Source organism: Podarcis filfolensis, assembly GCF_964270895.1.
Source record: "Podarcis filfolensis genome assembly, chromosome: Z".
Lineage (NCBI taxonomy): Eukaryota > Metazoa > Chordata > Lepidosauria > Squamata > Lacertidae > Podarcis > Podarcis filfolensis.
The window spans coordinates 29,001,563-29,123,458 of NC_139617.1; the positions used below are offsets into that span (position 1 = coordinate 29,001,563).

General features: G+C 41.7%; 1 protein-coding gene and 1 long non-coding RNA gene across 14 annotated transcripts; both read right to left on the minus strand.

The window, feature by feature from the left end:
- Positions 1–4,337: 4,337 nt before the first annotated feature.
- Positions 4,338–96,212, minus strand: ATRX (ATRX chromatin remodeler). Of its 12 annotated transcripts, XM_083596233.1 has the most exons (36): positions 95,585–96,188; positions 83,182–83,254; positions 81,262–81,362; positions 78,603–78,670; positions 77,689–77,741; positions 74,364–74,488; positions 71,368–71,487; positions 69,893–70,002; positions 68,053–68,120; positions 64,193–66,954; positions 59,742–59,817; positions 52,855–52,985; positions 51,998–52,177; positions 48,060–48,153; positions 45,668–45,770; positions 42,139–42,318; positions 39,453–39,591; positions 39,126–39,235; positions 36,914–37,060; positions 36,524–36,701; positions 33,444–33,581; positions 32,058–32,233; positions 30,252–30,369; positions 27,290–27,420; positions 26,915–27,003; positions 26,543–26,709; positions 21,950–22,097; positions 21,656–21,756; positions 20,114–20,222; positions 17,829–18,006; positions 16,741–16,935; positions 13,228–13,377; positions 12,113–12,238; positions 11,583–11,678; positions 9,679–9,807; positions 4,338–7,367 (listed from the first exon to the last, which is right to left on the minus strand). In XM_083596233.1, exons 4-36 carry the CDS (start codon positions 78,657–78,659, stop codon positions 7,065–7,067), a joined length of 6,987 nt encoding a protein of 2,328 aa, XP_083452359.1. In that variant the 5' UTR covers positions 78,660–78,670; positions 81,262–81,362; positions 83,182–83,254; positions 95,585–96,188; the 3' UTR covers positions 4,338–7,064. The 12 variants fall into 12 exon arrangements, with proteins under 12 accessions (XP_083452359.1, XP_083452355.1, XP_083452356.1 ...); XM_083596229.1 differs by lacking the exon at positions 83,182–83,254 and having other exon boundaries at positions 20,114–20,216; positions 21,650–21,756; positions 95,543–96,190; XM_083596230.1 differs by lacking the exon at positions 83,182–83,254 and having other exon boundaries at positions 95,585–96,189.
- A 7,658-nt stretch (positions 96,213–103,870) lies between these two features.
- LOC310754577 lies at positions 103,871–121,134 on the minus strand. 2 transcript variants are annotated; one of them, XR_014543882.1, is made up of 4 exons: positions 120,782–121,134; positions 116,989–118,068; positions 105,663–105,750; positions 103,871–103,953 (listed from the first exon to the last, which is right to left on the minus strand). It is a non-coding gene; the product is annotated as an uncharacterized lncRNA (long non-coding RNA). The 2 variants fall into 2 exon arrangements; XR_014543883.1 differs by lacking the exon at positions 120,782–121,134 and adding an exon at positions 119,393–119,887.
- Positions 121,135–121,896: the final 762 nt, after the last annotated feature.

A 121,896-nucleotide genomic window follows, 5' to 3' on the forward strand; every position in this document is an offset into this window, starting at 1 on the left:
CCTGACCTATTATCTAGAGGTGGGAGCTCTGTTGTCCATATGCTTTTATTCTAGAGATCTTCAGGTTTTCTTGAGCCTGGATTTGTAGAATGTCACCAAGCCCAGGTCCAAATCACTGCACATCTGGTTTGTTGGAAGGGTTGCACTGGCCACACAGACACGGGTGGTTGGGGGGGGGGGAGGTATAAATGCAGGGCGAAGTGACAAAGTTGCCAGAACAGGTCCTCTGCTCAAAACGAGTGTTGCGGGATCTCGCCTTAAAATGGAGCAGTAAGCTGGGGCAGAAAAAGAAAATTGTGCTCCATTGGGAAAGCTTAGCCGTTCTCAACCTGTGGGTCCCCAGATGATGTTGGACTACAACTCCCATCATCCCTGAGCTCTGGCCTTGCTAAATAGGGGTGATGGGAGTTGTAGTTCAACATCATCTGGGGACCCACAGGTTGAGAAAGGCTGTAAGGCTTAGAATATCTGCAAATTTCTGGGTGGTGACAAAAGGTATGGCCAATTGCATTATTAGAAAAACTGGTTAAAGAAGTAAGGGCATTAGCCAGGACATGGGACTGATGACTTCCTTGAAGTCTCATATCCTTCCATGACATTTTCAATCAAACATGGTATTCACCAATCACATCTACAATTATTGTGTAGAGTATTTCCTTGATTCTCTGTTTACCGAGATTTTAAAACAGAGGGAGAGAGGGAGAGAAGGAGAGAGGGAGAGAGGGAAAGAAAGAAAGGAAGGAAGGAAGGAAGGAAGGAAGGAAGGAAGGAAGGAAGGAAGGAAGAAAGAAAGAAAGAAAGAAAGAAAGAAAGAAAGAAAGAAAGAAAGAAAATGGCATTCCCACTCAATGATTGTAGGACCCACCATGCTCCATGCCCTTGCCTTGAGCATCTTCACCACCTCCACAAAATCAAACTGGCTGTGGCAGTCAACCTGGGGACCCCTCCCCTAACAGCATGAATGTGAGGGAGGGTTCCAAGATTGACAGGAAAAGGCAAAAAAAAAAGGAAAGAAATCTTTTGGTGTTTTATTTTTTACTTTTATGAGCACATGAAAGAAGGAAAGGTAAGGCCTTTAAAGGGGACCCGCCACCCCCAGGAAAAACTTGTAGGGAAGAAACAAAAACAAAAAACACCCAGACAGTCTCAAATACACCGAATACACCAAATTTAGAAGGAAAAACAATAGAAAAAGAAAAACCACGCATAAAATGTTCACATATAGGGATTTCCACCAGAGAAGGGAGAAAAAAGCAACACAACGCAGCCGCAGTCAGGGTTTAGGTCTGGAGGGTGGGATGCCTCCTCCTACTTGAAGAAGCTCTGAAGATCCTGCCACCAAGCTCAGAGGGAGGCTTCATCCTGTCCGCAAAATGCCTTCCAATCTAATCTAGCAAATGTAGCATTTGCCAGCCTAAGATCAATTGATCAAAGAGCTGCAGTAGGATAGCTGGGTTTATAACTCATGAAACTTGAGTTCTTTGCAGGGTTTAAGGATGGCCCTTGGGGAGAGGAGGGCACATGCATAGTGGGCAAAAATTCAGCATGCTCACCCTTTTCTAGTGGGAATTTTCAGAGAAGGTATAATAGCTGTCATGATAGAAGTTTATAAAATTATGCACAGCAGAGTAGATAGAGATTTTCTCCCTGCCTCGTAACACTAGAACTTGTGGACACCCAATGAAGCTGAATGTTAGAAGATTCAGGACAGAGAAAAGAAAGACTTTCAATTATGGATCCCACAGGAGGCATCCATGGCCACTAATCTATATGGCTTCAAAGGATCATTAGACAATTCATGGAGGAGATGGCCATTGATAGCCTATGATGGCAGCAATGCTTCTGAATGCCAGTTGCTGGGAACCACAGATGAAAAGGTTCTGGTGTTTGGGTGCTACTTGGGTGCTACTGGGTGGCCAGTGTGAAAACATGATGCTGGACAAGATGGGCCACTGGCCTGACCCAGCAGGGCTCCTCTGATGTTCTTGTGCATGTGTCCCTTCAATTCTGGGTCTCAAGCATTGCTGTCATTTGGGGTTTCTCTTAAATCTGAAGCAGAGTTCTTCAGTTGTCATTATGCCTCATTAGAGCACTGGAACCATTAAACCGAAAGAGCCAAGAACTCTGGTGATTCAAGCGCACTGTAAAAGGAACTTTAGCAGCTGCCATCCTCCCCGCACCTCCTGCAGCGCCCCCCCCCCCGGGAATCAGGATACCCTTCTCTGCCTGCAGACCAGTTAAAAGCAGCTTGTTCTGGTCTCTCTGACGCTTGGTTCTAGGTACATTCAACACAAGGCCAGACTTCCCAGCATTTTTGCCACGTTTTTTGCCAAATGTTACTAAGTTAAATTTATCATTGGCCACTGGGCCAAAGCTATCAGAACCACCAGCAAAAGGTGATTAGATTTTCTTCAACATCCGAGACCTGCAACTCTTGATTCATTTAAAGCTCTGGACCAGAGTGGAAAACGTCTTTCAGCCCAAGGGCCTTATTTCCTTCTGGGGAACTTTCTGGGGCCTACATATCACTGGTGGGAGGGCTACAGGGGGAAATCAGCAGAGCAACAAATGTGTACTTTACAAAAGTGCAGCAGGCTTGTTCCCTTACAGGCAAGAGAAAGGCACAAAAGCAAGAGTTCAAGGGTATGTTCCATTCAGTCAAAAAACCCCAAGGGGGGATAAGCTGGCTGGTGCAGGGTGTGGTTTGGATAAAGTTCAGAGGGCCATAGAGGCCTAGGTGATCATATTTGGCCCCTGGGCCCAAGGCTCCACATTCCTGCTCTAGACAATGCCAGTATGAAAACCCAGGACCCGCTGTACCTTGCTCCCCACCCCATGGCACTGCACTTCGAGTTGCTTTCTGAGGTTCCAGTACTTGTCGTCCCGTCCGTCCCCCCCGCAAAAAAACCCCCAGATCATGTGGCAGACTGATTATATGTCATTTTCTTCGGATCAGTATTTCTCCAAGATATGGTGGTATGATTAGGTGGAAAGATTCATGCAATAGATCTTATCCACCTGGTTGCAATATGCATGTGTTCCGCACGAAAGCAGCAGGTAAGTGGTTGTGGATGTTTGTGAAAGCAAAACCGAGTTTCCCCATTTCTGGTACTAGTTTTTAATACAGCTTATGTTTTAAAGGGTTTTTTAATCATTTTTAAAAATCTGACTAAACCTCTACAGATTAGAGAAGCAGCAAGATGTATAGGCAGTGCATACTGCTCTACAGGGTGTGCAGGATCAGAGAAATGGTGTTCCTGGATCCAGCTCAGTTTAAAGCATAAATGTATAGTATTAATCCTTCCTCTCCCACACACAAGATTCACAATGGCATCTCTCTGTACCTGTCTTTTTAAATCCAGCAAAACTTTTGTGACCATGAATATGAATGGAAACACTTGGGATACCTTTGTCTTGTTAGGATGGATATTTGTTATTTTTTATATTGGTGTTTGAATAGCAAAAGTTGAGTTCCATGAACTGTTTCTATGAACTGAATTGAAGGTTCTCCACAGCAATTAAAGCAAGTTACCTGGTAAACCTGCAAATGAAAAGCTGCTCAAACTGAGCTTTACAGGGAGCTGTTGGAATGGATGAACTAACAAGATCATAATCCATATTCAGGTGCATCTCACAGTACAGTGGTACCTTGGTTATTGAACAGCTTAGTTGTCGAACAAATCGCCTCCTGAACGCCACAAACCTGGAAGTGTTCCAGTTTGCGAATGTTTTTCGGAAGCCAAACGTCCAACACAGCTTCCGCTTGACTGCAGGAAGCTTCTGCAGCCAATCGGAAGCCATGCCTTGGGTTTTGGAGGGTTCCAGGAGTTGAACTGACTCCCAGAACTGATTAAGCTTGAGAACCAAGTACCTCTAGTTATGAACTTAATTCGTTCCGGAGGTCTGTTCTTAACAGTGGTACCTCTAGTTACAAACTTAATTTGTTCCAGAGGTCCGTTCTTAAACTGAAACTGATTTTAACCAGAGGTGTGCTTTCGCTAATGGGGCCTCTTGCTGCTGCTGTGCCGCCGGCACACGATTTCTGTTCTCATCCTTGGGCAAAGTTCTCAACTCGAGGTAACTCTCCTAGGTTAGCGGAGTTTGTAATCTGAAGTGTTTGTAACCTGAGGTACCACTGTATAGAAAATGCAGCTTTTGGGAAGTATGTTTGGCCATGATGTATATAGGTCATAAATATTAGTGTTTCAGGAACATTACTACTCAGACAAAGTTTATGGTTTATCAAAATCTAGGGGTCTCTCAAATCTCCCAATTTGGCACTGGTTAGCTATGTCAAGAGCTCCACTTGTCGTATTAGCAAAGCAGCACAACAGAAATTAATCCATTTTGGTCACTTTATTAAATCAGATATTAAATAGCTTTAACTACCAAACAGCACTTCGAATGGTGAAAACACAGATAGCGTATTGCCATACTTGAATGCTTCTCCTTAGAAACACGTTTCCAGTCCTTAATATATATTTTACAAAACAGCCTTATAAGAAGTGACATATTTTCTACAGTACTCTTATGATATTTAATACACAACTGAAAAACTGTCTTAAAAACAAAATAAAAACATAGGCCAAGTCTTAACAGCTGTATGATTTCAGCAGCCAAAGCTGGTCAAGGGACTGAAACATTACTATGCAACTGGGACAAAAACATGTACAATATCACAATACTAAGCAAAAACGCTTTACATCCAAAGGAATAAACAGGTTACAAAAGGTGGAGAATTTAGCAGGCAAAACTGTATTACGAGCAACAATTTATCATCTTATATAAGCTATTTCAACTAGGTAAACATTTAAAACAAATATAAAAATGAATTTTTTTAATAACTGATGACATTTCTGTCATTAAATGTTGGTTAAAACTTGACGCTATACTAAAAAGCACGTTATTATGCAGCTATATGCCAAGTGAGAAATATGTATGAAAAGTGGTCCAAGTTTTAGTTCAATGCTTCTTGTCTCCAAGACATCCTCATCCACACCAGTTGCCTTTTTTCTGTTGTTGTTGAGGTTGAGAAAAAGTGTTGTCTTTAAAAAGTTGGTGAAAACTTTAGTCTCCTGAGTTGATGTAAAAATGCCACTCAGATTCCCAGCCCTATTTTACAAAATGTAGGAATATCCTGGGCAGCTACCATTTGCCTTCAAACATTTGTCAAGGAATCTCTATTTTCACTTCCTCTGAAGCAAATATAGCAATCTTTGAGCACTTCCCTTCTCACCAAATTAAAGAAATGAATCACACCACTAGCTGAACAAGGGCTCAGGATGTCTTCCCATTGTTAAAAGAGATGAAAACAGCAACTTATGGTTAAATCTGCTGCAATGATCAAGCTGTGTTCCTATTACCAACCAAAGCATTTTCACTGCAAAACTGAATCTTTCCCAAAATTAACATTGCCTGGGTGCTGACTGATTCACTCAGATAGGAGAAATAAAACGTAACCATTCTTCTAGAATGATTCATAAAACCAAACTTTTATTATTATTATATATTTATTTATACCCTGCCTTTTTCTCTGACAGGGACTCAAAGCGCATTATAGATAAAAAATAAGAAATTTTAGACTACAAATTAGCAACTCTTGCTTTTTCAGTGGTGTGAATCCTACCTAGCGTTCATAAATCTCCAAAATAACCCTACTCTTTACTTGCTCCTTCTCCAATGCCTCATATGCACCTGTCATTTAATTTTATGCCTGCGTTCCAATAGCTGTATTTTCTTCTGGAGACATCAGCTAGACTAAAGCGAGAAAAAGATTTAGTGGGTCTTCATAAGCCCAGAAAACAGACAACTATTCCACTTTCATGTTGTAAAAGTAGCTGTTAATGAAGCATAATTATTTGGAAATTTACTTCTCCCTCCAGCACAGAAACAAACAAACAAAAACAAAAAAACCCAAGCTGTTTCTTCCACTTTCATATTTATATTTTTAAAAAGGGGGAAATAGGGTGGGAAAGGAATACAGGGTAAAATGAGATTCTTATCTATAAAACAAGGAATTATTTCACAACTCTTGACAGTACTGCAAACTGTGAAAGCACATTCCTTCATGTGGTTAAAGAGCAAATGGTTCTAGCCATTTCAAAACTGCTTACTGAAGACAGGCTCAATCCCAACCACTGCCACCATATTTGAGCGCCAAAGTACAAGGAGTATATTTCTCTTAGCCCGTCCACAACCATCCTACTGCCGGCAACAGGATGAGACCCTAGCACCAGTATAAAGGAGTCAAAAAAATGTGCTTTGTATCGGAACGAGCACATGGTGGAAGTATACTGGTGAAGGATAAAAAATTATTGATATTATTCCATCACATACATGAAATAAAAGTGGCAGAAGGCTAGAGGAAACAGCAACTTCTCAGGCTTTAACTTAAGGCTGCAGAGAGTTTCTAAAAAAACCTGCATGACTTGGAAGTTTAAAAGCAGTAGTATTTAAAAATATTGCACTCAGTTCTGTTTTAAGATCATTTTAAAATCTTATGGTTTTTTCCCCATCACAAATTCTAAGATTAGAATAAATTTCCGTGTCAGTTCTGTCTTTACACTTTCTATTTTGTGAAAGATTATAAAAAGTTCCATAATTTGAGGAATCAACTTTAACCAAGAACTCAGCTGTGCACATTTGTGTGTGAGACAACCAAAATATACAGATCTGTGTTACTTCACTAAGTTTCTCCCATTTAATGGCTGTTTTTATGGCTATTAACAGCAAGCATAGGAGTTTAAACAGGAAACCTGTACAGCCCCTAATGTTATGGAAAGGACCTGTTTTCACTGAAAACAACTGGATATCTCCTGTACTCAACACATGTAAGAAGATTCTAGGCAACACCACTAAATATCGGGGAGGGGGCGTTATGTCTTATTAAAACAAAGTGAATAATTACAATGGAACGTGCCGATTAAGCTGGGGGCGGGGGGCGGAAATCATTCAAACTATTTAAACAGTTGAGTTCTGTTAAGCCATTGATTCCTAAAAAAATAAAAAAGTTCTCTCTCACTCTGTGATTTTAACAATCCTTAAAAACTTTTAGTGCAAAATAATCACATTGGTTTCCCTTGGGATGGTCCTGGGCCTTTGCCGCTCATTGGAAGAGGAGCCCGCTGCAAGGGGGGTGGGTGCTGCATTGCACCAGCAACAGATTGATACATCCCTCTCATATCTATCTGTTGGAAGCTGGAAGGATTCATAATCAAACCCGGCTTTGGCATCATTGCATGACTCATGGCTGCTTGCTGAGCCACGTGCTGCGCTGCTTGCTGGTAGGTCAGCTGCTGTGGCTGCTGCTGGCTGTACTGCTGATGGAGTCTTCTGCTCATCAGAATCCTCTGAACACAACCGATTAGCTGTGGAGGGAAAAGTGGAGCTGTTATAAGGGCATGACCTGTCTCAATAATGCCTTTCCCTTCAGCCACAGTATCCCTGACAAATTGATTTTAACCTGAAACTTGATACTTGTTGCACCGCTACCACCATCACTAATGTGGCGGCATTTTCAAGCTAGTGACTGGAGGCACCAGTTAGCAATACCGTTTCGGACCACAGTCCCCTAATGACTCACCCATTGTTTTGCAAGCAACCTTTATCTTGGTTGCCATCGGGGCAAGCACTCTCTGTGAAATTGCTCCCATATATCAGTTACAACATTCTCTCCTCTAGTACCATTTTCCATCTCTCTACCCCACCCCCCGTCCAGCAACCTGAAAATTCTTATGTGAATGACCAAGCAAGTATTTTGTGGCAAACACTACACGAGAAAATACTTCCAGTCTGACAGAACGCCTCGGAAAAAGTTTCAGGTTTCATATAACATGAAAAACCCTGCAAGACTTTACATAACACGCATGTTAATTCCTTAGTGTTAAGAAGCACTGATTTCCAGCCAAAAGTATTTGGTTAGCAAGGAGGTGAACTTGAAAAGAATATCAATAATGTCTGGTGAAGGACTACTTCAATTCTGCTCATTCAAGATTGTTTATATCTGTTTCTAAAGAAATTGATTTTTCTTTCAGAAGTGCTATGAATTATATTGACTTTATACTGATCATCAAGGTCTGCATAGTGCTTTTAAAATAAAATACAGAGAATAAAACAAATTTCCTTGTTGCAGTAGTATTTACATAGAATTATTATTATTATTATTATTATTATTATTATTATTATTATTATTCCACCCTTCATCACTAGATCTCAGGCTGGTTCAAAGCATAAAAATACAAGAAAAAACACAAAATACATAAAAAAGAAGAAAAAACACAATATCCTCGACCCCCTACCCCAAGGGCTCAACAAACAGATTACAGTGGTATCTCTGGTTGTGAATGGGATCCGTTCCGGAGGCCTGTTCACAACCTGAAAAGAACGCAACCCGTGTCTGCGCATCGGCGAGTCACGATTCATCGCTTCTGCACATGCGTGTGATGTCATTTTGCGCATCTGCGCATGTGGCAAAACCCAGAAGTAACCTGGTCCGTTATTTCCGGGTCGCCACAGGACACAACCTGAAAACACGCAACCTGAAGCAAACGTAACATGAGGTATGACTATCTCTGAAATTCTTACAACAGCCTTGTTAAGGTAGGGCAGCAAAACTATCTTCATATTACAGGTGGGAGGGTGGATGGAGGATGAAAGCAACACTAAGCAGTGATACATGCCATCTATAAATTAGCTTATGTGGGTTGATACTGATTTTAAAAGGTTTTTTTGCCCGCAGATTGTTCCAGTCAGCTTCTTCAATTTTAGTGTCTAGGTCAGTTTCCCAAAGTTGTTTAGTAGCTGAGCATCACTCAGTGGCCAGAACACTGAGTATTTTATGTAGTGTCAGCAGAATTTTTTGGGGAATGCTGAGTTGTATTTAGAAATATTTTTTCAGAAGATGCCATGATGTGAGTGCTTGGGATTTAATTGCTTGGTTTGAAATAAAATGTATATAACCTGATGTATGAATAGCTAATTCACATTGTACCCTCTCATTTTTTCCATAATTTGGTCTGCTGTAATAGAGTTATCCTTTTTATAGAGATTAGCCAAAGTATATAGGCCTTTTTCTTTTTTTCACATCAACTTGGGTTTGTTTTTGTAGGTGTGTACATGGAAGGATGCATTGCAATTGGGATTAGCGGTGATACAGGTGGAGCTAATTTGAAGACCCAGTATCATTAGATTTTCAATTCTGTTGTTATAACTAGCTCTCATTCTTGAGCCATATAAAGTTCCTCTTTTCTTTAAAACTAAAAAAATATATAAAAATTAACCTTTTCAGTACTACATATGGTTAAAACTCACTTGAACAGTACCTATGCATGACATCTTTTTTTCTGCAGCAGGATTTCTTGGCAAGGTGATAAACACCCAGCTCTCACCAAGCTAAATCTAAGCTGCTAAAAAAGAGCTGGTGCAGATTAGGAGCAAGAAAGGCAAGCTGCATCACACTATGTAAATTACAGCTCAAGTAACTGCAGGGATGCCTCTAACCTGCAAGTGAGACCTAGGGAGGTGTAAGATTGATATCCACAATGCTAATAAAGGTCTTGTAAGCACTTGGGGTGGGATAAATCAGTTAATAGCTCCCCTTTTCAAATGTGCTTCTACATTACTGCCCTGTTTGTTTTTTCCATGAGTCTACCTGAATCAAGAAGTGTTTGTGAGTCTTACCATCTGCTGCTTTGTCAGGACATCATTATAGATGGCCTCCCGGCGCTTAACATCCAACTCCTGGGTTGCTTGTCGGCTTAGAGCTAAAGACTGGACCTGGGACTCTGTGAGCGTCAGATTCTCCTTCCACTGCAAATGAAAACACAACAGAGGGTTTTAGCAGTAGTTCTTATAGAGCCTCAATTTGTCCTGAAATGTGTCAACAGAGAGTTTTTGCCTTGAGAATACAGCAACTCAGTTTTCAAAAAATGGTCTAAAATCAATCTGCTGAGACACTGCAACAAACTGCTCTGGCTGAAGACAGGCATAATATGGGTCACTGGGATTTTTCCTTCATGTGCAGGTTTTGTCTATTCACATATTCTTCATCTCTACCTGAGTGTCTTGTTTGGTAGTAATGCTGTAGAGAGGGAAGGGGTGGTGCTTGTTCCAGTTCAACAGCTGCAGAAGGGCTGCTTGGAGGTCAGGGGCACCCACCTTGGACAAGACATGTGAGAACAGGTGAGAGCAAGGTGTCCCAAAGGTCTTGGATATCAGGTGGAGAAGGCAAACTGAGAGACGGGAGGAGAAGTAATGGTTCTCTGGGTAATCTACCATTTCCTCAAGGATTATGCCTGCTGAATGTACCAGGGCTACGATTCTAAAGAGGATCTAGGGTTCTAAAGCGCTCTGTTAGGTACCTCTCTGACCTTAGCATGCCCAACAGATATGTGGAATTTTCCTCTTTGAATGACAGCTGGTAGACTGGGGAGAGGGAAAGGAAGAAGGGAGAGAGTACAAATTGCAAAGGGATAAGGACTATTTGGAAATGCAGATAGAGAAGTATCTGGTATTCTGCAGAAATGTAAACAGACAGTTATTTTATTAAGCTGCTCATAAAAAGAAGCATTCATAAAAATGAAAGTAGATCATGCTGATACAAAATTATGCAAATACAGTTTCAGTTCATAATATAATATAAATCCTAAATCTTTTACAAATTGAAAATGGCATATTTTGCTTGGCTGCTGATAGGATGCTGATTTAGTAACATTTTAGCACAAACCTTATTTATGAAGTCCTCCCCCCCCACAAAATATATAGATGTCATCCATTAAAGTAAGAGTTGACAATCATTGTCTGCAACAATCTTAACATAACCTCATGTACAACCCACAACCTGCAACTCCAAAACACTTAAAAGCTCCACTGATTTTGACTGATGGATTAGAAGTATGTGCTTACATCTCCAAAGAAAAAAATAGAACTTAACTATGGCTGTATTGTGTTCAGATGTCATTCATCCCATTTAACACTTAACTGAATACTATGCGATATTATAACAGAAATCAGTTTAGAAGAGTTTACTTGGCCAAGACAATAAAGAAACAAATTAATGGAGTCATCCTACATAGGCCTCCCTTAAAGAAAGCTCCCCCAGATACAGAAGGGGTAGGCAACCTAAGGCCTGTGGGCCGGGTGCGGACCAAATGCCTTCTAAATCCGGCCCACAGATGGTTCGGGAATCAGCGTGTTTTTATATGAGTAGAATGTGTACTTTTATTTAAAATGCATCTCTGGGTTATTTGTGGGGCATAAGAATCCATTCATTTCCCCCAAAAAATATAGTCCGGCCAACCACATGGTCTGAGGGACGGTGGACCGGCCCATGGCTGAAAAAGGTTCCTGACCCCAGAGATACAGTATAGTTTATAAGTAGATTACCATAGGACTGGGCTTTTAAAATGCCTGAAACAGATTTCTTTCTCACAGCACTGCAGCCAATTGATTAATCTGCAATCTTAGTATTACTGAAGGAAGGGGGGGAAACATACTGCAAGCTATAATCAGCATTTAATGCAGTTCTCTGAAATGTATGCAACCTCAGAGCAAAAATGGCTCTTATCAGCAGTGAGTTTACTTACTATACTGGAAATGATGTCTTCAAGGGGTTGAATTCTTGCTCCAGTAACATTGTTGGTAGCTTCCAAAACTTTTTCTCTGCCTTGATTAATGAGGTCCTGAAAGAAAAGTATGATTAAGAGTTGCTGAATAACTATAGATTAAGATATCTACAAATATAGTGAAATTCCATTCCTACCTAGCTTCTTTATAATGCTTCCATATGATACAACTAACATGTCCAATTACATACATGTCCAATCACATGTTGGGCTACTGAATGGAAAATAATTTCAAACACTACTGTGTTTCTCACGTAAACAATTTAATTGTGAGAGGCAACTCTGCTCCTCTGGTTTTTATTTAACTACATTAAGGAGTAACTTTCACAAAACAGCCTAGAAACGAGCATCTTACAAGTCAATGCACACAGCACTTTCATTGTGAAGCAAAAGAACTAGGTTCATTGTCGGGCACAATAATATGACTATGTAAGGCATCCTCAGCATGAAGCAACTATCATGTTAATAGTACTTGAAACTTTCCCACCTACCTCAAGCTGCTGGTTGCTCATAGCAGACAATGCTGCCAAATTGAAAGGAATATATGGAGCCTGAGCATTAAAGTTGGTGGGGAACATGTTTGCCCCCATTGGCATGTTGAAACGCATCGTCAGGCCCTGAAAAACAGAGGTAGCTCTTCTGAGTATTCAAAGCTGAAGGTTTGAGAATATATGACTGGTACTCACCTGAATGATCACTGCAGATGGTGACAGCAGTCACGAAATTAAAAGACACCTTCTTCTTGGGAGAAAAGCAATGACAAACCTAGACAGCATCTTAAAAAGCAGAGACATCACCTTGCCAACAAAGGTCCGTATAGTTAAAGCTATGGTTTTCCCAGTAGTGATGTATGGAAGTGAGAGCTGGACCATAAAGAAGGCGGATTGCCGAAGAATTGATGCTTTTGAATTATAAGATTACTACTAGGTTGGGCTCTGGCGCCATCCCCTTGAAGAATGTAGGAGTGTAGTTTAGGAAATAGGCTGCTACCTTCCTCAGTTCTGCAGACTCACCAAGCACAAGTAGACATCAGTCATCACAATATGCTTATTTCAACAAACCAAACCAAAATTTTGGGAGGGCTTTCTAGTAATTGGAGGGGCAAGGAGATGTTTGGTCTTTTACAGATAGCAATGGATAACACTTATTTTTCTGGAAATACAGTGTGCAGTTTTGCTTAAGCCCCAAACCAAATGTGTGAAATCATAGTAAATGCCTTAACAAGGCACTGAAATGATATATTCAGAACTGGGGCATGAAGAATTCCTGATTTTTGCTTATCTTTATTTTAACTGTGTCTTCCTTCTTGTGTGGTTTATATGAAGCAGTGCTTCACTGTCAATCCAGTCAATAACAAATTAGTAGTACTGGGGTAGGGCAGTGAAAACAATAAGAGCTCTTCACATTTAACAGCCAAACTCTACAAGGATTCCTCTAGCAAATGCATTTTTTGATCACAGGCCAAATCCATCTACTAAAATCTGTCTATACTGGAAACTCAAGGCTCCTGTTTTCTGAGGTATACCTTGCCCAAACATACTGAAGATGCAGAACAATTGTCTGAGTCACAGAACAAAATTGATCTAAATGGCTTAAGGCATCCTACCTTCTTTTCAGCTTCATATTCATCCCAAGCCGCCTTCCTCTCCTCTTCAGTCAATTCTTCTTCCTCTTTGTGGTCCAGGAGGGAATCATGTTCATGATAGCCCACTATATGTTCTTTGCAGATCTGGAGGAGTTCAGCTAGAATTGTATCCTGGTAAATAAAAATGCCAGAACATTCAGTAAGCACATATAAAAATTCTTTAATGGCAAGTGGCGGGTCCTGATGCATGCTTCTCATCAGGGGATATTAAAGCAGCGGAAGGAGGAAAGTTTGTTTCCTCAGCAGTCTCATTTCTATGGCCTAATCAAGCTTTTGGTGAAATTTAGCTTTTGAAGTCCAATTTGGTTCCCCCCGGGCGGGGAATTCAGTTTTTAACTGTGCAAATGCACTCCTGCCCACCGCAGAGACCTGGGCATCCAGCCTCAAAGCTGATTCCAGGAGCACACCCGAACTGTGAACCTGTTTCAGGGGGGAGGTGTTACAGGGCTAACAGGACAGATAGGCACCTTGTCTTCAGGTGAGATATAACCTCCACTTTTAAGTCACAAAGCCCCAAACACATCCATAGAATAAAACTGATCACAAAGCATATTAGTAACTGGGAAGAACAAAAACTAGAGTAGTAAAACTATGTAGATGGAAGTTGAAAAAAGGCCAGATTCAAAAATTAAATTAGCACAAAGGAGCTCTCTTCCATGCTACGTAAGAGGACTTAAAATGGCTGGAGAGTTCTCAGACATGCATTTGCCTTTGTTCCTATGGTAACAATACTGTTGAATACAGTGCAATTTAATCCATATATACCATGCCAACAGAGTCATCAAAATGTGGTTTAAATTATACGCAACTGGGTAGATCTGCATTTCTTTGTCTGAAATGCAACTTGTATTCAATAAAGGTCAAGGCTTGAAAGGTAAAAACTTTATAAACTATTTATTGATGGTCTCCTACAATTCAAAGTGCATATTTAATGAAGGAATTTGTGTCAAGATTTATTTCAAAAATGTAAAATATCTTTGCTAGAATATTGATGTTACAAACGGCTTTTATACAGTATCATACAAAATCTCCCCAGCTGCTTTTCAAATCTGTACATTAAAAAATTCTAAGTTTCAGTATAAAGACAGCTTGAGCAAAAGCAACAACATGTGTAGAAAAGTAAGAACCACGAAAGTATCTCACTAACAAGTTCAGCTTTGGGAAACAATGTATGTCCATCTTTTAAAGCCAATTTCTAAAAAGTTGCCCCCCAAAATCATCTCTATTTTCCAACTTATTTCCTCCCAAAATAAAACTTTGAATTTTTTCATAAAGATGATATCCCAAGAAAGTTGTGTTCTTTCAATTTTCCTTTAAGCACAGGATAAAAATATTTACTTTTTCAGTTGAGATATCATTTTAGATACTTCTCAACTAGTGAGTTCATGAACCAATCTGAAAGTTGTCCAATAATTTCAAGCTCATAATCTTAAGAAGCACACTGCAACATCTCTTTCTATTTAACACAGGGTTAGGCAATGAAACCAACCTGCCAAATATTCAATCTTCAAATTGATGAGTGAGAGAAACTTGTTGGGTGCAATACTATCAGAGAATGTAACATTAATTATGTAAGTTATGTAATTTCACCACAGCAGATAACAAGATGAATAATGCATTTTGGCAACAAATACCGTTTAGAATGTAAAGTTATGCCTTCTCAACATCTCTACTCAACAGTACTTTAAAAAAAACCTCAACAACCACCCACCAACATGCCCCAGTAAAACATTTCTTAACGTTTGCATGATTCTTGAAACATTGTTTCAATGAACTCATCAATAAACACTTCAATATTGATAGGAATATTGTTTTCTGATGTGAATTGCACTCAACAAGTCTCCCTTCTTTTCAAAGCAAAGAAAACACAATGCAAATTGTTTTGTTAAAAAAATTCCCACAACCTTACATATCATCTGCAGAGTGAAAGCATCAACCGCAAATACCCCCTCATTTGCTGGATTGATTTCCATTCCAGACATGGTACAAATAAATGAACTTTGGCAATTTTTGCTCTTTTTGGAATTTTTGCAATTCATTAACATATACTGTTCAGTACTATACCACATTCAGCAATATCTGGTTTCTTTATCGCACACTGTGCTGTAACATCAGTACTTATGGAACTAAGCATGGAAACAAACTAAGGAGAGCTGAAGGGGGTGGGGACTAGGAGTTGTGACCTTTTATATTCAATTTACTTTTACCAAAGTGACCAATTAAGGGCCAAAATAGTGAATCTAAAAGGCTGAACTTTTTGTTCTTGTATAGATAGAAAAAAATGTATGCACTGATTATTAATTTTTTTAAAAAAAATTGGAACCCTAACCTGCAATTCTGGAAGCTTCACCAGAAGTTAAGCAGCATAGGAAATTTGTAAAATAAGGTAAAAACACAACAAACTGCTGGCAGTGCTTCAGGTGCGGCTGCAATGTTCTAATCATTAGGACTGCTTGGTAATGTAGTATTAAGTGCAACAAAGTGAACCATTACTAGATATTATGGGAGTGGTGAGTCAGAATTCGTCAGGGCATTCTATTCAAGGAGCAATCTCCCAGGACTCAAAAATTAGCAGGCAATAAAAGCCAACAAGAGTTCCAAGGAATGTACAATATGGACTGGCACTGAGACATTGTTAGGTAGCTCTCTTGGTCAGGCAGCAATAAATCAAAATGAATGAAATGAAGTATGTAAGAGTTCCTAATGTACAACTGAGGACTCAGGTTTTAAAAAAAGAAACTTGGCAGAGAAAGCCAAGCCCGCTAAATAAATCCTCCAGGAAATGAATCCTCATACACATCTGAGAACATTATTAAGCCATTATGAAACTAAGAAGCTGGATGCTGTGCAATCCCATGAATGAGGCAAGAGCGCAACCCTTCACACTTTGAGGCACTTGTCATGGGAGTGACTTGCAAAAACCACTTCTGTGAATTAAACTGTTATGTGGAAAGCAGTCCAGGGATTAGCAGCAGAATGATGACTCCATTTCATTATTTTTCGCAGGTCACGCCTTTTATTCTGGTGGAGATTTTGTAATGCTAACCCACCCCCCATTTCCTACTTCAATTTCACAGTGCCAAATTTGCAAGTGAAATGCCTGGACTTAGGAAATGCAATGTAGAAAGAAGACCTGATTTGTCCGATCTCTCCTACTCTCTGGTTCATCCAATCTTGCCCCCTCCCTGCCTGCCTGGTTTCTGCCTGAAAATGGCTGCTGCCTACTATCAAACAAGCAAGAAAATAATTAAGTGAGCAAACTCCTAGTGTTCTGAGTTTATAGTGAGGATCAGGCATAATTCTTTTCACATAGCGAGCAAGTGGATCTGGACCTGCATGTACTGCTCAAGACAGACAGAAGGGCTAAAAAGATCCTTGGTTTCATTCTGCATGACAATTCATATTTACTCCCACAAAAAGGCACATACCTAAATATTTTGGTATTGTAGGTGCTAACTGTACATATTGACTTACTTTTGGTAACATAGGTGTATCCCTTTTTTTCTTCTTTTCTGAATTAGGATCATCCAACAAGTCTGGCTCAAAAGTATACAGCTCAGTGAGTTCATTCATGGTAAAATGGCGTTCAACCTGTTGCTGATCAACCACCCGGAAAGATAGTGACTGTTTAGTTACTTGACGATCGTAGATCTTGTCTTCCATTGTTCCCTTCAAAACAAAAATACATTACAATTTATGTCCACACACACATATGAGAGACCCCAACCACCAACCCAGAGTTCCCTCAATCTCTCTGCCACTGTTTTGCAACACACACACCCTACTGCTGACGAACGAGATACCCAATGAAGCTGGTTGGCTGTAGTTTCAAGATGAAAGAAAACACTTTAACTCACCTGATGCAAAAATATGCCACTCTTTCAAACCTTATTGAATGGAAGGTGGCAAGTAAGTAAATCAAACAAAATTTAAAAACCTTTCAGAATTCATTGCAATGAAACATGTGGTGGCGGCTGCTGGTTCAGATGTCTTTAAAGGGGGAAATATGACAAATGCATGAATAATTGGATGGAACCTCTGTCTTTAGAGGTACTGCACCACTGAGTTGCTGAAGGGCAACTTTTGTGTGTTTGCTAAAATTTCTGAGAATGTCAAGTCACACAGTTTGAAAGAATATACAGTGGTACCTCGGTTTAAGAACTTAATCTGTTCCGGAGGTCCGTTCTTAAACCGAGGGGCGCTTTCCCTAATGAGGCCTCCCGCTGCCAGTTCCCTTCCACCTTTTGGATTCCGTTCTTAGACCGAGGTAAAGTTTTCAAACCAAGACTCTATTTCCGGTTTTGTGGAGTTTGTAAACCGAATAGTTCATAAATAGGGCTGTTCTTAAACTGAGGTACCACTGTACATGGTGGGTATGGTTGATTTTTCTTCTGGAAACTTGCTTCAATTTCTTAAGTCTAAAACTACACTGAAGCTAACAAATATGAGAAGACAAAAAACAAGGGTGAATCTAGTCATACCACACTATTTTCTAGAAGATATTGTTGAACTTATCTAGAACCATACACACATCACATGAAAAGCATTTAATTCAAACCTACCTGAGCCAAGAAGCGGTACACAAACACTGGTTTATTTTGCCCAAAGCGATAAACCCTGAAAATACTCTGGATATCATATGATGGATTCCAAGAAGCATCAAAAATAATTACTCTATTTGCAGCCACCAGGTTTATTCCAAGGGATCCTGCTTTAGTAGAGATAATAAACAAACGGCCTCTGCAAAAAAGAGAGTAAATTTTAATTCCTCTCACAATCATTCCTAATTAATTTAAACAGATACTTCCCTCCCCTCCCCAAATCAAAGGAATATTCATTAGTTTGAGTGACAAAACAAGATGGTGGTTGTTTAAAAATGTGATATTATTGTGTTTTATTTTTGCAATATTTATAGTGTGTAGTATTTTTCATCTACTGGGAAATTCTCATGCCCATAGACATCCTTGTACCTTATTTCACATTGGCCCATAATTTAAATTTGTTGCTTAAGTGAAAACAACACTTGGCAGTTACTGTAGTAAATGCCACTTTGATGTCATAGTAAACCATGAGAGCAGGACGGAGCAGATGTGCCCATAAGGAGCTCCAAATCACCAAGCCATGTCTCAAGGTATCAGAACAGTTTGTCAAACTAAAAAGCAAAACAAAATTTTAACAGGCTGGGGTGATTGTTGGTCATACTGCTGAAGCAATCTACATTCTGTGGAAGACAGTTATAAATATACATCAAAAAGTTTGAGTGGAACACTTGAAATCTTGGAAAACTATATTTAGTGAAAGAGACTATGTGCACACAATACTAAACTCGTTTATCTGGGTTTTTTTCCTTTTCTTTTATCTGTATTTTATTTTGATGTTATGTCACTTTAAGGCAATTCTTTTTTGTATAAAACACCTAACAAATGCAATAAGAAACAAACATTGGGGGTGGTGTTAGTGCCGCATAGGTAAGCCTGATCAAAACTGAAGAAAGCATGGGGGTTGAATGCTCCCCGTCTCCCTGCAAAACTGCAAGTTACAATAAGGATTACATAAGGATTTATTTATTTTTTAGTTCAGCACTCACATGCAGAGGAATACTAGAGAGATTTACCTTACTATGGTCAAAAATTGTCTAAATCCACACATGTGTTGTGAACAGCAAGTTTGTCACATCAAAGGGCGGGACATGTGTCAGCACAAACCTATAATCAACTAACTCAACAGGAAGCCTTTAACGTAGCGACAGAAGCCCTTTCTTAAATGAAATCCAAACATCAAATGCATTTCTTCTCATTAAGAGAGGAAGTAACTAATTATGCCAGCAGCAGGGACCAAAGCAAGACCAGAAAAACAAGGACAGGAACTGAGTGGGTTAAAATAGGCCACAACTTTATTGATGGCAGATGGAACAGCAGGAACAGCAACCCCAAGTCTCAGAGTGCTGGACTGCTGCTGTTGCTAAGACGGCTATTGGGGAAGGACAGTTACTAAGAAAGTAGACAGTGTATGCTGCTCCACCCACTGTTGTCAACTAGAGTGTGGGGCAGGAATATCAGCCCCCAAATTGAACTGGCCCTTACCCCAAGGCCCCCAAAGGAGGGAGAGGAAGTCAAAAGGCACTGAACAATGCCTAGGATGGATCCCCAATAAAAGACCCAGGAGTTAATAAGAGGGGTGGGCAGGGAATTATGTCTTAGGTCTACTCCAAACCAACTACTAGCCAATGACAGGCTGGCTCAGAATAGTCACATGGACTCTGGGTGTAGTAGGATGGCCTAGCCCAACTGGGTCTTCCTGCTCTCCCGCCTTCTGCGTGGTCTGGTCCCAAAGGAGATTCTTGCCAAAGTCAGAATATGTATTAACTCTTCAAAATATTTTATTGAAATTAACTGTTTTTAAAATGTGCTTTAATCTAGTTTTTAGCTTATTGTCGATTTTAATTATTGTTTGAAGGTTATAATTTTTTTACAGGTAAATTGTTCTTTTTGTAAAGCATTTTGAGAGTTGCTTTTTTTAAAAAAATCAAGCGCTATATAAATTTTATGAAATAAATAAAGCAAGTGTGACTTGCTGCGGTTAAAGATTCAATATTAAACCTACTTACATGTAAGTTAATTCCCACTATTTTTATTTCCTGACAATGCAACACAGGCTTTTTCCTGGGCAAGTGAGTATAGGACTGCAGTCTGTGGCATTTATAAACTAGCTTGGGGGAACAAAGTGCCCCAGCACTAATGACTGCTTCACAGGGCTCATTTCCTAGATGCATTACAATGGTTGAAAAAGATATACTTTTATCACTTATATAAATTTACAAGCAGAAAAGGGTGTGGGTTTCTTTTACCTGACATTCGTTACATCATTAAATTCTTCAGCCCACTTCTTTCTTGATTGTGCTGTTGTAGAGCCATCTAAACGATAATAATCTATATTTCTGAACCATTTCCCTTCACCTAGGAATTAAAAAAAACAAATTATTATATATCAATTGAATAAGACATAGGGGCAAGTCTTATGCTTACCGACCCCCACAGTTCTTCCTCTTTAGCTTCCCTGCTGAGCAGCATAATCCAAATCTTTTGCCCACACTGTATCCCTGGAAGATGTGTTTACAAAGTCCAGTAAGATATATTTTCACAATCTAAAGAATTCACATTTATGGAAGGGATAGAAAGGCAAACTGTTCAAATTTGACTGACCCTATTTTGGAGAATAGGAGTCAGATGAAACCTACTGGAAGATAAGCAGGATTAGGAAAACATTTATTATGAATGAACTTAGTAAATAATGATATGGTTTATAAATTCAAATGCGAGCTGCTTGCATGATATGCATGCTTCAAACAAACAAAGTTGTGATGGAAAGCTTAGCTAGACCAGAGTTTAGTGGTGCAGTGCAGCAGAATTTCACCACGGTGCTTAGCTGGAGCCTCTCTCTGATTGGCTGTGGGTACAGCTAGCCACAGAAGGGTTGAGCTAGCACTTTGGGAAAAGAAAAGCAGTTCGAGGCGAGAGCTGCAGTTCTTGGCATTCAGCTTGATAGGAGTATACCTCCTGAACATCCACTCTGAGGAAAATATCTGCAGCCAAAGAAGAATAACTGGGAAGCTCAATTGGGGACAGGAAAAGAAGAGTTGTTACAGAACACTCTATATCTCAATACAGTAAGAAGGGAAGAGAACGTTTAGAGAAAGAGAAGAATCCCAAACCAGTTAGGAGAGGTATGGTGATCTCTTGATCTGCTTTAATGCTAGAGGAGCCTCTGGGTTGTGATTTATAGAAGACTGGGAAAGTGACAGAAAGTACCACCTTGGAGCCCAAGTATTAAAACCTAAGCTATAACACTCAACAGTTATCTTAATAAGCAGAAATCAAAAGAAGCTGTGTGTTTACCACCTTGTTTTGAAGCCTCTAACACACACAGTTTCTTGAAAGAATCCTATCTCCTAATACATCTTTTGTTTTACCAATTTTGTTCTGTAAAATCAAAACCTTTCTCCTTATTGAACTTCCTTAAGTTTCCAAGTACGAGTTTTTTGTTTAAAACCCAAAAATTAAACAGTACAGTGGTACCTCAGTTTAAGAACAGCCCTGTTTTCGAACTATTCCGTTTACAAACTCCACAAAACCGGAAGTAGTGTCCTAGTTTGTGAAGTTTACCTCGGTCTAAAAATGGAAGCCGAATGGTAGAAAGGCGGTGGCGGCGGGAGGCCTCATTAGGGAAAGCGCGCCTCAGTATAAGAATAGATTCGGTTTAAGAATGGACTTCCGGAAGGGATTAAGTTCGTAAACCGAAGTACAACTGTAAACTGAGGTACCACTGTAGTTAAAAAATGACTTGTCTCACAATTCTTCTAGTTCTGCAAATCTTGCATTTCTACACTTGCCTTTATATATAATAGGTTTGTCTTCTTCTTTGTCCCGGTTTGCCAACTCCAGAAAATCTTCTATCAAATCCAGTGATATCAGAGACTGGCTGAACACTAAGCTGAAAGTTGAGAAAAAGAGGAATAGTTACTAGTTTTCAATTTAACTAGCACACCAATTTGCCTCACCACTCTCAGTATCATTGACACACTTTATGGATATAAAGCAGAATGTTAATCTAAATCTGCCAATTCTAAAAAGCCAAGTCTGCTTAAAGCACAAATGCTTTGGAATCTTTCCAGAATGACTCTTACACTTTATCCCCGAGCTCCTCAGCCATGCGAAGAATTTCAAAAAGAAGCATCATCTTTCCAGAATGCTCCAACACTTCAGCATCTGCATCAGTGACAAAATCCTTGTACCAATCTGGAGCTGGGCTGCCTGGGTTGGAAGCACTTTTACCTATGGGAAAATACAAAAATCAAACAAACACCTTAATATATGTATCTTAAGACATTTCTCAGGGTTGTTGTTTTTTTTACTGTGGTAGATTTTATGCTGCTTTTATCCTGTTTTAAATGCCTGTAGCAGTAATGCTGTATGTTTTGCATCATGTATTTATGTCTGCTTTATTGACATATTTTCCATAAGGCATAAATCAGTAAGCAAAACTTTTTCAGCCTTGACTGCAAGAAATGCATTTCAAAAAAGCGAAAGGGAAACGTCTTCAATGTTGGTTTTAACTCAAAATTGCTTACCATGTTTTCTAATACAGTTAACACAGTATCTGGATAGCTTACACAGCTGTCATTTCCTCTGAAACATGAACCATTTACAACATTTGAAACTCTAATTACAGCAAGGGCTTAAAACTCTTCAGGAGAAGGCAATATTCCCCGAGCCCTGCCAGCTTGTGCTGGCCGGGGGGGGGGGGGCTTGCACACTTCTCTCCACCACACTTTTTCCACCACTCTCCCACTGTTCACAACTGGAGGGAATTCATGTTAGCTCCAAGAATGACATGATTTTCTGTTCTAATTTCTGCATATCAGTGGAGGCTTCTCATTAAGTGGAGGTGGTGCACTACCCATCCTAAACCCCCAGAGGGCTCTTTTTAAGGAACTCAAAGGCTAAGAAATCCCTATGCCAAATTCATAGAATCACAGAATTGTAGATATTCGAAGGGTCCTGAGGGTCATCTAGTCAAACCCCCACAATGCAGGAATCTCAACTAAAGCATTCAAGATAGATGGCCATCCAACGTCTGCTTAAAAACCTCCATTGAGGGAGACATGGGAGTCCATTCCACTGTATAAAAGCTCTTACTCTCACAAAGTTCTTCCTGATGGTTTAGTCGGAATCTCCTTTCTTGCAACTTGAAGCATTGCTTTGGGTCCTACCCTCTGGAGCAGGAGAAAACAAGCTTGGTCCATCTTCCATGTGACAGCCCTTTAGATGTTTGAAGATAGCTATCATATCTCCTCTTAGCCTCTTCTTTTCCATGTGAAACATACCCAACTCCCTCAACTGTTTCTCTTAAGGCTTGGTTTCCAGACCCTTGATCATCTTGGTCTCCCACTCCTCAGCATACATTCTAGCCTTTTAAAATTGTGGTGTCCAGAATTGGACACAGTACCCCAGGTGTAGTCTGGCCAAGGCAGAAGAGAATAGTACTATTTCTTCCCTTGATCTGGATGCTGTACTTCTGTTGATGCATCCAAAACAGCATTAGCTTTTTTTGCTGCTGCAACACACTGACTCATGTTCAGCTCGTTACCTACTGAGACCCGTAGAACATTTCCACATGCCACTACTGGCAAGCCAAATGTCCCCCATCTTATAATTTTAAAGTGGTTTTTCCTACCTAAGTATAGAACCTTACATTTGCCCCTGTTGAAAATTATTTTGTTAGTTTGGACCTAGTCTCCAATCTGTTAAGATCATATTGAATCCCGATTCTGTCTTCTGTGGCATTAGCTGCCCCTCACAGTTTGATGGTGTCTGCAAATTGGATGCTGCGTCATACTGCTGACTCATGTTAAGCATGACTTGTTTTTTGAGAAACACATGCTGGGTCTTAGTAACCACAGCATCCTTTTCTAAGTGCTCACAGAATGAGCATTTAATCATCTGTTCTATAACCTTTTCTGGTTTCAAATTCAAGCTCATCAATAGAAACTTGGGTCCTTTCTTCCCCTTTTAGGACATCTGCTCATCCCCAGTCTGCAGAGACTTCATCTGGCCATAAATAGACAGGCTCTACAAGCTCTACAAGAGTTAATCTACAAGCTCCTTTAGTACCATTGGGTCAGCTCATCAGACCCTGGAGATCTGAATTCATTTAAAGTAGCTAGCTGTTTCCTTACCAGCTATTTTCCTAGCTTGGGAGGAGGTCTGCTATTTAAAATTTAGTGAGGGAAAGGTTTAACTGTTGCACTCAGTTAGCTGTGATGCCTTTTGGACTGTGGAGCTATTTTGATGCGAAACTTTAGATCTGAGTTGAATTAAAATTGGAAAATACTGGAGGTCCATTAGCTATCTGCATTCCTTTCACTGTGATGACTTCCAACACATACACAAATACATCTACAAATTTATAACTTGATACAAGATTCCAGGGTTGACTTTATTTATGTTACCTACATTCTTTAGGCAGTACTATAAATATGTGGCTTTAATTTTGTGGCTTTAATTTTACTTCAGTTGTGTGTTACTTATTGTTAATTTTTTGGGGGGGGGGGGGAGTCTTGAAAACTTTGATATGGTTACTAATTGCAGCATGCTCCTCCACAGAATTCTTTCCTTGTATTATCTTACTGGTAGTCCAAAACACAGACTTGCTAAAAGTAAGATATACACATTAAGATGATCAAGGCACAAATATACCTTATGCTCTCCAAATTAAAGGTAAGAAGCCTGGGTGAAATTTTTTTGCCTGATGTCTGAAAACCGATAAGGATGGCACCCTTGGGGAAAGCATTCCACATGTAAAGAGTCAACAATGAAAAGGCCAGTTCTCATGTTGCTATGCTCCATACCTCCCTTGTATGGAATGCAAAGGGCATATGGAATACAGCAATCAAGTAACATCTTAAGGCCCTGGATAGTGTGGGGAAAGAAAACAGAGTTCATATAAGTGAGAGCTAATTTTAAGACAGAATTGTTTGTAATGCTCCCAACCTAATACACCTCTCCAGCCTGACTGGCAGACTGAGTTCAATAGATTGCACTTCCTAGAAAGAAGGCCTTAGATTGCAGTCCTTGATCACAATCCTAAAAGCATATGCATGAGCCATAACGCCCCCCCCCCAAAAAAAAAACACCTTCCCAGACTTGCTTTTCACTGAACTATCCTCATCTGCTTGGCTCCCTGGTACCTGCAATCATTGGTACCTGCTACGGACTGCTTTTTGTCATTTGGATGCTTTGATTACATCTTCAATTTTAATGCGCTTCCAGTCTCAAAGCCAAACTAGGAGGGATTCTGGCTGATCTGAAAAGTTAAACATATTATCTGTCCCAAGCACATACTAAATAGTATCTCTAATGAGGAAAGGGGTGCAAAGGAGGGGGGATGTATGCAACTTTTCCCTACCCACCAGCCCTTCCCATACAATCTGTCACCTTTAGACATTTTTCTCCTTAGAGAAGCTGCAATTATCAAATGTTAGTTCAGCTGGGAGAGAAGCTGCAAGGGACAGTTCTGCAATCCTCTCTCAAGCAGTCCTTTTGGAAGTTTAAAAAATTGCTTTAATGCCGTTTTAACACATTCTACTTCAGGTTGCCTTTTAAAAATATTCAAAAGTTACAGCTGGTGAAAAATCAGGTGACCCAACTAATCTCTGGTGTCAGCTTTTTGGACCTTATGACACTACATTCCTGTTTAATTTTTACTGGTTTCCAGTTTATTTCCAGGCCCAATTCAAAATGCTACTTAATACCAATAAAATTCTTAGATGGATGGAACCCAGATATTTGAAGGACCTTTTGTTCCTGCATGAACAAGTCTACAAACTGCATTCACCCTTAGAAGCTTTGCTATGTGTTTTGCCACTGAGAATATGGGGTGCAATGTTTTCAGTCATCGCACCAAAACCTCCCAAGAGAAATCAGAATGATTTCCCCATTAATTGCTTTCAGGAAGGTAGTAAAAACATCTCTCTTCCATCTTTGGTTTATTTTACTTTAATAGATTCATAAGCTGCCTTTCAAAAACCATTCACCCCCAGAAACAGAAACTACTACCTTTATGCAACTACCGGCTTGTTTTAACCCTCTCTGATTTTGTATGATTTACATTTTGATTGTGCTGATTTAATCTAAGCTTTGTGGGCCCTTCTGAGAGCTGAAAAGGCAGTGTTTAAAATGCAGGATGAATCACAGTTGTATGGATGAAAGAAGATCATTATGGGCCTGCACTGGAAGTGTTTCAAGTTTTGTAAATTACTTGGAAGCATAACTTACATCAAACTAATAATATTTTTTACTGAGGGAGGGCTTTACCCAGAAAGGTGTCGTATAAGTACTTTTTGACTGACTGATTTACTTTGTTTAAAACATTTTTTAAACACTTCAGGTTACAAACACTTCAGGTTACAGGCTCCGCTAACCCAGGTTAAGAACTTTACTTCAGGATGAGAACAGAAATCGCGTGCCGGCAGCACAGCAGCAGCGGGAGGCCTCATTAGCTAAAGTGGTACCTCAGGTTAAGAACTGTTTCAGGTTAAGAATGGACCTCCGGAACGAATTAAGTACATAACCAGAGATACCACTGTATAATAAGCTGATATTTTGAGTGAGCTTCAGAGTAGGACACCCAACATTATCGTTTCTACTCCAGTCCTGTATGGTGAATTTCCTCTGCAATGGTGTCTAAATTTTGAAATTTAGCTGAAATCCCTCATTACCTTCATCTGTCTTTGCAATGGCTGGAGGATTGTTTATTGGTTCTTCTATGTTTCCTTCTCCACCTCCACGAGATCTTGAATTCCAGACTTTAATCACTTCAACATCATTATCACTTCCACTTTCACTGCTGCTACTCTCCTTTTTTTTACCCTTCGATTTTTTCTTCCTATAAGCATAACATTTGATGCTCATTATTATAAAAAAAACCTTGCAAAGTTGGGGTGTTTTTTTTGGGGGGGGGGTTGTATGTTGTTGTTGTTGTTGTTGTTGTTGTTGTTGTTGTTGTTAAAAAATGTAATTCTACAACAAACACAAATTTCACCAGCTCAGAGTAAATACATTTACAGTTTATGTGGAACGGTTCAACTTACTTGATCTCTTCCTCAGAGCTTAAGCTCACTGATGTTTCATCAGAATCAGAAGCTATGAATTCATCAAGACTATCTTCATCAAAATAGCCCTGAACAAAACACCAAATTGCATATTTTTAGAAGAGAAGTTTAGCTGTCCTTGCTTAAGCGTTTAGAACATCTGTTCACTCATCTGAACAATGCCAGGGTGAGCAAGGGACTATTTTGGTAATGACAAAACACATAGGAAAAATGGTTAACAGTTACAACTAAAATATATTAAAAAAAATAACTAGCTGTCATGCCGAAAATAAATTTCAATTATTTCAGTGAAACTGTCTAGGACTTGGCATGTCTCACTGAAGCTTTCATTAGAGACAGACAGATGTGATTTACCTTATTTTCTTTGCTAATATAGTCCAGCTGCAAGCACCAAGGATGAGTCCAAATTCTGCTTAACATCTGGAAATCTTGGAAGAGCTTAGCTCCAGCTTTGCCTCTTCCACCTTCACTGCTGTTGCCGACACCTGACAATAGAGTTCAGAAGTTAAACTAAAATATTCATACTTGAAGTAAGCCAAATTAGCATTTGCTTCTTAAAAATACATCTCTCCTGCCCTCCTCTCTCTCTCACAAGCTTCTTCCACAGATACATCTCTTGTAACAGAGGAAGTTATTTAAATGACTGAATCAACATTTTCTTCTGCTTAAATTCTTAAAATTTTATAATTCCTGCTGTTCCTCATATTTAATAATCTGTAACAACATATCTACACACATGCTGTTTAATTTCTTGGCAGTAAGTTTTGGAGCTTATATGTTTCTAAATTCCAGTTTCTGGAAACCATGTGGAGTGGGTGGGTCTTGCGCTTCGGTCTTGCTTGCAAGATTCTCACAGACATCTGGTTGGCCACTGTGAGAGCAGGGCTCATTAGTAGGACTAGAAGGCCTACTGCCCTGATCCAGAAAGTTCTTTTTACTATCTTAACTAAATGCCAGCTTTATTTCTATGGACTTAAACCTGGTTTAAAAATATAAAACTGAATACTATATCCCTGACGGATGTTTGTCTGGGCTGCAAATTATAAGAAAGTCTATAAACATGGTGTTTTTAAGTATCAGAAATGTTAAAATTATTGGACCTTAACATTTTAAGCTGTGGTCTATAATTGTTATTCAATAATGATCAGAGAAGTATAGCTTTTCTGGATATTAAGCAGCAACACTGGTGAGATATAAATCTAATTCAGAAAACAACATAAAATGTCTATTTAACAATTCCCTAAGTGGCAGAGATTATGGAAATAAACCCAAAGAAATAATGAATTAGCTTATCTACAGTGCCTCAAAAATTCTGAGTATGTAAATGCTATAAAAATACTTTAGCTTGTGCAACATTCAGTATATTGGTGGTATTTTTCCCAACATCTTAAAAATGTAACAATTCCTTCTTAATTGTGCATATTGGTGTACTTGGGCTTGCCACTCCTCCTCACATTGCTCACCAGCCCTGCCAGCCCGCACACCCTTTTTGCCAGCCCCCTCCATTTACATCTGGCCAAGAGGGTTTGAAATTAGCAGGGTGCCAGGAGCATTTTGCGTCTAAAGATTCTCCATTTGTGAGCACCCCCAAAAGACTGGGTGCCATTTTTTTTGTGCCTGGCTGACACTCAAGGATTACTGTCATGTATGTGCTTTGAAGCCTCAAAGTATATTTTAAAGATAGACAATATGTTAAGGAATTTAACAAAAAAAGCGTAGAGAGCTTGGGAAACTGGAGTATGGTACCAATTTTTTATTGTCAGCAGCAAATTAAACATGTATTAACCATTTCTGCTAAAAATGTGATATTAACAATGTGTCACTTATGTGAATTGCTTATCAGTTCACGCTTATCACAATAATAAATATAAAGTGTTGCTGTCCCCCCAGTGGCAACTAGACATTCTGTTTTGGCACCCACAACCCAGGTCCCAGAAGCCATTTGGTTTCTAGCTTTTCTATCGCAGTTTCTAACACTGCTGGCCAACCCTGCTCCCACTAAACCTCGTCCAATCCTCCCTCACTTAACATCTCAACTTCTCCCTTTACACCTTGCCCTACAAAAACATTCCCTTCACAGCTTGTCCAAAAATTCAAGCTCCCTTTCAGAGCTCATTCCCATAATATCCTTCCCCCCATTCCCTCACAGTATGTCACACTTTGCTCACACTTTGCTCAGCCCACCTTCCCCCATAGCTTTTCCAATCCCCCTCCTCTCATGCCCTTAAAAGTTCACTCAACCCCAACCCTGAATCATTTTAGAGCTTGTCCCATTCCTGCCCCCCGCCCCAGCAACCTTGCTGACAGAGGGAGGGGGGGAATGGAGAAAGATTTCCTCTCCTTCATTCCGCACTCTCCCATCAGTGGCAGCAACAGTGCAGGAAGACTACCAGTCTTGGATACATTCATACTCAATCACCAGCACAACAATAAAGGAGTCCAAATATAATATAGAGATACACTCTACAAGGGGTAGGGAAACCCATATGAATGGAAGTTCAGTATGATCTAAGGCAGCCCTTAAACAGAGAATTCTCCAAGCCCAATAAACTGAAGAGGACCTTGGAGACAATCTAGTTCAATGCTCTTCCTAATATAGTTAATCCTGACCTAGAGTATTCCTAACAGATGGCTGTCCAGCCTCTGCTTGAAGACCTCTAGCCAGGGAAATCCCACAATTTCTCTAGCTCATTGGTTCCATTGCCAAGCTACTCTTACTGACAAGACATATATTCTCACGTTCAACTAATATCTATTCTCCTATAACCTAAGCCAATTAGACCTAGTTCTGTCCTCTGGGGCAGAAAATCAAGGTTCTGCTGTGCGAGAGCCCTCAGTCTTGTCTTGTCCAGGCTAAACATACCCAGTTGTTTTTCATACCTTGACCACCTTTCACTGCCTTGAGGGATTTGATCGTGCAATCCTGGATTACACACACTCAATTTTTCGCTAATAGGCATTATCAAAATGTGCTGCCCACATGGGCTACCTATGGGTCCAGCGAATAAGTGCAAATCCACTTCCATACCACACACCGTCAACAAGATCCCATGGATCAGCTCCTTGTTGGCATTAAAATCTGACGACAATAACTGACTTAAACTTTCAAAGCAGCCTTTCCCCTGAATGCCGGCTGAACACAGAAACTGCAGCATTTCACATGCAGGGTCTAAACTTTGAGGCTAGTGTAGAAATTTAACAAAACTGTCACAGCAAAAAGCCTCTGGACAGTTAGACCTGCATCCACACATAGAGCTCAAGGATGCAATGGAATCAAATAAAATAAAGCCCAAAGTGATAATGGACTAGCACTTACCTGTTAGATTATCCAAGTAGAACTGATACAGTTTACACTGAAGAGGAGTCATTCTAACAGCCAGAACATATTCATATTTTGGTGGCAGGAACTTTGTTAATGCTGTATAATCTTTCCTCTGCAAATTGTAAGTATTTTTTTAATGTGCCATAGAATATTGTTATAGAATAGTACAATTAGCAAACCAACTAAACATTGGACAGCTCCAAAATCTAAACTACAGAAAACAAAACTTGGTGAAAGACATTTATAATGTAGGAATCCGCAATCCAGAATTCAAATGTTTATCACATAATAATTTCTTTTGCTGGTAGCCATGTGTCCGACCTTGTGGCCCCCTTGACCCCTGTCCCTCCTGGCTTACTAAATCCAGCAGAGGTGGGGTGACTTGTTGGGTGCAGAGTGTGATGAACACTTTGCTAGTGAAGGGGTGGTCCCTGCTGCACTGAAAGAGGCAGTGCTGCAACTGCTCCTAAACATATCAGCCCTGGACCGTTTGGATTGGAATAGCTATTGGCCAGTTTCCAATACCCCCACCCTCATTTTAGAGAATGTGGTGGATAGCACTGTGGTGGGGCAGCTGGAGGCATTCTTGGAGAACACAGATTATTTAGCTCCATTCCAATCTGGGTTCAGGCCTGGCCACGAGACTGTGTCACCCTGGTTTGCCCTGATGAATGACGTCTGCTCCATAACATCTGGATCAGGAGAGGCAGTGCGGTCCCTGGGCATAGTAGTGAAATGGATGAGGGAAAACAAGCTGAGCTTGAATCCTGGCAATATGGAAGAACTATGGGCAAGCAGCTCCTATGTCTGAGAAATTGATCAGTTGCCTACTCTGGATGAAGTTACACTCTCCCTGAAGTTCAGTTTTGAAGTGCTTCTGACACTGTAGGTTCAGATAACCTCAATGGCTATAGGTTCCTTTTACCAACTGCAGCTGGTTCAACAGCTACAGTCATTCCTGGACCTGGCTACAGTAGTTAAGGCATTGGTTACTTCCAATACTAGATTACTGAAGTGCTCTATGTTGGACTTCTCTTGCACTTGATCTGGAAACTGCAGTTAGTGCAGAATGCTGCAGCATGACCGATGACAGGAGTGAGGCCTTGTCAGGATATAACATCTGTGCTCAGAGATCAGCACTGAATGCAGCTTTGCTACCAGAGCAAGTTCAAGGTGTTATTATTAGGATATAAAACCCCCTAACAACTGGGGGCAGTTTAAGTATGAAATTATCCCACCCCACATGTGCCCACTTTGATTGGCAGAACTGGCACTACTACAGCTGCCACATAATACCTGTTCCACAATTTTAAGAACTCACCAATCATATAGTGTAGCAACACCTGCACTTTGGAACTCCCTGCCCATTGAACCTTTTTCGGTGCCTGCTAAAAGCTTTCCTGTTTAGACAAGCCTACCCAGATGCATTGAGGTAATTTTAATCTGTTTTGGTATTTTAACTTTTGTATGTACAGTATTTAAAATATTGTTATTTTTACTCAATTTTCTTTTTTCTTTTGTAAACTCTTTGAGGTTTTCTACAATCAATCAGTGTATAAATTTTATGAAATAAGTAAATTTTGTAAATCATAAAGCTGCATCCTATACTCCATTATAAGCCACTGTGACAACTTATAGTGATTTTTCTTTTCTTTTTTCTGCAAATTCCTATTGTCATTAAAGAACTGAAAGAAGTGTATCTTTGGTCAATACAAATAAACAGAATTCAAAAGCTGTTAAAAGTTAAGTAATCCTTAACTCTCAAATTGCAAGGCAATAAAAAAACAAAGATTCACATACCTGAACACATCCATTTAACATTTCATACAAGATGTGGGCACGTTTTTTCATCACCCTGACATCAGCCAGGGTAGAGTCCGCACACTGACCATTCTGGATGGGATTTATAAATCGATTTCGGAACTCCTTAATTGACCCAAGCAAATTCTCCTTGATAAAATTAACCATGCAGTGATCTAAGGAACCACAAATTAAACTTTAGCTATATAGGTTTCTATGCCAAAATAGCTTCCATGAAATATTTTTTAAATGCACCATGTCATTTCCTATTTGGCAAGCAAGTTCAAAAGAAAACTGTTTAAAGGGGCACTACAATCTTGTACTCTGCATACATTAATACTTCTGGAAGCCCTGGAGGGTCCAGCTAGGACTCTCCTCTCTGCCTACTGCAAAGCTCTTCCAGGCATCCAGTTCAATCACACCATTTATGAGCAGGTGACGCACTCCAGTCCCTTCCTTTCAAGACCTCCGGTCTGCATATTGCAGATGCAGGAGTTGGGTACACAGGGGAGAGCACACTCTGTGGGACAAATAGAGTATATGTGCATGAGCATGCATATTGGGACCAAACAAAAGATCATTTGAATCCCGCCCTTCCATGGCACAGGATTGTAGCCTTGCCTGCTTTGCAGACTATGTCAAACCCGGTAAGTATACAATGCTTGCATACCCATATTAAATCACATGAAGTCTATTGCTAAACAAAGACAGGGATTAAACCTAAGCAAAGTTCTCTCAGGCATATTTGATAATTTGATAAATGTGAATTCAAAAGCTATCTGAAGATAGCTATCTGAATTCAAAAGGTATCTGAAGAAGTGTGCATGCACACGAAAGCTCATACCAAGAACTAACTTAGTTGGTCTTTAAGGTGCTACTGGAAGGAAAAAAATTTTTTTTGTTTTGACTATGGCAGACCAACACGGCTACCTATCTGTAACTTGATAAATGTGGTAACACTGTGCAGGTAATAACAGGTGAAGCACAGGCACATGTTTAAAAAAACACCATGCACTGTATCCAACCAATTTTTGCCGAAAGTAGACCCAGTAAGTTTACTGGACCTAAATTAGTAAAGTTTAATAATTTCAATGGATCTACTCTGAGTGTGACTGACAAAGGAAATAACTGAATACACCTGAGGATTACAAGTGAAGAAGAAAATCAAGGCTTCAGGAATACTCACTTCCTCATATTAACAAGGCTTTTAAATTTTATTTTACTGAAATCACAGACATATATAAAGTAGATGTTCAGGCAGGAAAGAAAAAACTGAGGGGGCTGCACCTGGCTCCCAGAGTTCTTTGCTCTCCCGCGTCCATCATGTGTTGAGGGATGATACCCAACCCATTCAGGTCATCAGCAACCAACTCAAATTGTACTTACATTCTATGAGGTTGTTTTGCAATGGAGTTCCTGTAAGAATGATCCTCCTCCTGGATCTTATAGAATTCATAGCTTTAGAAACAGCAGATGCTTCATTTTTCAGTATGTGTCCTTCATCACATATGACAAAGTCAGGGCCTGGTTTAAAAAAGGGCGGGGGGGAGCCTACTTTAAATCTTGCTGATACCAAGAAGAAATACTTGACAGGCTTCTTACAAACATGCAGCTTAACTGCCACTTCTACTTTGATCCAGAGGTAACTACACCTACAAAAGGGAAGCATATGTGCAGTCTTTTGATGTGGCAAAACATTCACTCATGAGAGTCCAGATGGAAGGGGGAAGTTCTCTATCTGCCCTGTACTGCCATGGCACCTCTGTGCTCAAAGTAAGATCTTGCAAGGAACTGCTCATGTGCAACAGCTTTTCAATGTGCATAATGTGACCCTCCTGAACGTGGTAGAAGATTACTGGGTATTTCATACTAGCTATGATTTTCCTTGGCATTTTCTCAAATAGAAAACAAGAGGATTGCCTTTGGTAGTTTTTAATGCCTATAGGCCAGAAAGGCAAGATAAACATGATAATCACAACTTTAATAGATATATGCAAGAAACAACATCACTTGATCCAACAGCTTATTGAACATTATGTGTTGGTCCACGGATTACAAAACACAGCGTTCTGTAGCAATTCCCTTGAAAAGTGTCCCAAGAAATTAACCATGCAGATTCTCTCTAGCAGTATTTCTCAAAATGCATTTATAATTCCAGGCTATACCACCATCTACTGGAACCTAGAAATAAAGTCAATCTTGAATATAATCCTGTAAAAATGATCGTTCTCCATAATTAATTTTCAGCAATATCCGGGTCAAGTTAGCAAGATGGGCAACACCTTATACAAAACTATGTCTTGCAGTTAACCATTTCTCCAAGCTGAAAAAAATGCCACCTGGCAGATCTATTCAGTACATTACCCTTAACCTACAGGTACATGTTAGTAGATGGGCAGTCATTAGGTGACAAGGCACCCTCAAGTATTGGAGGGAGGGTAGACAAATATATGGGGGAAACTAAAGCAAAAATGTAAACAAGGCAATAGGTCCTACATACTCAGGGGACTCCATTGGTACACATGAATGCACAGAGATACAATATAGTCACAGACCATGATGGAAAATGGAAATGAAGAGATTATGATGAGATCAAAGACCACTTTCAGAGTTGGTCACATTAACGACAACTATATGAAACACATAAAAAAGACAGCAAGAAAGGATTCAGTTACACAAGATCTAGGTTTCAAACGGAAGTGATCGAAGGGAAAGTGAAATTACTGAAGGCCGCATAGAGCATATTATTAGAATGGGAGACGAAAGATGAAGAGGTAAAATCAGTTATGATTAAATGGGCACAAGATGTAGGTCACAACATTATGATGGAAGATTGGGGGAAATTATGGAAAACTGATTTAAAATTTACAGATTGTTCCCTACCGAAGAATTACATGAAGATGATGTACAGATGGTACACGACACCAGTGCAGTTAGGGAAAATGTACAAAACTGTTCAAATATATGTTGGAAGTATAAGGAAAAGGAAGGGACATTTTATCATATGTGGTGGGATTGTAATGTAATTTTAAAAAATTGGGAAATGATATACAATGAATTGAAGAAAATGTTCCATTTAACATTTGTTAAAAAACCTGAAGCATTTTTGCTAGGGATTGTAGGAAAAGATCTGCCAAAAAAGCTGAAAAACATATTCATGTATGCGACAACGGCCGCGAGAGTTCTAATAGCACAAGGATGGAAGACTGAAGAAACCCCAACTAAAGAATCATGGCAAGAAAAATTGATGGACTATGCAGAACTGGCAAAATTGACATATAAGCTACGGGACAAGGATAACTGTGACTTTAAAGATGAATGGGAACCCTTTACAAAGTATTTGAAGACGCAACAAAGCAAACTGGACTGCTTGGCTGGCTTTGAATAAACATTCATAAACCTTTCTATTGATGATAATCAGCTAAATAGTTTGAGGATCTATACAACTGTGCAACATGCAGAAAACAGCATTCTTAGAGAAATCAAAGACTGGAACTGAGGGAAGTTGGGGGGTAGGGGGGGTGGGTTTTGTGTGGGAAGGGGGGGGAGGGAGGAAAAATGGGGGGAAATAAGGATGATATGTTTCTGGATAGTATGTTTTGTTCTAATTTTGAATAAAAAAGTTTAAAAAAACAACAATATAGTCACAGAAAAAGTAAGGATTAAATACAACAGGCTACAGAGAAAGATTTCAATCCTCAATCTAAGATTTTATGCAGAAACATCATCATAATACAGAAATAAACAACCAAACATATATAAACGATCGACAAAATAGGAAACACCAAATGTATTGTTGCAGCATTTCACACATCACCATTGTTTCACGAATTAATATGAAACCCCAAAACAGTCTGACAAGAAGACTGTGTGCTTCCAAGACGTATGACATATTGAGGTATCCATTGAGAAGGGAGAGGGGAGAATGGGAGGCAGCTGGGAATATGTGGCCTCTTCCAACTCCTAACAACTTAAAGTAAATGATCCTCGATGATGAGGTTAGAGTTGGGGAGTTGCATGCCATGAGGTACAAAAAACTTCCCTTCCTGCACTATACAGGAATGTTTTACGAGAACAGAAAGCAAAAACACCTTTCCCCACTCTCCAGAACCCCCAAACAGCAGCATTTTATTGCAGAAGGGGTGGGAGTGTAGAAAAGAGGAGAAGGGAGACCACCTCCTCTCCTCTTTTCTGAGATTCATTTCATGTGTAATCTGAAGCAGGTTTCAATGCTTCTGTTCTAGCATGGTTGGAATTCCTCTTGGGAAGCTGCAGAACACTGCAGAGTTGTGTTTGTGTGTGGAACTCCAGCTGCTAGAGGGACCCACTTTACACATACCTGCTTCCAAATATGTAATGGATGAACTACCTATCCATCAATGTCCCCTGCAACAGAGGAAGCATCAAAGCAATCTGATCATTATGACCAGTTCACATAAAACGATTTGCATAATATTCTGGCTTACCTGGATCAACCAGTGCTTTGTTAAATATTTCCTTGAGTTTCCTGCTCTTCACATTTCTCCCTTGTGCAAGGTTACGGTACATCTCATAACCTATGATCATTACACCCCCTTCATCCTGCCATCTTTGGAGCAGATAGCTTCTCTCTTGAGGGCGTTTCACTGTTGCTAGTTCACAGACCTTGTGAAAACAGACAAAAAACCTGAATTTCCACCCCCAACCAAACATGCCATTAATGTACTTGCAGAATGTTAAATACTGAAAATGCTCATACTCAATGGATAAACTTCTCACACATTCAACACAAATGTTATTGTCTGCATTACTTAATTATGTAATTTTTCATGATTGAAACTGAATGTACCCTGAAGTCCATTGTGAATTATACATACCTCAAGTTTCTCATCGTCTTCTAAGCCTTCTTGCCATTTCTCAAATTCATTCAACCAATTCAGGGCTGTGTTCAGCGGACAAACAACAAGAGCTGTCCTGAAATCCATCTTGTCGCACAACAGAATAGTATGAAGAAAACTAACTACCTTCAAGAGAGAGAAAGTCAAACAAATCACCTTTAATATATGTCTTCACATTTTTATAAAGAAAAAAGCAGCTACAAATATGCTTTTTAAAAAATGTGGTGACTAACATGGGGCAAAACTAGTTGATTTTCATAATGAATTATTTATTAGGGGTTTGTGTGTGAATCAAAGCCTTTCTCCTTGTATTAAGCTTGCTGTGTGTATTTGCTATGCAACCAACTAATTTTGATTTCTTCCAATATAGCTGTTTAGTGGATCATCTCTCTCTAGGTAGTTAAATTAACTGCCAGATGTTTGTGTGTGAAAAGGGGCTTGTGTGTAGTATGTTAATCCATTCCAAGATGTACAACTTTAGTGTAGGAAAACCAAGGAAACTCTGGCACTTAAAGGTATACTTTGTTTGTATTCAGGTTGGGGGAAAAATGCTACCCAGAGAGGCAAAAGATACCCCCTTCAAACACTCAGCCTTCCAAACTTCTGACTGTATAGCCTTCTGACTGTATAGCCTAACACATGTATAGCCTTTTACTCATTTACTGGGTGCCGTCCTGATATTTTCCTATTATGTTTTCTCCCCTGCAAGGTTACAGCATTTTCCCAGTACAGAATGCATTGTTATACCTGAAAAAATGCAGTATTTCCCTAAGATAGCACATCTACTGCTTTGAGACTTTAAGGAACAAAATTTCACAAGCATCACAGGGAGCCAACCATCACTCATGCTATAGGCTGTGATGGGCATATGCATGCCCATGATATTTTGTGAGCTATTTCTCAATTTTCTTTTTTAGTTTTTTATTATTGTTTTAGGGGCTAGGTGTTCAATGATTGTAAAACAAAGGAACATTCTTCCAGTAATCAATACAGCTACACTATGCTTCTGCCACTGTTCTTTTCTGAAAGAAGTAACATCGTGTGTGCACGCACGCACAGTGTTAGAAACTCAGATATATGAGCTAGGTGCCAAATTAAGGTTACAGTCCCAAAATGGAATGTCTAGTTGCCATTTTTGCGTAAGACAGCTATAAGGTCTTACTTTTCAAATGATGGACTGACTGTGATTGATTCTCAGTTAAACACCTGGCTAGTTCAGATGACCACCTTGAGCTAGGTTAAGAACTTTGAAAACTTAAAGAAAAGTAGCTTGATCCAGGGACAGTCCACTTATATGTTGGCCTATTCCTACCTCTTTTCTTAATGATGACTGCCCCTGCTCAGGCTGCACAGAAAAAGTGTTCTGGTTCTTGAAATTTATTCTGATTGTGCAGATAAAATATAATGGATAGAATTCTACAGGATGTGATATTAGTGCGTGCAAACAGTCAAGATGCAATAATCCCAAGGCATGCACCTCCTAATGGTGGAGATATCAGGTGCCATCATGGTGCCCAGGCATCTTCACTTGATCACAAGTGGTCAATAGCCAGGTGCAAAATGCACCTGGCTAATTTCAAACAGTGTGTGTGTGTTTAAAGTCATGGCATGTATACATTCCCATACTGAAGAGGGAATGAACCACAGCTGCCAACGTTTCCCTTTTTTTTTAAGGGAAATTCCCTTATTCCGAATAGGATTCCTCGCAAGAAAAGGGAAAAGTTGACAACTATTGAATGAACTGCAATATGTCACTGTAGTATAAACAAAATGTTGGATCAGCACAGGGGAAGCTAAAGTTCAAATTCCCAGATCAACTATCAAGCTCACTGGATGATTTGGGGACAAGCTGTCTTCTCAGTCTTACCAACCTCACACAATTGTTCAGAGGATAAAATTGGATACCCACCCTTCATGGAAAGTGTTTGAGCCCCTTGGAGGAAGAGTGGTATCGAGATGTAATAAAATCTCTCCTCCCTGCACCAGGCTATTCTCCCTACAGCGACTACAAATAAACTGGACATTGTATTATTGCCTTAAGATGGAAACTATAACAATAAGGCTAAAAAAGGCAATGGGTATACACACACAAACAGTCGGGAGAAGGCTTTTACATTTACATGATGCTGCAGCTTTAACCAAAGCTAGAATGAGCAAGTTCTATCCCTGCCAGCAAATCCTTGAAACATACCTGCAAGGTCTTTCCCAGACCCATACAGTGGGCAAGAATGCATCCAGAGCCTGCAGATTTCCTTGTTTTTTTCACAGATTCACAACAGCAATCCCACATAAACTGTACACCTAGAAGTAATATTTTCAGAAGATCCTTATAGAAATTTTAAATACTCTGCACTACTTATTTTTTTAAAAAATCAGCAATAAACAAGCACTATTTCTTGCTTTGGCTTATGATGGCAATCACAGAACATGGCAACAACTCTCTAACCCTACCAGTTAAAAAGGTAAACTCATGGAAATCCAGAGTTTTGGGGGCAAAGCTCCTGTCACAGTTTCTTACCATCAACTTGATGTGGCTTCAGCTTTGTAACTATGTCACGATGAACTTGTACTATAGGTTCTTTGGTTTCTTCATCTTCATCTAAAACCAGCTTAGTTGTAATTGGACATTTCATTGGTGTATCTTCTAGTTCTATCACCTGGAAAGATTTTTGTGTGCAATTAATTCAAGCTGTTACAGAAACAACAAAGCTACTCAGAGCTAACACCAGAATAAATATTGTGAAGTTGCAAGAAAATGGATTTATCCCAAGATATGAAACAACTACTCTGTATTTGACAGGGAGCATTCCATGCCAAGTCAACAAATGAGGCTTGCATCATAGTCATGGACTTCATTGGAAAACTGCAAATTGGTGCTTCATATGTGTGTGGGGACAGTGTTGGAAAATGGAGGCACTCTGGTCAAAAGAAATGAGCTAAAGCATAAATAGTTAAGCTAGAAATGAAAGTGCCCTGGGTTAAAGCTATATCCTGTTTCTGGGGAATGCAGTAATGCTTGCTTCTAACCTGCTAGCAGTTGCATCTTTAAATAATTTGTTCCATGCAACAACAGGAAAATCTCTTAATCACAAGCTAGCAGACGTAATAAATAACAAGATGAAAGATAAAGAAAAATTATTAAAAGATGATCCAAAAAGAACTCCCTTAAGAGAATCAAGTATTTTTGTCTTAAGACAGTCTTAAAAAAAATCTTTCATTTTTTAAAAAACAATTCCAGTAGCACCTTAAAAGACCAACTAAATATAAGCTTTCTAGGTACGAGCTTTCGTGTGTATACACACTCCTTCAGATACTCTGAAGCAGAGGTCACTACCTCAAATATTGTGAAGCAGAGGTTGCTACGAGGTCGCTAGCAGATGCTTGTGGCTGTGCTTGGCTTTACATAGATTTAAAGCTTGAGAGAAAAGTATCAACACAAAAGTAGATTATGCTAACTGCAAGTTAGAAAAACAAAGGAAGACAGGGAGGGCTTAGAGGGGTCAGAGAGGTGTAGTGGAAAGTCCCCTCAAAATATATAGTAAAGGTGGCTTATAACTACTGCATTAAGGTGGGACAAACTAGGGTGGGGACGCTTGCAAATGGGTGACACAGGAACTGTGGATATGTGAATAACCTGTAACTGGGGTCTCTTGTATTCACCCTGAAGTGAATGTGACACAATTCTTGTACAAGAACAAATCCTTCTTTGCTTTGCTACCTGTTGCCTAATTATTGGTCTCTGCAAGATAACGAACCTCAAAACTTCCACATTGCAAGACTGCCCCAAAACTTTGGAAGGCATTTTGAACTAGACAAAATTATCAACCAAATCCTCGATTTACATCCAGTCTTAGCACTCTTCTCGATTGGAAGTGGTAATAATAATGGAGTTCAATATAGAGAATTACTAGCGATGTTACCGGCTGCTGCCCAACTGGAACTAGCTAGTCATTGGAAGGGGCTTTCTATGCCCGCAGAGAAGGTACAAAAAGGTGGGGGGGGGAGAATATAATATGAACTCTTGTCCCAACACAGGCAAGTCATTAAGGTGCTTTACAATCAAGCAGAGTGTAAATTTTATGAAATAAATAAGAATTAAGTGATATGGGCTAGTTTTGATGTTACATGGTTTCTCTTCATTAGGTATATCAATAAAGCTCATAGTCTCCCTGGGCCACCAGTATCCCAAACAACATGACATTACCTCTAATAATGAGAATGACGACAGTAGTACTTTTTATGGTTATTTACATTTAATTCAGCAGACAAGTTGTTATCCTCATACAAATGTTTGTGATTTTGTATGTATACATTTTGTGTAAAATTTTCTAATATACCTCTACAAAAATTCATTTAAAAAAACTGCAATAATTCTGAAGGGTTCATTGTTGAGGGCAAGGGCTATAGTTCAGTGGAATAACACATGATGTGCATGTCTATGTTGCTGTGTTCAACCCCAGTACTCCACATAGGGCTGGGTGAGATTTCTGTCTGAAACCTTAATGAGCTGCTACCAGTTAGTGTAGAAAACATTACACCAACAATCTTAACAGTTCCATGTTTTTACAAAGGATTGGATAATCAAGAGTAATTTTTCTTAAAGTTGTTAAATACATTCAACAAGTGTTTTCTGAACATTATTGTACTTTTCACACATGGGTACTATCCAGCTTGTGTTGCCCCACTGACAGAAGGCATCCATGAGCAAAACAGGGAAGGAGGCTATTTGGGAGGATTCATCTGGTCTGGAGGACAGCTGAAAACTGTCCTCCAAAGGAACACAGGAAGCTACTTGAGATCAATTGCTGCTGGGCCATCTAGTTCAGTATAGTTAACACTAACTAGAACTGGCTGTTCACAGTTTCAGACAGGTTTTCCTAGCCCTACCTGGAAGTACACCTATTGTTTTAAAATATCAACTAGAATGGGCTTGGGTAAATAAAAATATCGTAAGCATGTGTCTGAAAGAGTAGATTGTTGGTAAGAGTAATAATAATAAATGAATACGTTTGCAATGTTTGTAACATTTTACGTTTCCCAGGAAATGCTACTGCATACTCAAGTTTTCTATTATAATTCCCTCTTAGTGCTTTCAAGGTACTACCAGCACCTGGTAGGATTATTAAGATTCCCCAGCACCAAAGTGTTCCAAGCTAACAACAGACTAATCCCTGATGCCCTTTGTATATAATAAGCTAACGTACTTCTCTTAGCTTCTCCCTCTCACGTTCCCTTTCCGCAATGCGCCGTCTTCTCTCTTCCTCTTCTTTCAGAGCATTTTGAGTTTCTCTTCTGAGCTTATCATCTTTAAGTATCTTCCGTATTTTTTTCCTGCCTTTCCCGGGAGATTTTGAATCATCATTATCATCATCATCAGAATTACTCTGTCAAAATCAGAAGAAAATACTGGTTGAAAGTCTACCATATTTTCATGCATGTTGATGTGTGCTGTAATAAAAAGGAAACAATGAATAGTCATGTAAATAAAGACACTAATATGGACCTAGCTACTTAATATTATTTTAAATGGTGCCAAATATTAGTAGTGTACAATACACGGCAACCGTAGCTGAATAAAGTGCATGAGAAAAGAAGTTTTCAAAACTGAATGGCTAGTTTGTCACAATTGTATTTACTTATTCGCGTGAGCACTTACCAAACAAGGATGCCCTTAGTGTATTTCAGAAGCACCCTAAATACCCCAAAGTTGCAACACAAACTGTTTTTGAAGGTCCTCCTGTTTCAAAAGTGGCTTGCCATGCAGTGTAGGACAAAAAGGAGGGAATCGAAAGTAAGATGTGCAACAGTGGCAAACTACAATTTATTCTGAGTACAGTAATTGCAACATGTTGCAGTAATAAACTCTTCATGGGGCATATTTAATTCTTTCAGAAGCTCCACCAAAAAAATACTACCATATGGCAGTCGTATCAAAGCATATTCTATTAGATACTACCAATTGAATCCAACCATTTGTCTTACCTGAATGGGTGTTAGTTCACTACCTATTGTCCAAGGCAGAAAACAGGATTCAAGGCTGCTTCCTGCCCTCATTCAATCCATTTTCTGACGAGAATGACACAGAGCCAGAGCAGATGATTAACAAAATGAATACTGGAAGAAGAGAAGTCAACTCATGCACAAACAAACTTGAACCAATAGACGAGAGAAATGGACCTTGGCAAAGGAAAGAGCCTACATAGATTTGCAGCCCACCCATAGAAGGGGGTGGGGGGTTGTGGTGGTGTGACATCCATGAAATTGACTATTCAGGTGAGACCAATAGTCCACTTTCTATGGGTGGCAAGCCATCACATGGAATGTACCGAAAGAGACATTCTCAATAGTTGGGCGGGGGGGGGGGGGGGGAGCAGCGGATGTATGAATTAGATCTGCAGAAGCACCTGTTGTAAAAACTCGCCACCCAAGAGAAGCATCTGCATATGCAAATTTATCCATTTTGTAATGCTGGGCAAAAGATTTTGAAGTAACCCATGCCGTGGCCTTGCATATGTCCTGAAGCAAGGCATTGGTCGCAAAGGCCACCACAACCAAAGCTGATCTAGTAGAATGGGCTATGATATTTGAAAGCACAGGTAAATTAGAATACTCGCAGCCAAAAGAAATACAGGCTTTCAGCCAACAGGTTATTGCACTTCGAGAGACCTTCTTGCCCAAGGACTGTGGATGAAAGGAGACAATATTTTGTGCAGTTAATATACACCTCAACTGAAGGTCCACTGGACAGTGAGGGAGTGCCATGCCTTCTAAAGATCAAGGGAATGACTTAGAAGGCAAAAAACTGCCCTGGGTTGTGATGAAAAGCAATAATTCCCCTTGCAAATGAAGGTTGGATCGGTTCAGAGAACCACAGAGTCTTTGAAGACACAGAGGTGCCAGTCAGTAGACAGGGGTCCCAGGTTGGAAACACACAGAGCTGATGTGATGGTGATGAGGAAGAGCACCTTAAAGGAACGAATTCCTAGAGGAACAGTGTGAAGCTCAAAGAAAGCCACTGGAGAGCTTGCAGCACTTTGTGAAGACTCCTAAGATGGAAAGCAGTGTGCTACAGGGGGCAAGAACAGGGAGGCATCTTTCAAGAAGAATTTCAACATGGATGGGCACTAAATGAATTATACCTTCAAACCAGCGCCACTCATGAATGGTTTGCCACATGCTCTGGTATCTTCTGTTGGTCAAGGGGATGCTAGAATAGTAGTCACCACCTATGCAGTCCAGAATGCTTTAGATGGCGCCACTCAAATGCTAGGCTGTCAGGCCAAAATGGCACCAGCAGTACTGAGGCCATTCCAATCACAGCTACCTGAGATTCTGGGCCAGAAGTGGAAGAGGAGGAAAGGCAAACAATAATCAGGGGATGGGGGCTAGGTAGATAGGGCGCTGATGCCCAGAGCCCCTTCTACTTGCTACCTTGCACTGAACTCTGGCAGCTGAGGCTTCTGAGGTGTGGCAAACAAATGGCAGCTGTTCTAAAAACTCACCCTGGCAATGGACCTCCCCCCAACCTTAAGAGACTAGCATCTGGCATGATCAGAACCCTTTCTGGATCCCGAAATGGGACCTCTTCGTTGAGATGTTGAATGGATGTCTACCAATAGTGAGAGGAACATAAAAGAGCTTGTGCTGAGAGTTGGAAGTAGAGTTGGTATGACAACAGGAACCATTGGTTTTACCAAGTGTGAAGAGCCGAAAACATGACCGGGATGGTTGACAGAAAGAGGCCTTGAGCTAGCAGCTAGGCTGCTTCAAACAAGGTGAGGAAAAAATAGTGAGAAATTCAGCCGGGGGAGGGAGAAAAACCACAGAATAAAGGTGAACTTTAAAAAAGGGAACAAAAGGCTAAAACACAGTGGTGGAGGAAAGCTTAAAAACAGTAACACACTCAACCACTCACACAAGTTAGAAAAACTCACAATGGGTCCAAGATCAGCAAGTACAAAGAGAGGGAGGCTAAGTTAAGAGTAAAGCTGAACATGTCCACCCCAAGATGAAGGCAGGGAATGGACTGAATGAGGGCAGGAAGCAGCCTTGAACTCAACTCTATAATCATTTATTTCCTTGGATAATAGGTGGCGAAGCAACACCCATGTGATGGCCTGTCACCCATGGAAAACACCAAAATTATAAGAAAGCCTTGTAAGATGCTGAAACATTAGGGGGAATGTGAGGAATGGTGTTTCTACATTCAGGGTGAAGTTCAGTCATTTTTGCCACCAGGAAATACATGGTTAAATTCAATGTTGTTATATATACAGCAAAGAAATATTACTTTTGTATGCTGCTACTTCTGTCATTATTTTGGTATTTTAGTCTTCCTGTTAATATGAAAGTGTTCCTGAGGTTTTAGATTTTGTGATGTATTGCTGCTCTCCTTGGTGTAAGCTGCTTTGAGCAACTCTTTTTTATTTTTGTGTGTGGAAAAGCAGCATATAAATAAAGTCATGGTAATTTATTTCACAAGAATAATAAAGAGAGGCCAGGATCAAAAGAGATTCTTAGGATCATGCAAAGGACTTAACAGCATCCTACAGAATGACAGTTCTGACTCCCTCACTCACCTTGAAGAGCTGACCCATCCCTCTGCCATACTAAACTTTTTTTAGAAACTCTCTTCAGGTTTAAATGGAGTTTGCCTTTTACTGTGGGGAGAGGTGCTATTTGACATGTGCACTCTAAATCCTCAAGGCCACAGAACTTATTTCTGTGCAATACCTTGTTCTCACTGGATGAATCCTCCTGGACTTTTATGCGTCTTCTTTTCTTCTTCTGCTTGTAACTTCGCTGATTTTCTTCTAATTCAGCTTTCTTGGCAGATCTGAAACATTGAAGAGGATTCACAGATCTTCTGTTCATGGATTTTCTGCTCAGTTACTACTAAACCAACAGATCCAAAACTGAACTTAACAGTGGAAATGTCATTTTCACTTCCTCTGCCAGAAGATTAAATATATCATGCATTAATTTGAACACAAGAACTGTAGCGGTTGTTTCTGCTCCTTTTTATTAACTAATTAACGCCTCTAGTTTCACCTGCACCAACGTTTCATAATGAAGCACTATGATGATGGCCTCTTTTCCTATGCTCTACTAAAAACCTAATGACTCAGATAACCAGGAATGCACTCCTGCTTAAGGAATTAAGAAACTGGTAGTTGCAACAAACTTGAAATTAATGATCCCTTAATAATGTTTATAAAACAATGAACTGTTTTGGTATAAGAACATAAGAACAGCCCTGCTGGATCAGGTCAAAGCCCCATCTAGTTTAGCACTCTGTTCTCACAGTGACTAGCCAGATGTACCAATGGGAAGCCGCAGGGTTGTGGGTGACACTGTGGTCTAAACCACTGAGCCTCTTGGGCTTGTCAATCGGAAGGTCAACAGTTTAAATTCGCGAAATAGGGGGAGCTCCCGTTGCTCTGTCCCAGCTCCTGCCAACCTAGATGTTCAAAAGCACAGCAGTGCAAGTAGATAAATAGGTACCACTGTGGCAGGAAGGTAAACAGTGTTTCTGTGTGCTCTGGCTTCCATCAGTGTCCCGCTGCACCAGAGGTGGTTTAGTCCTGCTGGCCACATGACCCGGAAAGATGTCTGTGGACAAATACCAGCTCCCTCGGCCTGAAAGCAAGATGAGTGCCGTAACCCCATAGTCGCCTTTGACTGGACTTAACCATCCAGAGGTCCTTTACCTTTACCCTTTTCCAGTGGAAAGCCAGCAGGCAAAACACGAGCACTACAGAACTGCAACACCAGCACTTTATATTCACCTGCAATTGCCAGCACCTGTGATACCCAGCACTTGGTATTCAAATCCATGCTGCCTCCAGCAGTAGAGGTAGAACATACTATGCTAAACTTGTGGTAAAGTATTCATATTAATGAACTCCTTGTTGACTAATTGTTGACCTAATATTATGTATTGCAGTAGAGGAACATTGGTCTGAAGAGATTTAAGGGTTGTCCGTTTTACAACTTAAGCTGAAGATATATTAAATTTTTAGAATTGATAAACTGCTTAAAACTCTTTAAAATCTACAACATAAAAACATTATGCAGGATCATTATAAGCAATATGGACAGTAAAAACAGTAGAACTGCAGTATACAGTAAAATAGTAGTATAAAGGCAAATAAAAACAATGTCTGATCCATTTCTGATGGTTTACTAGCTAAGCCTCACATGAAGTTTGATGCACTGGCTTGGGGATTTCCTATCGACCATTGCCTGGGCTATGGACCAGTTCTGTTCTATTTTGGGGTGGAGTGGGGGATTTCCTGTGTCAGTTTCACACGTGTTCATCACTCATTAATCTGTTTTATCCAGCTTTCCTATATCAATCTGCATTTAGTCCAATAAGACACATTATATTGGTTTGCATTTTGTCCAGAAAGGCATGTTATTTTATATGCATTTTGGAACCTTTCTGAGCGAAGGCCTACATCAGGGGTCAGCAACCCGCGGCTCCGGAGCCGCATGTGGCTCTTTTACACCTTTGCCGCGGCTCCGGGGCGGATACTAGAGAGGGGAGGAGGCGCATTGTGCGCCCCGACACTCTCCATTGTAGTGGGCGCTATACTGGCACCGTCCCGACGTCACCTTCCCGCCCGCCCGCCCGCTACATTGTAAGGGGCATGTACACTGGTCACTGCATTGAAAGGGGGCATGTACGCTGGTCACTGTTTTGAAGGGGAGTGAAGAACACACACACAAAAAAAGGTAACTTGTTAATTTAACGTTTATTTCTATGAGGAGTAATTCTGAGGGGTCAAACAAAGAAATAATAAAAAAGTGACAAAAAAAGTTATTTTTATAATGACGAGTTTTGCGGCTCCCGGTTTTTTCTTCTTCAGAAACGGGTCCAAGTGGCTCTTTTTTCTTAAAGGTTGCAGACCCCTGGCCTACATCAAAAATCTGTAGATGTTTAAAAACAGAAAAACGGCATTCTAGTTTGGGAAGTGCAAACCAGGTTGGTTTACTTTAAAACATGGACTGAATGAGTTATCCTTCAGTTTTCACATCTTCCCCCACCCCAGAAAGAAAGATATGCAATATAGTTCCTAGCTGAAAATCAAACTCTCAAGAGTATATTTTTAGAGTGAAGTACCTTGTTCTAGGACGCTGATCATCTTCAGATTCACTGACTTCTTCACTGACTCCAGATTCATTTGCTTCCGAATTATCTGAATCCTCACTGCTTACTTTAAGGTTAAACAAAAATTGGTATCATAATTGCTGCATCAGTATCAAAACACTTGTAGTTAAGTACTTGACCATCATTTATCAACATTTTAATAGAAAGCCACTAGAAGTACAGTTGACTCACAGCTTGCATGCAATTAATTTGCAAATTTTCAACTTTTTTTATTTTGGTCCAGGAACCAAGAGAATTCAGTTTGTGGCAAAGGGCAAACAGGAGAGAGGGTAATAAGAGAGATTTAAATCCTTTCACCAACCAGTGTTACCCACTCCCTGCTACTAACCTTGCAACTTCTGAAATACTCAGCTTCACGCAAGCCAGCCCACAGCTGAGAGCAGGAGTAATCTTGTAACCTCTGCACCTGAAATGTACAGCTCTGGAGTGTGGAACCAGTTAAAAGCAGAGACTGGACCACTGCTACATTTTGACTGTTTAAATGTTTTTTAATTGTTTTAACTGTCTTCGATTCATGTGGGGTTTGTCCAGATAAGACTGAGCAACTTGTTGGTGGGTGGTTCCCTAGACTGGATGGATGGGATGTTGCCTGCTCTTGATGAGGTTACACACCCTCTGATGCAACTAGTACTGCAGCTTGGGGATACTTATGGATCCACTGTTGTCACTTGTGGCACAGGTTGCCTCAGTGGGGCGGCATGCCTTCCAACAGTTTCAGCTGGTGGCCCAACTGTGCCCCTCTCTAAACAGGAGTAGCCTAACTTTTGTTGCCTAGGCTCTGGTAACCTCTAGGTTAGATTAAATTAGTTGTATGTAGAGCTGCCTCTGAAGGTGGTTTGGAAATTTCAGCTAGCGCAGAATTCAGTGACCAGATTGCTCACCAAAGCAAGATGGTTTGAGCATATATTGCCTGGAAAGTACTGGTTTCAACCTATACAGGCTTCAGCAGCTCAGGACCATTATACCTCAAGGACTGCCTCTCTCCATATGAACCCTTAGATCACGGGTGTCAAACACAAGGCCCGCGGGCCGAATCCGGCCCGCCAGACCTCGTCATGTGGCCCGTGTAGCCGCCGCCGGCCGCCAGCCTTCACCTTTTATTCTCGCTTTTTTTTTTTTTGACACAAGAAAGCCGCCTCTTCAGCGCATGCGCGGCAGCCTACAAGCCAGAAAACGTCTGCCCTCTAGCGGCACCGGCTGTTCTACACAGGAAACCTCCACTTTACATGCATTCAGGAAACCTCCACTTGTTACAATCGGCAGATACAACCGGCCCTTTGAGGGTGACCAAACTGCTGATGCGGCCCCCGATGAATTTGAGTTTGACACCCTTGCCTTAGATCATAATTTAAGACCTTTCTTTGTGTGCCTCCTGCACGAAAGGAGTATTCCACAGAACTGAGCCAATGACACAAAATGGTCAGTTTCTCATTTTTGCCAAATAAGCCTCACCAACTCAGGGAATGACAAACAATGGTACTGCAGATGATCACAGTGACTGAGCTGGGACATAAGGACTCAGGGAACCCCTGAGGCACCTTGGACCTAAACTTTTCAGGGCTTTAAAAATTAATACAAAACCTTTAGGTAGGTGATGTCTGGCCACTTGAAATCACACAAATCAAATGCATGGAAGGTGAAGAGCTGAAAAGCTCTTTTTGCACAGGCTTCTCCAGCCACAAAGAGCTTTTAAGCTTTCAGATTTGCTTACTAGGCTCTGGGAGGCTCTTCTAAGAACTCAAATGGCCCTGAGAGATTTCGCAGGAACCTTCCAGAGCCTGGGCCTTGCTTCAGGGGGTAGGACTCATTCAGTGTGCCGGCTCCAGAAGGTAAGGGTGGCCGTGTGGGTATGTTCAATGGGGTTCTTTTTAACTATATGTAATTTTGACTACGTCCCCAGAATGTACCCACCCCCACACACAAGTTGCGAGTCAACTGTAGAAATATGTCCAATATTACAAAAAATAACAAAAAGAGAAAAGTAGAACCTGTGCCACCTGCTGATCACACACTGGCATGTTTCAGAAGAAACACTTATTTCATTATTTAAATGTGGGTGAAGAATAATGAGGGTTTAGGACTTCTGAGTTTCTAACAAAAAACAGGGGAAAGGGGCTAAGAAAAGTACAGAAGATACTGCTGATATTTACCTGTAAGGTATTTCAGAGGTACTAGGACACTACCAAGTGGGTATTATGATCCTCCACTTGCCTGAAGGCAATTCATTTTTTCCTACCTTCAAGCAAGTGAAGGATGGTGGCATCCTAGTGCTTACTGAGTAAAGATATAAAGCTGTTTCAACAGGTATATTATTTTCAGTGCTATCCAAAATAAAACTTATGCTAAAACAGTTCAGCAGAATTAGGCAGAACAATGAAATGTAATTATCTTATTTGTATAAAAATTAAACAAACAGTAGCAGACAATACCTGACTTTGGTAAAACTTCTTTTTTAATTGTGAAGAAATGGAAGAAAATAAACAGAGAAAGTGACACCGGATGCAAAACACCAGTGCAGTCTCAATCTGCTTGCATTCATGCCCTCTAAATACTTATTAAGGCCAGAATCCAAAGAGCTTACTTAACAGTGAAATCCTAGAAATGTCTACTCAGATGTTAGGCCCAACAAGGCTGCAACACCATACACACCTACCTGGGAGTACGCTCTATTGATAACGAGACATACTTCCAAGTAGATATACATAGGATTGCACGGTATGTGTGTCTGTTGCCTGGCACGCATCCAGTGGGATTTCCTCTTCCACAGTAATCTCCCATCCCAAACAAAGAACACAAGTCAAGAGCCTCCTGGGGATGCGCAAGCTAGTTCTAAAACAGGAAGATAATTTAAAGTTCTAAATTAAGATTAGAATAAACATTTGGGAAAAGGTGAGAACCCCCTAAATCTATGTTTTTATCATTTCAAGACATACAATGTTCTTAAGTTCGCATACTGAATCATGTGGCATCATCATCATGATTTCAACTATCAAGTAGCAGCTGATTCAACAGAATTCTAAACTCGCTGCTCAATTTTTTTTTATAATGACCAGGATGCAGAAGTAATTCCACAAGGTCAAGGGGTTTTAAGCTTCTGCATGTTCAACAACAATCTGTTTCACATGGCACTTGTGAGATCAGATAAAACTGGCCATATTCAGGGTGATATGGTTGTAGTTTGGGTAAGGGATATGGACTGCCATTTTTGTTTTTATGTTTTATACTGTAATGGTCATCGGCCTCAAGCAATAGTAATTTGTCTCAATGTCATGGCAAAACAATTTTGGAACTAAGGAAAATAAGTTTGTGAATCATTAGATCTGCTGTTCAAAGTAAACAATTCTCACTGGGCATTCCCAAACCCTTGGGAAAACAAAAATGCTCTAAAAATACTGGCCTTTCTCTCCAAACCCAATAAACAACTAAAGTATCCCTTTCCTGAATTGTTTGACCTCCTGCATCATCCTACCTGATTTCATCTACTCTAATCAATGAGACCCCTTGGAGATATGCCATTATCAGTGAGGGATTGGCACACACATTTTAGAGGTTTCTGCTGCATCTACCCCACTACTCCATGCTCATTTGTCCAATAGTACTGGTATTCTATTGTTGTACTTTATTGATATACTTCAATGAGACTGTAAACAGCTTTGAAAGACCATTTCCTGAAAAGCGGTAAATAAGCCTTTCATGTGAATAAATAAGCATTTTTAATTCTTGCTTCAAGAACTGCCAGAGTATGGATTATCAGCTATTTGACAGATGCATTCCAATAAAGTAGCAATAAGAATTGTACCACTATCTTCAAGGACCAATATGTTAGCAAAATAATGGCTGCCTATACAGCCCAATATGTAGACACACACCACACATTTTAGATTTTGTACCTTTCCTTCTGTTCCTGCGTTTAACTTCTTTTGCCTCTTTAGCTTTTTCCTTTTTCTCTTCCTCAGACTCTCCATCACTCGTGGTCAACTTGTGTCTTAACAAGCGGTGTCTGTATCTGGGTTTCTTAGCCCCATCAGCATCTGAATCAGAGTCAGACTCATCTTCCTGTTCATTCTCTCCTGTCACAAAAAGGGGGGGAACCAACATAAAGCTTCTCCCATACAATTTATTTTTCCAGCTCGTATCAGTATCAAAGGGAGGTAATGACAACACATATCATCTACATTATGAAGGATTTGAGTTTAGCAGTTATTATTTTATTATTATTTATTAAATCTATTCACTAAGAAGAACACATTTCAGTTCTTTTTAATATGTGAATGATATTGTGCAAATAATTAAGTATTCAAGTTATATTTAAGAGTGTCATAGGATTGAAGGCATTATATGAACGCTTCAGCACAACCTTACACTGTGAGCAGATGGCTATAATAGCTATCTGCTCACAACTAGCTGCCATATGAGTTCAATTAGAGCTTCTTTTGGTCTAAAATGAGGTGCTGGTACTCATATATTGATGAAAGTGCTGTGGGTACCAGCACAAAATGGCTGCCACATGTTCAGGAAAAAAGGAGTGTCAGTACTTACCGTTAAGTACTGTGAGAAATACAGTTCTAAGTTCTATGTTTGGTCAATTTACATATTTTGTTTAAAAGGTGCTTTGCTGATTAGTCTCTTACTAAATATTTGAAATGACAATGAATTTGAAAATAACAGTCCCTCTATATGGTAGAATGCCCACCCAGGTCACAAATCACATTTTAGTACTCTTATTGTACTACTATGTGGTGCTCACCATTGTCACCTCTTTTTCCATAATGCTTTCCTTTCTTCTTTTTCTCTTCATCAGATTCTTCATCAGAAGAAGTTTCATCCTCTGAGGAAAGATTGGCTTTGATTTCTTCTAAAAGCATTTTCTTGGCAATTCTTTGAAGTAAAACAAAAAAGGTGTATTCCATTGGTTCAGCAATAAAAATCAGTAAATGCCAAAGTAAATGCATAATAACCGAGCAAGATTAATGGTTGAAAACAAACCTGAACAGAGAATTTTAAGAACTGAGCAAGAGTAAAGCTGGCAATGGAAGAGTAATTTGGTGGATTAACCTGCTTGTGGAAGAAAAGGCTGATTTTTCCCCTAATAATGTCAAACAGCCTTGCAATTTCAGAAGTATTTATTTTGCTGACTTGGTACCATGACATGGTTACACTTTTATATGCCTCCTTTCAGTGTCACCCTCTTGTGAGTCATAATCATAGCTGCACAGCAATATCTAACTGAATATTAGATTCCCACATCAATCTTGGTAGCCTCCAAAATATCACAAGGAATCCGTATCTCTGAAGGGCAGAAAACCACATCCCAAGAAAGAATTTTAGATTATAGCACTGGTCTATCCAACAATCTCCTTACAGATTTAGCAGTTTATAAAAAAAATACTGTATTTCTATGGCCACCGAATGCAAAGGTGAGTCGCATGAGTTATCAAAAATAAAGTGCATTCAAACAGAATTTAGTTACTGAGTTCTTGATAAGGACTCAATTTGTGAATCACCTTTAAAAAATAACTATCCCACATATCTTGACCAATCAAGTGAGCTTTATTCACTCATTTACTTATTCATTCATTTATTTGTTTGTTTGCATACTTATGGACTGACTTTAATTTATTTACTTATTTATTATGTACTTATTTACTCACCTATTTATTCACTTATTTGCTATTAGCTTACTATTAAGCTAATATTTATGTACTATTATTCATTTATTTATATATATAATTATTAACTTAGTTAACTTATTTACTTGCCTGTTTGTTTGTTTGTTTGTTTGTTTGTTTACAAGAAGAGACAAACCATCTCCCTAACAGTAGGGTGGCTTTGGTGGATGTAGGGCACAATTCTGAAAGCAACAAGTCTGAAACCAGCCAAATTAGTCCACTAGATCCCAATTCTTTTCAGGCCACCACCCCCATGGTTCCATAAACTCGTTTCCAGTGCCCCCTACCCTATAAAAAGCAGAATTCAGAATAAGGGTCTTGCACAACCCACTAAGGAAGATATTAACACAAAAAAAATCAAAATGTTAACAATTGCACATTTATTCAAAATAAAATTAAAACTATTTAGTTTAATTAATTCAAGAATTTGATCCATTGGTACCAGATATTGCATGAAAAATATTTTATGCATTATTACTAAAAAATAGTAAGGTGAAGGAAATTTATAGCATAAAGTGTTTATATATTACTACTTACCAAACATGCACAAACCTTCACCTATCACAGATGTACTGTAACTAATTTATAAGAAAATCAAAAGCTATTACCAATGATTGGCTATCTAGTGACTCATGACAACTCAAAATCATAAATACAAACAAACATTACCAAAGGAAATAGCTTTGAAAGTGAAAAGAGAAGTAAAACTTTAAAAATAACACAAGGCTCTAGTGATCAACAGTGCCCCCCTAGGAAATCGCATCACCCTCCTGGGGGAGGTATCATTCACTATGGGAACCACTGTTTTAGTCCCAATAAAATATGCTGAGTTCCATTTATTTATTAATGGGACTTTAATTTACTTCTTTCTCTTGCTTGAACTTTATTATATGTATTAGCACAGTTTGCATGTCATGGTAAATAATAATTATTGCTTTAACATAGACATGGAGATCATTCCCACTTTGCAGAAGTAACAAATCCATGATTTCTGGTTTAAGTGTTGCATCCAAATTGGATATCATGGTTTGTTTGCTCAAACCATGACTGGTAAGCTAAGAAGAAAACTTGGTTTCACCTCATGACTTGCTGCTCTTGCCCATACTAGGACAGGAGCTATCTGTGAATTTCTGGTAAATCATTAACTTTGTTTACCCTAACATGTGAACAAAGCAACTGTTTTAAATCATGGTTCTGGTCAACCACTGTACTGTAATAAAACAATCATTTGTAAAGTATTTGAGGGATGAATTCCTGCTTTCATACAGAATTTGATTAATAAACTGGCACTCCTTTGCAGTTTTATCAGAGTCTAGGGCCTCCCGCCTCCGCCCCCAATAAGCATAGCTGATTAGCACATTGATACTCATTTCATTTACAGCACTGAAGAGAGACCACCTTTTGCCCCATTTCAAATACTGTGCAGTCATTTGCGGTTATAACTACAATGCAAGATTAATACCACGCATGTGCCTGCTGCCTTTTCCATAGACATCAATGGCAGCTCCTAAGCTGACTCACTCACACAACCAACAAATCAATGCAATACTCTTGATATTGTGGGAAGGAAAGTGTTATGCAATTTGCCAGCACACGCGCTTGCATCATGCAGACTATTGCATCTGAAAGAAAATGATAAATCCTTAATGCATGCACATGTCTTCTGAGATATGTTGGCAACTCCAACGAGACACAAATTCACAATTATTTATTTTACATGCTCCTAAATTGCTTGAAAGTAACTTATAAATAAGCTTCAACAGTGTGCAAACTATACACGTTTCGTTTATTAATGATGTTTCATGCTTTAACACAGCTTTAACCTAGCGGACCACAAAAATGACTAATATGTGGACACTTTTTTAATATGAAAGAAAATATCTCAATAAATTGTGCCCTACCGTCTTTGTAGAAAAACTGGCAGTCTACATTTCTTAAATTAAATGCTTGGACAAGAAACATGTTTTACAAAAATTTATTGCATCCATCAAATACTTCAAAGTCATTGTGCATGAATACACTATGAATCTCTTAATGAACAAAAATAACTCCAAACATATTAAAACAGTACTATTTCAAATTTCAGACAAACCAAGAAGAAACAAATACACACCACAATGAAATATGACACTCTGTGTTATATTATGACCCACTAAAATATTGCACTTTGGCAAAAGATTATTTCTACACTTTAGTAAGAAACATGTTAAAATAATAGTTTTGTCAGAAAAAGAAAGCTGTAGATACAGCCTAAGCTGTAACATTACAACAAATATCTAGCATCCCTCTTTGGCCTGGTGGAAATGGGTCTTTTGACCAAAAAACAAGCAACCATTAAATTGCAAACCTAAGTGCATTTACTTGGAAGTCTGGGATTGGTATATAAAGGAAGAAGTCACCAAACCCTTAACAGTAATCACTATGGTTGAGATCCGAACAGCCCCATATGCTGGAAGAAAGCATTTTGGTGTGCAAATGGGATGGGGAAACACCCCAAGCTGCATCCCTTTATTCCACAGCAGCCACTGCTTGGGGATGAAGGGTTGGAAGGAAGACCAGAAGTGCTCGTGTCTTATGGAAGTCCTTAGCAGCTCTTTGGATCTATCTAACATACATAGTCAGTGAATAGACTCTTTAAATTGCATTTTCTTAATTCTGATACAGCATGATTTTCTTAATTCTGGTACAACATAAAGCATTGCAAAAAGATATAATACAAGTCAGCCAAAATTCACCTTGCATACTGGTGAAGACTATTTGATGAACACCAACTCCATCTAAGAGAGGTAGATTTATTCTTTCCTGGATTAAACAGTACAAGCAGGCCCACTATTGGAAAGCTCGTTATCCAAAATCTCAGTTATCTGAACATACCCAAACCTCACTACAAGAATGTCTAATTCAGGTATCTTAGCAGCCAGTTTTGCTGTTTGGCAGAAGCCATTTGGGGTAGAAACCATGGATAGAGAAGTGCTTTTTCTTCTAGAAAAAAAAGTGCCTGCACTCTGCATGACGTTGTTACAGTAAGTGCCACAATTTTAACCGGTATTTTTCTTTTAGAAAAAAGTGCTAGTGCAGCACACCCTTGAGTACCCCCAGAAAAAAAGCACTGGAACGGAAAAAAGCATTGCTTCATCCATGGTTTCTGACCAAAATGTTTGCTGCCAAACAGCAAAACTGGCTGCTCAGATATCTGATTTAAGGATCTAGGGGGCTTAGATCCATAAATTAGATGCACCAAAAAAAAAAAAAAAAAAGCTAACACTATTCTAGGCTGCATCAACAGAAGTATACTGTCGAAATCAAGGGAAGTAATAGTACCACTCTATTCTGCCTTGGTCAGACCACACCTGGAATACTGTGTCCAATTCTAGGCACCAAAATTTAAGAAAGATGTTGACAAGCTGGAACGTGTGCAGAGAAGGACAACCAAGATGATCAAGGGTCTGGAAACTAAACATTATGAGGAGAACTTGAAGGAGCAGGGTATGTTTAGCCTGGAAAGAGGAGACTGAGAGGAGATATGATAGCCATCTTCAAATATCTTAAGGAATAACACATGGAAGAGGGAGCGTGCTTGTTTTCTCCTGCTCTGGAGGGTAGGACTCGAACCAATAGCTTCAAGTTAGAAGAAATGAGATTTTGACTAAACATTCGGAAAAGCTTTCCGACAGTAAGAGCTGTTCAGCAGTGGAACAGACTCCCACGAAAGCTGGTGGATTCTCCTTCCTTGGAGGTTTTTAAACAGCAGTTGGATGGTCATCTGTCATGGATGCTTTAGCTGAGATTCCTGCATTGCAGGGGGTTGGACTAGATGACCCTTAGATGCCTTCCAACTCAAATTCTATGATTCTATTAAAAAGATTGGACATATTAGGGAGCAGGAGTGATTGAACAAATCAAATTTTCTTTTGTTTGGCTTTTGTTAATTGTCTGCAGCAGTTTCAGGCAAAAAACATAGGTTAGAAATGTTTCCATAAGAAAAAATGGAAATCATCAGCTTGTTATGCAAATGCTCACCTGACAAACAATTTGCTGGGAACGCATTTTGTTCCGATAGCGGGACCTGCTTGTATTCATTATCTCCCCCCACCCTTTAAATAAAATTTCAGGAACTGATGTATTAGATATAATTATTCTTCATGATTTCAAGATACATCTGCTATGTATTAAGAAATAAAGTATAATACTCCATGCTATGTATTAAGAAATAAAGTATAATACTCCAAGCAAGCACCTAACAACTTTCTAACTAAAAATACCTACTAAAAATTTAAAATCTAGTAATTAAAAAGGGACTCAAGTTTGCATCTTTTTTTAAGTCCCATTTTGTTCAAAAGTATGCTCATCGTTTTATACTGCCAATCTTTAAACAATTATTTTAAACATTCCTTTATACATTTGTTTTAACGCTGTGTGTGAAAAGCAAGTAACAGCTAGATTAGCAGCATTTTAATCTATAGCCAGGTGCATATAGCAGAACAAGTATTAATATTCACTTTAGGGAGAAACGAAAAGCTCTCCTCTGTATGTAAAAGCCAGATAAATTGGTAACAAACAATTCTTAACCCCACAAAGCTGATTGCACATATCATTATCAAAGACACCTCATTCAAAACATAGTTATTGAGTTTTGTAGAAACAGTGCCCAGAAAAGAAACTTCCTGGTAACCAACATTAGAATTTAGATGCCTTGGTAGTAAGTACTCTTGGTATTCCAACAAATCTCCCAATAAAAAATTCACTTTACTCAACTGTTTCTTCTTCTCTTCCCCCCACCCTCCAGTCTACTATTTGGCAATTTCTTCCATTACAGAATTTAGGTATTAGGAAACCATATGGTAGGGCTGGGCGATATCTGGTTTTCAACACTGTGATCTATCATTAGCTAAACACGGCAATATACTGATATATCACAATGTCTGAAATAAGGATGGAGCTATGTAGAGACAATGGCTGGCTTCATGATTTTTCCCACATTGTGATTTTTTCCAGCAGCTGCTCTTGTGATTCGCTTCCTCCTGCAGGAGACAGCAGAAAGCTGAGCCAGCAGAGTTAAGAGAGGCTGCAGCAAACAAGAGAAGCAGTGGCGGGTTTTACGGTTTTTCACACATTGTGATTTTTGTATAGTGCACACGCATGCACACATCATGATTCACAATATATTGCCAGGTCAAAAATTATGAAACCATTATTACGATATGGACTTCAAACCTGTTTTGCACGATGTTTTGATATATCTCCCAGCCCTATCATATGGCCTACGAAACTAAAAGCTTTTGACTACAGCAATACTTTAACATTGAACTTCAATATCATATATGCATATACGCACGTTTAATTTAACATGTGACTGAACACCCCGAAACAATGCCAATAAAACCTCAATGACAGGAATGGGTGTGTGTTTTTTTAAAAAAACCCAGTCATTCATTATATTAATGCCACCAGATATTCACTTTTAAATTTAAAAGTGAATCTTTCTGGATACAACAGAACGGATTTCTTCAAAAGCATGGCTCTACTTTCTAATCAGGTTTTCTTAAGAATGAATGAGCAAACCAATTCAAAAATATTCAATACCCAAAACAAAGATTTGTGTCACAATACCAGCTAAACGGTATTTCTTATTCCTACAGGTAGCCATAATTATCAAATTGTGTTAAAGTTACACAAAATCTGCATTTTACATGGAAACTTAAAACAGACAGTGCTGCAATGCATTTATAACACACCCTATGCAAGGTGTGTGAATTATCACTATTTTCTTAGTTTCTTTTCATTTCTGGATTTGGGGGTTTGTTTTCTGGCCCCTCGTTCAAACTTGCGGGAAGCCTGTGAGCGAGTCTTTACAAGGCAGGCACTTCTGGTTTTTACAACCTGCTTGCTGTTCCGTTGCTCTTGTTTGCGCCCACGCCTAGGGTGTGTTATAATCTTTTTAAAGTCCTTACGGATGGAATCATACCTATTCTCAGGATCGTCGTCATCATCTTCCTCCTCTTCCATTGGTACAGTCTGCGATTTATTGTCTCCTTCGTCTCCTTGGGAAGGGGGGGTAAAGGGAATATATTTGGCACAAGCAGAATAAACTTTTGTCACATCAAATGCTATATCACCAATCACCTGAATAGTGATCATCGTTTCTTACAATTACTAAATGCAACTCATCCTTTTCTAAGGACTGCTATATAAAATTAATAACAGAATAATAAAAGTAATAATAAACAGGAAAAGAAAACTAATACCATTTTTGTAACATTATCCTTTGTAATGATCACTGCAGTTTACATGCACACAAAAATAGCTGCCAATTGTAGATTAACCAGATTCACTGTGTGTAATATACTGGTACTCTACAGATTTGGGTCAATTCGCACTCATCCAGAAGAACCAGCCCCTCCAATTACAAGGCACAGCGGTGCAAGAAACAGGAAGAACATAAAGAGGGAGGCATTCTTTCTGAGGGTCCACCATTCTCAGCTTAGCTCCCTGCAGACTTGGCGGTGGGAGGAAGGAAAAGAAACAGTTAGAAGGGTAGGCAAGACCTCCCACTCTCTTACTCTTATAGGTGTGTCTTCTCTTTCTGCCCACCTCATCCCAATGTTTTCATTCTGATCTCCCCATTCACAATCTTTTAAACTAAAATTCATACGCTCTAGGAATAGCAAATATTATTTAAATGTCTATGGTAACTCCAAGTGCCCCATGCCAATAGAAATTGAGCTATAACAAGCTACTGAGAAGCAAGGAGGAAGTATCAGCATAGTGCCACCCCTCTCTCGAAAGAGAATAACCAAATGAAGATGAAGCATGCTCAGTCATCACCATGCGCTACAGAATATTGTCAGTTTGTGAAGAGGAGGGTGAAAGGAAAGCAATTTGTCCTGCTTCTACTGCCTACAGCCCTGAGAGGGGCTGAGAGGAGCTGTAAGTCACCCATTTGAAAGGAAAGGGTGCTTGGCCAGAGCTGTGATTGGGAACGCTTGTTATGGAGTGAAGCGATATTGCAACTTTCTGTGCATGGCTATTCTGTGCCTAAGGTGGAATTAGTTAGTACCCTGAATACTTCCCTCTTCAAGAAACTGTCAACATACAATGCAAATAGCTGTTCCAATAATGACAAAATGAACTTTCAGTTTTAGAAAAGGGACGGTGCACCATCATCAGAAGCTGCACTGCAGTTACCGTATTTTTCACTCTACAGGACGCACCAGACCATAAGACACACCTAGTTTTTGGAGGAGGAAAACAAGAAAAAAAAATATTCTGAATCTCAGAAGCCAGAACAACAAGAGAGATCGCTGTGCAGAGAAAGCAGCAATCCCTCTTGCTGTTCTGGCTTCTGGGATAGCTGCGCAGCCTGCATTCGCTCCATAAGACGCACACACATTTCCCCTTACTTTTTAGGAGGGAAAAAGTGAGTCTTATAGAGCAAAAAATACGGTAATTAGGACACATTATCCTTCAACATTTAAATCTAACAGTGCTCCTCTCTTCAAGTATTTCAGTTACATAAGGAACTATTATCATCATCATCAACTGAATTTATGTACCGCCCTATACCCGGGGGTCTCAGGGTGATTCACAGAATAAAATCAAGATATAAAATCACAAAATACCTAATAAATCCAGGAGTACCCCCAAGCTATGAACCTGCTCCTTCAGAGGAAGTGTAACCCCATCAAGAGCAGGCAACCTCCCACCCATCCGGTCTAGGGAACCACCCACTAACAGTGCCTCAGTCTTATCTGGATTGAGCTTCAGTCTGTTGGCTCTCATCCAGTACATTACCGAGGCAAGGCACTGGTCCAGCACTTCCACTGCCTCACCTGCAGATGTAAAGGGGAAATAGAGCTGAGTGTCATCAGCATACTGCTGACAACGTACTCCAAACCTCCAGATAACCCCAACCAGTGGTTTCATGTAGATGTTAAACAACATGGGGGATAGGACTGAGCCCTAAGGAATTCCACATTGAATGTTCCAAGGGGCTGAAAAGTAACACCCTCTGGGAGCGACTATTCAAGTAGGACTGGAACCACCGCAAAGCGGTGTTACCCACCCCCTTGTTCGGAGAGTTGCTCCAGAAGGATACCATGGTTGATGGTATCGAAAAGGGGCCTGTTTCCCTTGTCTCTCTCTAGACAGAGGTCATCATACAGGGCAACCAAGGCAGTTTCTGTGCCAAAACCAGGCCTAAACCCCACTTGAAATGGATCCAGAAAATCAGTTTCTTCCAAAAGCACCTGGATCTGCTCTGTGACTACTCGCTCCAGGACCTTGCCCAGGAAAGGGAGATTAGCAACTGGCCGGTAGTTAGTTAGGTTTTCCGAACCCAGGGAAGGTTTCTTAACGAGTGGTTTTACCACTGCCTCCTCCAAACAGGCAGGGACCACCCCTTCTCATAAAGAGGCACTGATCACCTCCCTGGCCCAGGCAGCTGTCCCCTCCCTGCTGAATTTTATCAGCCAAGAGGGGCAAGGGTCTAGAGCGCAAGTGGTTGCCCTGACTGATCCAAGCACCTTGTCCAATCCTCGAGCCTTACTGAGACTCATACAACACAACAGAACTAGACCAGGCATAGGCAAACTTGGCCTTCCAGATGTTTTGGGACTACAACTCCCATCATCCCTGACCATTGGTCCTGTTAGCTAGGGATGATGGGAGTTGTAGTCCCCAAACATCTAGAGGGCCGAGCTTGCCTATGCCTGGACTAGACAGTGCTCGGAAAACCCCATGAGATCCATCTGCTACAACAACAGTCAAGGTCTTGGTGGATACAAGCAATTTTATCCTCAAAATGCTTTGCAAACAAATCACAGCAAGCTACAGTTGGTTCTATCACCTCCTTTGGGCCAGCCTGTAAAGGGCCCCGTACAACTCAAAAAAGCTCTGCCGGATGACATGATGAGGATGCAATGGAGGCGGCAAAGGATGCCTTCTTCACTGTCTTCACTGCCACTAGGTAGACTTGATAATGAGCCCTTACCAGTGTTCGGTTGCATTCATTCAGATCTTCCTTCCACTTGCATTCAAGCTGTCTCCCAGCTTTTTTCCTCGCTCTAAGCTCTGGTGTATACCAGGGGGCCAATTCTCCTAAAGGCTGATCAAACTCTAAACAAACCACACTGGGCTATACCACATCTGCTTTCCAGCCCTGATAAATTCAATCACCCAGGAATCAATTACCCAGAAACTACCAGGAATGTTTATAAATCTGAACAGCATCATATAAGTGCTCATCTTTCATACTACAGCAAAATTCAGCTTAACTGTGACTATCTTCTTGAGTATTTGAAAATTATAAACTGTGGACAACAGGATGGTATGAGAAAACTTTAGTTTACTCAGTTTTAGAGAGAATAAAGGGAGGGGGGATCCAAAGGGGATACTCATGGTATATCCAATCAATGAACTGGTGAACATTCAGATCTCAGCTATCACAGTTCTTTACGCTCCTCTGTGAGACCTTCTGAGGTGACATTCAATATAGTAAATGCAACTGGACTCACAGCACAACTAGACACAAGCCTAGTCAGAAGTCAGTCCCATTTTCTTCCATGCAGTTTATTCCTAAATGTGTATAGGATTGAAACCTTGGTATTCACCTTATCCCAGAGACAGGAAACCTGTAATTTCCAGTGTTGTTGTACTCTAGCTCCTATCTGCCCCATGTAGTATGGCCAATGGCCAGGAATGATGTGATCTGGAGATAACAATAAGGCAAGAGCCACAGGTTCCCCATCTGTAACCTACTTGGTCCTGGTTCCTACTGTATATACTTAAAACTGATGGACTGAATTTCACAACTGAAGTTATAATGGAAGTGCATGTTGAGTTATTATTGTTACACCATGAACCTAGGGATGCAATTCTAGGTGACTTTAGCAGTAAGACAAATTCACAACTCCATAGGTCAAGTACTTCTTTACATTGCACATAATTAACCTTTGGAATTCACCTCCACAAGATGTCTGGATATCTCTACCTTAGAAGACCACAGGAGAGAATTAGACAAATTCATGGAGGAGAAGGCTACCAATGGATATCAGTTTCTGGGGAACAGCAGGAGAGGGCTCTTACGCATGTCCTGTTTGTCAGCTCCCCAGGACTTGGGCACTATAGGAAACAGGACAGTGCTATAGAAATCAATTTGAGTGCTATAGAAATCATCAACATTTCAGCATTTTTTGAACATCATTAAAAAACCAAAATGGGGTTTTGATACATGATTAAGTATCAACTAAAAAAATGGAAATTCACATCTTAAACTGCAAAACCATACACACACCATACTAGTAAGGATTTCCAACTACATTCAAATTTTAAGGAACTTGTTTTGCTAATTATGCTAAAAGGCTGCAAACACTTTTTTGTATTAATAACAAAAAAAATAGATTTAAAACTTTTGCACACCTGAAGACTGACAAAATCCAATTGTTGCTGGTGCCAATAAACTTTCTGTCACGGGCTTAATTTTCTGTTCATCACTGCTTGCCTCGCCTGCTGAATTCAGGTCCTCGTTTTCAGCTTCATTGGATGATGATGGTGATGTGGTAGAGGAATTGAGGGTTTCATTCTTTGCCTTTTTAACATTAATATTCCCTCTCTCTTTACGATTACTCTTGGAATTTCCCTTAGTGACTGCCCCTCTTTTTCTTTTCTTTTTCTCCTCATACAAGTCTTCCTCAGAAGAGGAAAGCAAGTCACCTCTAACTTGTTTGGAATTTCTTCTTTTGGGGCTTACTTTTTTCTTTTCTTTAGCATTGTTTCTTTTTACATTTAAATTATCTTCTGAAGTATCACAGACCTGTTCATTTTTGGGAGACTTTGCAGTGTCTGAAGCATTACCCTGCAACTTCTTAGAAACCCTTTCTCTTGAGTTCTTTTTATTTTCAGCAGTACTTTGTTTCTTGCCTTTACTTCCAGAAGAACAACTCTCTTTTTCAGGAGAAAACTTCTCCATTTCAGAAGAGGAATCACCTTGTCCCCTTGTAGAAATTTTTCTCCGATTTCCACTTTCCTTTCCTTCTGTGCCTTTTTTAGCTTTATTTCTAGCATCATCTGATGATTCACCAGTTTGTTCCGGCTTTAGTGACAGTCCTATATCATCAGAAGAAACATCACGTCCTTCCTTTGCCAGTGGTTCGCTTATCTTGCCTGAAATGCTACTCTCTTTTTCTGGAGACATATTCTGTTTACCTTTGGAGGCTCTCCCTTTGAAATCCCTTGTTCGTCTCCCCTTAAAACCTAGCTCTTTACAAGGTGCATCTTCCAAAGAATTGTCTAGCTTTTCTTTTCCTGGAGCAGAGACTTCAACATCATCAACTTCATTGCACACTTCACCCTTCTGCTTGGAATTTCTTTTTCCTTCTTTAATTTGTTCCTCTTCTGAAGAATCATTATCTTTCTTTGGTTCTTTTTTTGCAGCTTTTCTTGCAGACTCTGTTTTACTAAAATTCTCTCTCTCCAACTCAGAATCATTATTGGAAGAATCTGAACAGTTCTGGCGTTGTTTTTTCGCAGCTGCAATCAAATCCTGCTTTGCTTTTTCCTCTTTAGCATCAGAATCTGATCCAGAACTGGAACTTTTTCTTTTACGCTTTCCATTGTCCATCTTCACTGGCCGCCTCTTTAAAGCATTTAACACATCCTTGGGTGTTTCACTGTTGCTGTCAGTATCTGAAGTACTGTGGCTGCTTGCGGTTGCTGCTTGCAGGACTGCAGGCACCTCATCAGAATCAGAGCTTTGGTCCATTGTGTCTGGTTTGTTTGTCTCAGAAAATGTGTTAGACTGAGGACTGTGAACTGTAGTAACAGGAGAGTCTGGCTTATCTTTTTTCCTTTTAGATGGTGTGGATTTTCTCCTTTGTTTTTCACTGTATGCATCATTGCTGTCCTCTTCTGAATTACATAGTAAGGTGTTTATGTCTGTTGGGCGTCTCAGAGGTGTAGTTTTAACACGTGGAGACCTTCTGAGATCATGATCTTCTACCAAAGGAGTAATTTTACTTTCAGGTGGACATTCAGTGCCATGATTTTCTTTCCCGTCTTCGAGCTCATCTCCCTTTTCTGGCTTTCCATCTGGATCTTCAGCTTTTACAGAAGAACTAGCGAGGGAAACCGGAGTCAGTTTCACAACCAATGTTTTTGTTACTTTTGTTGTTGGTATCAATTTCATTCCTTTCCTGCTGTCTTTAGATCTTATATCTGCATTTACTGCCCCTTGCTCTGTTGCTCTACTTCCACTGCCCTGTTCACCGGCAGCTTTTTGTGCTTCCATACAAGATTCAAAAATATCTTCAGGAACTGATGAGGGAATTGATACAATATCCATATCTGTTGCCTCAGCTCTATTGGGTTCATACTGAAGATCAATTTTCACAGCTTTTTTATCTTTGCAGTTGGGTTTTTTGTTTCCTGATTGATCAATTATTGGTACATTTGGATCTGTATGTTCACTGACTTCTAATCCAACTTTATGCTCTTTTATTTCTTTCCCTTCCGTTTTCTTCTCTTCACCGGTATCCAAATTAATTGCAGTTTCGCTATCCTTGGTGTTTTTTTGCTTGGTTTTAGAATCTAGAGACCGAATCTCAAAATTCAGATCTTCGTCCAATGCCATATGAGCCTTTTTTATGTCACTCAACACAGATTTAAAAGCCTTCAGCTGACGTAATTGCACCGTCGGGTTTATTTCAGAATTTTCAATTGCCTGCTTCAAAAAATTAACAAAACTAGCATTCATATTTGTTGTTGTTTCAACTAGTTTTTTAGTTTTTTTAAGCAGGACTTTTGGCACCATCAGTGCTTTGTAGGAATAGGTGAGAGCACCAGAATGTGGATGGTTTTGTTTCTTTTCTTCTCCATTACAACTTGAACTATTTTTCTTCGGAGAATATTTAAGTGTATTATCATATATTTTACCTTTGTCATTGTCAACTCTGATTCTCTTTTTATTTTGCTGTAATAACTGTTCTAAATTTTCAAACACACTATCACAGGCAGTAACCAAGTCCAGCAAAGGTTCTGGTTGGCAGATATAGCAATGCCATTGACTGTTTTCATCCAGTATGGTTGATAGTTCTTTTCGTCCTAAGTTTCGTAATATACATTTTTTGCAGAAGGCGTTATGGCAAAAGTCACAGCAAATTAAGTTTCCACCTTCAGCACACCATCTGAAATTAATAAAGTTTGAATATATTTTTTAAAAAATATGTTGGCATAAATTAGGAAAACTCTGTTACATAAGTATCTAAAGTCAGTTATTGATCATCAAAAATATTTCTCAGAAGTACAAGTATCCAGAGAAAACAAGAGAAATTTAGTGCTATTTTCACAAATACTGCTTTCAGGCAGAGCTAGTGACACATTTGCCTCAACACACATAATGCCTGCAGCACTAAATCCACATCCTCCCCCCCCCCAATTTTATTGCACCTGTGTTGTACATGCACAGTGGCAAGACAGCATGCAAGTTAAATAAGAAAAATCATAGATCATAAAATCAGAGTTGGAAGGGACCACAAGGATCATCCAGTCCAACCCCCTGCAGTGCAGGAATCTTTCATCCAAAAGGGGCTCAAAGTACACAGTGGGCATGGAGAACTTGAATATAATTTTTTACTCCATACTAACTTTCCATTTCTTTCTGCACTTTAGAATTCAGCTATCCCCCACAGTCTAGGTGCCATCCAGTTGCCTTAGATTATAACTACCATTCACCCAAGACAGCACAATCACTGGCTGGGGCTGATGGGAGTTCTAGTCCAAAACACACAGAGGGGAGGTACTTGGTTGGGAAAAGCTGACTTAACCAATTGGCTGGAATATACTTGTACTAGCAAGAAAAAAATGATATACAAAATGTTATATCATAACCACAGAAATGTTTTAATCAACTTTATACAATGCTATATACGATGTTACTTTAACATAACATTCATAATTTAGGTCAGAAGCCAAAAGAGCCCTTGAGACTTGGGCTTTTGACATTTTTCTTTCAACAAAGAAGCCCCAGGATAACTACTCTGATATTTCATTCAGTTTCAAAACAGCTTGCCATGAGTTAAGAGGGCAAAGTGCTGTTGAAGAAACTAAAGTCCAGAAATCACTTGCAGTGCAAGTAACAAGGTGCATGGTTCTTTATATCCGGACTATAAATACTGACAAGCACTTCAAGAAATGTACTCGCTAATACTGATCAATGTAGGCTCAAATATGCCCCTGTTCACTCTATAAAATTTTAGGATATTGAGGAATCTTTATACACCTACCTACACTGTTCATCAATTCCATCTGCATCACGGCTGATGTCATCACTCATATAATATTTGAAGCAAGTCTATGAAGAAAATAAATTTCTTCTTTCAGAAACCTTAACAATTTTGCAGACTATGTAATAATATACACTAAACATTATTATTGACCTCATACTGCTGTTAAAGTGAATAAACTTCGCACAATAGAAAGAAACTTCTTCATACTCAAGGCACTGCCAGGCAAAACTTATTCTTGATGTGCAGATTAAGGATACTGGTTACTGTATTCCATGTAACTGTACTGGGGGGGGGGTGTTATTCTGTCATTTGCCTTTTTGAAGGACCAAGCCTGAATGTTCTGAAATATTGGCTGATTTTTTTCCTCTAGGGCTACATTTAATTGCTCTCCTTCTCCTCAACTGGATGGCTGGGTTTTACAAAGAGCTCCACCACTACAGGGAAGGAGCAATGTAAACATTAATACATGTCCTTTTTGTAGAGAGGTGCAAAATAGATTTACTTTCATCCTACTAAAACACCAAGGAATAACTTCTGAATGGCATCTGGGCAACTTACTGGCTGACATGAACAAAATAATAATAGAAACACTTGCTAAATTTCTCTTTTCTGCTGCAAAGTTCTATAAAGATATTAATTTTATTGCATTTTGGTTTGCTTTTATACTTAGTTTATATAACATGTATTTTAACTCTTTGTATGTTACAAATTGTATGATTTTAGTGTTTTCATTTGTCTGTAAACGTATTATAAAATTTGTTCCTGCTTACCCATGGAGCGCCAAAGCATGGTTTATTGTTAAATGAATGCAAAAATAGCCTCCCCCATTAAGCCATCTCTCTAAAGTACTATAGAACATGGAAAAGTAGAGAGCTGGCTTTTCTGCGGGGCTATCAAAATATCTAACACTTCATTTATACCCTGCCTTCTGATTTTAAAAATATCTGAAGTGACTAAAAATGAAATCCACAATAGAATAATGTGACAATGGATTGGAGAGTGGGACACAGAGACAGGACCTGCATATCACAAGTATCTGGTGGAAGCAAGAAATGAGACATATATATATATATATATATATATATATGTGTGTGTGTGTGTGTGTGTGTGTGTCCTATGCACAGAGATGCATTCCTTTTTTCTTTCACTAATGCATCCAGATTGAGTCCAGATGTCACGCTAAAACATAGTTTAGCATGAATGAGCCATAGCAAGCCCCTGACATAACCGCAAGGGGGAATTCAGAACCGCTCACTTCTGGTTAAGCAAAAACCTTGCTAGGTCATCTGGATCCTAAACTGTGGTTACTGTTACGAGTAATTTCAATCAAACCATAGGTGATGAAACTGGCTTTTACAAAATATTTACAAAGTTTGTCAAACCATATAACATAGCAGACTGAGATTAAGCAAAATGTAAGCTTCTGAATACCTCCTTGCAGTGAAGTGGGAGGGGCAGGCGCACATGTCCAAAGCTCATTGCAGTTCATCCTCATCATACTAACCAATGCATCTTCCCCAGAGAAATCTGCCTCAGTGAAGGCTAGGATACCAATATTTTGAATGGGAAAGATACATAAGCTGCCCTCCCTGGACCCAGTGTCACCAAGTGCAGTAACTTAAAACTTATCACTGAAATAAAAGACTGTTGTTCCCTTATGTGAGAGAAAGTAAATGGATGTATCTATCTACATACACTGTGGGAATGGAACCACCTGTCATCTGCCTCAATGAACCCTGTCTCTTGTGGGTAGCAGGTTTTGTTCTAAGCCTGAATGAAAAAATTGAATTCTATATACACATAAGAGGGTATACACACACATCCAACATTTACATACCTTACATATAAGTACTTTTAATGTGGGATGTCTATAGATTGAATCCTTTTGAAAATGATTCACCTGCTGACCACAAGCTGTACAGCTCACAATACCATGTAGCCCTTCCTCTACAAAAAAAGTCAGAAGGACCATATCAATTTTTCTTCTACAAAAACCTCCTTTTTCCAACATAACAGCTTGCATGTCATTGTTAGAAGGACTCTGAGTGTCACTACTTCTGCAATATCACCAATTGCAGAGGTATCTTTAAAAGGCTAAAGAAAACTGTTGTAACCAGTTAAGAATTATTTTCTTCCCCCTGAAGCATTGGATTCACACATAAATATTAAATTAGCTTCTTATGGAATGGCGCAACCTAAATAATCAGTAAAAAATCTTAAAGATTGACTTCACAGATTGCAATCCTGCATTCAGTTTTGCTAGAGATTTAACAACTGCATTGGGAATTTGATTGTTCAACAGGGTGCAGAATTGCAGTCTACGTTGTGAGCATAAAAATAATATTTAATTCACCCACGAGCACAAATTTATGAAAGCTTTTAACATTATTCACATTTCAAATGAGGAAAGACTAAAGAAGAAAACAGAGGGGAAATGTTGTATTAAAATTATTTTTAAAAACTAAACAAAAACACCTAAAGAAAAATATTGCCCCTGAACAATTGCTGTAACCTGCTAAGCTGACTCCTTTCCATCCGACACACAAAAACATACCCTTCATCCCACCTCCCATTTATCTTCTTTCTGCTTCACTATCTCCCTAATCATCCGACTGATATTAGGATTTTCTGTAATTCACAAAAGGGGCTCCTCTTTTCTGATTGCTGCTTTTCAAAAACTAATTTTAGTTATAATTCTTCTGCAATCCTATTATGATGGAATATTAATAACATATTACTATATTATTCTTAAAGATACTGAAAAATCTTTTAAGTATTGATTGCAGCTTTAAAATAACCCACTACGTTGCAATCATCAGTTTTGGCATCCAAAAATAAAGTTGCACATTACAGGAGGCAAATTATGCAAAGAACTCCTCATCTAAATGTGTCCCACACTATGTTCTTCTCTCACTATAATAATTTACTAATTATGAAATAAATTACTAATGTAATGCTGAGCTAATGCAAGAGCCCCCAAACCTGGTGGGGCTATCAATGGTCCCTTGATCTTTCTTCCCATCAACAACTCAGCCTTACTCCTTGCTCCCAAATTCCTTTAATGGCACAGCTGCCCTTGCACTTATGGTGAAACTCTTCTAGAATTCATTGATGCCTAGGAACACAAGAATTGCTGCACTAGGTTAGACCAAGGGTCCCATCTCATTATCAAGCAGTCTGTTTACTACAGTGGTCAATCCAGTGTCTCTAGAAAGCTCACAAGCATCAAGAGTGCAGAGGTAATTCAGACTTTTTAATAATAATAATAGAATGATTTAAATGCATCATTGAACTTAATTCAAGTGCATTTACCTCCACGCTTCTTTTGAGCTTCAGGTTTCGTTCTAGCAGTATTTCTGTTCCTAAATTCAGGTCCTTTAAAGTCATCTTTGTCTTCATTACGTACTGGCTCTGGCTGTACAACAATTGTACCTAAGATGACAATTTAAAAATTACACCAAATTATTAAATGCAGAATTGTAATATAAAAGTCTAGCAGGGTTTTCCTATACTCTTACTGAAAGGATGACCAACTCATCTAACACAAAAGGCATCAAAGTTATACAGTACATGTGGCTCACATAGTGCTGGGCATACAAATATGGAGATTAACATACTATATACAAAGCCTAAAAGAGAAATTGCATTCATTCATGTTCCATATATATCACACAGAACTTTAGCATAGTTCTGGCAAGACCATCAGAGGACCAGGAAAAAAATAGTTATGGGTTATATTAAGCCTCAGGCCACTAGCCGTCTATCCCTACTCTTTTAAACAGGTGGCGATGCTTCTATTAGTCCTCATTCCTTTCACCCCATATCTTATGCTGAAAGTAAACTGCCATGTTCCCCTTACCCTCACTCCCATGAAATGGCCAGGAACATTAATAGCTGTCATTATATTAGACCATTTGAAATTAAGGTTGCAACTATTTGTCATACGTGCACTGCAGAAACCAATCACAGCAACTACAAGCGGTCTTCCCTCTCTCAAAATACATTCAGTAATACAAAGCATGGACTATGACCTTTCTAGGCTGTTTTACTGGCTGCCACTCGAGACAATGGGGAAAATCAAAACAGAATGGCATGTGTTTTACCAGAGGATGTTAATGGTGGTGATACATGACTCTCTACTGAGGATAGAGACAGAAAGCAACAAGACGTCCTGGAAGGTGTGCTGTTTTTCAGGTGCAAAGATTCACAAAGTTGCCAGGTCTTATAAAGTCCACTGACCACAAACCCTTCCTTATGATGCATGCAAGTACAAACAATTCTGTCAGTCACAGCTTTCAATGTATAGCAAAGGACTCTGGCTGGGAAATTGAAGGGCCTTGGGGCACAGGTGTTTTTTTCATCATTTCTTCCTGTTGAAGGTCATGGCCCAGGGAGAGGAAAATACTGAGGTAGACCACTGACTGTGCTGGTGGTGTCATCAGGAAAGCTTAGGCATAGACATCTTAAGACCATGTTCTCCATTTCCTTGAAGTAGGACTTCTGGCAAGAGAGGAGTTGCACCTCAAAGTAGTTGGAAATGTGTTGGCTGACAGTCTCAAAAACCTGACTAACAGAACTTTAAATTAAATCCTGAAGGGGAGGGAGACAATATTAGATATGACTAGGGAACAAATGGTACTGGGATAATAGCTTCATTGATGCATAGGAAACTGAGGCAGTGCTACAGAAACCTGCTAAAGGTAGAAAACAACAAGAAGGAAGCAGGTGGAGGAATTAACTCATGGTTTAAGTTATCTCTGCACAGAGTATGGGAAACAGGCAAGAAAAATTTGAGCTCTTTATGCAGGATGTCAAATATGACCTAATAGGCATTACTGAAACTTGGTGGGATGAGACTCATGACTGGAATGTAGAAACTGAGGGATATAACCGATTCAAAAGGAACAGACTAAACCAGGGGTTGTCAACCTGGTCCTTACCACCCACAAGTGGGCATTTCAGGATTCTAGGTGGGTGGTAGGGGGTTCTACGGCACAAGCTGAATCCTTCTTCCCTAGAGCACTGGTGGGCGGTAAGGAAATTTTACCATCAAGAAAGATGCATTAGTGGGCGCTGGGAATAAAAAAGTTGACTACCCCCAAACTAAACAAAATGAGAGGAGAAGCAATATATGTAAAAGATTATCTCTTCACAAGTATATACAATTACCTGGAGCATGGAAGGCAGACTGATATATGGGTAAAAAATGTACAAGAGTGAAACAAGAGTGACCTATTTGCCTTCCTACAGCAGATTGCAAAACATTCAAAAAAGTGAGATAAACGGTAGAAAGAATGGGAGACTTCTCCTGCCCTGGGGGGGGGGGGCAGGGTGGGTAGGACTCAAGCCCAACAGCTTCAAGTTATAAGAAAGGAGATTCTGAGTAAACATCCTGGGGAGAACTTTCTGATAGTAAGATCTGTTCAACAATGGAATGGATTCTCTGTGAATCATAGAATTGTCAAGTTAAGGGACCCTGTGGGTTATCTAGCTGAATTCCCTCCAGTGCAGGAATCTCAACTAAAGCATCACCGACAGATAACCATCCAACCTCTGCTTAGAAACCTCCAATGAAGGAGAATCCACCACATCCTATGAGACATGAGAAATAAACATGAGGCTGCTCTTTTAAGCAGCAGCACTCAGCAATATTGCAACATCCATTCCTAGTCCAATGATGGTGGTTCCCAATTAGCTAAGTATAGCAGACCCCTCCCCTTCTTTTTCAAAAGCCAACCCCCTACTTTTGGAAATCATGGTATCACATGACCCACGCAAGATGCCAACCCCCGTCAAAAAAGCAGGCTGTCCCGGACAGTTGATGCGTATGTGCCATGAACCACCAATTGGGAACCATTAGGCTAGGATTTTGCAAATAATTATTTGCCCCACTTCCAACACAGTTATCACAGAAAAACATCCTACAGATGTTGCTGGGCTCCAGGATTCATATTCTCACCATCCCTGACTATGGGCCATGCTACCTGGGGCTGACAGAAGCTGGAATCCAACAATGTCTGATGGCTACACACTAGCCACCCCTAACTTGAAGTAACAAAGTAAAGCAGAGAGGGAAAACATGTTTTACATAATGAGGGATTCGATATTTTGTTGCTCTGAAGCTTTAAGAAAATTCCCAGGAATGAGTTCTTGACAAAAGGAACAAAAATAATTTCCAGTTTTATCCCAGTTTCACTGAAATTACAAGTTTCAATGCTTCTAGGTAGCGTGTACAGGCAGTATCCTAGCTAAATTTTAATATACACGGTATGCTGTTAGAATATTTCATAATTTATGGAATAAGTTACCTTTAGGCAAGCTTTTCATATCAACTTCATTTTCGGAGTTTTCATTTGAAACATCTTGATTTGTGGTTTCATCTAAGGTCTGTTCATCATCTGAGCCAACATACTTTGTTACAACTGTAGGTTTCCTGCATGAGCAGCAGACACATATATTTATACTACAAACAGTACATGTGAAGCCAAATTATCTCCACTATTTATCAAAACATTCTTTTAGATAACAGAATCTAGTGAATAGTATTATATAGATAGGCAATATAATGGCCAATGAAACTGAGCTGTAAGATGTGCAGATTACAAACACTGAAAATATAATGCCAAATTTACATAATGCTGTATTAATTACCCATTACTATTTTTATTAGTATGTGTACTGTTTATATGCCAAAGTGGCTTATAACTAAGAAAGTCATATTTGACCCATTTTTGAAAGCTTAAAGGCTGACTGAATTACATGATTAGAAAAAGAAAACAAGAAATACCGCTATCTATACCTTCATTTATTAGTTCATTCATTCATTCAATTTATATACCACCTGGAATAGGCATAGGCAAACTTGGCCCTCCAGATGTTTTGAGACTACAATTCCCATCATCCCTGACCACTGGTCCTGTAAAAAGGGATGATGGGAGTTGTCCCAAAACATCTGGAGGGCCAAGTTTGCCTATGCCTGACCTGGAGTATTAATTCCGTATTTGTAGTGAATCTATTAAATATTTAGGTATGCCTATACCAAAAGATATAACTCAATTAAAGGTAACAGTAAAGGGACCCCTGACGGTTAAGTCCAGTCGTGGACAACTCTGGGGTTGCGGCGCTCATCTTGCTTTACTGGCCGAGGGAGCCGGCGTATGGCTTCCGGGTCAAGCTGCTTCTGGTGAACCAGAGCAACGCACGGAAACACCGTTTACCCTCCAACCAGAGAAGTACCTATTTATCTACTTGCACTTTGACGTGCTTTCGAACTGCTAGGTAGGCAGGAGCAAGGACCGAGCAACCGGAGCTTACCCCGTCGTGGGGATTCGAACCGCCAACCTTCTGATCGGCAAGCCTTAGGCTCTGTGATTTAGACCACAGTGCCACCCGCGGCCCTTATAACTCAATTAGTAATATGCAATTTAAATAAAATATAAAGAGAGGTTTCTTCAGATATTGATAGATGGGAATCATTAAACTTTACTCCTTTGGGAAAGGTGACTGCTCTCAAAATGAACATTATTCCCAGATTAATTTATATTCTAAGAGGAATCCTAGTTCATCTATCTGGAAAGTATTTTCAGAAAATAAAAAAATTTCTAGGGAGAGAGAGTCTTTGATTCTGAGAATATCTTTACAGAAAATGCAATTACAAATTAAGGAGGAAGGATTCAGGATTCTGAATCTGAATCTGGAGCTATATTATCATGCATATTTATTGTCAAGTATTAAATGATGAAAGCCAACAATTGGTGTTACAGTGGTACCTCAGGCTACATACGCTTCAGGTTACATATGCTTCAGGTTACAGACTCTGCTAACCAAGAAATAGTGCTTCAGGTTAAGAACTTTGCTTCAGGTTGAGAACAGAAATCATGCTCCAGCGGCGCAGCAGCAGTGGGAGGCCCCATTAGCTAAAGTGGTGCTTCAGGTTAAGAACAGTTTCAGGTTAAGTACAGACCTCCGGAACGAATTAAGTACTTAACCCTTAGCACCACTGTATTTTTCCAATTTGGACAACTTTGGAATATACACATATAGCACTTTTGTTTGGATAAACAGTATGAGGATCAAAATACATTAGAACTCTGGTATCTCTGGAAATAATTAGAGTGGTATCTTGGTTCTCGAACTTAATCTGTTCTGGCAGTACGTTTGACTCCCAAAACCATTTGAAAACCAAGGCATGGATTCCGATTGGCTGCAGGAGCTTCCTGCACTCAAGCGGAAGCCACGTCAAACATTTGGCTTCTGAAAAACGTTCAGAAACCAGAAAACTTACTTCAGGGTTTGCAGCGTTTGGGAGCCAAAACGTACAAGTACCAAGGCATTCAAGAACCAAGGTACGACTGTATGTCTGTTAGAAAGTTATGGAATGTGATGCCTAATAAAAACAACTTGACCCCTTTTCCCACGGTAAATTGACTTTACGGAGAAAGCCATCAAAAATTAAGAAAAATATGGTGATAAGGAAAATTGGATGGACGTGGATGTATTGACTTTGGATCAACTGAAATATGACAATGAATTTTTACATTGTGTTATGAGATAAATATCAGCTATCGGATGTAATCCAATGGCAATATTTACAACTACAACATTTTTTAACAATTATGTTTGGACCAGCAGCATTTTCAGCTTCTGAGACACCTGAGATACTAAAAAAACTGGTTAAATCCTTTAGAACTAAAAAAAACCCATGATTACTTTTTACAGATATTTGTTACAAATAAATCAATTTCATATGGAGATGTTAAGAAATGAATGGAATAAAGAATTGGAGGTTCGTATATTGCCTTGACAATGGGAGTGTTTTAACTTCTATAGCAAGGGTGTCAATGAACCTTAAATCATTACTTACACAACAGAAAATAATATTTAGAATTTATTGGTCTCCACTACGTTTGTATAGAAAAGGACTGTCTTGAGACAGCAGTATGTTGGAAATAATGCTTCTTTAAAACACACATTTTTACAATGTCCTATACTTACTATGTTTTGGAAAAAAGTAGTGAATTATATAAATATGTCTGTGCAAAAAAAGCTAAAATTTTCAGATGATAATGTTCTTTTGAACTACATACCTACTATATGGAATTTGACAGCTGGACAACGTAATTGGATTCTCCGTGCCCTTACTATGGGCAAAAGACTGATATTGCTGCACTGGAGCGATAAATGTATGGCTCCACTTATTCAATGGATTGAAGCTGACTACTGTTGCCACCTATGAGCAGATTGCTTATTGACGTAGACTTTGCATGGATATGTATAATGAAATTTGGAACTCATTTACACAAAATACAGAAGGTTTAAAATTGTGTTTGTTAACTGTTAACATTTGTTTTAGTAATATACACTTCTTTCTCTTTCTTCATTTTTTATATAAAAAACTCACTTTTTATGTTTTGTATTTAAGTTTTTAAAAATAAATAAGAATTTAAGGAGGGGTTATATACCACCCTTCTTCCAAGGATCACAGGGCAGGTTACAGTATAAAAACAGAAAAATATGTAACATAGTAACATGTACTATTTCTTAATCCACCATGGATTCTAACAGACAATGAGTTGTTCCTTCAGACTCACTGTAGCAAGCAATTCAAACTGGTAAACAGAATATCAAACTAACCTTTTGGAACGTGGTGAACATAGCGATTTGGACTTTTCAGAAGAGCTGCTACCCTGAATATGAAAGGGAGAGGAAACACAAAATCGCAAGCCATATACAATTAAACATCCCTATGCATGCACATCAATTTATACATAACTTACTATGAAGTTTAAGGACAACTCTAACCTACTTTTATATATGTAAATGTAACTAACTGGGCTTGAGGTTTAGATATAAACTATAAAATGCAATGGAATTAAATAATTGTATAAAAGTAAACACTAGACTTCAAATCTTGATGATCTTACCAACTGCTTTCAGCCACATTAATAAAGTATAGCAAGAGCAGGAAGGTTTGCACATCTGTAAATCTCATACAGGAAAGCACTGTCCATATGAACAATATAGTTTGCATGAATATTATGAACCACAGGCCAGAACATACAATCTTTCTAGGTTAAGTAATCCTAAAATCAGTAAAATTAACATCCTCCACAAAATTAAAAGTCACAGTTGAGATGCTTAATGGGCACAAACAATTTATTAAAATTATTTGTAAGAAGAAAATTGCCTCTGAAACAAAAAACCAGAAACCAATAGCTGGATCTCATAAAAATGAAAGAACTGAAAAAATACTGAATTTATATGCTGAATATAAGATAATTCCTCAAGTTTTCAAAATACCAAAAAATAAAACCAAGTTATTATTGTTGTGGTTCATTTGTTATCACTGGCTTATTAAAGCTGCACTATACATCCTGGGAATTTCCAAAATTATAAACAAAATTATTTCTAAATAGATACTCTATACAAATTCACTCTTACACACCATAGAGAAAGTAACCTAAGCAATCTGAGCTCATACGAAATCAATCACCACTTTCCGCAACTGTTTTTCATTATTATAAACTAAGCTACTAAATTGTTCTTACTTCTTCCCTGCAGTTTTCCATTGGAGTTGGAACTGGAGTTGGAATATTTTCCGTCATAGCAAATTTATCTGTAAGAAACGGATGGAATATGTTCACGCGTAAAGATGGATAGTAATGATTCACAATACACAAAACAGAAACAATGCATATAACTACACTGTAGGCAAAGTACTGTACTATCTTCCACAAACAACTCAAACAGATCCTGGCTGGGTTGTATTTATTTAGTACTAGATCAAATCAGAAAGAAACACTAAAAACCAAGGATTCTCTTCAGAAAATAAAATCAGATTGTCACAGAGTACCTTTAGAAAGTGACAACCAACAATGCAGGCCAATTCCCCATTTCCCTCTGGAAAAAGTGGGGGACAAGGGAGAGAGAGAGAGGAGTGTCAGCTACTAATGAACCAAGGGGTACTTCTTTCCAAAGGTACACAACAGTACATGCTCCCCCTGCCCAGTGTTTGAAACTCCCCTTGTTCCAGGTGCATTTTGCAACAGGGAATTTCATTAGTGCGAGCTGTTTCTGAGCTCTAAGATTTCAGATTAAACCTGAAGAGTGGAAGGAAGACCTTTTTCTGCCTCCCCTCTTCCAGCTACTCTCTGAAGACTAGAGAAGAGAATATTAGGGGGGTGGGCAAATGAAAGACTAGACCATTTGAAAAATGAACACAATATTTTAGCTGCAGTTCATTCATTTTTAGCTTTGCATTCTTGTTATAAAAAATGCCTAGACATTTCATTCTTGCGGCCATAATCTAGGTTTAAGGTGCCATTTAGCTTCTGGCTTTCATATCTCAATTTCTAACACTGCCCCCACCCTCCACATTTCCATGGCAACCACATTTTTTGCTTAGACAAAAATTAATCCATATCTGCAGTTTGTGGAAAAGAGTGATTCTCCAATGCAAAAACAGATGGTCATCATTTTTAGCACCAATATTTGCATAAAAATGTAAATCAGTCAGATTTAAAATGTAAATAAGTCAGATTACATTGTTTACAGCCAACGGCAATTTATAATGTAAATCAAAAAACAAACGCAAAAATAAGATAAATCATTCAATTTTTCAGAACTGCAAATTATCAAAAATTAAAGTTATAAAGTTCTCCTGATTATTTACATTTTAAAAATACCCTTGACAGGCAACAGAGTTTTGAGTCAAAAAGGTTCAGCATAACTTTCTCATTGCTAGGACATATAAGGCTACTCTGAAAGTAGTTTTATATGTTCCTCATTTACCCAGCTTTGGGAATGCAGTGCAAGGGCTCTGTATTGTGCCGGAGCCCTCATGTCTCCTTCCCAAAGCTTGGCAGAATCCCAGTGTCCTGGCGCTGTCTTCCCAAAGCCCAGTAAGCATGGTGGCACCTTCCTTACCAGCTTCCAGCAAGGCACCTCCTCACTTACTAGGTCCTAAGACAATCTCAAGACCCTCCTGTGACCTTCCCAGACTCCAGTAAGCAGTCCTCCACCTGCAGGAGGGTGGTTCCAGGGGTTCCTGACTTTGTGCAATCTCGCCTTTGCACAAGGACCCAACCCTCGTGAAAGTGGTGGGCCTATACCTGTACCTATAAAGTCTAGCCTCTCAAATCCCAAGTACAAACTACTAGACACTAGTAATCTAAAGAGATACTGAACATCAAGTAACCTGAAAACTGAAAGAATGAAGACAGAATAAAAAGAAAGCTGGAAGGCTGCAATCCTGTGTCCAGCACAACACTTTCATCTACTTGAAATGATTGGTTTTTCTTCATGTAACATGTTCAGTTTTGTTTTCATACATGAGCAGACCTTGTCACACAAACCTTGCCCATGTATGAAAGGATCCCTACTCACTCATATCTTAGTAGGGGGTTTATTTTACAGTAATTAGCATTAATCATTAGAATTCCCCAGATCTGATAATGTAGCAGTTATTTCTATGTTATTTTGCAACAGTTTCTGAATTAGCCACAAAACTCCTAGCAACATTCAATGTAATACATGAGAACTAAGGTTGGCATGGGCAGAAAGGTAATACCATATACTACTTAGAGCTGTGTAAGCAGAACTAATATAAAGAACTATGGAAACACTGAACACAGACTAAGGTAAACATATCTGACATATTTATTAACGTATTTATTAATAAAGTGAATGATTTAGTCATATTGGTGGCAAGATCAGCCAGAATGAGCAGTTTAGGATGCAGCTGATTCCTGGCTAAGCCAGCGTTAAGTCTTCAACTCCAGCTCAGGAAAAACACACCAGCATAATTTGCTCATCCTGGCTCAGTCCAGCTTAGTGTAAGGCCCCAAAAGATGTTCCAGGAGTGTAGCGATACCAGAAAGGAGGTGCTTAGGCTGGATCTGAAGCCTGTTCAGCTCAGTCATGTGACCCAGCCTATAACACTATTCTAAAGGCTTGTTTTCCATCCACCACGCTTAGGCACAGCAGGGGGTTGGATCTGGTGCAGATCAACTTATACAAACTTACTCTGCACAAGGTTACTCCCTAAGTTACAGATGCCTAAACAATACATCAAAGAAGGTACAACTCACCTCTCAGAGTCATCAAGAATTATATTTCAGAACTAAATAGTTTTGCTGAATGGCATGACAGAATGAACATACAAGGAGCACAGATCTGAACAGGTTTTAAATAGTAAGGCTGTTTTACCTATAGTTAATCTTGGAGGAGACTTTGCATCCTCAGATTCTTCTGATGAGTGAGCCAAAAAGTCATGAAGCTTCTGCACCAATGTAGTCAACTTGCTTTCACTGTTTAAAAAAAAATGCACCATTTGAATGTTTGCCTTTTTGTAAATATTGTCAGTGTGTAGCAAGGTCTATTTCCATTATGACATGCAATCTCAAACTCTCTCAAAAATAGCAGTGTCCAGTTTTCGAGACATCTCTTGGGTTAAGAAACAAATATAAGCCTCAAGTGAAAGGGGGAGTGAAGGATGGGGGGGAGAAACAAACTCATTCTGTTCTCCTGTCTTCCAAGGTCTACACACTTGACTGCTATGCATGTTCTATCTACCTCCTTGGAATGTTCTATGCCCCAATATCTGAGAAGCCTAATGACATTCTCGTCAAACCATTTCAGGATCAGGACTAGGCCTGGGTGATGTAGCAACTTATCGCCCAGGATCAGTATGAGGAACAGACCACAATGAAAGCTTCACTCAACAATATATCACTGGTGAAACTGCCGCTGCTCCTAAGACCCTCTGCTGTTGGCTACTGTAGCCTGGTCCAACTTCAGGGAGAAAGGTGCAGAGTAGCCTGCCAACCCTGCACAAGCGAAGGCAACCTCAGAAAGGAGCCCTGGGACATCAGGGCTGGCTCAGGAGGTGAGCAGCAGGCTGGAGTCAACTGCATTGGCCCCAGCCCACCAGACGTTTGGGTGAAAGTGCCTCAGCTCCCGCGATGAGAGCTAAAGCAGTTTCACCCCAAACACGATGTTTGGCTGATGATACATTGCAATGTTGAAAACCTAACATTGCCCAGCCCTAGTCAGGACCAGTGTTAGAAACTCAAATATATGAGCTAGATGCCAAATGGCTCCTTAAACCAGGGTTACTTTCACCAAAACGTAATGTCTAGTTGCCATTTTGGAGCCAGAAGGCTCAAAAGTTGTATCTTTCCATTCAACTTTTTGGTTCCTGAAATTCATTCTGATTGTACAGATAAAATATCATGGATAGAATTCCAAAAATGTGTTGGTCTGTGAAAACTGGCAAAATCCAAGGATCCCAAGGCATGAACCTCCAGATAGTGGAGACATCAGGTACCATCCTGGTGCCCAGGCATCTTCAATTGGTCACAGGTGGCTGATAGCCATGTGCAAAATGCACTTGGTGCCTGGTTAATTTCCAAAGCTGGTCAGGACTAATTCTGACAAGTTAAATCAACAAAGAACAGTTCCATCCATGGACACTCCAAAAAGTATTCAACAAAATTTAACAAATGTACCCCTTTTGCATGCAGTGTCTGCAAATATGAGCATATAACTGGGATGTGAAATTTCTGTGTGTGCAGAGCCCACCACATGGATCAAGAGCTTTAAAATACAGCTTCTGCTACATTATCATGCCAATAATAATAATAATAATAATAATAATAATAATAATAATAAATTTATATCCCGCCCTCCCCAGCCGAAGCCGGGCTCAGAGCGGCTAACAACAGTAAAATAATACAGCATTCTAAAATCAATTCATTATAAAATCAGTTCAAATCAAATTGATGGCAACCATTGGGCTAGAGTTCTGTGAAGAATTACCAAAGGAGGGGGTCAGGCTGTGCCTTGGCCAAAGGCCTGGTGGAACAGCTCTGTCTTGCAGGCCCTGCGGAAAGATGTCAAATCCCACAGGGCCCTAGTCTCTTGTGACAGAGCGTTCTACCAGATTGGAGCCACAGCCGAAAAAGCCCTGGCTCTGGTTGAGACCAGCCTAACCTCTCTGTGGCCTGGGACCTCCAAGGTGTTTTTGTTTGAAGACCATAAGGTCCTCCATGGGACATACCAGGAGAGGCGTTCCCGCAGGTACAAGGGTCCTAGGCCGTATAGGGCTTTAAAAGTTAAAACCAGCACCTTGAACCTGATCCTGTACTCCACCGGGAGCCAGTGCAGCTGGTAGATAACTCCTCTTCCAAGAATCATCTAGCTGAGGATGAAACACAATCTTAACATTTTTCTCAAAATATAACACACGAGAACCACTCTAATCAGCACAATAAATAACAACAACAACAACAACAACAACAACAACAACAATTTGAATCCCGCCCTCCCCGGCCAACGCCAGGCTCAGAGCGGCTAACATCATAAAAACAACACAATATGTATAAAAACAGACATCAATTAATTAAAATACAAGTTAAAATCTTGTGGTGGCAATTATCAGGTTGGAATTGAGAGTGGTTAATATTTGCCAGGACCAACTGTTTCCACTGAGCATACAAGGACCTGTGACCGGGTTGGGGGCCTCCTTCAGGTTTATTTTATACAAAGGAAAATAAGTCAAACTGCATCCTGCCCAAAGGCCTGGGGGAACAGCTCCGTCTTGCAGGCCCTTAAGAAAGATGTTGAATCACGCAGGGCCCTAGTCTCTTGTGGGAGAGCGTTCCACCAGGCTGGGGCAACGGCCGAAAAGGCTCTGGCTCTGGTCGATGCCAGTCTAATTTCCCTGGGGCCCGGGATCTTCAAAGTGTTGTTCTTAGCAGACCGTAAGGTCCCCCGTGGGGCATACCAGAAGACGCAGTCCCGTAGGTATGAGGGTCCTAGGCCGTATAGGGCTTTAAAGGTTAAAACCAGCACCTTAAACCTGATCCTGTACTCCACCGGGAGTCAAAGCAGTTGCTACAGCACTGGGTGAATGTGATCCCATGGCAGAGACCCCGTAAGGAGTGTCACCATGGCATTCTGCACCCGCTGGAACTTCTGGGTCAGCTTCAAGGGCAGCCCCATATAAAGTGAGTTACAATAATCAAGCCTGGAGGTGACCATTGCATGGATCGCAGTGGCAAGGTCAGGGCAAAAGAGGTAAGGCACCAACTGCTTAGCTTGGCAGAGATGAAAAAATGCCGCCTTTGTTGTAGCTGTAACCTGCACCTCCATAGAAAGGGAGGCATCGAAGATTACACCCAAACTCTTGACGGAAGGCGCTGGCACTAATTGCGCCCCCGCAAGGGATGGGAGTTGGTCCCCCCAACCCCATATCATTCCAAACGAGCCAAAGGACCCCTGTCTTCGAAGGATTTAACTTCAACCGGCTCCCACGTAGCCATCCAACCACAGCTTCCAAACATTTAATCAGTGTGTCTGGGGCTGAGCCGGGATGGCCTTCCATCAACAGATAGAGCTGGGTGTCATCAGTATGCTGATGGCAACCCAAACCAAAATTCTGGACAAGCTGGGCGAGGGAGCACATAAAGATGTTGAAAAGCATTGGGGAGAGAATTGCACGCTGCAGTACTACATACACCAAGGAGTAGTGCGACAACAGCTCCCCCCCATGCCACCCTCAGTCCCCAACCAGAGAGGAATGAGCGCAGCCATTGAAGGTCTGTGCCCCGAATCCCCATGTCGGTGAGGGGGTGGTCTAGAAGTTCATGGTTGACTATGTCAAAGGCTGCTGACATATCTTAAAGAATCAACAGCCCCGACCCGCCTCAATCCAGCTGCCTACAGAAGTCATCTGTTAGGGCGGCCAGAGCCGTCTTGATCCAATGACCAGAGCAAAAACCGGACTGGAATGGATCCAAAGCCGATTTTTCATCCAGAAATCCGCCAAGCTGTTCAGCAACTGGTCTCTCAGCCACCTTACCCAGGAACAAAAGATTCAAAACTAGGTGGTAATTGGATAGATCTAAAGGATCTAATGATGTTTTATTTAAGAGCAAACACACCACTGCCTCCTTCAATTCCCCAGGGAATGTCCCAGAGCCAAGGGACAAATTGATGATCTCACCCGGGGGGCCCGCACCTCGTCTGGACATGCTCTAATCAGCCAGGACAGACACGGGTCAACAGGTGGTGGGCTTTCTGGCACAGGGGAGTTTGTCCACCTCGGCTGGGAGTATCCAGTTGAAGTGGTCCAATAGTGGACCCGAGGACACTCGAGGAGCCTCCAGTTCCATTATTGTATCCAAATTGGCAGGGAGGTCACGGTGGAGCGTCAGGACTTTTTCCGCAAAAAAGCTTGCAAATGCCTAACAGCTATGTGCTTGATTCATATTTAAATTGGCTGTCCCTCTAGGGACATTAGAGACCTAATTATACTAAACAGTTGCGGCGAGCGAGAGCTAGCGGGTGCAATGGAGGCTGAGAAGTAGGACTTCTTAGCAGCCTTCACTGCCATCTCATAGGTTTTCATAAACGCCCTATAAGATGTTCTTGAGGCTCAGTTGCGGGCATCCTGCCATACTCGCTCTAGCCGTCTGAGGTCCCGCTTCATTTTCCAGAGCTCCTCGATAAACCAGGGGGGCCAGTTTCTGCGGGGTCACAGAAGGCGCCTAGATGCGATCTCATTGATGGCCGCCAAGAGCCGGGTATTCCAAACCTCAACAAGCTCAGTCAGTGAGTCGCCAGGGGGAGCAGGATCCCACAGGGCCTGATGGAATCTATCAGGATCCATCAGCCTCTGCAGGCGAGCCCAAATAGGATCGCCACCTAAGCAGGGTAGGAGCGGGAAGTCAATCCTGGCTTTCAGAGCATAGTGATCAGACCATGGCAGCTCCATAGTGGGGGATGTGATCACATCTACGCCTGCGCCGAAGATCAGGCCCAGCGTGTGACCTGCTTTATGTGTGGGGCCCGAAACAAATGGAGAGAGCCCTAGTGTCGCCGTGGAAGACACCAGATCCAGAGCCTGTAAGGAAGGGGCGGCATCCGCATGTACGTTGAAGTCCCCCAATACCAACAGACTGGGGAACTCCAAGGCCCAGGCGGTCACCACCTCTAGCAGGTCTGACAGTAATCTATTTACTTCCTCGTATTCTGGTTTCACTTAAGGTCACACCTGTGCTGGGGATAGTAGTAGCCGTCTTAATGATCTGATACCCTCTCAATGGATGTCCAAAAAACTGCACCCAAATTCAAATAATTAGAATATCTGTAAGGTTCAGGAAAATATTCTGAGGTTGACTAATTATGTGTTTGACCTCAAAGCACTGCTGGAAGGACCACAGGGCAAGGGGCATTGCTGAAAGCACCAAACAATGAAGTCACCAGGCTTTGACCTGTGCCATGATATCCCCTTCCTGTACCATGTACATGATAGGAAGGTGATGAAGCTTCAGACTCTGCTGCAGGAAGCCCAGGTGGGTGGGTGGGTGGGTGGGCAGCCAGACAGGACAATCTAACAGACAAACCCATCTACTTCCCCTGTAACAAAAAGGGTAAACTGGGTTACAGATAAGAGCAAACAAAAAGATTGGGAGCTGAAGCAATTTCCTGAGAAGTAGAGCCTACCTACTATGAGCTTTTTGTGCAGCAAAGGTGAGCTGAGGGGGTGGGATAAGGGAAATGATAATTTATAAAGTTAGATATGATGTGGAGCAAGTGGGTGGCTGGAGACATTTTTACTCCAAGTTTACTCCAAGGCAGTTCTAGATTTTAGAGCCACCTGTCATTCTTTAGATGACAGGAACACTTCCAAGAGAACTGCACCAAGCTAACCTCACTTAGAGGCCCATGAAGCAACACAGTGCAAGAGGGCATGCCTATATTGCATAGCTCCAGTGTTCGAAATTCCCTGAATGCCAGGGGCATTTCGCACCCAACAACCATCCAATCATGACTTAGTTGAGATTTCTCATACCCTGACTGGCGCCTGACTTTTCCAACATCTAGCTGGCTGGGACTTCTCTCTGGAACAAATCAGTTTTCCTCTCTCCCACCCCCAGAGAGGATGAGCATGTCCAAGCACAGGGCATGAAGGGGCCACCACTATCAGAGGGATGGAGACTGAGAAAGAGTGAGACAGAGAAGTAGCAGGCAGGTGGCATTTGTGGGGAGGGGGAGAGTTGTTTCCAGCCCTGATCTGGCGCCTGCTTTTTTCTCAGAAGACCCAAGTTCAATGGGGCTTCCCCCAAGTAAAACATGCATGGATTGGGGACCTGAATGGCTAAAACCATTTGTGTGTGTAATTGTTAAGGCTAGGGTGAAAGGACACGTCACTGTTTTGTTATAAAAGTAGTAATTTTTTAAAAAGTATTTTCCCACCAAAAAGTGTGAAGACGACAACTTTTGTCCTCTCCATTGTGTCTTTACCCTGTCATCCAAGGACAGAAGGCGGGGGGGGGGGGGACCATGCTTGGGAAATGTGCCACCACACTTGGAGAAAAGATAAAGAGAATATATTCCAGGGTTTTACTTCTTCGAAATCCCCTTACAAATCCATTCTTTTATATCTCTATTCTCCCTCCCAATTCTCCCATTTTTTTTCCTTTTAGGATTTGTTTAGTCGTTTAGTCATGTCCGAATCTTCCGTGACGCCATGGACCTTTTAGGATACATATATGTATTAAGAGTGCAATGGATATAGCAGGGAAAAAATATTAATCTCCCCACTCTCCCCTATTTCTGCAGGTGTGGTGACTATTTTCATAATTCATATTGGCGAAGGAGAGGAACCAGCACTTTATTAAAATTAGTGCCAGTAGACTCCTTTAGACTCCTCCCCCTCAACCTCTTTCCCCAACGAACACAAATTATTTCACAAGCAATTGACCTAAATCCATTTACTTTTACAAGTATTATTATTAAATGAGTGGTTTGCATAATTAGGTTATCCAGAAATGCTAAGGAGAACAAGAATCTCCTACTTCTTTCCAAGATGGATTTTAGGGCGAGTAGAGAACAAAAGGAGATAAAGAGGGGGAGAAGAAATCCAGTTAATAAAAACAACAAAAGTCTTTCCAGAAGGCACTTTGTAGATTTTGTGCCAAGCAGAACTGATTTGTCCAGTTGAGAGATGGTGAAGGGGAATGTTTAAAATATATATATAGTATTGTACAGTGGTATCTCGGGTTAAGTACTTAATTCGTTCCGGAGGTCTGTTCTTAACCTGAAACTGTTCTTAACCTGAAGCACCACTTTAGCTAATGGGGCCTCCTGCTGCTGCCGTGCCACTGGAGCACGATTTCTGTTCTCATCCTGAAGCAAAGTTCTTAACCTGAAGCACTATTTCTGGGTTAGCAGAGTCTGCAACCTGAAGCGTATGTAACCTGAAGCGTATGTAACCCGAGGTACCACTGTATATGGATATATGGTGTGGCTTTTGGGAAGTGGAGCAGAACAAAACAGTCACCAGTTCTTCCTTGATTTAGGATGAGCCGATTTATTGAAATCAACTGTTTCTCTTCTTGGGGGCAGGGAGTGGGCGAAGGAGGGAGGAGGAGGAGGAGGGGGGGGGGAGAAGAAGAAACCACATTTCTCAAGGCTCTGTATGCAGGCAACTCCCCATTTACGTGCATTCAAGGCATGCACAACTGCACGTGTGAATCACTGCAAAACTGGAAGTGGCACAAAAAGGGGCAAAAATGGCCCTAAGAGAGTATGACAAAGGCAAAAATGGTGCAAAATAGCATCTAGCATTGCCAGGAGCCTTGGCAAGCGCAATACAGGCGCCTCTGCACCTATCTTTGAGACCTGTGGAGAGTTGGAAGTTTGAACTAAGAGGTTTGGAGGGAGCAACTGTGGTGGAGTTTGGGTTTTTTAAAGGGTTTCCAGAGGTTCAGAGTGTGTTTGCAGGCTTTTTCAATGGTGCTCCCAATATGCGCAATTTCTCTAAAACGCATGATGCCTCGGAACATAACCCCAGTTTAAATGGGGAGGTGCCTGTACTTAAGCTCTCTCCCAGTTTTCTCTAAGCTTAATTTAAAATGGAAGGGGTTGGGGGAAGAGAAACCTTGGCAAGCAAAGGCAATCAAGGTTTTCTGTAAGGCAGAGAATTTTTTTTAATTTGTTCCACTTGTGTTTGGTATGTTAGCATGCGGGGATGACGGGGTTTTGAGACACGCAAAACGGCTAAGCCTTTTCTTTGGGGGGATGAAGCAGCATGGGGGGGATATACAGTGGTACCTCGGGTTACAGACGCTTCAGGTTACAGACTCTGCTAACCCAGAAATAGTACCTCGGGTTAAGAACTTTGCTTCAGGATGAGAACAGAAATCGCGCAGCGGTGGCGCAGCAGCAACGGGAGGCCCCATTAGCTAAAGTGGTGCTTCAGGTTAAGAATGGACCTCCAGAACGAATTACGTTCTTAACCCAAGGTACCACTGTAGTAGAAACTCAGGTATATAAACTAATCGCCCAATGGCACCTTGAGTTACGGGCACCACAACAGAATGTCTAGGTGTCATTTTATTTTTGCAATGAAACATTATTACAATCATACCTTGGTTCTCAAATGCATTGTGGCTCAAACGTTTTGGTTCCTGAACGCCGCAAACCCAGAAGTAAGTGTTCCAGTTTGTGAACTTTCTTTGGAAGCCAAACGTCTGCTGTGGCTTCCAACTGAGTGCAGGAATTCTCCTGCAGCCAATCAGAAGCCGTGCTTTGGTTTTCTAACATTTTTGAAGTCGAACAGACTTCTGGAATGGATTCCATTTGAGAACCAAGGTACGACTGTACTATTATTATTATTATTAATTTCATTTATATACCACCTTATATTTCAAAGAAAAATATCAAAGTAATTTACATCACATTCAAACATCTAACAATCAAGAATAAAACAAATTCAAGCTTCAAGAAAAATATTTCAGATCATTCTCTAAGTGGTATTTTCTTTCCCCATATTGATTTACATACTTAATTTATATAGCTGCCCCACAGAAGTACTCTAGGAGGCTCACTGGGTGATCCAGGGCCAGTCACAGCCTCTTAACCAACTTCACAAAGTGGTTGTAGGGATTAACTGAGGAGGAGGCTGAACTGTGTACTCCTTGGAGAAAAAGATAGGATATAAATGCAGTAAATAAGCTCTTCTGCTTACCTGCATAGGAAGCCTGGGGCCAGCCAGAGATATCAGTCACCACGCAGAGATCTCCACATGGTCGGAACTGGACCCGCACCAGTTGTTGGTCCAATTGAGGATTTCTTACACTGTAGAATAGTCATCCAGGCCTCTCTTCAAACTATTACAGTGGTACCTCGGGTTACATATGCTTCAGGTTACAGACTCCGCTAACCCAAAAATAGTGTTTCAGATTAAGAACTTTGCTTCAGGATGAGAACAGAAATCGTGCTCCAGCGGCGCGGCAGCAGCAGGAGGCCCCATTAGCTAAAGTGGTGCTTCAGGTTAAGAACAGTTTCAGGTTAAGTACGGACCTCTGGAACGAATTAAGTACTTAACCCGAGGTACCACTGTATATAACTCCTTCTAAACAATATGTATTTTGGGGCTCTCTAACAGCCGGAAGATAGGGCAGGATGCAAACTTACAAATAAATAATTAAGTTGGTTTCTTTACAGGAAAAGTATTCTTTTGTTTTACCATGTTTCTACCAAAGTCCATTAAAAATTGAAGATACTAATAACACACAAGAAGATTACTGCACTCTTCTTCAAAACATTGACCATACATGTTATAAGAACTATGTAATTTCCATTATTAGCAATAATTCAAGACCTTGTGGGAACAGATTCCTAATAAAAACTTGCAGGCAAAGATTTATTTCTAATGTATGGTAGGCCTTCAGCTTCCCTTACCTTTGCACCTGCTGGCCCTATCATCTCAGTTCAGTTCGTTTTCCACTTGTTTATGTGAGCTACATCCCATCCCAAACCAGCAATCAACTTCCAAGTGTGCCTTGTTTGACTCCTTTTCTTTCTTTCCAAGGCTTGTCTACCATTCTTTTTCCACACAGTACAGCAACTTTACCAAAGGAACACATTTGTGTCTGCCACAAACCCCTATAACAGCTCAGTCTATTTCCAGACCCTTCAACACCATCACAAAAACCCCTAGTGGATTACAACCAGGGTGTATTTGATTTAAATCAAATCAATTTAAATCACGACTTAAATCACCACAGTGGTACCTTGGGATGCGAACGGGATCCGTTCCGGACCCCATTCTCATCCTGAATGGAACGTAAGACGCGATGGCGCGTCTGCGCGTGTCACGTTTTGCCGCTTCCGCGCATGCATGTGATGTCATTTTGAGTGTCTGCGCATGCGCGAGCGGCCAAACCCAGAAGTAACATGCTCCGTTACTTCCGGGTTGCCACTGAGTACAACCCAAAAGCGCTCAACCTGAAGCACATTCAACCCGAGGTATGACTGTAGTTAGTAAGACTTGATTTAAATCACTGGTCAGTAAGACTTGATTTAAATCATATTTTTTTACAGAAAGACTCATTCTTGCTGGTATAATCTTAATATTTACAACCATATAAAGGTTTCATTTTTGGAAGAATAAATTTTCAGAGTAGGTTTTAGAGATAACAAAAATGTTTATACTATTAGAAATACACAGATAATTATGAAATTATTGTGAGGTTTAATAAGTTAACTGTTTGTATTTGGACAACTTTTCTGCTGTACTTTATTGGAAGAAGAAAAATAATCATTTCCTTAATAACAATTTAAACCATTTATTTAATTAAAGCAATAACATTATAGCATATGTATCCATGTTTGTTAACTGATGTGGTTAAACATTTTTTAATTAAAAATTTTTTAATTAAATGTGTGTGAGTTTTAGCACACATGAAAAACTTAAAACAAATCCATATTTCCTGATGAAAAGCCTTTGGACTATAATGTAACTTATATAGAAAACTATCTTTAGAAAGATTTTTTCTCCAGAAGCATTTTATTTTAAAAAATCTGATTTAAATAAAAAAAATCCTTTTTAAAAAATCATTGATTACAATGATTACAATATAGATAAGGGTGGTCCAACATGCAAACCACAGTTTTTAGCGGCCCTCCATCTCCCCACCCTCTAACTCCACCCAGGGCAGCATGAGCAAGGCCGGAGGAGAGCGTGTGCCATAGCCAAAGGCGCAAGCTACTGCTGCTGTTCCTCCACCACTGCTAGAGATTGTTGGAGCCGCCAGGCTGTGCTCTTGGGCCAGCTTGGAGCCTGGCAGCATCCCTAGGCTGCCAGGGCTCCAGAGCAACACAACCTCCCAGGGAGCAGGTGATTTGAGTGCAGACAGTTCCAGGACACTAGGAACTGCTGCAGTGGGAGCCATCCTCACTTGGAGTTCGTCTTGGCTGGGCTGCAGAGATATAAGCCACCTAGCACCCCCAGGGCTGGGCTTCAGACGGCCAGGGCTCATTGAGCTGGGTGCTTTGGGTGGTCCCTTTGGATGCACAGCCGTCTCTGAAAGGTTTGTGGGGAGCCTGCGGGGGGGGGGGAACCTGGGGCACCAGATACCATGGGCTGCCTCCCTCCCTGTACCAGATTTGATCTTCCAACTTTGGCGCCCAGTTGGTGGTTTGGGGCAGGCATGGCAGCCTCTGGCCCAGGGACTTTGGGGGAGTGTACACCCCCAAAACCCTTCACCAATGGCAGGCAGGCAAGATGGTGCAAGCTTACCGCCTAGGCACTGAGGTTGCCATGCCTCTATCTTAGCAGCAGCCACCACCACCACTGCTGACCCTTCTTCTGGAATTCTTTGTCAGGCAGACTGCTGTAGTTTTCAGGGGGAGTATTTTATAGCTAGGCTGCAAAATCATGAAGTGGGAGAGAATGGAATTTTGGTACAGATAAGAAGTGCAAGTGTAGGTGTGTGAACATGTTTCAATACAGAAGAACTCAGTTTCTTTTTTTTTTTTTACAATGCAGATAAGTCTGAGCTTTAGGATTCACCAATCGGTGTGGAAGAGAAAAGAAATTATATATTTATACAGTGGTACCTCAGGTTAAGTACTTAATTCGTTCCGGAGGTCCGTACTTAACCTGAAACGGTTCTTAACCTGAAGCACCACTTTAGCTAATGGGGCCTCCTGCTGCTGCCACGCCGCTGGAGCACGATTTCTGTTCTCATCCTGAAGCAAAGTTCTTAACCTGAAGCACTATTTCTGGGTTAGCGGAGTCTGTAACCTGAAGCGTATGTAACCTGAAGCGTATGTAACCCGAGGTACCATTGTATACTCTCTCTCAACTGTGAATACTATAATTTACGATAGGGAATTCTAATTCCATGTGCAGCCAACTTGTAATGGTCACATTGTGAAATACTTAGCACTACACACAAGCCACAAAAACTACATCACACACTTTGTACATATGAAGCATTGCGCATATTTACACTCTGAATAATTTGTTGTTGAACAAGAATTTACATACCAGCCATCTATCATCAATTGTGATACAACAGAAAGAAGCCTACAAAGAACTATACTGCAAGGTTAAGAGGCAATGGAAATAAGAGTTCCAAAGAAAGTAACTAGACATGACGTAATTCACACAATTAGCAATTATGTTAACCATTTTTCCCAGAGTAAATAGCCATGCAGTAGGAGGGAGATCCAATTCAGGTCTGCAGCAGGGTACCCCACCCTCCACCAGGGTCCAGATCCAGATCCGCCCTCCTTGCCTCCCCATTACTCTAGAAATAAGCTGGAAAAAGAAGGAGAGGTTACTCTCTTAGTAAGCTGTTGCTTCTTTGGTTTGCTGCTTGCATTTACTGTATTGTTTCATTTTATTATTTCATGTTATTATGCTTACTATAATAGTCATCTTACTATTCTGCTGGGGACATAAAGTTTATATACAATGTGTGAAATATTTACTTACATAATTTGCAAATAAATAAAATTTAGAAACCAATGTTTTACAATACAGTATAAACAAAGCACAAGCACTAGTTCAAAACAAGCACACAGGTAAGATAACCAATAGTCAACCTAGCATGTACATGTGATGAATCATCAGCATTTTAAAGAGCAATGTACATTTATTCACATATCCATTTCAGATCCCATTTCCAAGCAACCTCTTAATAACTTATTCAAAATGTTTCCATGACATAGATAATGTGCTCTACTATGAATTATTATGCTCGGAAGGGAAAATAGCATCTCTCATATGAACCAATATATGAACCAATATATCACATTAGCTAAAAAACAGGGCAACAAATCTGGTATGCTTTCCATGCAAACAATTGGTCGCAGAGCACACTTGTGGTGGTTAATAATTGCTATTATGTATAGGTGTGTTTTTGTGTGTGAGTACTCTCTCTCTACTGCACATGTAGGTAACTATGATTTCTTCCAACTTTTGCACAATGGCACTTACCACCAGGTAGGCAACATGGAACTACAGCCCCACCCTCTCTGTTACCCTTCCAAAGATGCCAGGACTGCAATCTGTGACTCCTCCATATGTTGTTCAGCTGCAACTTCCAGCATCCCTGAGTACTGACCACGTTTTGAGGAACGTCTGTAACTCAGTCGTAAGGCAGTTGCCTTACATAGAGAAAGCCCGAGGGTTCAACGCCGCCCAAGCCGCTCCAGGTACAACTGGGCAAGATTCTTGCCCAAAACAATGGGCAGCTGCTGCCAATCCACACAGAGGCAACACTGGGCTAGACGACCCTCCCCACAACTCAGTACAAAGCAGTTCCCTAAGCATGGACGTGGTCTGTAGCCGGGTGGCAGAACAAAAGTGCCCAAATTCAACCCTCGACATCTTACCCTAATCTGAAGCTCCGGAGGGCTACTGGTGCAGTCAACGTTGCGCTACCGTGCACCGGTAGCACAGCACGAGGCGGCTTCCTAGCATAGCTGTCAACTTTTCCCTTTTCTTGCGAGGAATCCTATTCGGAATAAGGGAACTTCCCCTTAAAAAAAGGGAAACGTCGACAGCTATGCTTCCTAGGCGATACCCCTATTTAAAAGGGCGCCGCAAGGTCTCTGGGAAAACGTGTGCAGAGGCCGCCGATCAACATCAACCATGCCGCCGGCCCCCGACGACCGAGGCCTGGTTCCGGCAAAAGACAGGCCGCTCAGGAGCCCTATGAGCAGCGCGCGCGGTTGGGTGGGCGTGGAAGGGGACCCGCAACTCTGATCAGTGACCGGCAAAAGGGGGGGTGGCAGAGAAGGGAGGGGACGGGTGGCAAGATCTGCGCAGGGAGCCCCGCCCCTTTCCTCTGCAGTGGCCCCGCCCCCTCGCCCGCCAGGGGAAGAAAACGGCCTCTCAGGAGGGGGCGCAGTGGAGGGGGGAGGGGGGACGTTCGCCTCACACTGGGCATGCGCAGGCGGGAAGGGAGACACCCGGCCCTCCCCAACCTCCCTCCCTCCCCCACCCTGAGCTGCCGCTGATAAAATGACCTCGAAGAAATGGCGGGAGGAGCCGGCGGGAGGGGGGTGTTGTCTAATCTGTCCTCCGCGCCCTCTCGGCAGGCCACGCGCGTGAGGCAGAGAGGGCGATCGCCCCTCAGCTCCGGCTCCTCCCCCACCCCCCCCACGCCTTCCCATTCCTCACCGCCCGCCATGGCCGGGAGAGTAGCGAGGCGCCGCCGCGTACCTCACGGGCTCCGCAGTCATCTCTCCCCAGCTCCTGTCACTTTCGTTCAGGCCTGTGGGAGGCGAGCTTCAAGCTCTGGTGGGAAACAAAGCAACTGGCGCGGCCATCCCCATTGCTGCTGTCGCCATCTTGTCGGCGAGTGTGAGACCAGCCTCCTGCCGCCTTCCCTCGCCCACTCCGGTGCGCCTGATAGGTTCCCGGAGGCCCGCTTCTTTTTTTTTCATTGGACGAGGCAGAGCTCAGTCTGTTGCTAGGGTCGTTTACGTCATCCCGGCATCGTCGCCACTCCGGATTGGCCCCATCAGGAGCTGCCGTCATTCAAACCTGCGCATGACGTCATGGCGCGGGACGTTAGGCTGCCTCGCTCGCGCTCTGCGCTTGTGTAGCTTCAGCTCTCCAGCGTTGTCGGAGAAGGATGAGTTGAGCTTTTGACTCTGCGGCCGCACTGTCACCTGCTCTTTCCTCATCCCAAGTGAAGGTCAGCCGATTCATTTTGACCTCGCCAGAAACTTGCTTTCCTACAATACGTAGGGCCGTGGTTGTTGCCTTTTTGCAATTTTCCTTTATTGTACCGTTTAATATTCTGTGCAATAACATTAAGAAAAATAAAAACAGTCGAACACTGCCCATAACTACCCTATAGTGGCTATTTTGTGAGAGATAATCCAGCTAGAGTTTTTTAGGTTTTTCAGATCTCATTTTTGTTTTTTGCAGAAACTGTTTCCCTACAACATGTAGCTACAGTTGCTTCTGTGTGTTTGGAATTTTCATTTATTCATTCTATAATTGTACAATAAATTTTAGAGAGGAAATAAAAGTCCAGCACTGTCCATGACTACCCCATAGTGGCTCTTCTGTATGAGAGATAATCCAGAATTACAGGTATTAAACATATCATTTTTTCGCATATAAGATATTATTTTAACTGAGGGTAGGTAAGGATTTTTCATTGCTGAGTACAGTATATAAAACTTATGCTAATGGATTCAGAATCAGGGTTTTCTGCTAAATATGTTTCTTTTCTTCGGCATTTATTTTATCCATTATTCATAAATATTTAACATACAATGCTTCTCAAACCAAATTATCATACAATTGATGAAAACTTCAGTTTAAACAAAAATGAATTTAAATTTGGTGATTACAAATAGAAGAAGAAACAGCAGGAAAACTATGGCCATTGCTTCTAACCAGTCAGCAATGATAGCACTGAAACCATTTTCCTTCAAAAGGGAAATGAAATTTTGTTTGTCAATAGTGTTGTGAGTTTTGGATGTTAGCCTCCATGATGCCTGAGACCCCTGTAATTTCTGGGGTCCTGGATCCAGCAAAGGTTAAAATATAAGGGATGGATTCCATTGTTTGTCAGGTAGTTTATTTGTGAGTTAATAGCTCTAAGTACTGTTGTTAGTATAACAAAAGAAGAGCAAATGGATGGGGCCCTTCCCTCACCTGGCTGGTAGGCAAAAGCCTAAGAGTGTGACAGCTGAGAGCAGGGTAAAAGCAGAAGCTGGCTGTTTGAATCCAAGCCTGTGACAATAATAATAACAACAACAACAACAACACATTTTTATTTATACCCCGCCCTCCCCAGCCAAGACCAGGCTCAGGGCAGCTAACAACCAATAATAAAAACAAGTTGATTAAAATACAATTTAAAAAAAAAGATTAAAATACAACATTAAAACATTAGGATGCAGCCTCTTCACAGGAGGAGAAAGGAAAAAGAAAGAGGGGGAGGGAATCAAACTGATTCTAAGCCAAAGGCCAGATGGAACAACTATGTCTTACAGGCCCTGCGGAAAGAAATCATATCCCGCAGAGCCCTGGTCTCATGAGACAGAGCGTTCCACCAGGCCTCCATGGAAAGGGAGGTATCTAGGATTACACCCAAACTCTTAACAGAAGGCAATGGTACTAATTGGGCCCCTGCAAGAGAAAGGAGTTGGTCCCTCATCCCCATGCCATCCCGACCCAGCCAGAGGACCTCTGTCTTTGAAGGATTTAGTTTCAATCGGCTCCCACGAAACCATCCAGCCTCAGCTTCCAAACATCTGGTCAGTGTGTCCGGGATCGAGTCGGTATGGCCATCCATCAGCAGATAAAGCTGAGTGTCATCAGCATATTGGTGACAACCCAGCCCAAAGCTCCGGACAATCTGGGCAAGGGGGCGTATAAAGATGTTAAAAAGCATTGGGGAGAGGATTGCGCCCTCGGCACTCCACACACCAAGGAGTGGCGTGACGACATCTCCCTCTCTTGTGCCACCTTCTGTCCCCGACCAGAGATAAATGAGCACAGCCATTTACGGGCTATGCCCTGTATCCCCAATTGTCTGCGGAGATCATCTGTTAAGGCGACCAGAGCCATCTCGGTCCCAAAACCAGGATGGAATCCTAACTGAAATGGATCTAGAGCCGATGTTTCCTCCAGAAACCTACCAAGCAGTTCAGCAGCCGCTCTCTCAATTACCTTACCCAGATATGGGAGATTTGAAACTGGGCAGTAATTGGACAGATCTAAAGGATCTAGTGAAGTTTTCTTTACGAGCGGACATACCATTGCTTCCTTCAGCTCCCCTGGGAATATCCAGGGGACTATGAGAAAAGCAAGACATTTTGGGTTAATAATGATATGAGCCCAACCCTTCCAATGTACAGTAGGCTCAGGTTGTACAGACACTGCAGTCTCCGCTCCCTCATTCCAAGGAGACCAAACCCTGGGAAGTTTCTGGAACCCCTGGAATTTTGTGCAACTCTGAGATTGGGGTGGTGTGCAACAATATGATCTGAAGGGGCAAGGAATGCCACAAGCTTAGAACTCCTATGAAAGGACACTGCTCCTTACTTAAATTCTCTAATTAATGGAACCTAGGTCCTAAATTGAGATCCTGGTGGCGCTGTGGTCTAAACCACTGAGCCTAGGGCTTGCCGATCAGAAGGTCAGCGATTCGAATCCCCGCAACAGGGTGAGCTCCCGTTGCTCAGTCCCAGCTCCTGCCCACCTAGCAGTTCAAAAGCACGTCAAAGTGCAAGTAGATAAATAGGTACCACTCCTGCAGGAAGGTTAAAAAAAGGTAAAAAAAAAGGCGTTTCTGTGCAGTGCTCGGGTTCGCCAGCAGCAGCTTAGTCATTCTGGCCACATGACCTGTACGCCGGCTTCCTCGGCCAATAAAGCAAGATGAGCACCACAACCCCAGAGTCGTCCGCGACTGGACTTAACGGTCAGGGGTCCCTTTATCTAGGTCCTAAATTAAAATTAGCTGCAGGGGAAAAAAGTTAACCAAAACAGGGTCTCAAAAATACCAATTTTTAAAAAGAAATGTACAAGTTGAGCAGCTGTGACCAGAAAGACAACAGTGCCCACCCCAAAACTTAACCCAAACAAAATCAAAACCCTTGTCCCTAATTTTTACGACTTCTTAACCAAGCAGTGCATACTGGTATCAGTGAAAAGATATAGCAGAGGTCACAGCACTGCTGCCTATCATGGGTGGATGCAACAGGGAAGCAGGGGATTGGAAAAAGGGTGGCCTGAGGCCCCACAGAGAGACCTGTAAGGGCTGTATTTGGTCCCTGAGCCTCACATTTCCTATCCACACTCTAACTCAACAGCCTTAACAAACTACCATTCGCAAGGGATGCTATTTCCTACTATCATTCCAGGCAGCAAAGTGTCTTCGGCTTTTGTCACTAAACTCTGACACTCTTCTTGCCAGGTAGTGCAAAATTGTGTTTGTGAAAAGATACAGCAGAGAGCATAGCACCGCTGCCTTTCCTAGGTGGTGGATGCAACAGGGAGATAGGGTTACCACCATCAAGGCCACACTTGATGTCATAGTACAGAACGTGAAGTTACCTGGCACTTACTCTTCTCGGATAGGCTTATGTTTTTCAAGGTATTGTGGAAAAAGATCAGCTTGGCCCTATGCTTTCGCTCTTACCTGTTCTATTTTAAAGCACTGAATAATCCTTCAGGAAGACTACCAGCCTCATTTTGTAGACAACAGCATGGTGCAGATTGCCTCACCAGATAAGGCTGTATGCATAAGCAATTGATGAAGCTGAGCTATAGTGAGCCAGACTGCTGGTCCTTCTAGCTCAATATTGTCTACACTGACCGACAGCAGCTCTCCAGGGTTTCAGCCAGTGCTCACCCGGTGCTGCCTGGAGATCCAGTGATTAAGCCTGGGACCGTCTACATGCAAAGCAAATGCTCTGCCACTGAGCTATGGCTCCTTGCAATTAGTTCAGGTGTGGCGGAGGATGAAAAACAGAATATGAAAAATAATAAATAAATAAATAACTTTTGTCCAAAATGTACAATTTGTTGTTAGACTGGTAAACAAAAGACAAGGTTGTTAAAGTCTCAATGACACACTGGGCAATAGATATAGATCATAATATAGATTTTAACCTCTGGGGGAAAACACTGGAAAAGTGATTTGAAGTTCACAGCATGTTAATTTTTTGAAGGAGAACTACTTGAAAATGATTTACATATGGTATTTAACTCCAAGTAGGCTTGCTAAGATGTATAAGACTGAATCAGATAAGTGCCAGAGATGCAAAGAGGTTGAGGGAATGTTTTTTCATATGTGGTGGACTTGTAAAAGGGTGAAGGAGTATTGGGAAATGATCCATAATGAATTGAAAAAAATGTTTAAAAGTCATTTCTCTCCCCCAAAAACAGAGTTCTTTCTGTTGGGGATAATCCAGACTGACATTCCCAGCTGTCAAAACAGGTTATTTATGTATGCTACTACTGCGGGCCATGTTTTGTTAGCACACAAATGGAAAAGGAGCAAGGTCCCAACCAAAGAAGAACAGCAACTCAAGTTGACATAATATGTGCAGCTTGCAGACTTAACATATAAAATAAGAGAACAAGAAGAACATACGTTTAGAGAAGATTGTGAAATGTTTATTTAATATATGGGAAATAACTGTACAGCTGAAAACGCTAGCAGCATTAAGATAAATTCAACAGTGTAAATAAGTTTTGATGGATGCAATAATGGAATACTGAATAGTATAGTCTTTGTAAAATATGCAGGCATTTATGATATGTAAAATGAACCATGGAAAGAGAATAAGAGAAGTCACTGGTATTTTGATGTAAAAATGAGTATTTTAAATTGTAAAACACAAAATTAAAATTGATTGATTGGTTGATTGATTGATTGATTGATTGATTAGATCTTGTACCTCTTTCCAAAACAGAAGATAGTCTTGTGTCACTTTAAAAGACAAGCACATTTTTATGCCAGAAATATTTGTGCCATAATTCAGGTCTTTACGGAGCTGCAAGACTTTTGTTTTTGCTGCTTGAGACTATTGTGCTTAGCTCCTGGGAACTGAAACTAGATTGAAACATCTCAAATATTGGCAAAGAACAATTGCTAAGTGTTGAGTGTGTGAGGGGCAGTGGTTGGAAGAGTGTTGGACTAGAACTGGGGAGTCCAAGATTCTAATTTCTACTCAGCCACATAACTCACTGGATGACCTTGGGAGAGTCGCCATGACAACCTAACCTGCCTCACAGGTTTCTTATGAGGATGAAATTGGGAAATTATGTCACTTTGTGGGAAAGGGGTAATATATACGTATATATAAATATTACACCCTATTATGGTTAACATTTGTCACAATCTTGCAGACTGCAGTTCTATGCTCCCAGAGCTAGGGATAAGCCCAGTGAAACACAACAGAACTAACATATTCACTGAGGGAGTAAGGTGTGTGAGACGGAGAGGAGGTATGATAGCCATCTTCAAATATCTGAAGGGCTACCCCGTGGAAGATGAAGCGAGCTTGTTTCCTCCTGCTCTGGAGGGTAGGACCCAAACCAGTGGATTTAAATGACAACACCATTTCCCACATGCCTTCAGTTGGTGGGCTTCATGGGCCCTAGGAAATGCAAACCAGATTTTGCAAGCATGAACTCCTTCTGTGACTGTGCTATCATATAAAAACCAGTGTGTGCTTAGTTTGTGGCCCACTTCTTAAGCCTTCGGACACACCCAAACTAATTACCGTATTTTCCGCTCCATAAGACACACTTTTTTCCTCTTAAAAAGTAAGGGGAAATGTCTGTGCGTCTTATGGAGCGAATGTGTGGTCCCTGGAGCCAAATTGCCGGAGTGCGGCACGCTCCTGAGCTGCTCTTTGGTGGTGGTGAGGGAGCCGCACTGCTTTGCCAGCAGCCTCCGCTTCCCCCTGCAGCCCCAGGAAGGTTTGGGAGCAGTGGGCAGGCTGTGCGCAGATGCCCCATGCTCCTCTTTGCTGTTCTGGCTTCGCTGAAGAGGCTTTGCGCTGCTCTGCTGAACCCAGCACAGCAAGAGGGAGAGCTGCGTGGCGCCTCTTGTTGTGATGCCTTAGCCTGATCCTCCCTCCTCCTTCCTCTTCAACAACATTTGATTCAGAATAATTTTTTTATTGTTTTCCTCCTCTAAAAACTAGGTGCGTCTTATGGTCGGGTGCATCTTATAGAGCGAAAATATGGTATTTGGATCTCATACTGAGCTCTTTCTCCCACCTCAAGAAAAGATGCTAGATAACCAGGTTTTTTTTTTCCCAGCGAGAACTCACCAGAACTCAGTTCTGGCACCTCTCAGGTGGGCACCATGCCATTATAAAAGAAAAAGGGAGGCATTTGTGGTGAGTTCCAGCATCTCTTTTTCTAGAAAAATAGGAAAAAATAGCACTGTGGATAACTATCACAATATCTTGTAACAGGATTGTAATTATGTTCACAATGCATCCTTACAAGTATTGGAAACATTAGTTTACATTATGGCATTTATTTAACATAAGGAAATTAAAACGTGGGAAACAATTCTGGTGACTTTTGGCCAAAAATGTTGATTTAGCAATAATCAATCTCTAAGCTACAACAGAACTGGCCATCTTAATACTGGAAGACACATCCAGGTAATAGACTGATCTAGCACAAGTCAGTTCATATACCTAACTTCTAAGCGTTTCAAATTACATACAGTATTAACTATTCCTCACTGCTTACCCCAGTGACCATGTGTATTTTGGGTTAAAACTGGGTTGGTTTTCTTAGCTGTCTGGGGACTTGCTTGTGTGCTTTACCATGTCCTTGATACAGTAGGCAGTCTGAAGGGGAGGAGTTGCTGCTTAGAGCAGGTGAGGCTGAAGGGAGGAGTGAGTCACTGACCTTCGAGGGAGTGGATATATCAGCCACCACACAGCTGCTCTCAGTCTCCGGGAGCTCACAACCAGGAGAGTTTGGCAGGGGATTTAGCTGAAGTGCTCGAGAGCGGACCCCAGAGAACTGCACCACAGTATACATGGCAGCAAAAAACATGGAAGTTGACGGAGGTGCTGCCGTAACTTGCGGCACCTGTCTTATGTTTGTTATTCTGCCTGAGAAGGTGCAGTGCTACACATGCAACAGGTGTAAGCTAGTTACCTTGCTGGAAGACAAGATACAACTGCTTGAAACCCAGATATCGCAAGTCATCGAGAAAGATAAAAAAGCGCTGCAGACTACTGTGGAAGAGCAGCAAAGTGAGGGTACCCCTATGGAGGTAGACGAGCACCAAATGCAGAAGGCAAACCCTGGGGATGTGATGCTCAGTAGCGGAGCTGTCGGGAACCAGGCTGCTGCCGAGGTCATTTCCATGGACGTGGATCCTGTGCCACAGCAACAAAGTCAGCCGTTGCAGAACTCGGTGGTTGGACAAGGTTCAGCGAACAGAAGGATTCATGCCACTTCCCGGAAGATGAACCATTGCTTTTTTGCAGCCATGACTCGCCAGAAGACGCTTCCAAGATAATAAGAGCACAAGGGAGGCATTGGTGGTAAGTTCTGGCACTTCTTTTTCTAGAAAAATAACACTGGGAGAAAGAGACGTATGGTGGTTTTAGGTGGCTGTGTGGTGAGGGGGGGCAGAGGGAGCTGTGTGTATATGTGACAGAATGTCCTAAAAGGTGTGCTGTCTTCCAGGTGCAAGGATTCAAGAAGTGACAAAGAAGTTGTCAAGCCTTATCAAGCCCACCGACCACAACCCCTTCCTTCTGATCCATGTGTTTAGAAATGATACTGACAAAAATGTACAGCGTTGATACTGCCAGACATCAATATAACCTACAATGTACAGCGTGGGACTATGAGACTCTAGATATGAAACTGAAAGGCTTTGGGTGGGGGGGTGGAAGAGGAAAATATTGGAAGTACACAACTGGCTGCACAGGTGGTGTTATCAGGAAAGGTTTGGCTTCTTGGACCATGTTATCCACTTCCAGGGAGGAGGACGTCCGGCAAGAGATGGACTGCACCTCGCAGCGGCTGGGAAGAATGTGTTTGCAAACCTTATCAGAATAACTTTAAACTGAGTCCTGAAGAGGAGAGAGACAATATTTCAGAGTGTGGGAGTGGGGGCAGGACACAAAATACTGGGGATAATAACTTCATTGATATATATATTAAAAAATTTAAAATGTCCAGTAGCACCTTAGAAACCAACGAAGTTTGTTCTTGGTATAAGCTTTCGTGTGCATGCACACGAAAGCTTATACCAAGAACAAACTTAGTTGGTCTCTAAGGTGCTACTGGACAATTTTTATATATATTTTGACTGCGTCAGACCAACATGGCTACCTAACTGAATCTAACTTCATTGATGTACAAGGAACTGGGGTGGTGCTTTCAGAACCTGCTAGCAGGCAGGGGGAAAGGAAGCAAAATTCTAAGTGTTGCCTCTAAACTATAACACTTCTGTTTCAAGCAGTGCCAACTGATGTCAGAGACGGCACTGAAGGCACAACATTGCTACCTTTCATGACTGGCTGCAACAGGGAGGTAGGGCTGCCATCATGCCTGGCCACACCTGACATCAGTGTGCAGACAGTTGGGTTACCTGACTCTAACTTTGGGCATATAGGTGTATCTTGTTTATTTATTATTTATTATTATTTATCGCATTTCTGTAACGGTTCTCAGACTAAATCATAAACAGAGCTTACAGGTGATCTATAACAAGAAATGATCAGGCAGGGTTTATAAAAACTAGGCAAGCATCAGAAAATATTGGTCTAATAGATTTATATAAAAATAAACACCAGTTTGTGACCTTATCGTTAGATGCTGAAAAAGCTTATGATAAAATCCATAAACATTATATGCAGGATACATTAAACAGATCCAGGTTCTCTTTGGAATTTATTAAATGGGTTAAGATGCCATATGGTGCACCTATGTTGAGAGTTAAAACAACAATTGTTAGATGAGAATGATGAATTCTACAGGTATGTTATATTAAAAGAAAAATACCAATTGGTCCGGATTCAGCCCAATGGCAATACTTGCAGTTGCAACATACTGTACGTTACTATATTTTGTTCGTATCAGCAGCTTTTACAGCAACTATCATGCCTCAGATATTAGAACAATTGACTAAATTCACTGAGATGAAAAAGCCAGTGGTTGCTTTTTATACTGGTTTCAATTAGTCAGTTTGATGTACAACTTCTGAGAAACAAATGGCATAATGAACTGATGCAGTGGGACACTGTTTTAACTTTGGTAGCTAGCGTGTCATTAGATTATAAACAGTGTCTTATACAACAAAAAGTAATGTTTAGAATTTATTGGACTCTACGTTTTTACAGAAATGGACTTTCTACAACAGCACACTGCTGGTGATGTGATAAGGAAAATGCTTCTTTGAAACGTTTGTTTAGGCAATGTCATACGCTTTAAAAATTTTGGAGGGAAGTATTAAGATGTATAAATGTTACTTTGGGAGGGAAATTAAAATTGTCAGATGACAGTGTTATTCTAAACCACATACCAACATAAATGGACTTTTACACACCTTTACTTCTACTAAAAGACTGATATTGATACATTGGAAAGAAAATGCCATGGCCTTCTCTGGACGACGGATAGAAGATATGAGTACACTTGCAAAATATGAACCATTTACTTTTAGATGTCGATTGTGTGTTGATAAATATAATGATATTTAGAATCCATTTATAATAAGCATAACAATTTATTAATATATTTACACTTGTTAGAATAACTGTAATTGTTACAGACGTACATATTGTTCTGTGCCACAGTTTTAAGTACTTTTAGATTTGCTGTGCTTTGTGTTCCCATTCCCTCACCTTTATTATATTACTTTTTTACTGAAATGTTATAATAAATAAAAAAATGTTAAAAGTTAAGTAAAAAATATTTATTCCTGCATTGCGGGAGGTTGGACTACATGACCCTGGGGTCCCTTTCAACTCTACAATTCTATGATTCTATGAAGAAGACCTACAGAGGACTCGGCAAGAAAGGACTCATTTGCACTACCTTGACCCCTGTTTGGGTTGCTCCTCCAGCCAGCAAGTGTTTGTGTGTGTGTATGTGCTCTGCCTGCATCAATCTTGTGTGTTGTCTGTACTGGTATGTTTGCTGCATGCCTGCTGGGAAGTTTTTCTGGCTGATGATAGGTGTTTTGTACTGTTTGGTTGCTGGCTGAGTCGATACAGCTGGGGTGTGGGTGGGATCCAGGGCCTGTCGCATGTAGCAAGGTTGACCCCGAATGTGGTTGCTACTTTGGGTTGCCACAGGGCAGGAGTGCCCCCACTGTCAGTCAAAATACAGTGTAACACAAAACCCCACATATATTACCGTATTTTTCGCTCTATAAGATGCACTTTTCCCCTCCTAAAAAGTAAGGGGAAATGTGTGTGCGTCTTATGGAGCGAATGCAGGCAGGAGGCTCTGGTCAGCGCTCCCTTTAAAGAGCCGTGTGGAGCGTGTGTGTGGCTCTTGGGGGCTTTTCCCTGAGGAAGGAGAAGGGCTCCTCTCCTCAGGGAAAAGCCCCCAAGAGCTGCACACATGCTCCGCGCGCTCTTTAAAGGGAGCGTTGCTCTTGGGGGAGCCTTAGCCTTGCACAGTCTCTCCTGGGCAGGGGGATGAAGGCTCCCCCTGCCTGGGAGAAGCTGCGCGCAGCTAAGCCAGAAGCCAGGACAGCAAGCGGGATTGCAGCTCCGCGATCCCGCTTGCTGTCCTGGCTTACAGGATAGCTCCACGCAGCCTCTCCCCGGCAGCAGGATGAAAGCAGGAGACATTGCACATACCTTTGTAAATCAATAAAATCTTTAATAAAAAATACATTAAAAAAATAGTGATACCTTGGGTTAAGAACTTAATTCGTTCCGGAGGTCCGTTCTTAACCTGAGGTACCACTTTAGCTAATGGGGCCTCCCGCTGCTGCTGCACCGTGGCCGTGCAATATCTGTTCACATCCTGAGGTAAAGTTCTTAACCCAAGGTACTATTTCTGGGTTAGCGGAGTCTGTAACCTGAAGCACCTGTAACCTGAAGCACCTGTAACCTGAGGTACCACTGTATAGGATTTCGCAGGCCACTGTGGTAGACAGGCCTGTGACCCTCACCCGGGGTGAAAGCCTGACTGAGGGGGAGTTTGGTTTAGTGGGGTTCCCCTTAAGTGAGAGGCAAGGGGAGGAGAGTTGAAGAGGATTTATCATCTTCTTTCTGACAACATGGGATACACATACTACTGGGCCTTCGTTTTCTGCCTGTGGCCCTCAGCTGTATACAAGGACACTAATGTGGTACTAATGTGGTACACTAATGTGTCTGAGTGGGCAGGTAGCAAGAAGTGGTGAAATTGCTGCTCCAATCTCATTGATTGTGGGCAGAGGAAGGTACAGTTGGAGTGGAGGTGCTGACCACCACCCAAGTGTTTGGTCTCCATTTCTAGTTCCAGCCCTTTGACTCCTTTAGCATATCCACTGAGCCCTCAGGTCTAGTGGTGCTGTTGCTGAATGCCAGGCCACCATTAGACCACGCTTATCCATGATCTGATCATGGATGAATGGACAGATCAAGTCTGCATTACCAAGACTTGGTTGAGTGTTCTGGGTCAGACTGAACTTACCCAGCTGTGCCCAGCTGAGTACATGGTACAGCACCAGGCTAATCAAAGGTTGCTATTCTCCATACAAGTACAATCTCCTTGACCAGAAAATCACTTGACCTCAGAATGGGCTTAGAGGGTCTGCAGCTGGATTTGGATGAGAGAAACAGATCGGGGGTGCTGCCAGTCTATTGACCACCCTGGTGCGCAGCTGCATCCCTGACTGGGCTGGCTGAGGTAGTCTCTAGGGCATTGTTGGAGGACCCAAACACAATTGTTCGGGGTGACTTCAATATCCACATGGAGGCTGCTGAAGAAGCAGCCCAAGACTTCATGGTCTCCATGCCAACTATGGGTCTCACTCAGATGATCACTAGTCCAACACATCAGGCAGGGCACATGAACTTAAGGTGCTGCTGTGCAATCCCAGGTCAGATGGGCCTGTACTTTATGGTTACCAGATTTTTTTCAATGAATCCGGGGACACTTTTTTTTTTTTTTTAAGTAGCAACAGGGAGTCAGTAGTGGGGATGGTGAGGCAAAAGACCCTGGGCCCAAGCACACGAGCATATTGTATAAAGGTGCAAAGCCCTTCTTTCACACCCTGTGAAACATAAATGCACAGAGTTTTTAAAAAAACTGGGCAATGGCGCGCTGCCATCCTGTGACTCCCGAGCCACCCCCTGCCCCCTTTGTTTTGACTGATCGGGGGAGGTTCAGGAGTCACAGGCGGGCGGCCGTTGCCCAGGAGGGTCGCAAGGCACATGGTTTCTCTGCCAGGCAAGGTGCAAAGCCCTTCTTTCGCACCTTGTGAAACATAAACTAGGCAACGGCTGCCCGCCCGCAACTCCTGAGCCTCCCCTGATGAGTCAAAACAAAGGGGGAAGGGGGCAGGAGATCTGTACTGCCTGACGTCCCCAGTTTCCCTTTGGCAGTGGCGGCGGAGGCGGCAAGCAGCAGCCTGGAGCCAGCCGGTAGGGCAGTTGGCTCTGGCTGGCTTCAGGAGCTGCTCGCTGCCGTGGCGCCTGCCATTTTTCCTCGCCGGAAGTCCCCATATGATGTCATACTGTACTTGCCACTGCTTGCCCACCAGGCTTTTCTTGTACACAGCAACCCAGGTCATATGCGTGGGGAGGGCGGGTTGCAGTGATTTTTAAGAAGTCATTAGCTTATACCTGGCATCCTATTGGGAAGACCCAGTTTTCTGAATGCATGTTCTGGAAGGTGGGCAATAGGGGCAGTACACCTTTTGGTGTACTGACCTCCCCACTGCAACAAGGATTCCCTGCCCGAGCTGCTTCAGGTTGTGGCGGATGTTGTCCTGGAGACACCTAGTTTGGTTGGTCCTAGAGGATTTTAACACCCATGCTGACACAACCTTAAGGTAAAGGTAAAGGGACCCCTGACCATTAGGTCCAGTCGCAGACGACTCTGGGGTTGCGGCACTCATCTCGCTTTATTGGCTGAGGAAGCCGGTGTACAGCTTCTGGGTCATGTGGCCAGCATGACTAAGCCACTTCTGACGAACCAGAGCAGCGCACGGAAACGCCGTTTACCTTCCCGCCGGAGCGGTACCTATTTATCTACCGTATTTTTCGCCCTATAAGACACACTTTTCCCCCTCCAAAAATGAAGGGAAAATGTGTGTGCGTCTTATGGGGCGAATGCAGGCTCCTTGGCTTCAGCGATAGCAACGGGAAGCCTCCAAAGCCTGCGCTCCGGAGGCTTTGCGTTGCTTCTGCTGAAGCCAGGAGAGTCTGTTCTTTGAGGCTGGCGGTGGGGGAAAGCAGCGCCTCCTCCATCGCCAGCCCCAGAGGATGGGGGGCAGCGGGAAGGCGCGCGACGCCTTCCCGCTACTCTCCAACCCGGGTTGGAGGCTGGCGGGGGGGAGCAGCGCTTCCCCCATCGCCAGCCCCAGAGAATGGGGGGCAGCGGGAAGGCGTGCGACGCCTTCCCGCTACTCTCCAACCCTCCTGTGGGCTTTTGCGGGAGATGGGGGAATTCCCCCACCTCCCGCAAAAGCAGGCAAAAGCCGCACGCTCTTTAAAGGGGCTCCGCGGCTTCTGCTGGCTTTTCTAGGAGGTGGGGGAATTCCCCCACCTCGTAGAAAAGCCCGCAGGAGCCGCGCACCCTTTGAAGAGCGCGCCGCTCTTGGGGGCTTTTCCCCAGGAGGGAGAAGGGACTGACTGGCCGTTTCAGTCCCTTCTCCCTCCTGGTCGAAAAGCCTGTAGGAGTCGCGCACGGCTCCTGTGGGCTTTTGCGGGAGGTGGGGGAATTCCACCACCTCCCGCAAAAGCAGGGAGAAGGTCTTGGAGTAGCGCACAGGCTGCGTGCAGCCTGTCCGCTGTTCCCAGAGCTGCAGGGGGGAAGTCATATTTTTTTCCTTGATTTCCCCCCCTGAAAACTAGGTGCGTCCTATGGGCCGGTGCGTCCAATAGGGCAAAAAATACGGTACTTGCACGTTGAGGTGCTTTCAAACTGCTAGATTGGCAGGAGCAGGGACTGAGCAACGGGAGCTCACCCCATCGTGGGGATTCGAACCGCCGACCTTCTGATCGGCAAGTCCTAGGCTCTGTGGTTTAACCCACAGCGCCACCCGCATCCAACACAACCTTACAAGGGGCCATTTGGGACTTCATGGAAAGCGTGGCCTCCATAGCGCTGTCCTTGTTTGGCCCAACTCATAGTTACAGACATGCCTTAGACCTGGTGTTAGACCTTTATGGATGTGGATGATCTGACACTAAGTAAAAATGAAACAAAAGAAGTGCCATGGTTGGATCACTTCCTGGTGCTACTGGACTTCTCCACAACCCCTCCTCTCTGCAAGGAGATGGGATCGATTCCGATGGTTTGTTCTGCCACTTAATGGATCCAAATGGTTTCCAGAGAATGATAGGGGATGTTTATCCCATGTTGATGGCCTTTCAGCCGATTCCCTGGTGGCCCGTTGGAATGCGGAGTTATCCAGGGCTATTGACTGACAATGGTGAAAGCTGTTTCTAAGTTCTGCTGGATCTCTTTAGTATTATCGACCATAACATCCTTCTGGACTGTCTAGAGGAGCTGGCGGCACTGTTATACAGTGCTTCTGCTTCTTCTCCTGGGCCATGTCCAGAAAGTGGTGTTGGGGGATGAGTGTTTGGACCCCTGGGCTCTCACTTGTGGGGTGCCTCAGGGTTCCATCCTCTCCCCCATGCTTTTTAATATCGATATGAAGCCACTGGGAGAGATCATCAGGGGGGTTGGGCTGGGTGTTCATCAGTATGCGGATGATATCCAGCTCTACCTCTCTTTTAAATCAGAACCAGTGAAGGCAGTGAAGGTCCTGTGTGAGTTTCTGGAGGCAGTTGGAGGATGGATAGTGGCTAACAGATTGAGGTTGAATCCTGACAAGACAGAAGTTTTGTTTTGGGGGGACAGGAGGCGGGCAGGTGTGGAGAACTCCCTGATCCTGAATGGGGTGACTGTTCCCCTGAAGGACCAGGTGCGCAGCCCGGGGGTTATTTTGGACTCACAGCTGTCCATGGAGGCGCAGGTCAATTCTGTGTCCAGGGCTCTATTATTATTATTATTATTATTATTATTATTATTATTATTATTTATTATATTTGCCTCAAATGCAGTGCACTCTGGTCATGGTTTGACCGTTATTTGGCAAGGGCAATTCCTGGCAGGGTGGTGGGCGTATTCAGATGTGGCTGCCTCTTCCCCCCTGCTCTGTGCGCCCACTACCATGCCCCCCCTTGCTGCCCTTCGCTTTCCCTCCCCTCCCTGAACCCTATTTTCCTTCCGCAGTTTGTTCTCCTTGCTTTTCTGCATTCATGCTTTCCCTCTCCACCCCAACCCGCCCCCCACATTTTCCTTCACCATTTCATTCCACCTTGCTTCAGCACAACATTTCTCCTCCCCATTTCATAGCATCTTTACTTTCTCTTCCTTCCAAATGAGCAACTCATAAAGTCCTGCGGAAGTGAAATGCAGCGTGTGTGCAGCTGCCTCCTGGTAGGCAGGCTCCCTCTCAGATTTGCAAGAGAGGAGCTTCAGTCTCTCCTTCCAACTGAGTAAGCAAGGGTGCAAAGGTGAGAGAGAGGTCATTCAGCAGAACTGAAAAAGAAAGTGGGGGGGGGAGGAGGGAGTGAGGAAGTTGGGGCAAAGTGAGACCACAAACCACAGGACCTTTTCTCCAGCCAAAGACACATTTCAGTGCGTCAAACACACTCAAAAAGGGTGCAAGGCAGGCCTGAGGCCCAACAGAGAGACCTGTAAGGGCTGTACAGTGGTACCTCGGGTTACATACGCTTCAGGTTACAGACTCCGCTAACCCAGGAATAGTACCTCGGGTTAAGAACTTTGCTTCAGGATGAGAACAGAAATCGTGCTCCAGCAGCACAGCAGCAGCAGGAGCCCCATTAGTTAAAGTGGTGCTTCAGGTTAAGAACAGTTTCAGGTTAAGAACGGACCTCCGGAACGAATTAAGTACTTAATCCGAGGTACCACTGTATTTGGTCCCTGAGCCTCACATTTCCTATCCGCACTCTAACTCAAAACCTTAACAAACTACCTGGTACATGACACCAGTCAAGCTTGCAAAAATCTACCATTTGCCCGACAATAAATGTTGGAAGTGTAAAGAGAATGAAGGAACATTCTTTCACCTTTGGTGGACATGCCCAAGGATTAAGGCTTTCTGGGAGATGATATACAACGAAATGAAAAAAATATTTAAATATACATTTCTTAAGAAGCCAGAGGCCTTTCTCCTGGGCATGGTGGGCCAATTGGTGCCAAAGAAGGACAGAATTTTCTTTATGTATGCAACAACAGCAGCAAGAATTCTTATCGCAAAGTATTGGAAGACACAAGAGTTACCCACCCTGGAAGAGTGGCAGATGAAGGTGATGGACTATATGGAATTGGCGGAAATGACTGGCAGAATCCGAGACCTGGGAGAAGAGTTGGTGGAAGAAGACTGGAAGAAATTCAAAGACTATCTTCAGAAATACTATAAAATTAATGAATGCTAAAACTGTGCTTGGAATGGTAATAAGTGGTAATTAGTGATAAAAGTTAATAAGATTATGAAAAAAAGGTATTGATGATTGGTTGAAAATATTGATATAGAATATGTTATGGTATAAAGCTTAAATATTTGAAAAAGGGTAAGAATTTGCTGAATTAAATATCTAAATGGGAATACAAAGGGGGGAGGCGTGAGGAGGTCAAGAACATAAGCATATGAATCTGAGGTCATTGGGAAAAATGGATTTGTTTTATTTATTTATTTTTCTTTGCTTAAATGTAACTTTTCTTAACTAGTTGTGATTTTTTTCTTTGTATTTTTATTGTGTTTCTTTTTTCTGTAACTTATGGTTTCTTATTCTGAGAATTTCTATTTTTCTTTTCTGTAAAACTCTAATAAAAATTTATTTAAAAAAAAACACAAAACCTTAACAAACTACCATTCCTAGGGGATGCTATTTCCTAGTATCATTCCAGGCAGCAAAGTGTCTTCGGCTTTTGTCACTAAACTCTGACACTCTTCTTACCAGGCAGTGCAAAATAGTGTTTGTGAAGATACAGCAGAGAGCATAGCACCGCTGCCTTTCCTGGGAGGTGGATGCAACAGGGAGATAGAGTTACCATCCTGCAAGGCCACACTTGACGTCATAGTACAGAACGTGAAGTTACCTGGCACTTACCCTTTTCTGATTGGCTTATGTTTTTCAAGGTCAGCATGACCCTATGCTTTCGCTCTTAACTGTTCTATTTTAAAGCACTGAATAATCCTTCAGGAAGACTACCAGCCTCATTTTGCAGACAACAGCATGGTGCAGATTGCCTTGCCAGATAAGGCTGTATGCATAAGCAACTGATGAAGTTGAGCTATAGTGAGCCAGACTGTTGGTCCTTCTAGCTCAGTATTGTGTACACTGACCGGCAGCAGCTCTCCAGGGTTTCAGCCAGTGCTCACCCAGTGCTGCCTGGAGATCCAGTGATTAAGCCTGGGACTGTCTACATGCAAAGCAAATTCTCTGCTACTAAGCTATGGCTCCTTGAAATTAGTTCAGGTGTAGCAGAGGATGAAAAACAGAATATGAAAGATAATAAATTAATAGATCTTAAACGCGCTTTCAAAAAGCATCAGTCTTTTTTTAAAAAATGTATGTTATTGATTTTCAATAGACATATAAAAACTACAATTGAATCCCAAGCATAACCAAACAAAAATGGTGTTTAAGCTGTCTTCTGTACCAAGTAAATACAAATGTATTTGTATTAAGGTAAATACAAATAGCATAACTCACATGTGCAAATAACCCCCTCCCCCAGGGATACATGTGTCAATGGAAGTTTAATCAAGGAAGCTGACTTGTTGACATAAATAATAAACATAAACCATGTTGTTTCAAACTGTTATAAAATTGTAGGGTACGCACACATAGCAGACATATACTCCACAAAAAACCAGCTCTTCACCCTTCAGAATTTCGGAAATATTCCCTGCGAAGATTACACTATATTTTAGCAAACAGAACAATCCCAAAAGCCATCTTGGCTCTCCTAATGACTCTAAATATTTCTTCTGCAGAAGGAAATGTCTTGGGAAAACCTTTCCCAGTAGTTCTTTTCACTTACAAATCCTGTCTTAAGAACATATTTTGCGTATGAATAGGGTAGGCCTGTGACCTGGATTCAGGAAATAAGATATTTACCAGCTCAAAAGAATGGCTCAGGCTCGCCTGGTAAATGCAATCAGTGACCATGAGTAGATATCTTGCCAGACAAGAGGCAAGCTACACACTCTCAAATTTCTGTTCTCTTCATGTGACAGGTGTATGTTTTTTGGGTGGTCTTTGGCTAAGGGGCTGGGCAATTTCTAAAGTCTTTAAAAGTTCTTGCACACCCTTGTTCTGGGTCCTCACTGCCTTGCAAGGGAGGGTGGGCTCTCCTGCAACAGAAAAAAAAAGATCTGCCTTGTTTTCCCTGGATCCTGCCTTCATCTATTCTTCTCTGACCGATAATGGACAGGGGACACTGTGCCCCTTGATGGGGAGCTGAGCTATAAAAGCCAACCCCACATTTTTCTGTAACAAAAATGTCCTTTTTAACTTGACCCTTAAAGCATTCTACTGTATTGAGATAGTGACTCTAAGTGTGCTTTTTCTCAAATTCTAGCAAACCAGTTTTGGATAGTAAGACCTGAACGTATCTTCCACTTGGCTGCTCTGTCTAATGAAGTGGAATTGAGAGAATGAAGCACGTTAAGTATATCCTTGCCACAGCCAACAGGAATTGCTATCACTTTCTAATGAAAGAAGAGATAGTGCTGTGTCGGGCAAAACCTGTTGATGTACAATATTAGACATTTCTTTAGAAATAATTTCTCAAAAAGTTTGGATCAGGTCCTACGCCCATCAAATATGCAGGAAATATGCATCAGTGTTTGTGGCACTAAGTAAGATGGTTAGGACAGAAGAGAAGGAGATAAACTTAGTGGCATGGAGGGAAACCTTGTTCAAATGAAAGTTATTTGTTTTATAATTTTCCTGCTTGATCCTTAATGATAAATAACACCAGCTGAAACATAGTGCATCTCATACAGTTCATGCACATCTTGATCTAAACAGTAAACAAATCCCTGTCGCCCAAAGCATAAAGAACGTGAGCATGACCAATTTGCCACAGAACTCACACCAAATGCAAAGCAAGAGAGAGAGGCTTGTCTTGAGGTGAAGCAGAGTGTTGCGTAAAGTGAAGTTGCTTGTTGGAACTTGGAGAGCTAACTAACAGTTAGAAATCTAGGGTTTTTGTACTTATAGTCAATGCATCTTAAAGGAGAACAGATGAGCAATTCTTATAATACCAATATTTATTTATTTTTGGTAGTCTATTAAAATCCCAACAGTTTCCTCTGATTATTTAGTAGTTGAAATAATATTGTTATAAGTTTTTTGGGGGGGGGAAGACCCCCCCAACCGAATAAATTAATCAATGTAAGGATGTAGCTAATTATTTGGAGTATTGAATGTAAGATTCCAGGCCAGTGGAAAAATACAGGCTAAGTTTCCTTTCCAAACCAGGGCCTCACCTAGGATAGAGGCATTAGCATGACAAAAGGTGTTGATGACCCCATCACAGAGGAATCCTTGGGCCAGGGCAGGCAGGGGTTGCCAAGGTGACGGGGAGGGGGAAGGCTTTGCTCACAGGAAAAATGTGCCTCTAAAAAAACTAGACTAGGGATAGCAGGCAGATGGGAGGGGTTTGGGCAGGGATTTGATGGGAACAAGAAAAGAGAAAAGGCCAGAACCATCTTTGCTGCTGACTGTTGAGGCGGCAACCAAGAGGCTGGGTTATATTGAATGAGATCAACTTTACTAATACCATGATCTACTACAATGATAAATCCTGTATAAAGTACAGTTTGACACCCCTGTTTACAAATCTAACAACACATCCGAAGTGACGGGAATGTTTAGCAGATTTTTATGCTGCATTGGTTTAAAATTCACTTTGCACAAATAATCACCGATCTCTGAAGTGGAAGGATTATCTGAGGAATAGAGATGAGAATAAAAAGCTAACAAAGGCACTGTGAATTTTCTGAGAGGCATAACACATTTCACCATTTCTGACTTTGATTGTGGGCACATGTGCTAAACCCTGTCTGTGGTGCCTACCCCTTTACTCCAAATGATGAGACAAGAGACCAGAGTTTGGGTTCAAATTGGCCACAACTTTATTGAGCTTCAGAAGTGGGGAACTTGGCACAGGCCTTGGCAGGTAACCCTCTCAGCCCGCCTGGCTGAGGATATGCAGGCAGATGAGGTCCAGTGAGAGGGACTGCAAAGCGCAAACTTACACAGCATGCCTTTCCACCGACCTCATCCCGGGAGTTTGACCTACATGCCGCCGCTCTAGGGCCAGGGACTCCCGGGTTTTGCCCTTTAACGGGCCCTGCAAACGCCGCCGCATGGGGAGGGAGCATGAATGCATCCCCTCTGACTTGATGTTAGACTAAAGGCTACCTTGCCAAGGCCTAAAAATCGCCACCCGAGGGCCTAAGTGGCCTCACCGCCAAGTCCTAGTGGGGTCAGGTGCACTCCATCCTCCTGGAATAGGTCAACTCTATCTGCTGTGATGGTTGGATGTGGGATAGAGAACCCACCAATTTGCCGCATGGTATTGCGCATGGCCCTGTTAATTTTTCCCACAGCATAATTGATGCGAGAGGGATTGGAAGCCCCCCTCCAGTGCAGACAGGGTAGATTGGACCAGTCAATAGTCATTGTCGGGTACAAGGCATGCAAGCTTTTTATATCTGCCCTTGCAGCAAGGGTCAGGGCAATGCCTTTTTGTTCCACTAGATCGTTCTCTCCCGCATGAATAATCACGACCCTCGGAGGGCCATGCACCGCCGTGGCACTACACAGCATGGGTATCAAGCTCCGCCAACGCATGCCCCACTGGGCAATCCAATAAATGCGTACCTTGGGGAGGATGTTAAGGTTATGCCACCACTGTGTGAACATGCATAATCCGCTGCCCAATGGACAATGCTGTGGCCTATAACCCAGATCTTCATGGAGGGTGAACCTGTAAGAAAATTAAATTGCAAGCGGTAAGGAGGAGGAGCCGGGACAAATGTAGCTTTTGTAGGCTGCAGAGCGCCAGCACCCCAGTGTCTTGATGTGGGCAGGGTCCCAACCCTGTACCGCCGCTGAAGTGGCAGCCCTGATACGGAAGGAGTGCCCGGAATATTCCTGGGGACTAATGCCACAAGCCAATAAGGCTTTGCGTAAGACTGCTGTGAATTGTGACCACATCAACGGCCGCGTGTTTGAATGAATGAAGAAAGGGCCCTTGCACTGAGGCCGGACCCTGAAGAAGCAGCGTGTGTCATGATATGGGCAGGGGCCCAGCTGTTCTGTCGGGGACAGCGCCAGCATGACCCTTTTCTGCAATTGGTCAGTTTTTGAGGACCGAATCTTGACATTCAATGGGCGGACTTAATGTCAGTGTCTGCCAGCCCTGATTGAGGAGACCCAGCCAAACACTCCCCAATGCACACAGCGCCAAAAAAGGCTAGGGAGAATGCAGCCCGAAAGAGACGTGTTTCGAAATTTGACCAGCAGATCTCTGGTAGTTTATTCCAAATTAGATTGCGTGTATCGATAGTGATAGGCTTCCTGCCATCCTGACGTGGGGAAATGACACGCCACCCAGCCAGCAGCTTCTTGACGTGGAAGCTGTCACAGGGGTCTGGCCAATGAAGGAATTTACAAAAGAATGAGATAGCTGCCCTGTAAAGCATTAAAGTTTTATGGCAAGGCCCTTGCGCTTTAGGAGCACCATGAATTGAAGCACCTCCTCCTCGGAAGTGCAATGTGTTTTGGTGCCACGAAAACGCCCGAAGGTGTTCCAGGCCCTGGAATAAGAACGTCTAGTGGAGGGTGCTATTGCTGACAATACTCCCTGGTTTACTTCTCGCTTCCAATCTCCCACAGATTGTCTGGGAAGGCGTCTGAGGTCTGGGCTGTCTCTGACGCCAGCTCGCAGAAACGCTCCATCTGGAAACGAGACAGTGCATCAGCAATGTTATTGTTAAGGCCAGGTATGAAGCGGGCAGTGAAATAAATACTGTGCCACAGGCACTCCAGCACAAACAGGCGCAGCACCCTTATGACCCTCATGGACTTTGCTGACTGCCTAGATATAACTCTTACCACCGCTTGACTGCTGGACCAGAAACAGACCCTGGAATTCAAGAAGAGGGTTCCCCAGATGCGAATGGCGACTAGAATAGGGGAAAACTCCAGAAATGTTAGATCCCGAGTGATGCCTGCTGCATGCCAAGAAGATGGCCATGGCTGGGCACACCAATGTCCTCTGAAGAACACACCAAAGCCAAAGTGGCCAGAAGCATCAGAATGGACCTGGAACTCCACCCCAGGGTTAAGGCCAAAATGAAACCCCATTTAATCCTGCAGGAATGCAAGCCAAACCCTCAGATCGTCCTTTATCTGCTTTGTCACCCTGATGTGATGGTGAGGGGCTACCCCTCCAGCCGTGAGCCGTGCCAGACGGGCACAAAAGGCACGGCCTGGCGCAACTACCGTACATTCAAAATTAAGATGACCCAATAGGGATTGCACCTGGGAAAGGGTGGTCTTTTTAACCCTGAGTGTTGCCTCCAGCAACGCTTTCAAGGATTCCAGCTTGGTCTGCGGGAGGCGCGATGACTGCCGAATTGTGTCCAGTTCAATACCCAAGTAGGAAAGGATAGTAGAAGGGCCCTCAGTCTTTTCAGCAGCCAGAGGTATGCCAAAGTCAGCCGCAAGGCGCATGAATGTAGCTAAGGATAGGGCGCAAGCAGGGGAGTCTGGGGCCGCCATAATCAGAAAGTAATCCAGGTAATGGGCCATAAAAGGGGAACCAGATGTAGTTTTGAAGGCCATTCAATAAATGTGCTGAAAGTTTCAAAGGCCGCACAGGCCACAGAGCAACCCATGGGCATAGCCTTGTCAAAATGCCAGCTATCCCTAGGAGCCAAAAATCTTCAGGATGAACTGGGAGCAGCCGAAAGGCTGACTCGATGTCGCATTTTGCCAATAAGGCCCCAGGGCCCAATTCCCTGATCATTTTGATGGCTACGTCCAAGGACACATATTTAACTGAACAATGCTCCCGCGTTATGGCATCATTTGCAGACCCACCCCTAGGATAAGACAGGTTGTGCATCATGCAGAACTCACCAGGAAGTTTTTTGGGCACTATGCCAAGAGGGGAAACTATAAACTTTTTGAACGGTGGGGCCGGGAAAGGGCTGGCCACCCTGCCTAAACGCCACTCTTTTTCAATTTTGTTAAATGCAACAAGGGGCATTTCCCTTACCAACTTTTGATTGGGAGGGGTTCTGGATACCGGTGAACTGGAGACAGGGATGTGGAAGCCATATTGGAACCCTGCCTCCAAGTAGTTGGCTGCGGTCCTGTTGGGATAAGCTTGTAATAATGGTAACATCACGGAGAGGTGGACAGGGGTTGGGGCTAGGACGGAAAAAAACTAATTTTTGGGAGGTAGCCTTGGCTTGCTAGGCTCTGGAGGTAGAGGCTCCAGAGTCTCCCTTGGCATCTTGGCTCTACTCCCTGATCCTGTTTTTCAAAAACTACAAAAAGGGGGCTTAGCCCGAAAACAGTCCGTGAGTGAGGACCACTGCAGCGCTCGCGAGCATGTTCAAAACGGCATCTGTCTCTGCTGCACAACCCATTATTAAACTCCCAACAAGTTGACATAGCCACCCTTTGCACTTTGGAGTGGGGTTTGCCTGACTTCTCCTCGAAAGCCCTTTTTGGAAGTTTGGGGCCACTACTTCGGACCAAAGATCATTGTCCTTGATGTCCCAAGCCGCCCTCTCGCAGAACAGCTCACCATATGCTAAAGCTGCAGAGTCCCCTGCCATTTTTCTGCGATGCCCAGATAGTTAGTGCCAAGCCCTATTGGGGTAAGCAGCGGCCACCAGGGGAGAAGGTAAGCAGCCAGGCCATCAGGGTAAGCAGCGCCAGGGGAGCTATGCCAAGCACCCACCCCCGCAAAACAAGCAGGCCGGCCATGTGGCCTGGCTGGGACCCACGCCACTCACTCAAGTCAGCAACACCGGTGGCTGGCAGCAATGCCACCCCCCACTGACGTAAAACCCAGCAGGCCGCACCTGCGGCCTAGTCGGGCCCACGCAGCCCGCTCAGGCCTGCAGTGCCCTCCTGCCGCCGCTGAAAGGCGAGCAGGGCAAGCAAGCATGCCGCACCTGCAGCCTAGCTGCACAGAGGCGAGAAGGCCACCCTCACAGCCTGAGGCTTGAGCCAAGGAGTCAGCCTCTTTTCTTTTGGCCTTAGGCCCACCCCTGGCCGGCCATCCATTGGGTCAAAGGCCGGCTCAAGCAGGTGGGTGGAAGCCGCCCAGGGAGCCCCACTCGGTGCCGCAAACCCCGCCTACCTGTGGGGAAGTGAGGGCGGATATTTCTGTAACAAAGTTATGTGGTTTTCTTTTATTTAGTCCTTGAGCCAGTATCTACATACTCATAATAGTGCCTCTTCAAATGAGTCAATGCTACATATATTTAATTAGTTTCTTCAGTAGTAGTAATAATAATAATAATAATAATAATAATAATAATAATAATAATACATTATTTACACCCTGCCCATCTGGCTGGGTTTCCCCAGCTACTTTGGGTGGTTCCCAACAGAGTATTAAAAACATGATAAAGCATCAAATATCAGAAACCTTCTGATGTCTTCTAAAAGTCAGATAGCAGTTTATTTCCTTGACATCTGATGGGAGGGTGTTCCACAGGCCGCCACTACCAAGGCCCTCTGCCTGGCTCCTTGCAACCTCACTTCTTGCAGTGAGGGAACCACCAGAAGGCCCTTGGCGCTGGACCTCAATGTCCAGGCAGAACGATGGGGGTGGAGACACTCCTTCAGGTGTACAGAACTGAGGCTGTTTAGGGCTTTAAAGGTCAGCACCAACACTTTGAATTGTGCTCGGAAACATACTGGGAGCCAATGTAGGTCTTTCAAGACCGATGTTATATGGTCTTGGTGGCCTCTCCCAGTCACCAGTTTAGCTATCGCATTTGGATTAATTGTAGTTTCCCGGTCACCTTCAAAGGTAGCCCCACGTAGAGCGCATTGCAGTAGTCCAAGCGGGAGATAATTAGAGCATGCACCACTCTGGTTGAGACAGTCCGCGGGCAGGTAGGGTCTCAGCCTGCGTACCAAATGGAGCTGGTAGACAGCTGCCCTGGACACAGAATTAACCTGTGCTTCTCCCCTTCAGAACAGAATACAAATATACTATAAACCAATAAGACAGTAGAAACTAAAATTAAACTAATTCCCAGCTCCAGCTAAACATTTATCCCAGCCACAAGAGAGCAAAAACAAACTAAAAAAACCCAGCATTTAAAACGCCACAGATTTAAAACTATTAAAAAACATTTAAAAGCATTTTTGACATTTGCCCCAACCCCAGAGTTTGTTCCAGTGAGTCTGGGCTCTTCAGGATTACAGCAAGGCAATGTCCCTCTGGCCTCCCAGGAGTCTCTTATGTTGAGCAGGGTGAGTCTGGTCCCTGCTCCCAGGCCAGGTGGAAAAGGGCCTTGCAGCAAGGAGCAGGTCTTCCTTCCAGCACTCATGGCAGCGGCTTAAGGGGCTACTGGATGAGATCCCATGGTCAGAAATACTCAAAGAGAAGGGAGTCCAAGATGGATGGAAGTTTCTTAAGGATGAAAAATTGAAAGCCCAAATGCAGACAATTCAAACAAAAGAGAAAAGTAGGAGGCATCTAAAGAAGTCAGTGTGGCTGTATAAGGAGAATGGAGATTTAAGAAGGGTTAA

Coding starts and splice junctions, on each gene's coding strand:
- ATRX (XM_083596229.1), bottom strand. CDS start 95,604: ATGACTGCGGAGCCCGTGAGGTACGCGGCGGCGCCTCGCTACTCTCCC. Junction 37,061..39,125: donor GTCTGGGAAAGACCTTGCAG/GTATGTTTCAAG, acceptor TCTCTCTTGAAG/GTAGTTAGTTTTCTTCATAC. Junction 22,098..26,542: donor CATTGCAAAGACAGATGAAG/GTAATGAGGGAT, acceptor ATTTTCCCATAG/GTAAAAGTGCTTCCAACCCA.